The following is a 144179-nucleotide window of genomic DNA, read 5'->3' on the forward strand; positions in this document are numbered from 1 at the left end:
ACATATCATTAGGGTGGACCTGTGGAAAACATAAGGTATTTTTTAAGCCTCTAACTGAATAGGAAACTGTTGAAGGCCGAAAGAGTGAGGGTCGTGATTAACTCAGCATACCACTGGAGGCTATATGAGTAAACAGCAAACTGTTCTCATGAAAGCAGGTTGTTAGCAAACTGACAAACTGTGGCTGCCAGCCAGAAGGAATCCTGAGGGCAGTCACGACCCAGGCACTAGTGTTTCTTCTGATTAGGCACATCTGAAGCCTGTTAGCCATAATATGAACCTGTGATCAATCAAGCAGCTGACCAGTTGTTAGCTACTCCTGCCTGCTTTTTCTACCCAATAAATACAAAGGGCTGTGGAAGCTCAGTGTGGTGGCTGCCTTTGCTCACTAGAAGCAGTGAGCTCTCTTCTTCTTCCCCTGGCCCCTTCCTTTAAAACAGTTTCTTTTGTCTTTAAGTTTTCATTTCTATGTTCGGTTTGCCCCTTCCTTCAGTCTTGTAATGACAGTCTCAAGTAGTAACAGTAGTAACTGTTGTAATGATGGTTTCAAGTAGTAACAATAATAACTGTCACAGTGACAGTCTCAAGTAGTAACTGTGGCAGTCTGCCACAGGAAACACTTTCTGAATCTGAAGTTCTACCAGGTGAACTTTATTAGGCTTGATTTTAGGAATTTTTATAATTACTCTAGAGTAGACTATAAGAAACTGTTCTTACTCCTAATGCATAATCTTTTTATTGTTTTAGCTGAATACCTGGGATATCAACTCTCCTCTATTGCTGGGCCAGAATTCCAGTATCTTTCAGCATTGCTCAAACCCTAGTGTTTCTCTTCTGTTCTCAACTCTGTAATAATTGAGTCCCTACAAGAATATGTGCAGCTCAGCATGCAGTGAAGGCCTCAAAAACAAATTCTTCATAATTCTACTCTTCTTGACTCCCTTTGTCTGGTGACTTGAATATCTTATATATCTTATATTCTGGCTGCTTCAGAAGCCACAAGCTCTATTCTGTTTTCTCAGCTCAGAGGGATCACAGCACTTTTCTTGTGTTCAAGCTCTCTGAAACAAACTGGAACATAGTCCAAAAGTGCAGAAGTGTGGAGGCTGTATAGCCCATCTTGAGAGGGGATTGCAGGGTTCCCTTTTTTCAGGGATTGCAATCTCAAGTTGCCTATGATTCTATGCCTGAAACTAGTTGTCTTACGTATTTTGTTCAGATTTTATTTTATTTTATTTGGTGAAAGCACTAGCCCCACACCAGTGATCCTACAATCTCTGACAGATGAAGCTTCCACTAAACATTTTAATTTCCCAAAAAAATAATTTTTCATTGTATAATACTAAATATGAATGGAATGGTCTAATAAACATCATGTAATACTTGATTTATGTATGTATTTATAAAATAAGCATAACATTTTAATAGTTGATTAAACATCCGCTTTTAAAAATAAAATAATTTAGTTCAGTTTAAATTAGAATATTTTATAAGGTAGTTACTTGTACTAATGTCATTTAGATAAAATATTAAAGTTACTACTCAGAATTATTATTGAAATTATAGCAGTAATAATCAAATAATATCTTCTACAAATAGTGACGTAATTAAAAATCATTTTGTTGTGTATGGTTTATAGAGACACATACATATACTAATTCTCAGCTATATATGTAATTTCCAGTATTATACTCAAAACACTAGATTTTAAAAATGTTTTTAGCTTGCTCATTATCTACTATAGTAAAGTGTTAATTCTTTGTTATTTTTTCCAAAGGGAACAATTTAACTTAAGTATGTGATGTAATAACATAAAGGAGATATCAAAAAGCCATCATAAAATCAATTTACAATAACTGTTACATTATTTTAATATCATATCCTTCTAAACTTCAACAGTTAATTATTTAAATAACCACTAAAGTATTTTCTTAATTACATAAAAAGTTGAACAGTTGGTATTACCCTTATTTGTCAAATTAAAAATACAGTAAGTAGAATATAACATTTAGAAAGTTCTGTCACATAATTTATAGACATGTTCTCAATTTAATATTAATTTTTCTAACAAATATTTAGTAAACACTCCCTGTGCATTTAGACATGAGTAACTTGGGATAGAGTAGTCAGCAATATGGGCATTATCTCCTTCATGAGAACTGATGGCTTAGCAAGATAATCACTTCCCTTGAATTATTAAAATGAGTCAGACAGGCATTGTTTGAATATATACACACCTACATGTGCACACATAAATACATACATACATATGCATGTATATTTTCATCTAATTCTCATGCTAACTCTATAAATTCCTTGTTATCACCATTTTATTGATCATGTTATAGAGGCATATTTTACCAGTGTGTCATATTACAACACTGTTTATTCTTGTTGTTTTTGGTGGTGGTGGTGGTGCTTGTTTTTGGTCACAAATTCTTGGCTTTCATAAATCACCATAGAACACTCCTTACTATGAAATTCTTTGGCATGAAAGGCATGCACTGTCAAGATGGTATAAGGGAAACTACAGAGAACAAGGAAATTGCATTGGATTTAATCGACCTGACCCTATAATACTGCCTGTCTTTATAACATATCTTATCTTTCCATTTTTAATAGCCAGTTACTTTTTTGATAGTTACTACATTTTCTCTGCATTTAATATTAAGCTATCAGTGAAAACTTTAGCTAAAAGTGAATCTGTATCATTTTCTTTTTCTTCACTCTATATCTACATTAAGCAAAAAATGAACTCAGGTAAAGGTAGGTATAGTCATGTTCTCAGTCCTCTGTCTTCCTCCCTCCCCATCTGCAGTCTCAGGCATCTTCTTTCTATAACTGTCATCCATGCTTCTGCCAGCCACCTGGCATCTGGTGTGATCTGTGTTTGTGTAGATAACGTCAGTATAATTCGGTCCAAGGTCTTTCAGACAACAGCTCTTAACTAGCTCAATCTCTTTGACCTGTGTTCTAGCAGAATAAAGGCCATGCCCCCTTGAAGCTTCCAATGAGAAATAGTTATCTATTAGTTGGTGAATCACTTTCAACCACCTTACTTCCATCTGTGGAAAGCCTATGGTTTTCAGTTGCTTATTTGTTAACTTGATGTTTGACAGGAAAGCAAAGTAGAATGATAGGAATTGCAGATATTTTCCTGCTTATGTGCATATCACTCTCTCACACACACAGACGTAAGCCTGGGTGCATGTGTATCTACTCCCCAGTGCCTGTAGTGAATCCACGTTTGTTGAAGCCAACAATTATCCATGCAGCTCTCCTACCATGTGCTCCCAGTCACCAGCTGTCTCACTTTCTAGCACGCTCAGGCTTTTGCTCTTCCCTGAAGCAGTTCACATGGGCACTATGATCCTCTCAGCTTAGTCTCTGATTCTAATCCCTATCCTATGGTCTTGGAGCTTTTTGCTTCTTCAGCTATTTCCAGTTTGAAATTCATATTTATTACTGGCTCCTCCTTCCAGAAGTGTTGGCTGTAAGGAAAAGGATTAAAATGAGTCACAAACTATTTTCATTTATTCTACTAAACCTTTTCCTAATAGCCAAGGCACACTGATATTATACAAGCACAGTGATACCCACAAGTGGAAGTCTTTTGAATTTTTATATTAATCGACACTATATGAATGAGATTAACTTGTTCATACCTAAGCTTAGATACAGCATATTACTTAGGAGAGCAAGATTCAGGATTCATTCTGATTTGGATCAAGTAATTTTCATTTATTCCATAGGTAGTATCGCTCCTAGCCTCATCACTCTAAGATAAGATACTTCTTTCTCATAATGTCTCTATTCACTGACTCAGTAATAATTCTTTTGGTAATATGCTCCTTTTTTTAATAACTTCTGGGTTTGCCTGCCTCACATTACAAGAATGGCTTGTCATCCAATATACTTTTTTAATATTCTTAGTACACATAATAATAACATGACACCTAAAAATAATTAAGAGAAGCTGGCACTTAAATTGTGATTACATTTTATTTCAAAGGCCATCCTACATTCTATTTAAGACAGAAAGAAAAGCATATATATTTAACACCTTAAATTTAGAGTTTATAAAGTAGTGCTAAAAATGCAAAAAAAAAAAAAAAAAACACCCACAAATTTCCCATTGTGTGAAGAAACAATCAAAATGCTGTGTGTCATCCCCTGATGGTGATCTTGCCTTCGTCTCAGTGGGTAACTAAATAATGCTTTAATAACAGTTAACTTACAAAGTGGTTGCAGTGGATATGCTTGGAGGACTCCTTTTACTTCTTACTGCTCTCTATTGACCTAATAATTAGTTTTTAACAAGAAAAGGTCAGCTTCTCCTTCCATTTCTGTCTAAGGTTCTACTCATTGATTCATAGTTTTCCTTTTCTTTTAACCTTATATATGTTTCTTGCCCACATCACCCCCAGTGAAAAGAGCCCAAGCCAATGATGTCTACTTGCAGGTTCATTTGGGTTAAAAGAGAGTCTGGGTAAGAACAGGCACAGTTTAATCTATTTATCATAAAAGCTAGAAAATTCAAATGGCATGTCTTGCTGAGGGCAGGTCAGTCATAGCTGTAAAGTAAAAACGATAGCACACTTAAACTTGTAAATAAAGACTCTCCTATGGATTTCTAGACATCTTGATTCACTTGTTTCAACTCTAAAATATATTTTTTCTTTTCACAATATCTTCAGGTCTAGATTTTTATTGCAGCAGTTTTCTAATAAATCCATCCCACAAACAACAATAACAACAACAAATCTCTCAAGATTCAGCCAAGTTTCTTCAGGGCTCTGCCACTTGGAACATAATTCTGTTGAAATGTAACCACTGCTTGCTATCCTAATGTCCACAGGAACAAGACCTTACTCTCAGAGAAACGGTAAATATAGTCCCTTGTTCATAATACCCACTTCAAACCAAGAACCAGAAGGTCAACCCATTACAGTAAGTTTGTTTTAATGTGTTCAGTCCTGGGAGCTGAGCCACTTTTCTTCCCAAGTCCACAGTCCAGAGTTTCAGAGAACAAGGGGAAAACCAAAAAGCTCCTGTCACCTTTTGCAATGAATATCTTTCCCTAGTTCAATAATAAATCTATTGTAGAATGAGAAGTGAGAAAATGAGAACCTAAGGAAGAAAATAGATCCAGTTACTCAAGTCATTTGGAAGGTAATATTATGTTGGTCATATGTCCATGATGAAGATGAAGATAGGAAATTACATCTGGTTACTTCAAAAAAAAAGGGATATTTTAATGAGAAACAAAACTCTTTACTCAGGGAGTGGCCTATGGGTGCATGTAGTAGCCTCCCTTTACTGCCGTTTACTCAGAAGAAACAAAGAAGTAGCTGCTTACATCTGACAGCTACATCACATGTGGAAATCCAGACTTCCAGATAAAGTGACAGACAAAAATGCAATGATAATAATGCTATAAGACATCATGGAAATTGATTAATAAAGAGGAACATGTAAAGAAGTAGGGGGTAAGATTCAATAACAAACAATTATGAAGCAAAATAACAATCAGAAAAGACTCTTCTTTAAGAACATGGTAATAATAATACTGGGATACAAAACAGCAGTTTGAAAGGTAGACTGGAGGTACATACATCCTTTAATGGTTCCAGAGGACAGAAACAAATTCTTTTAAGGCTCCCTGAAGGTGAGAAGGAGAGACAAATATAATAAGCCCTTGAAACGAAATTTGCAAATAATATAGATTACTAGAGTCTTAAAGTGAGCAACGTTAATTTAGACCCTGTGACTTAGGCAAGTTATTTTTTAAAATATAGTTCCCTCATTTTCCTTATGTATGAAAGATGATAATAATTACATTGATCCAATATTTTTTAAGTGTTAACTGAATTAATCCTTGTAAGTATGTAGAAAATAATAGCCAGTGTTGACTACTGGAGCTTTATCTACTATTATATATGTCTATGAGTTGCTAAGTTGCAGAAAATTTAATGTAATACTAGTTCATAATGTGTTGTTGTTAAACTATGCTTTAATAGTATTCTGAGTTTTTTGTAACTTAGAATGAATATTGATGCAAATTTCTGAAATTGAAAGTCTAAAATATTGATAGATTTCTGGACACTGATAAAACTATGAACTTCATTATACTAGACAGACTTTTTTTCAGGAATTTATAATAATCCACTTTAATAAAATAACACTTTTATGGAATGGAATACTAGAATGGTCTACTCGAACTGATAGTGATTTTTTTTATCTAATCGGGTGTCCACAAGAAGCCAAATTTTAACCAGAAGTACGGTGACCCTAGAACTGGAACAAGGTGGGCAATTGTCTGATTCTAATGTATGAAGGTAGTCCAGAATTCTCTTAATGTTCTCCTTAACCTGACTAACCTTTAGATAGGCTTTTTCCTGATTATAGTCTGATGGAGCTCAGAAAATGATACTAAAAAAATATGCTACCTTGGAATACTGAGTATTTTAAGCTGCAGGAAATTGGGAAAACCACAGAAGCAGGAAGATCACTCTTTGACTTCCTCTGGCCTTTCTCTCCTGAAGCAGGTTGTAAAATAATTATCTGACCTACCTTCCCTGAAAGTAGGTCATAGGATGCTCAGTAGAGTGATCCTTCTCTATACTGGAGGCCTAGAAGAACCTGAACAAGCAGGTGTTGCTAAATTCCCCCCAGTTTCTTACTGTTAGATGATGCCCTTTTACTCCAAGTATATTTCTGCCCTGAATATCTATAAAAATACACAATTTCTCTGGGTTTTTAAGTCTTCATTTCTGAAGGCTGCCATGTCACATAAATTTTATATTAAATAAATTTAAATACATTTATATGTTTTTCTCTTGTTAATCTGTGTTAATTTTATATTTTATAATCAGGAAAGGAGAAAAAGAGACTTTATTTCACGTGAAGTGCTACAGCCTGTAAGGTGGCCATCTCACAGGCTGAGAAGCAGGCTTCCAGCCAGGACCAGAGACAGGTACTTGGAAGGAGGAGAGGTTGGGGCAAGAGTTTTATTCTGAACACACATATTCAGTGGTTACAAAAGGAGCTATGATTATTAATGAAAATGGTCCTGACACATGGGTATTGAACAAACATGCATGTAACATATGACCTATGTTTATTTTGGGATGGAGACAACATTTAAGTGTATTAGTTTTTGGTGTTATACACCAATTGGTATTTTCAGGACACAAATTCATGCAAGCGCACTATCTCTGTAAACCAGCCAGAATCAGTCCATAGTCTCCAGTCTTCTTACCAAAAGAAAGCTATTGAAATCCATCTCTTGACAATCAAAGCTGTAGTTACATGCAGTTGTGGAACAGGAACTAGGGGTCAGTTAGTAACCGGTGCAGCTACACATTGTTTTAATATTGCTTATATTGAGGCCAATCCTTGCTTAGCTGCTAGAGAAAAAGAAAAATCTTACGGCTGTTAGAGAATCATTTATCTTTAAGTGTAGGGATGCATGACTTAGCCCTGGCCAGGCATCGCCTTAGGTCCTACTTATAATTTGGTATCTTATTGCCACAAAAAGTCTTTTCTGTCAGTCTTAGGATCTCTATTTTAACATTAACACTGGTCAGTTGTGTTGTTTGTAAACCACAAAAAGGAGGGGATATAACAAGGTGTGTCTGACCTCCTATCCCATCATGACCAGGAACTCAGCTTTAAGGTTTTTCTGGGGTCCCCTGGCCCACAAGGGGATCCATTCAGTTGGTGAGGGTGGTAGAATTTTATTTTTAGCTTATATCTGTCTTTTATTTTAGAGTTTGCATTTATTCCTTTGAGATTCAGACCTTCTATCGTTCATAAATGTCTCTCTCAGGGACCTGAGAGTCATTGCTTTGAAATATAACCATCAGAAAGATAAAGTCCCCAGTCTCAGTCATCCATTCTCTGTGGAAGAAAAGGAGCTTAACTTTTATAATGGCTAATTAGCAAACACAGGTAGTCTAACACATCGACCAATCTCCCCACTAATGTCTTCAAGGAATTTTCCGCTAGCTCACCACGGCACTTAAAAACTCTCCCACCTTTTGTTTCAGTAGACCTGAGTTCAATTTTTCTTTGCTATTACACTAGTCTTGGTCCCTGTTGCAATAGTCTTCAATAGTCTGCTTTTTTCTGTTTAACCCATACAGTGCAATTTTTCTTTTATGGGGCTGAAAGCGTGATCTCTGCAACTTCATGTGCTGAGGCCCCCGATTTTCTTGGTTATGTTATTCAATACGGCCAACCTCTGATTCTTTTTATTTTTTATATTTTCTCCTCTACCTCAGTGCTTCTCAACTCTGGTTTGAAGCATCTGAGGGTGTTTAAGATACCACAGTCTGATTTAATTCATCTAAAGTAGGGTGGGGAATTGGTACTGTTTTAAATTGTCCCAGATTGCAGTAATTGACAATATTGAGAAGTACTTTTCCAGAGGATAAAACTTTTCTTTTCATGCAATGCTTCTACACACATGTAAAGTAAAATTGATCAGATACTCATCTATCAAATTAAAATTGCCTGCCATTCCTGACATTCCTGGCCCTTATCTACATTGTCGATTCAGGGCTTACTGAACTCTTCAATCACATATTTATTGACATCCTCTATTCGTTTCTATTATAGAAAACAGAGACCATACTTTATAGCCATGTATTACTAGTTTAGTGCTCAAAGACAACATTAAATTCTGAATGGGGGAAAGGAGAGGACCCAATTTATCTCCCTTTTTCATTTGGCTAATTTCACTGAGTTTATCCAATCTCATCTGAAGTGTGATATTCTCCAGAACTACTTCCTTTACCCTCATGCAAGTGTGTTGCATAGATGGCAGCACTGTCATCACATGAGAGCTTGATAGACATGCAGAAGACACACCCACCATGTACTAAATCAGAATGAGCATTTCACAAAATACCCAGGTGATTTCTATGCGTATCAACCTTTGGGGTATATGGATTAACTATTAATATAGTAATAGTTTTTGACCACTCATGTGCATGTCCACAGCAAGCTGGATTTCTTGCATTAATTTTTGTATTACTAGTGTCTAGTACAACCCTGGTATTTAGTAGGTATCTAATATATACATTGAAGACATTACTGTTTATTTATTCATAGTCTTCTTTATTATTCTTCTTAAATTCTCTTTCTTTTTTTTGACAGAGTCTCACTCTGTCGGAGGCTGGAGTGTAGTGGCACCATGTCAGCTCACTGCAACCTCTGTCTCCTGGGTTCAAGCAATTCTCCTGCCTCAGCCTTCCGAGTGGCTGGGATTACAGGCGCCCACCACCACCCTTGGCTAGTTTTTATATTTTTAGTAGAGATGGGGTTTCACCATGTTGGCCAGGCTGGTCTCAAACTCCTGACCTCAGGTGATCCACCCTCCTTGGCCTCCCAAAGTGCTGGAATTACAGGCATAAGTCACCGTGCCCGGCCAATTCTCTTTCTTTTCCAATTCCATATTTAGAATCATTTAAATAATATTCTATGTTATTATATTAGTTGATGTTAATGACAGAATGTTTATGAAATAGAGAAATAAAAAATAAAGGTTTACTATCATCCTGAAACAACTTGGCATTTCTAAAACCACTACTCCATTTATTTTATATGTATGTGTATAGTTGGGATCATGATGCAAATATAATTTTGAGTACTAGTTTTTCATTCAACGTTATACAAGCAACTTTTCCTTGCCACTACTTACTTTTCAAAGCCATTTTTTAATGTCTACTTACTAATTTTAATGGGCATTTTAGGTCATTTACATTAGGTCTCAGCCCATCTCTCTAGCTTTAGCTCCAGACATGGGTCAAATATATATTCACCATCTGCTCTAACCAAACTAGACTTATTGCTGTCTTTACTTTTCTTACAGTTTCATTTTTTTCTGAAGAAATTCCTTTCCCTGAATGCATTTCCTACATAACTCAGCAGATTAAAATTCTACCATAGTATATGATTTTTCAAATGCAAACTTCACTGTAAAACTTGTTCATGTACATCTCAAAAGATGTCTCTCCATTCTCCAAACTCCTATCACTTGCTGTTTTTATTTTCTATTACTCTTATGGTGTTTACCACACATACCATAATATTGTGTTCTAGTTATATCTACCAGTCTATCCACACAGAAATTCAAGAGCCATGCCCTAATATTTAATTATATTATGATACAATTATATTATATATACCATTATTGTAGTATGATGCAATTATATTATAAATATTATTGTATTTATATGTGTAATATTTATAGGACTTGCTCATAGAAGATAGTAAGAACAATTGTTGAATTATCTTCAATACAGAATCTTTTATTACTTTCCAAGACCTCTTGCCATATCTTCCGTGCAGTTGCTTACCTCAATAACCTTGAATTCCTCATTGATTCATCTCTTACCTTCATGCACAAGATACTGACCATCAGCAAGTAGTGTTTTAGAGCATTTTCACTACCTCCATCCTGACACTCTAGTCCAAGGCAACTTTGGATTTACGCATTGACTCCCAGTTTCCACTCTTGTCCTGACAATATTTCCTTCATATGAGTCACCTTTTAAAAGACTAATCAGTGCTGTAACGCTCCTGCTTAGAACTCACCAAAGGCCTCTTATCAGAGTCAAAATAACAGTCTATTTTCTAAACATAACTTACTGAGCCCTGTCTGATTTGGGCACAGTGTGTACTTTCTGAAACATTCCTAAACTTATCCTAAACTTATTCTACAATAGCCATACTCAAACAGGAACTCCACCCTCATTTTTAGTCTTTGAATTTGCTTTCTTTTGTGTGGAATACTCTTCTTTTAGATATTTACATGGTTCCCACTATCACATCTTCTGGATACCTGATCAGCTGGTGCTTTTGACACTTCCGTGTCCTCAACATTTCCTCTAACATTTCTCCTCTCTCATTATCCCTTTTAAGTGTTTTGATAACACTTATAATAATTTGAAATTGCATGACATGTATTTGTTTATTGTCTGTCTTCTTCACTAGAATGTAAGCACCTTGAGGCTAGGGGCCTGTTGTCTCTTATTCACTACCTGGAACAGTTTTCGGCACATAGTCTATCAATAAATATGGAATAAATGGAAGAGTAATATGACAATTGTTACATGTTTTTATCCTATGTTAATCTATTTTTTCTGATACCCAGAACTATAATTGGAAATGGTGAGGATAAGCAAGTGTAAACCCTCTATATCTGAGGTTTCTACATCTTCAGATTGAAACAAATATGGATTTTTAAAAAGCTAAAAATAAAATAAAAGTAACATATCAATAAAAGTGCACTATAGCATCTATTTACAAATTACTTATATTGTATTGCATACTGTAATCTAGAGATAATTTAGAATATATGGGAGGAGGTGCATATGTTATATCCAAATACTACACTGTTTTCTATAAGAAACTTGAATATCCGTGGATGTTGGTATTGGCAGGAAGAGTCTTGAAACCAATTGACACTGGATACCAAGGGACAATTATGTATAAAAAATTGTGGTAAATTCTTATTCTCCTTTTAGTTTGACTGTATAAGCACAAAGCCACAATGACAATAAGAACCAGGGAGTAACCAAGGATTAAATTTGCATATAACATCCAAGAATCCTAAGGACTAGGAAAATAATTTCTCTTTTTCCTTCCCTCCCCACTTTCCCCCAACTGTTTCCATTATCTCTTGACTAGGAACATGAGCTTTTTATTAGGGCAAATTATAAGGTAGAGGTACTATTATAGAGACTCATCATAGCAAGTCCAAGCTTTTGTGTTTTAAGGGAAGAACATCTGAGGACAGAGCACCTAGGAGTAAAGATAAATGTTGAAGATTTGCAGGCCTGGCAGAATCTTCTACATATATTTCTATGACTCATTATTTTCATAAAATATTTTATTTTATCATGTTCAGAATACAAAAACTTTAGTGTTCAAAAACTTCCAAACTGCTGCTTATGAAGAAACCATATTTCCCCATCAAATGATATTTGAAGTTTAAAAACATAAGGTTAAAATGCTATCTGTGAGTTCTAATGGCATGCCAGAGCATCAGTTATTTATCCTTAATGATATTCCTGGAAGGACTAAAATGGCTAATACCATTTTGTATCAGAAATTCTAAATAAGAAAAAATACAGAATAGTGAGATGTATAGAGTAGTAAAATACATTGAAATGAATTACTGCACACACATATATGCATAATATAAACTTACTATGGTCTTGTATACTTATTTTTAGCATTACTAAATCACAGACCAAAAATAATAAATAAATAAATAAATAAATCTTTAATTACAAGAATATGTGCATGATATCTAATTCCACTTTATGTAAGGACCATTAGAATATTAAAAGGTCATCCTTGAATGTATTTTCATCATACTAATCATAAAAACTGTAAGAGTATCATATTGTAGGTAACAAATGAGTTCATCCGTAAGGCTAAATGCTGGTGAGTTGTGACTTTTTGACTGAAATATAAAGGTCGTGTCTATGAGCTGAAACTCCAGTCATCCACAGTTTGTGTCATATTAAGATTGAATAGTAGAGGAGTAACAGAATGCTAACTTGCATGCTCAATCACTGATTGCACAGGTAATGATAGCCCATCACATGTACATAGTGAATTAAAGAATCTTCAGCACTAAATTACAAACAATTTAAAAATACATTGGAAGTAATAGTGTCCTTGCTATGTCAATACATACCAAATTGGAACTTGCTATAGTTTGAATGTATCCCCCAGGAGTTCATGTGTTGGCAACTTAATGCCTCTCCTATCCTAAATGAGGGTCTGCTTTCATAAATGAATTAATATTGCTATCACAGGAGTATATTCATTATTGCAGGAGTGACTTTGTTATAAAAGTGAGCTTTCTCTGGATCTCTTACTCTTATCCCCTTACCTTGTGATGCTCTTCACCATGTTGTGATGCACTAAGAAGGTCCTCTCCAGATGCCACTGTCATGCTTTTGAAATCCCCACCTCTAGAACCATGAACTAAATAAACTTTTCTTTATAAATTACCCAGCCTCTGATATTCTGTTAAAGCAACAGAAAATGAACTGATAGTTCCCAATTTTCTGAATTTTGGGGATTCAGAATTTTCTGAATCTCTTCCTGCTCCTGCTATGAGATTCTAAGATTTCAAAAACCAGGTTAAAAATGACAAATGTTCTAAGCTTGGGAGGAAATAAATAAAGCATAAGACTAAAACGGGGCTGGGCACAGTGGCTCAAGCCTGTAATCCCAGCACTTTGGGAGGCCAAGGCAGGAGGATTGCTTGAGGTCAGGAGTTTGAGACCAACTTGGTCAACATAGCAAGACCCTAACCCTAGGAAAGAAACTAAAAACAACCAACCAAGTATGGTGGCACATACCTATAGTCCTAGTTACTTGGGAGGCTGAGGCAGGAGGACTGCTTGAGCCTAGGAGTTTGATGCTGCAGTGAGCAATAATCACACCACTGTGCTCCAGCCTGGGTAAGAGAGGGAGTCCCTGTAAAAATAAATACATAAATACATAAATAAATATTAAAAGGGACTAGAAAATCTAATATCCTCATACATTAAAGTATAAAAATAAATATTATAATTTCAGGATGTAATTCACATGACCCCATTCTAAAGGTTGTGAGAAATAAATTTTTTGGCACAATATCTATGTTTAGAACTTTACATCTTACAATAAACATGAATATGGAAAAGACATAAAGTTACAGAATAAAAATGTTAAATAATTACATAAATAAATAGACACATGATACCTTAAAGTCAGAAGAAAAGAAAATTAAGGAACAGTAGAAAATTAGTAAAATTCATCATTATTTTTGAATTGAAGGATAATTATTCAATTAGCAATTAGACTTGTTTTATCTGAATAACCCAAAAATAATGGATGGTGAATTTAAAAACTCATACCCTTGAGGAAAAAAAAGTGCATACTTTATTTTATGTTAAAAGTTGCATAAATGTGTGTAGACTTTTGACAATATAACTGACCAAGTTAATGCCTTGAGAATCTAACCACTGAATGATAGAAATACAAAAGTTCTTACAAATCATAACTTTAATTCTATAATTATTCTGTATTCATTTCAGGTACTTTAACACACACCATTTACAAAAATATTACTTAAAATAACTTCTCATGAAAATGTGTTTCCTGATCTCATCATTGAGGCCTTCAACGTGGCACTATTCACAATAGCAAAGACTTGGAACCAATCCAAATGCCCAACAATGATAGACTGGATTAAGAAAATGTGGCACATATACACCATGGAATACTATGCAGCCATAAAAAATGATGAGTTCATGTCCTTTGTAGGGACATGGATGAAGCTGGAAACCATCATTCTCAGCAAACTATTGCAAGGACAAAAAACCAAACACCCACCGCATGTTCTCACTCATAGGTGGGAATTGAACAATGAAAACACATGGACACAGGAAAGGGAACATCACACACTGGGGACTGTTGTGGGGTGGAGGGAGGGGGGATAGTATTAGGAGATATACCTAATGCTAAATGACGAGTTAATGGGTGCAGCACACCAACATGGCACATGTATACATATGTAACAAACCTGCACGTTGTGCGCATGTGCCCTAAAACTTAAAGTATAATAATAATAATAATAAAAAGAGGGAGACTTTTGAGATATTTGAATCTTACCTGGTTGGGAGACATAGTTTCTTAGATTAAAAAAAAAGACACTTAGTATTTTTATATACTTCTGTTAGTTAGCAAAGCATATTTTCTCTCATCAATTGGATCAGTATCCATTATTTATTAGTAATTGTGAGTTCTGGTGCCTTTTCAGGGGAATTATATATGGTTGTTGGACATGGAAAGAAACACAGAATATCATAAAATATTTCTATTATAGAAGTCTGTTATTCTTTCTGGATGTGAGTGAAATACTCAATACTGAATTTTATTTGGTCAGAATGACTATGTGCATCAAATCTAGGCTTAAAGATTCTCAACACTATCAAAACTTTTAAATGTAAACAGTGCATTCAATCTAAGAGGATGTGTCTCCCACAAGGCAAGATTTAGTTGTCTATGTGCATATGTGCTGGGGTTAGGCAGCAGAAGATACAGAAAGCTCTAAGATTAACTTTTTACATTTCCTTCGTTATTTTCAATGCTTTTTCTGAATTTCTACTTGACTTCATTAAAAATGAGTGATACTTCAGGTTATTGACATTTACCGAAATTAACTTTAAAATCTCTTTTATATCTTATATTTTTGTTGCTACAGAAAATATATTCAAATTATTCAATGACCTTTACTGAAAAGGAATATATTTTTGTACATGGTCATTTACTAAAGAGTTTTCCTTAGGTTTTATCAACCAACAATGCTAGCCCTTTGAATCGTGGAGGTCTTCTTTTTCTTTTCACCCATAACACACTGGCAGTGTCTATCACCTCTGGCAGGCAGCTTACGAAGTCAGAAGTATTTCCAGTCTACTCCTGGCCTCCAACTGCTATTTCTCTTCCGTTTCCATGGTAATGGAAATCAGATATATAAAATAATAATACAAAAGAAATGCTTTTACTTGAGAATTTACCAAGCTTTTGTCAAGCTTTTGATTTTCTTTATTAAAATACAATGTTTATTTTCAAGTTAAGTGATCAAATATTTAGTAGTTGTTTCTTGAAACTTTATTTTTATTCCAGAATCCAAGTATTTAGGAGGGAATATAAGTCCTTTGAAAGGAAAAAAAAAAAGTGACTTTGACATAACTCAGCCTATAATCTGTGTTTGCCTTATGATACCCAAGACAGCCAAATAGTGTCCTACTGGCTCCCAGTGAGGCTCTAGCCCCAGAAAGAAGACATCATTTGCCTTGTTTGGGGTTGGTTTGGGGTTGGTAGGGGATGGAGTATTGTTTCTGGAACTGGCGGAGCTGCTGAATAAAATGAAAGAAAGAATCCAATTTCAATTCAAAATGTGTCCAGAGTACAAAGTGATGCTTGAAACATCACAGTGACAATTTTGGAAGCAGATGAATTATGCCAGCTTGGTTCTGTAGAGCTGCTCATGTTATCCCTTCTCAGTAGTTAGAGCCTGTTGTCATGGGCTGCTATTCTTTTATCACACCTAAGCTCCCAAAGATGGATATCAGCTTTAATGTATGCTATCTCTTTTTTTTTAACTATCACTTCTAAGAATTAATTACTTCATTTTGTTTCCTTCATGCTATGTTACATCAAACATCTTCCATTCTTCTAGAATAATTCATGACTTTGCTACTTTGGGCAAGTAGACAGAGATGTTTTAAAACCAATTCTGTATTCTGTGAATAGTATCATTGCCTCACTAAAATCTGTGATGATGGTCACAAACTGATATGGAGCCACAGCTCAAAAATAAGACGCTGGTTACAGTTATCTTCTTGTTTTTTTCTCTTTCAGTGGAAAAAAATCTACTTTTTACATTTTTATAGAATAAACAGAGCTATAACGTGGTTTTTTGTCCATTTGCATAGTTTATTTGAAATGCTACATACACAGATATATGTTTTATTGACTTCGTATTTATTACAACCCTCTAAACCTCACACATAACGCATCCCACGGAGACATGTCTTTGAAACAGGAATACATTATGTAACAGGTCTACACTCCTCTCTGGCTCCCATGATCAGAGCAACATTAAAGTAACTTAGGCATTTTTCATTACATTTTATTTAAGTTCAATTCATATCTATTGAGGTATTTTTTCCCGTTTTCTGATATTTTCTGGCACTTAGAGATCCCATGACTGCAGAAAAGAATACACAAGTGAAAGCAGAATGGTGAAGAGCATGAGATGTGAACTTCTTGAACTCAAGTTCTAACACCCTCACTTCTTTGCTGTGAAAAATTGGTGAGGTTGTTAATAAATCTCACTAGCGGCTGGGCGGGGTGGCTCACGCCTGTAATCCCAGCACTTTGGGAGGCTGAGGCGGGCGGATCACGAGGTCTAGAGATGGAGACCATCCTGGCTAACATGGTGAAACCCCGTCTCTACTAAAAATACAAAAAATTAGCCAGGCGTGGTGGTGGGCGCCTGTAGTCCCAGCTACTCGGGAGGCTGAGGCAGGAGAATGGCATGAACACGGGAGGCAGAGCTTGCAGTGAGCTGACATCATGCCAGGGCACTCCAGCCTGGGCGACAGAGCAAGACTCCGTCTCAAATAAATAAATAAATAAATAATCTCACTAGCCTTTAGTTTTCCAATCTATCAAATGGGAACAATAGTTATAAATAGTTAAATAATGTGATTGATGTGAAGGTTAAATATATCTGGTGCACAATAAACATGGAAACATGTTTTAAAATTATATAAATTAAAAAGGTAACAAAAATGAAAGAAAGTAGAATAACCATTTAAGTACTGTCCAATTGCAATTATTTTTTACAGTAAAAAAGGGTGCTGAAATAAGAAAAATATTTAATATTTGAAATATGTACTTGATAAATTGTTATACTGTTTTGATTGATAAATGTTCTATTATTTTGATGAGTGTATAAAATAGTTCAACTCAAAAATTACTTTGAAAATCATAAAAATTAAAAGTATAATTATATATAGTAAAATTAATTTTAAAATTTGCATTGATTTTAAAATAACATAAATACAATAATGATGTTTGGCACATAATCATACATTTAATCAGATCAGCGTCATTGTTTCTGTCCATACCAAGGTATCTTGCAGTCCACCGCTCAGGCTTGAGCACCAACTAATACAATGAGTAGCATTGGACAGCAGCACAACCCCAAACCACAAGGAATTAGCTGTCTCTGATAACTTTAGTCCTAGTGTGCTTGATCATATCGCCATATTCCCTGCATGATATTCTTAAAATTTTTTGAAGGGAAAATGTTAGTTATACTGTTAGAAAGGGTTGAGAGAGATATTATATCTCTAATTATCTTTCAAATTTAACCACGTGTGTCTCCTACTGCTAGCTGAGTTTATGTGGAACTTCAATGTACGATTGACCCTTGAACAATGTGGGGATTAGGGGTTCTGACAACCTGCTCAGTCAAAAATTTGTATACAACCTTTGAGTATCCAAAAGCTTAAGCTGACTGAGTAGCCTATAGCTTACTGTAGACCAGAAACCTTACCAATGACATAGCCAGTCAATTAACATACATTTTTAAGCTTTATGTGTTATATGTTGTATTCTTAAAATAAACTTAGCTAGATAAAAGAAGATGTTACTAAGAAAATCATAAGGAAGAATAATATATTTACTATGTATTAAGTGGAAATGGATCATCATAGAGGCCTTTGTCTTCACATTGAATAACAGCCTGAGAAAAGAAAGATGAGGAGGATGATGGTGGACAAAAAACTAAACACCACATGTTCTCACTCATAGGTGGGAATTGAACTATGAGAACACATGGACACAGGAAGGGGAACATCACACACCAGGACCTGTTGTGGGGTGGGGGGAGGAGGGAGGGACAGCATTAGAAGATATACCTAATATAAATGACGAGTTAATGGGTGCAGCACACCAACATGGCACATGTATACATATATAACAAAGCTGCACGTTGTGCACATGTACCCTAAAACTTAAAGTATAAAAAAAAAAAAAAGATGAGGAGGGATTGTTCTTGCTGTCTCAAGGATAGCAGAGGGTGAAGAGGTAGAGGAGGTGGAAGGGTAGGCTGGAGAGGAAGGCACATTTGCTGTAACCTTACAAAAATATATCGTTATTTCTGCCTTTTTGCTTTTTTTGTTGCTCTAAAAATATTTCTATATAGTACCTATCCTTCTTCCACTATTTGCTTTAGTTTTATTGCCCAATCACAGAAGGATCCATTTTGTAGAAGAAGTAAAAAAAAAAAAGCAATCTTGAGTAATCTGAATCTTTCTGCCAGATTGTCTAATGTCATTTCTTTTCTGTTTCTGGCACTGCTGCTTCCACATCTTCTGCCTCATCATCTGGCACTGGTTTGGAAGCACTCATCTCTACCATGATGTGGTCTGTTAATTCCTCTGCTGTGCTGTCTATTTGCTCTTGAATTTCTCCAAAATCTGTATCTTGACACTTCATCTCCCACATTTTTTTTTGCCATATCCACAATCTTTTTCATGATCTCCTTGATTGGCTCTGTCATAAATCCTTTGAAATTATGTGTAACATCTGGACAGAGTTTTCTCCAACAGAAATTGTTGTTTGTAGCTTGATGACTTTAATGGCTTTTTCTATAAAAATGATGGGATTTTCAATAATTTAGTCTTTCCAGACTTTCATGATGTTCTATGAGGGTGCGCTTCCATAGCATTGGCAATCTTTTTCATAGAGTACCTTTTAATGAAACTTATAGATCCTTATGACCCCTGATCTAGAGGTTGAGTTAGAGATGTTGCGTTTCAGTACAAGACAACTACCCCTTTCGCGTTGAATTCACTGAGCTCTGGGTGGCCAAGGACATTGTCCCATATAAAAAGAACTTTAAAAGACAATGCCTTCCCAACATGGTTCTTCCTGACTTCAGGGACAAAGCATCAATGGAACCATTCTAGAAAAAGGATTCTTGTTGTACATGCCTTTCTGTTGTATAACCAAAAGACTGGCAGCTGGTGTTTATTCTTTCCCTTCAAGGCTCAGAGTTTAGCAGATTTATAGATAAGGGCAGTCCTAATAATAAACCCAATTGTATCTGTGCAGAACAGAAAAGATGGCCTCTCCCTTAATTTCTGGTGTTTGCTTATCTGTCTTACTCATAAATGTCCTTTGTGACATTGTTTTCCAGAATCAGGCACTTTCATCTGCATTAAAAATCTGTTCAGGCAGATAGTCTTTCACCTCAATGATTTTTTTAATGGCATCTGGGAACCTTCCCCTTTGTATACAGAAACTGTTATCTTGACATTTTTAAAGTCAAACTTCTTTCTAAAATTATCAAACTATCCTTTGCTGGAATTAATTTCTTCAACTTTAGATCTTTCACCTTACTTTTGTTTTAAGTTCTCATATAATGAATTTGTTTTTTCCAAAATCATATTAGTGCCTATAGGTATGTCTTTCTTATAGCAATCTATACCCGCATAAGCTGCATTTTAACATGAGATTAAAAGATATCCCAAAAACAGTGCAATGTCATGCCTGCTGGCATAGCTGCAGTGACGACTTGATGAGTTTCCTTTTTTTTGGTTTTTGGGTTTTTTTTGTTTTTGTTTTTAACAATGGTTCTTATGTTGGATTCATTTATCTTGAAATGGTAGGCAACCACAGCTAGAGACTTCAATCTAAGGTGCATGTCAAGCAATTCAACTTTTTCTTGTAATGTGATGACTTTTCTCAGCTTGGGAGCACTCCCAGCGTCACCAGTGCCATTTTGTTTGGGTTGCATGGTATTATTAAATGCTTAAGATGTTACACTAAATATCATAAAAAATAAGCAAGAGCGCAAGATACTTTTTACTGTGATATGCAATTTACTAGAGAGATGAACTGCTCATGAAGAAATGATTAGCGTCAGACTTGCAATATTTGTGCTTACCGCAATAGTAACAGGAGGTGACTACAAAATTATTACATTAGCATAGTGTGTATTACAGTTAATTTTATGCAGTTTTGATTTAACATTGCATCTTTAGGTTTTTTACTTTTCTCTTGACTGTGAATAATATCAGATATTACCTGTAACTGTGCACATAAGTTTTTATAAATTTTAACTTTATAATACATTTTTGTATATTTTATGCAGCAAATGATAAAAATAGACTAGTATCTGCATATATTTTATGCATTCATGGCATCCTAACTTTTTCTTTTATACATATATATTTCTAGCCTACCCAGTTTGTCTGTAAAGTTTTTTCAAATAGTAACAAACCATCAAAGAAGGTCCATAAAATTGGACCTGCACAATTCAAGCACGTTGTTCAAGTGTCAACTGTAAGTGCTTTTATGCAACTTTTAGCTTTTATGCTTTGTTAAGAAATTAACAATTTTGGCAAATGCTAAACCAGTCAAGACACTGGGACAACAATTTTGCTAGCTCTGTTCCAGGAAATTTCTGTTATCACCTAGGAATATGACACTGAAAAACTGTTAGCGTCATTGTTTTGACTTTTTAAATTTAAGTTACTGCAGAATCAACAATGTCATAATATTACCTAGTTTTAAAAGTCCCTGACAATCAACTTGTTTCTGTGTTGGGATGACAATATACAATCCATTGTATATTTTTCCCTAACTACTCACATGATTACATACACTTTCTACATGAAAACAAATGTAAGAACAAATATAGAATTAAAATATAACATTATTTTTCATCATGAAGAACATTATAATAAACTGGCCTTTATCTAACAGGTGGTAATTAGATGTTAAATACAATAATTAACCTAATCCAGGATGAACCTAGGAGCATTTAGACATTACCTTGCTGTCAAGAGTTAGTATCAATGTTTCTGAAGAAGAGTAAATTCTCTCTGTTGTTATTACTCTCTCTTTATTTGAATTTCAGTTTTGAGTTAGTTTTATGAATATTTCCTTTTTCTATCCCTTTGCCTTAAAACTATCCATAATTTTTGTATTAATTAGGTAAATGGTAGGCAAATTGGCCTTTTGAATAATTCATTATAAAGACTATAGGTAGACAACATAAAATAAAATTGGTAACATTTACTATTGAATAATATTAATGATAAAAATAAAATCTCAATGCCAGGTTTAGTGAACTAAAACTGGGCTTGGAAAAATGGGAGTCTGTAGACAAAAATACGGAAAAGCAACTCATACCCATACTGTTATACTCACTGGGCCAATAATCAGTATAATTTAATGCATAACAAAGGCTGATTAATAATTTAAAGTTCATCTGAAAATAAGTGAAAAAATAATTTACTCTGATTCAAAAAAACTTAGAAAATTAAAAAGGAAATTTAAAAATTCCAAAATTATTTATCTTTATTTTATTAATTCAGTAATTAAATTGGCTTTAGGGTTGTCCAGCCAATTATTTCTGAAAACAAGTACATCATTATTTGTATAATTCTAATTAATTGCTTGTAATAAAAATTTATTGATGTCAAAATAGCAGGATAAATGTGGTCAAATTGAAATTGCCTCTATAGTTTTAGAAGATCATGTCTTTAGAGAATCATCTAGGAAAGACCTTCTCAAATATACTGTTTTTCCAAGAGAATAAAACCATTTTTACAAATGCTTTAGTTACTAACTTACCAACATTAAACCCCAGGATAGAAGATGCAAGAAAGCAGGACTCCGGAAGCAATGGAACGAGCCCAGGGATATAATTGAATATAGAGATTCCTGGGGCCTTGTTTTGAAAAGACTTGAAATATACATAGGAAGAAAGGCACAAAAATAAATGTTCATTTGTCTCTGCATAAAAAACCCAAACAACAACAACAACAACAAATTTTAAAAGTTTTTATTTTTATTTGAAAGAGCTCAAGTACAAAACATTATAAATATGTATGTATTTGTGTGTATACATGTGTGTACATATATATATGATTATATACACATTATGAAGCAGAAAAGTAATATTGCAAACAGTAATGTCTACCCCACAATGTAAGATATTGAGTATGATCTTCAAATCCTGTACTCTCCTCAGTGACTACACGGACCTTTCTTACAACTCCATTCTCAGTCTTTGGTTAAATGTGTTTCTCATCATCATCTTATCATGTCTGGTATGTATTAGCATATAATTTAGGTCTATCTGCTTTTTTAAGATTGTAAAAGTACAATAATGATTTCTTTATTCTCCTTTCACTTGATTTTTAATCTAAACATTGTCTTCTGAGATTTGTTCGTGTTTATTGGAGTACTTTATTTTCACTCTTGCATACTTTAATTTTCTATAAGAATCTGCCAATTTTTTATACATTCTATTGAGAATGGGTTATTTGTGTGGTTTCTATTTTTTCCCTATTATAGATAGTACTTCCATGTACAGTCTTGGATAAATCTCCAGAAGCAAGTATGCAAAAGTATCTCTAGGCTATAAACTAAGTAATGGATTATTGAGTTCACGGTATGAACATTTTTCATTCTAATCTATAATGCCAATCCTTTGTCAAAGTAATATTCAACTGTTTGTGAATATTTGGCTGCTTCATATCTCGTTGATGACTGATATTATTAGACTTCTTTAATCTTGCCAGTCTGGGAAGATGAAAAATAAGTCATTGTGGTTTTAATGTGTAGTTCCATGATTACGAATGAGTTCAAATACATATTTATACTTATTGGACACTCCTGTTTTCATTCAATTGCTTGTTTTGTTCGTATTCCTTTATAGGAGACCTTTATAAATTCTAGATATTAATCCATTGTCAACAATATTGTAAAGGTGACTATCTTTTGCAAAGTGTGTTCCAAGTGAAAATTTTCCTTCTAATACCCACAAGAATTACTCATGAATAGTAGTTATGTTCTTATGTTCAATGTAATAAAATGTATTCTTATTTTAAAAATAGATTTTCTATTTTATATATCTTACTTAAATACCTTTTCTACCATGAGGTCAAAAAAATTATTTACAGTATTTTCTTCTAACATTCCATAAGTTTCCTTTTATATTGAATTTTTTATCTTTATGAAATAGATAGTACCCTATGGTATAGGATAGAAATAGGCAGATATATGACAGATAGATACACACACACACACACACACACACACACACACACACACACACACATATATATATACATATATCCTCATGGAAAAAATATTGCTCATTGATTTCTCTTTTATCTAAAATGATGGTTCTGTCATGTATCTATCAGGGTACCTATATTTTTACGCATAAATAATAGAACCTAAATAAAGCACTGGAAAGGTTATTTTTATTTTTATTTATATTTTTCAAGGTTCTTTCAAAGAAATACTACTAAAATAAATCTATTGAAATATACAGACCCTTTGTTTTCATTTAATGTGTGATCTAAACATTTTCTCACGTTTTTACTCAATCTTCCTTCCTTCCTTTCCTTCCTTCTTTCTTTCTTTCTTTCTTTCTTTCTTTCTTTTCTTTCTTTCTTTCTCTCTCTCTCTCCCCCTCCCTCCCTCGCTCCCTCCCTCCCTCTCTCTCTCTCTCTCTCTCTCTTTCTCTCTTTCTCTTTCTCTCTTTCTCTTCTCTCTTTCTCTCTTTCTCTCTTTCTCTCTTTCTCTCTTTCTCTCTTTCTCTCTTTCTTTCTTTCTTTCTTCCCTAACAGAGTCTCACTCTGTCATCCAGGCTGGAGTGCAGCAATGCGATCTTGGCTCACTGCAACTTCAGCCTCCCAAATTCAAGAGATTCTCCTGCCCCAGCCTCCTGAGTATCTGGGATTATAGGCACACTCCACCACGCCCAGCTAATTTTCACCACTCCCAGCTAATTTTTGTATTTTAGTAGAGACAAGATTTCACCATATTAGCCAGGCTGGACTCAAACTCCTGACCTCAAGTGATCCACCTGCCTCAGCCTCCCAAAGTGCTGGGATTACAGGCGTGAGACACCATGCCCAGCCCAATCTTAGCAAATATTATTTTTATGAAGCCCAAGAGTCTTACTTTCATATCACTGTGTTATGATCTGAACATGTGTGTCTCTTCCCAATTTGTGTTGAAGCCTTTATCCCCAGTGTGGCAGTATTAAGAGATGAAGCTTCAAAGGACGTAATTAAGGTTAAGTGAGGTAATTAGGATGGTGCTCTGAACAGATAGGATTAGTGTCTTTATAAGAAAAGGAGGAGACAATCTCTCTCAACATCATATGAGGACAGAGCAAGAAGGCAGCCATCTGCAAGCCAGGAAGAGAGCCCTCCAAGGAATCAAATTGGCCAGCACCTTGATCTTGGACTTCCCAGATCCTAGAACTATGAGAAGTAAATTTCTGTTACTTAAGTCACACAGTAAGTAATATTTTGTTATGGAAACCCATGCAGAAGAATACATACAGTTTTAGCATTATTTTAGATGTTTTTAAGCACTTTAATGTAATAGATACCGCTACATAGACTGCACCAGAGTAGAGATGTATTTCAGATCTTTGAATTACTTTTTATAATAAATCCCCAGGAAAAAGTTTAGTAAATCAAGGGGATAAGCATCTTTACAGTTTTCAGGAAAAAAAATGTTTTGCCATATTGTTTTCCCAAATAATTATATCATTATACATATGTTAGCAATACTGGAGCATATCAATTGCACAAATAGAATTCAGAGGCTTTGTTATAGCTCTATTTTAATATTAAAATGAGACTGGTATGGTGGTACCTCATGAATACTTTGATTTTCAATTTAGTACCATATTCCTTATGTTCAGTTGTTCTTTAATTACATAGACTCTAATTTTGTGACTCTTAGCCAAAGAAAATTATATTTGACTCAAATAATTAATTCTGTGTATGTCCATTTGATCAGTCATAAGAATATGTCTGCAATTTACTTGTCAACAAAGTATATACCCTTATATATACAAAAACAAATTCAAGGAAATAAGTTTACCCAATCCTACCTAATGGCAGAAAAACATAAGAAGACAAAGGCTATATTTTAAAGCACGTATACATGTAAAAAAGTAATTGTACTTACATACACTATAGATATGTATCTATGTATGCATGTGTCATATACACACATATTCACACATACAAATAAACCATTAATAACTAAAATCTATAGAAATTGATGGCTTCAGTGCACTATTTTAGAAGAGAATCTTGAACCTTACATACAAACATAAAACACCTTACATACAAACATACAATATTTGAAACTAATAGCCAATTGATTACTTCAATAGACGTTTGGCCTCTTTTTGGTACTTAAGAGACATTTTCTGAAATATAGCTTTTAAGCTTTCAATTTGTAGGTTTCTGAATTAGGACACATGAATCACAAAGAGCCAAATTACTGCAAAGCAGTGGCATTTACATTTATTTCCACTCACCTTATTTCTCCTGGGAGCAAAATAAGCTGCTGCTATTTGCTCAGAATTGGTGGCCATGATCAGAATGACTGTCAGAGAGCCCCTGTCTCTCTCACTAATTTCAAGCTCTATTGAACAGTGCTGCTCTGACAGAACCAGTGTGCAACATTTATTAGCATCCCTGGCACAACTTGGGGAAAATCTTAAACAAACTTGTGGATGTTGCTAATCATAGGGAAAATACTAGCAATTTTTCCTTTCTTTCTTTCTTTTTTTTAATTTTTGCCTGTTTGGGGTTTGTTTAATAAACATCACCATGGTAGAGTGTATTGCTATAAATAATATCAACAACCAACAGGTATTATAAAACAAAATACAGATGGAATATTATTCCATAAATAGAAGAAATAAGCTAACAGAAATCATGCACCACTAAACTTGCCTAAGAGACAAGAAATGTTCTTTCCCAAGCTATTTTCACAATCTTCCCTTTGAGATATCTTTCATGTACTCATTTATTCCAATACAGAAAAAAAGTCTAAATGCAATATTGCCACTTCCTCACCTGGAATTCCCTCTTTAGTTTTGTGTAATCATCTGGTCTATAAATCTCTACCTGTACTAATGTGGTTTTTATGAGTTTACCAATGACTTCCTAGGTACTATATTCAAATGACATTTCTGTCCATTTTGCCTTTAACTTTTTCCCTAATGTGTATTTTTTTTACTATGCTATTCCTGAAATATATGTATACTTTGCCTAATGTCACTTTTTGTGTGGCTTTTCCTTCTCAGATTCTATGAGTTTCTCTTCAGTCCACTGGGTAAATTAAAAAATTCATAGGTTTCTTTCTTGTAGCTCTTTTTCTTCTTGGACTTTATATTATCCTCCTAGTAATCTCACCTCTCCTTATGGGTTTAACTACCACCTGGATTAACTCACATGTGTTTATTTGTCCTGTATTGCCCATTTGACAGCATAAGCTATAGTTTTACTTGCTGTTTAACCTCTCCACCTATACACTAACAGATATCTCAAACTCAATATGTTTTGGAAATCTGTTTGACATATATACAAAACCTGAACAAAGGCATACTCTCTGACTCAGAATTCCATAACCCTGTCCAGCCTCCATGGAAATGTATGCAAATGGACACCAAAAGCCATATATGAGACTGTTCATAGTATCATTATTAATAATTACTCCTAACTGATAAATCCCAGACAACAATAGAATAAATACATAAATTGAGGTTAATTAATAAAATGGAATACTGCACAACATTTCAAACCATTGCTCAGCATAACAATATCAATTAATCTTGCAAACCAAATTCTGAGTGAAATGAAGCTAGAATAAAAATGTGCATGCTATATTATTTTATTTACAGAAAGTTCAAAAATAGAAAAAACTAATCTTTTATATTAGTGGACAGGACTTTTTTTATCTTTGAGGAAAAATGTGGGTGGTTGGGAGAATAACCAGTTTTTGTTTTTATTGGATGGCTAGCAATGTTCACCGTTCTTTGTCTTGATGTGGGTCCTGGTTCCGTGCACACCCATGTGGTGAAAACTGATCAAGCTATACAATTATGAATTCTGCACTCCTTTATCAGTTATAGTTCATGAAATTATTTACTAACACCACTTTGCAAATGATAATAAATTACCTCTTGATGCTAGCACATGAATAATTTTGGAAGTATATTTTATCATGACAATATCCTGCATAGAATCCTTCCATTTTTCCATTGACCGTAGGTTGAAACACAAATTTCTGAGTATAGAATAAAAGATCTTTCATAATCTAGTTTCTGCCTAGATCTAGCCTCATCTTTTCCTCTATTTTGTCACATGAAATCATTTTTATAATATTATTTCTTTACTATTAATTTTCCTTTATTGTTTTAAATTCCTTGTTAATTTTTATGTTTAAATACTCAAATTTAATTCTATGTAGCCTATCTTGATTTTATGAGGCAGTGAAGAATTTTCTCCTATATAATCTTACATCATTCTTTGTGCACCTTTCTTGTAGCATCCATTCCAGTCTTTTTTATATAGAAGTAATAGGGAATTAGATAGCAGTCAGACAATGGAGGGCAAAATTTTGATATATTTAAAAATATACCTCAAAAAATCGGAAACAATATTTTCAAGATTTTACTGACTACATTATTTATTACCTATTTCAAAATTGGGAAAAAATAATGCAAGCTCTCAAGACATTGGTGTAAATATTGATTCAAGGTTTTCTGATACTGTGAATCATTCACCTGCAATTTAAAGTTTTTATCTACAGCCTGAAGTATAAATTGAGTAGTACAAACAAAACAAAAGGTGCAATAAAATGCACCCAAGTAACTATCCAGAAGCACATTGAATATGGTAATAAGCATATATTCTGAAGTATAATTATATATATATATGTATACATCATGTGTATCTAAAAATATAAACATAGTCTCATAAAATTATCCAATTATATTTTTCCACTACAATTAATCTCTAGGTTTACTTCTGTGTAGATTATAAACACTTTATTAAACACAGTGCAAAGCAAAGGAGAAGTTTTTCAATTTTTCTCATGGAATTAAAGAAAAATGTTCACATATAATTATTATTTATATTATTCTCTTTGTTTTAGCAATCAATTCTGTGACTTTAGAGTACCTTAAACAGGCACATTAATTTATTTTTGCAAAATGTATTCAAGTGTTTCAATTTGTCTTATAGGTAGATTCAATCCTTGTTCTGCCACTTTCTCACATGTGTCATTGAGGAAAACATATGTAATCTATAAAATTGAAATCACAATGTCTATCTCAGAACTGCTCTGAGATTTAGAGATAAATATTTAAAATATGTAATACTATGCAAACTGGAAAATCTATAAATGCTATCTATTATGATTTCTAGTAAAATGAATGAAGTTGACTAGATTGAGTTATAAAATTTAATGAAGCTGCTAAATTTGGAATTCAACTATAACAATTATTTAGCTACTAATAATTAGCATTTGTATAGTAGACTCTAATCCTCTTTATTGACACACTAACTTCTATTTTTTCTCACTGATATTTCTCACTGATACTTTCTCACTGTTACTGAATTTCTTGCTTGCAGTTTTATATGTTCCAAGAACTTGCCTCAAAATATAGGTTACTGTTGTATAATAAAAGAAATTGGCTGGCCTTTTCCCCCATGCCTGATTGGGACCCTTGAAACCCTTGGAATTTCCTGAGTGATAGGAATGTCTGTTATTCATGGTGGTCCTCTGGTAGCACACATAAGCTTACGCTAATGAGATGACTTATGATTGACTCCTAGATAGTTTATAATAATGAGATGACTCAGGTTGGAGATTAGTTCCAATCATGTGATTAAAGGGTTGGGGCTTTGAGCCATGCAATATCAGCAGGTCCTCTTGGGAAGGGAGGGAGCTGGAGAGTGAGTTGAACCACACAGCCAAGGATTCAGTAACTCATGCCTTCATAACAAAATCCCAATAAAAGATCTACGAACTGAAGGTTCAGTGACCTTCCTGGTTGGTGATCCACATGGATGTGGGGGTGACAGGTCCAGAGGATGATGGAGCTTCTAGTACCCTCCCAGGTCTTTCCCTATGAATCTCTTATTTTGCTCACCCTGATTTGCATGTTTTATAATAAAACTGTTAACACTACTAGCACTTTCCTGAATTCCTGAATTTCCTGGGTCCTTCTAGTGAATTATTGAATTCCTGAGGGGTTAGCAGGAACTCTCAAATTTCAGACTGTTTTGTCAGAGCATAGGTGCTTGTGGCTAGTGTCTGAAGTAAGGGTAGTTCTGTGGGAAACTGTCCTTATCTGTGAAATTTCACCTAGCTCCAGATACTTAGAGTCAGAATTGCATTTCAGTGGCAAACCAAAATGCTTTTGGATTGGGGAAGGTTACATAAATAAAATACATTTTTAATATGATAAATATAGTAATACACACTTGGTCTATAGGGAGGCATCTGTCACTGACTCCAGCTTATACCTTTGTGCAGAATTGTACACTCAGCATTGCCAACAGTTGTAATTTTTAAGGAAAAGGACAAACCCTTATTTTTATATGAAATCTCATGGTTTTTAAAATTTTGTCTGATAACGTCTGGCCCTCGACAACTTGACACATTTCACTTAAAATATATTCTGGGAACTTCAGTTTGGGGCCCAACATAAAAATACCTTCAAGGTCATCATACCTGTCATTACAAGAAAAAGCTGAGAAAATTAAAAAGGCAACTATTTTTTCTGGACATATCCGAAGTCTCAGGGAAAACAGAGACATGGTAATACAGAGTCATAATAAGGATCTGCCTTGCCTTACTGGAATAGAGCCATAAACTGGTAGGAACACTTAAATGATAATTTTGATGAATTACTGGAGACTGAATATAGATTAGCATAAGAGTAAGAACGTCCTGAAGGGGCTGCTGCCTTTGGGCTCAGCACACTTTTATGTGGTTTCTTTTCCAGGAAGCCCACCAGGTTCTCATAATGAAGTTCTAACTCTAACAGGTAAAGAGGAAAAATAAACATGTAGGTGACAAGACAAAACATTAAAATATGTGTGGGTAAAATAGAACTACAGGGAAATTGAAAAATCCACTAATAGAGTTGGAGAGTAAAACATCACTTTTTAAGTAATTGATTGGCTGAGAAGGAAGAAATCAGAAAAAGATATAATTGACATGATAAATATATTCTTATCATTTAATTACTTGTACATGTATTTCCACTGTAATTTATCTATAGCTTTATGAATTTAATAAATGTTTAAGTGGTTAGAGTATAAAAGTCTAACTGATAAGAATATAAGATATGCTAAGCAAGCAAAAGATATAAAACCTTTTTTATCCTTGTTTAGTTTATCAAAACAAAGGTTTTTAAAGTTGATTAAAGGTCTGCAAAAAGCTGTCTAAATGATAGTGTTATGATGTTTCAAAAATATAACAAAATGTGCTTTTGATAGACAAGAAGTAATAAGTGCTAAATATTCTGTGACATTTATATTTCATAAGTATAAACCTAATGCTATTAAAACACATTCATCATTTAGTTTGTACAAGAAAAAATGTTATTCTAAGTTTAAAATGCTATAATAATTAGCCCTTTTAACTTAATCAAACAACTGGTTTTTTAAACAATTTTTTGGAGATTCTTAGTGTAACTATTGTTCTTCTGTATTGCTCAGGATGATAATAGTAACTGCATTATTTGATGACCTCTGTGGTTTAACACAATAGAAATTTACTTGTCATTTCTGTCATATTCCAAGGCAGTCAGCTAGAAATCTGAGGAGGCCTTCCTCTAAAGATGTTTATACGCTATCTACCTAGTAGGTTTGCTGCTAAATGAATGAATTGGGAGTAAGAGGGAATGAAAGATCCTTCAAGATTGCAAGTAAACCCCATTTGTGCTCATATTCCTTTGGTCAGAACTCAAATACAGAACGCGGCCCCTCCTAGGTGATCAGAACTGTTAGATACATGGATTTACTCCTGGCATATAAATACATCAGGAAATTATTCTCAAAAGTCACAGAGTGATATCTTTAAAGGGACACTGCTTTAGTTATGAGTTGAACCAGAATTTGTGGTTTCTGTTAGTTCAAAATTGTTAAAAATTCTAATCACTTGCCAATAATCTAAGGTTAGATTGAAAGACAGAATATGTAATTTGAAGAAACTGTAATTTCATCTTGCAATTAATTAGTAGTAAGTACTGAATATTCTAAATTACACTTAAATCATTATTTCGCCTAAATAATAGACAAAATACCAAACATAAATGTTGGTATATAATTTTTGTAATACATTGGATAAGATTTATAAGCTTCCTACAAGATGCAACAGACTAGAATGAAAGGCAGGAATACTCGTATGGATGTTCCTCCTTAAATTATGTGTAAACCATAAGAACTAACTACTTTCAAACTAGGAAATGTTTATAAATATTATTATTCATTTTTTTCCTTTGTCTGAAATTTTTGTCTTTTTTTTTGAGACGGAATATCACTCTTGTTGCCCAAACGGCACAATCATGGCTCAAGAAATTTTTGTCTTTAATTTTATTTTTCCTATTTTTATATTCAGTATTAGTTTGCAAGTTTTTTAAAAAAATACTCTTTGACTCAAAAAACATCTGTGAGGTGATTGATATGTACTGAGCTTACATTCAAAGTTTAGGATTATGCTGTTTTAATAATTTTTAGGAAATTTTTGTATGTCTCTAGCTTATATAATAATGTTATTCTTAAAAACCAAAATCTGTTTACACAATATATACTAGTATCTAATTTACATATTAGATTACATTCTATTTTTTTCTTTAAAATTATGATGGTAGTAGGATAAGATACAAATGTATATCACCACTTACTACAATATTCCCAGGATATTTACAGGTGATTCATGAAATTACACTTAGATATTGAAATAAAATACTATTTTTAAAAAGTGATGTTTTAACATAATTGGTTTTAAATTTGTATGAAGTGATAGTCTTTTGGCCGTGTTAAGAGGTTGGTAAACTTCTTTAAAACAGCCAATCTTAAATGAGCCTTCCAGTATAACAATATGTGATTTTATTCATTGTATCCCCACTATGTGAGCACTGCAGCATGACAATAGATAATACTAAGGGGTCAGAATTAGCTTTCTTCGCAATAATTTGTGTGACTTACCAAGCATCTTTTTCAACTTACTAACAATGACATTTAATATAATTTGGAGTATTTGATTATCACATTTACTTTTAGTAAATAAATACTAACAGTTTTAATGTTGAATATACAATTTTTATACAAATATTTGTTAATGGCATTAACGTCTGAACTTATTTCAGTTCATATTATAGAACTAATACAAAAGAAAGGTTAAAAATGGAAATAAAAAAGAAGTTTTATAGAGATTGAGATGCCCTTCAATTTGTTAAAGAGTTCATTTTTCCTTTAGTTAAAAAAGAAGCATTTGAATCAAATACATAAATATTAAAAAGGCAATTATGGTTTGTTTCCGGGACAACAGAAATGAAGTACATGATACAATAATGGAAATAATTTACAGCTCAGTGGGACGACCATAGAGACAATAATCTAATGGAAAACTCACATTTGTTTAAAAAGAAAATAAGATCTCTTATCTAAGCCCATCTTTAATTTCAACTTTAGTGTACCAGGTGATAGTACAGAATCCCACATTTCAAATCTTTCAAAGACATTTTTAGTAGTTCATGGAAGGTTAGGAAGCAACATCACTACTTTAATGCAAATAGGTTCTTCTGAATAGGCTAGCAATTCAATTATATTTAGGAAGAAAATACTTTTGCTTCCCTAGAAACCCTATGATGTTCTGTAACAAATAATAAGCCCATGCAAAATTCTATATGCCATAGGTAGGTCTGACTCAACTTTTAAAACTCCACAGGTATAGTTACAAGTGTCTCATATGAACATACAAATATAATGACCTTCTCAATTAGAGCCCCAGAAGTTAGAAAATACTTTCAGTTTATGTAAAAGAGTACATTTAAAATTAGCTTAGTCCATGATTTTTCTTTCTTTTTTTTAAATTTTCATTTTAAGTTCAGGGGTATATGTACAGGTTTGTTACACAAGTAAACTTGTGTCATGGGGGTTTGTTGTACAGATTATTTCATCACCCAGGTATTAAGCCTAGTACCCATTAGTTATTTTTCCGTATCCTCTCCCTCCTTCCAACCTCCAGCCTCCTAAATAACCTGTCATTTTTACAACGATATCTGATAAATATTTTGAATATGAATCCAGCCTCCTGGGAAATATGATTCATTTGTAATTCAAGACCAGATAAGTATAACATAAAGCTAGCATCAAGAACAGAATTGCAAAAACATGACTGTAAATAATAATAGCTCTATCATAATATATGCTTATTAGTTTAGTCAATAATGCATATGTAAATTGGTCTCTGGTATTTTTAATAAATTTTGACCACAATTATATGACATAGATGAGCATCCTCACATATCTTAAGTAGCCACAGTAACATGAAGAGAAATCATGCATTTTACCTTGGATAATTTATCTAAATCTAAAAATGTGTGGAGGAATTATGAAGGAGACCAGTTGGCATTCTTGTATTCATGAAACAATTTATTGCCTTTTGATTGGAGACTAATGGCTGCCCAACTTTTAAGGCATTAATAACTCATAAAGTAGGAAGCTAGCCAGAGGACAGATACAGTTGAGGTTCACAATTATGGATAAGGATTAGGGTTGGCTCTAAGGAAAATTTTTATTTTAGTAATGATGCATGTCAGATTTTCTTTTGGCTTATTCCTTGGTACCTATAGAGAAAAAAGTAAGTGAAATGAAAAAGCTCTATCACTACATGTAGTTTAAGAAGATTTTTAAAAATGCAATTATATTTTGTGGCCTAGTAATGAATTACAATATAATTCTTCAGGGTGGAGTTGGGTATGGGAAGAATATGTTCTACTACTTCAGCTCAATATCTATTTACATAATAACACCTTTCATAATATTAGAAATGTGAGAAAGTCATCTAGATGACCAGATTGCTTGAGAGTCTGTCAATCAACCTCAGCAATGACAGGAGATATTAAGGTTGTGCTGTCAGTTCACCTAGAAATGGCAGATAAGACATGGCTCTGATGGAAGAAAATGTAAATTTTGACCATTGGAAAGGCCCTGTGAAACTCTGCTGACCTACCTGAGCCACAGTGGAAGAACTCAAAGGGCATGGGTCCCAGAGACTCTGAAAATGGGATCTGTTGTTATTAAAACTTAACACTGTGTTTAGCCTAGTGTGACTAGGAGTAAGCATAATGCAAGATAACTTAGACACTTCTAAGGATACTTTCTTGAATATTCTGGAATTTTGTAAATTTGGGGTAAGTAAATTAGTCTAAATAACTACCACCAATATATAAGTGCAAAACTTAGGAATAATTACTAATTTTATTAAGGAACTTCAATGTATGTTATCATATTTGACCCACATAACTATCTGTGTAAAATAGGCATTATTATCTCAGTTTCTCATGTGAAACTTAAAGCTGTTAGGTAGTCTGTCCTTGCAGGAATAGTGTATATCCACCAGACAAATACATGACTGTCTGATGCTGAAGTCTTTGTTCTATTACACCATGCGGCCATAGAGAAAACTGGAAGAAATTGCCATCATTGCTTGCAAAAATCAATATTTACCATTCCACATGAATGCATAGGTAGGACATAAATGAAAAGGCTATTTTTGCTTGAGAAATAATTGTATTTCTTTCTTTTTATGTTTTCTCATCAGAAACTTGAAATGTGAGAACAGCTAATACAATCCTGGTTGACCTCAAGATCCTTTAGGATTATTTTGTGATTTGACTTTCATGAACAAAGAACCAGTGAAAAAATACAAAACAAACCAACGAACATGTAATGGTGCTGACAAGTATCCTGCCTGGCTCGCTACCCTTAGGAGACTGTCATCCTGTTTCATTGTCAGTTTATAAACATCATTGCTAAATGGAAAGCAGAGATAATTCATTCAGTTCACTTAGGAAAACCTTGAACTTCAGGTCACCTAAACTAAATCTGTTTAAATCTCAGAAGTAATGAGAGAGCAAACATAAAATTATAGAAAATTCTAATGCTATTTTCATCCCAGGGAGTTCAGAATTACATTATGCAGGGAATATAATTAACTCCACTGAATTCTACCCTAAGTAGCATGTTAGAAGTGTAGGATTTGTCATTAGCATAAATGGAACAAAAACACAGGCCTGAAGTAAAATATCTGCAACATTGCCATCAACAGCCAATGGGAATGAAAGAATCTTGCAAAGGAATGACAGGTCAAAGGAAGTGATGAAAGCTATAATTAAAACCATAAACTGTAAGTAAAAGAGCATGTAAACTACAGAGCCATTTAGTCTATGGGTGAATGAATCCAGAATAATTATATTAAGCTAAATGAAGAGTTACTGCTTTCTTGCAAGGCTCACGCTAGAACAGAAAACAAAGCTTCCCGAGAGGAGTCAGAAAATCTTCATTCTCTGTTGGGTCTGTTCTGAATCACTGCTTGATTTCTAGTAAGAACTTAAACTTCCTAAATGTCTCTTTCCCATGACTGTATTCTGAGACCAATCATATTTCCTTTACAGGTAGGTTTAGAAGACAAGTTAAAAAAATAGTTAAAAGATGTTTGGGAGAAAGATAATAAAATATAACTATGTTTCTATTGAAGTCTCCAGGCATGATAAAAACCAGTCTAAAATAGAAAAAATTCAGGTTTATGTTTTGTTCTTACTATTGATTTGATGCCTACATTTAATCACATAATCTCGTAGAATTTCAGTTTCCTTATATGTAAGTTCAAATAAAGACAAAGTTGTGGTCGGGTGAAGCTCAGATGACAAAACGTATTTAAATGCAATATGGAAAATGTAAAAATCTAGAAATAATACCGATAATTTTTAAAACTTACTGCCAATGGTATACAATAGAAGAGTAATGACAAGCCTATGAAAGCAAGATGTATATGGAAACTTTTATATCCAAATTTGTCAGTAAACCAAGCAATGTCTGCAATGGTCAGTAGCTCAGTATCTCTCCGTTTATTAAAATATTTTTAAACATAGATTTACATTTTATTTTAGTTGGCTTTTATAGTTTAATAAGAGTGCCAATTTCATATAGTGAGAATCACATTTTAAAAGGTGTAAATCCCGATTCTTTACAAGGATATTGCTACTGTTTATTTTGAAAAGATGAAAGGGGAGCATTAAGGTAAGAGCTGCAGACTCTCAAAGGAGAGGCAAAGCACAAAAGTTTCTTTGCATAATAATGAAATGAATTGTTTTGGAATTTCCTCCTCAAAACTTCAAGCCTAGATATCATACTTTACAAGGTAATTAATTTACTTCATAATTTATTTTTAAATTCTTCCTAATCATTTTCAAGATATATGATGCTTTGTCAGTGTCCTAAGAGCCCCTGATGTTGCCTGCAGATGTGTTCTGTTCGGCCTACGCAGTGAATCTTTTCATAGAGCTAAATTTTCAATTCCCATCAACACCTATGGGATTAGAATTGAACCTATCCATATTTAACTTACTTGTCTGGCTCCTGAAGAGTTTTTAGTTTGCACCTCTGTATACAGCATAGAACCTTAAAACAAATATAGTTGACCCTTGAACAACGTGGGGGTTGAGGGTGCTAACTCCACGCAGTGAAACATCCACATATACATTTGACTTTCCCAAAACTTAACTACTAATAGCCTACTGTTGAAAGGAAGATTTAGTGATAAACAGCTCATTAGCACACATATTTTGTATTCTTACAACAAAGTAAACTAAAGAAAAGAAAATGTTATTAAGACAATCATAAGGAAAATAATATATATTTACTATTCATTAAGTGGAAGTGGATCATCATAAATGTCTTTATCTTCATCATCTTCACATCAAGTAGGCTGAGGAGGAGGAGGAAGAGGATGGGTTAGTCTTGCTATCTCAGAGGTGACCTAGGCAGAAGAAAATGTGTGTATGAGTGGAACATGCAGTTCAAGCCTGTGTTGTTCAAGGGTCAACTGTAATATGAAATTATTATTTACTGAAAGGAACTCCAGTTATAATGTTCATTAAATCCACATAATATATTTTGAACAGATATTTTTCTAATTTTTATGGTCTTGAATGTGTTCCAACTTATTTTTTATTCTTCAGTTTAATACTTATAATTTATATAGACTGAATGAAAATAATTTATTTTCCTTCTTGAATCACCAGAAGTTGTTATTCTAGGGAGTATAAATTTGAGCATAAGCTGAACCCTTTCTATCTCATTCACCTCTAAAGCAGCCTCCCAATCCCTCGAATCCCTTATGCTAGGCTAATTTTAAAGCACCTCTATATCAGGGTACTGCTTTTAAATTATTTTTGTGTTTTTAAATAGCCATGATTCAAATCTATTTTCAGTGACTTTGAATTCACAGATTTCAAGTCCATTGTTGCAGTACTATTTTACTGCAAAAGTGTTCTCTGCAAGGCATTGATAGATTAGTAAGTAATGGGAATATATTTCTGAACACATGGACACTGGGAGGGGAACAACATACACTGGGACCTGTTGGGACATGGGGGGCAAAATATGGGAGAGCATTAAGACAAATACCTAATGCATGTGGGCTTAAAATCTTAATGACAGGTTGATAGGTGCTGCAAACTACCATGGCACATGTATACCTACGTAACAAACCTGCACATTCTACTCATGTATCCCAGAACTCAAGGCAAAATTTAAAAAAAAAATTAAAAGTAATGATTAAGCTGCTGAGTTGTTTTGCTTCCCGGAATACCACACCTTTCCTTTCTATCCTCAGTCCTTACACCAATTCACACATTTAGGCTAATTGGTGGTCTGTGCTTTTTCTGGTTTTGGTTTACTTAAATCTTGGTCTTTAGAGAGGTCGGTTGGCATAGACAAAGTATTTCATAAGTCCTTGAGAGAACTAGACTGTACCTTTCTGTAATCTAGGGAGAAACAGAAAGGAAAATAAGAGGGAAAAAAGGAGCACATAAATGTTCGCAGGTCCAGTGTCCTGCTTTACTGACAAAGAACTCAAGATGGAGAATGAGAATGAAAGATTTCCATGCTCCATAGTAATGTAAAAATATCTAAATTCCACATACTTCCATGTGGTAACCATAACACAGAACTCCACTATAAGTGAAGGAGCATGAGGACAGGAAAAAGAAACATCTCAGTAGCAATCTATATGGACTGAAGGCCCAGCAGATGCAATGGGGAACATCTCCTCAAGTGTCAGGTGCAAAAGGATAACTAGTCCCTCCTACAAAGCCTTGGCACTCTGTAAGTCCCTTCATCTCCAATACTTGGCCCAACACTAGGAAAAGGGGGGTTGTCTTGGCTGAGAAGGAGTTTCCACCAAGTGGTTAATAGGGGGAGAAATTGAAAATAATTTCATTATAGAAAATGATATGTATCGTGCATATCTGTGTTCTTGCAGAGGTTCATATCTAGCATATAATTAATTAAAAATCAAAATAAAATGTCAAAAGTGTTTTCTTATTACCTGTGATTCATTAGAATCTAGACATTAAAACTTTGTAAAGACCTCAGGTATACATGATAGGATGAAGCCATTTCTTCTGCTTTTAAGTTACATCTGCATCACTGACTTCCAATGCAATGTTGTAGCAAATTCACATACTAAAATAATCTAACATTAAACAGGAATATAATAATTTTTACAATACTCTTCATATGTTGGCAGTATGTGCATGAGGCAAGTAGTAGACTATATATACATCAGTTCAGTTAAAGAATTTAGTATGTTCCAAGACATGTAGATATTAAATGTAAAGTACAGTATTATTAGGTTTAAACATTTAACCAAGCACTAAAACTACCTCAGTGAGTTTCAGTCCAACACTTCATTCCAACTTCAGAAGAGTGCAACTCTCACTGTCATCATACACATGGAGCTATAACATTTGGGTCCACTTATTCTTTGCAAATGAGGTGCCTCACTTCTTGACTTCCAAAACTTTTAAGCAATCTATTTCTTATAACATGAATCAAAGGTTTATTGGATGTCTTCTGAACCATCTGGGTGAGTTAAGGGTAAAGGAATCTAAAATGCATGTATTCATTTCATTTAAAATACACATGGGCTTATAAACCAATTGAAAATTACTTGGCGTGAAAGTAGAGGAACTTGGCAGAAAATGTTTTCTTGAACCCAACATTTTGACAAAGTCCAAATGCAATAAATAATTGCCCAGATTTTTAGCCATGAATTGGCACAATAGTCAAATAAGAATTAAAGAAAATATATCGAAATGAATTTGAAACAGTTAGATATGCTTTCTTAAATGAAATGTAGCTTATAGAAAGGCTTATGTATCTTTTACTACAATAATGGATCTTAACTTTCAGGGCTTTGTTTTCTAGCATCTGATTACAACTAGATGTCTTTTATATGCCTCTAGGAATCAGGTGGGATTTTTTTGTTTGTTTGTTTTGTTTTTTGTTTTTTCTATTGCCGGTTTATAAGAGTGCTGTAGAAACTGATAGTGTCAGGTGCTCTTACAATGAGACTATGGCATGTATGCACACATAGGCACATTCCTGCACGCACACATAAAGAAAAAACTCCCTGCACGCACACATAAAGAAAAAACTCCCTACTCCACAAAGTAAAAGTAAAAACTGCTCTTTGTATTTGTTCCTTTGAAGATTATGCTACACACCCACCCACCCACACACACATACACACAGACACACACACACACAGAGCTTCTAATCTACTAACAGGAACAGCTAACAATATTTTTTGTAAATTTTTGCTTCCAACAAGGGTTGCTATATAAAATGCAAGATGCACATTTAATTTGGATTTCAGAAAAGCACCAAATAATATGTTTTGGTGTAAGTATGTCACATGTAATATTTGGGACAAGCCTACATGCAAAAAATTAACTATTTATCTGAAATTCAAATTAAACTAAATGTCTTGTTTCTTGTATTTTTTCTTAATCTGAAAACCCTACTTCCAACGTCTGTTAATGAATGCATTTAGAAGAGGAAGTATTTCAATGAATAAGTAGTTCTCAAGATCCTATCATGTAGTTTCTAAGAACAAAGAGATCTCTTTAGGTACTTACATTCCACTCAGGATATAAGACTAACATGTGAAGAATGCAATATAGTTTAATTGTTAAACTGTGTTTACTATCTATAAATGATCTGTTTATAGATTAAAAAATAATAAGACCTATTGAAATTAAAGAACTTTTCATGATTGATATGCACTTTGAAGAAAATGAAGACATTTTCCATGAAGAAGAGGTATGAAGGAGTATTCCAGGGCAGAGAAATAAGATTGAAAACTTAGAGGAGAGAATCAGCACAATATATTAATGACACATTGGGCAGGTATTCAGACGATGGGAAAAATATTATTCAAAGATGCTTAAAACTAAAATGTGAGAACAAAATATATGCATATATAACATCAACAGTTCCTTTCAATCATTAGCTAAAGATGTTACTGTACTTAAAAAATGGAGTCACAGACCTCAAAAGCCTTGCAGTCTTTGAGTCTTAGCAATTCTTATCCAGAACTGAATTTTGATATAAGCAAGAACATGGACCATACCTATTTTATATATTCCCAGTATTTAGCACAATGTTTAAACATAGTGCTCAATAAATGCTTGCAAAAAAATTTCTCATTGTAACGAAGAGAAAAAAGGAAGGAAGGGAGGGAGGGAGGGAGGGAGGGAGGGAAGGATTCCTCAAAGTTGGTAGATATTTTAGGAGTAATAAAAGTAAATTATTTTAATTGTTAAATTTATTTATATTTCTAAAGAATAAAATACAGAAGTAGAATTTCAGATGCCAATGTCACATGAAGAAGGATTCTACTGCCCTTTTTCATCCATTTATTTTGAAGAATATTACTTTAAATTGAAATAATACTGCATTTAAAACATATCCACCAAGGTTCCAGAAGGTGATTCTACAAAAATTATTCTTCAGGAATAACTCTTCCACTCAAAACAAGAATTAAAATATAAATAAACATATTTAAGGAGTTCTTATTATGAGACATTTAAGGCTATAATATTTAGGTATTTAAAAAATTAGGATTATTGGATAAATGATTTTGTGCAATAGCCATTGAAGATTCTTGAAGTGGAGATGGCTCTGTTTGCTTTCTAACAGAGAACTTGTTGTCGTGTGTTGATGTCAGCATCAAGTCTAAAGGTTATTGCTGTAGCTGACAAGAAACAAAATCTCACTGTCAATCAGTGAATTTTTCCATTAGAATGAAGGATATTTGAATATTTGCCATGCTTTGCAGATTTTTAATCTTCAAATCATTAGTTTTACCATATACATATGTGTTTTAAAATTAATACTGCTTTTCTTCCTTGTCCTCTGATTTCTACCAGGTTATTAGTCCTCCATTCAGGACTGGTACTAGTTGGATAAAGACAGGAGATATGCCAACATATCCTGTGGTTTACCATCTGGATTTTTACTAAACATAAAAGTAGACTTTTAAGAAATGAGATTGAAAGACTATAGTGCTTGGCAGGATTGAAAGGACACTGGTCATGTGGTACGTTTAGGCTTTGTGTCCCCATCCAAAGCTCATCTACAGTTGTAATCCTCATAATCCCCACAATCCCCATGTGTCAGGGAGAGACCAGGTGAAGGTAATTGAATCATGGGTGTAGTTTCCTCCATGCTGTTCTTGTGATAGTGAATGAGTTCTCATGAGATCTGGTGGTTTTATAAGAGGCTCTTCCTCCTTTGCTTAGCTCTTCTTCCTGCCGCCTTGTGAAGAAGGTGCCTTGCTTCCCCTTCACCTTCCACCATGATTGTAAGTTTCCTGAGGCCTCCCCAGCCATGCTGAACTGTGAGTCAATTAAACCTCATTTTTTTATAAAGTACTCAGTCTTGGGAAGTCATTTATGGCAGTATGAAAACAGACTAATACAACATGGTTTCCAAACACAGAGGCTGACTGCTTTTGTCTTACATTAAAAACTTAATAAAAGACCCTTCATAGCCTTGTCCATCAGGTAGGACTAAGAATAGCATGTGCCATGATATCAAGGTCAAAAATTCTGTGAACAAAAAGTCCTCAGACTCCTCTATTACCCAGGGCAATGCCTAACAGTCTTGGTGGCACAATGGTGGCACACTTCTGGCACACACCTCTGGTGGCACAGTGTTAAACTGATGTTGTACAAACATGTGTCTTGCACAGACCCCTTTTCATTTTGGGGTAATGATTTTATCATATTTATAAAGAATCACATATGTTTATTTTTTTGAAGTCAAACAATTTTTTTGAAGTCAAACAATACAAAAATGTATAAAGCATAAAGTTTATAAATGTATAAATGTATAAAGAATAAAGTTTATAAAACCCTTTGGCATTTCATCACCAAGAAAAAATACTTGACAGAGCATTATTCCAGTTTCTTTCTGTGCATGCATACTAACAAATTAAATGAGTTACATATTAATAAAATATTTTATTAAAAAGTATATCATATTCATGCATTTTATTTAAAAGTATTAAATGTAGTATTTCTTGATTTTTTAGGATAAAAAGGAAATAAATTGAAATTTAAGTGCCAGATAAATTATTCCTTCTTTAAATAAAACAAAATGATCGTAATACCTAAAATATTTATTTAAAGTTAAGAGTAAAAGATTGAGATAGACCATAAAGAACTGAAACCATTATTTTTTCTCCAAATTTCAATTTTATATTAGCAAAATGACTACCTACTATAAAGGATGAGGAAACCAGAATTCTCATGTTTTTACCCTTTCTTTCTTTCTTTCTGCAAATTCCTGCTTTAAAATGATTGTATTTTCATTTTTGAATTATCAAAGTTCATGACACTTTTACTATTTTCTGTAGACACAAGTTTCTCAGTTGGTTTAAGCTCAGTTTTATATCTGCGTGAGAAATTAAATACTTACTCTTAGTTCATTTTTCCATTTCTATACTTTATTCCTGATTTGCAACTTTTGATTCACCTTCTAGTTAGCTGAGTTAGAACAGTAAGCAGTTTTTCAGGAGTAACTTAAGGGTATTATTTTTCCCTGTATTTTTGTATCTCACAGTAATTGCCTACTGCCTTCATAAATATAAAGTACCTATGAAATTGAATTATGAATTGGCTATATTTTTGGATATTTTCTCCTTAGAATTTTAAGGAGATCACTCCATTTTCTTCGATATTTAACCTAGCTGTGGAAAGTCTGAAGCAAACCGGATTTTCCATCTTACATTCTCTTTTGCATTTGCCTGTGTGCATGAAAATTTATTCAGGTGTCATTGAAATGTAATACTAAACTAGAATATGTCTCAGTATGTTCCACTTTGTATCAATTTTTCATAAAACATGGTGTGATCTTTTACATCTTTAAAATCAGTTATTCATTTCACAGCACTATTTTCCCTAATGTATCTGTGAATGTATTTTTCTGTTCCATTTGTTGAATATTTGACAGCAGAAATTACTTACATTTGTGATTTTTTTAACTTTTATATCTTCCCAACTGCTTTAATATCTTTGTCTTTTTTCTTTTGCATTAAAAATAATATCATTCCTTTCTTCTGTGGCAGTTATTTGAGATTTATCTTTACTTTTCCAATCCTGTCTTTTCCCAGTTCCTTTATTTGTTCAGTTAATGATGTCTGTTTTTTCCTAAATTTGTTTTTAAAGCTCAGAAATACCATTTTCTATTTTCTTAATGTATCTTTGAATTATTATTCTATTGAAGTAAGTTCTGGTTAAATTCCTCGAAGGTAGGAGGTATTCAAAAAAATATTCTTTTTCAAAAAATTAACAATTTGATACTTTGTCTTTTTCCAGTTATATTTTCTTTCTTCTCTTTTTTGATAATATTGTTTTATAGCTGTCAGGCAATTATGCCCACAACTAGAGCTGTAAACAATTAATGTTAGAGAACTTGAAATATTTACTGCCTAGTTTGATTTTATGTGTTTTTTTAACTGTCTGTAAAAAGATTTCACCGCATTAGTAAGGAAGTGTATCCTACCCAAGAGGGTATGCTCAAGTTCCATATCGCTACTAATTTTACCGTGAATGTATTGGAAATGCAAAGCCCTGGTTATCTAATCTCTACCGACATCTTTAGATCTCATCGCATTTTACAAAGTCTTCTCTCTCCTCTCTCTCTTTCTATCTCTCCCTTCCCACCCTCCTCAGTGTCTCTGTCTCTTTCTATTTCTATTTCTCTATCTCTGTCACTCTCAATCCTCTTTCTGCTACCTATCTGCATAAATTTCTTTTCCTGTAACTCCAGACAACTAATAATTATTCAGATTCCTGTCTACTATTTTTATTATTTTGTTTTTGGATGAAAAGCTTAGACACTCCATCAAGAGCTTGCAGATACAAACTTTTCGTTGGATTTCATGTTACAGATTTCATGGCATGAATTTGAAACTCTTTTTTTGTTGCTTTTTTGCTGATGAATTGTTGTTTGTATCTTATTTTATTTTGTATTTGTGTGTGTGTCTATTTCTTTAGATATTATCTTTGTGACTTCTGTAATCCAATTTTACTCTGCCATCTTTTGACAAATTATTTTCATCACAATATTCCCAAACAGTATAAAATTCTTATGTTAATAATTTTGAAGTCTTAAAAATCTATTAACTTTAAAAATGTATAAAATTATCGAAATTAAAATTTAGAATAACAATTTAATACTATGAATGGTGTTTTACTCAGAAATTATATTACTACTCCAAACGTGAATATTATGTTTACTGGTTCATTACAGGTTCTTTGACTTTGGAAAGTTGATACACTATAGGACCAGGAGATGGCTCAATTGTCCTACTCTTCTTTTCTATTTGAACTATGGCCTTTCTTTGATGTCAGTATGCATCATGTGCACTCCACCTTGTTTTTTTCATTATTTAACAATTTTGATCTCTCAGCAACTGTGTATACTGATCTCACTTAGCAGTACTTAATTGTAATGTACCCCAGAATATGTTTCAGATATATTCTTAAGGTAATTATTTTTAAATTTCATTGAAATAGAAAACACAACACTTTTACACTTCTTACAGAGAATATGGGTGCCAGTAATTTTTTAAGTGTTTTTACCTCTAGAGCCATGTAAGTGAAGGTACCAAGACAAATTGATTAATACTTAATCTAAATCGAGAAACACAGAGCAGTGCTCCACTGACTTCATAGCTTCCATTTGTAAGTACGTACTGTTTACAAGTCAAGTGCTTGTGAAAAAAAAAAGGAAAAGAAAATTAGCTATAAATCAAAAAGTCAGCCCCACATAGGAGTTTATGACTTTCATATCCTGAAGCATATTCTAAGATATTTCAATGTACAGCTTGTATACTTTCTTTTTAAATTCCTGGATCCTTTAAATTTGTTATCTTGGTGTTTTCATTTTCAGACCTGTATAATCAGCAACATCTTTGCTCTGTAAGGGGAAAGTAAAATCCCATTGCACCAGTGTCATTTTTGATGTAGATCTTTAGGAAAAAAATAGCAAGTATCAAGGATTAAATTATGCTGTTGTCAAGCCTCTAATTTTTCTATGAATGACTTATAAAGTAAGCAAAGGGTGAGGGGAAAGTACCATATGCTCTTTTTCCAAAGGAGTGTTTCTTTCTTAACAACAGATCAGAAGTCACCTTTAAATGCTGACTATGTAGAAACCTCCAGCTGCTTATTCTGCACAGGCAATTTTTGCTTTCTTTTTGCTGAGCTTCCAAAAGGAGAATATCTAAAAATAATTATTTCTGCCAGTTGAGTAATTAATGACGGCCTTACCAAATGACAATTTTATTGAATGACATTAGGAAAGATGAATTAGTTTTTTTATTAAATGGTATTTCAATGTTTCAAGGACTCCATGAATACCCCAAGAAGAGTGTTCCTGTTAAATTAGGGAAAACAGTGTTTTGGTTTTCATAACTACAATAACTATTTGGTACATGTGAGTATTTTTCTAGCAAAATCAAAAAGTTAAGATATATTACTTTGCTTTGCTATTATTTCATGACTAAAATTATTACAGAATGAAAATTAATGGATATTTATTTGTATTGGCATGTCAGTTATTTTCAAACATTTTATGAATTATAACTTTTCTAGAGATCTTTGTCCTTATTCTTTTCACCACTTCCCTCATGTCTATCAGACTTGAAACAACAACAAAGAATGTAAGCTTTATATTTGTCAGCACATTGACTGACCTGGTTTAGTGCCACTACCACTCTTCTCACTCTTCCTCATTCACTACCAAAGGCATGTAAAAAGGAATTAACGCTGAAATCAATAAATGTCCTTATAGGGTGTTAAGAAATAGTAGTTAAGTAGATCTATAACATTAGTAAACTGTAGCTATTTTAACTAAACATGTACCAAGTTCCAGAAATGAGCTCTTCCCTTTTATCTATCTGGTCTGATGTCACCAACTCTAGGAACTTGCTCCCTAGTTCTCCTGAGCCAGTAATGCCTTAGTGCTGTAGTGCTGTGGGGCTCAGTCTTTGGTCCTTAATTTGCTCTTGTAGTCATCTCAGTGATTCCCATGTCTTTAGAATACCATCAATATGCTGACAACCCCAAAATGTATGACTACAGCCCAAAGCTCTGGACTTATATACACCACAGGCATCTTAAGATCTCTTCTTGGATGTGTAATAGACTTTTAAAAACTTAAAATATCTAAAAATGAACTGATTTCCCCTGAAAAATCTGTACCACTTGTTGGTTTTCAATCTCAGTTAATGGCAAATAACAATAATAATAATTATTATTTAAACTCTCTTTATCTTTTTTATTAGTTACTTTCTGTCACACTACACATCTATGCTGTGAGAAAATCATGTCAACACTACCTTCAAAATATATACACAATCAAGTCATTTTTCACCACATATCCTGGTGCCACCCCAATTGGACCACCATCATACTTCATCTGGATGACTGTACTTATTTCATGTTTGACTTATTTCTTTCAACTCATGCCTTCTCTGCCATAATCTATACTCTATGCAGCAGCCAGAATGACCCATTTGAAATGGATCCTAGATATCATCACTCCTTTATTTAATACACTTAATGGCTCAAAATCCTACACAGAGTGAGTCATTAAAGTCCAATTTAATTGACCCTTTTCTGTGACTATTTGCACATATCTCGCATATCACTGCATATCACTCACACTAACTTCTTGCTTTTTCTTAAACCATAAAAGTATCTTCCTATCTTACTTTGTTCATTTTATTGGGAACACTTATTTCCCAAATGTCCTCCAGTCTATCTCCTTCCCTCATGTCTTTTAAGTCCTTCATTATCATCTTTTCCATAAGGCCTACCTTGACCACCCAATGGAATACCACATTCTCTTCCTCTTCCCAACCACAGCACCATTCTTTACTCTGCTTGACCTTTTTTTTTTAATTCACCTTCTAACACATAACACATTTCCTCTGCTTATTATATTTGGTATTTATTTTCTACATATCCTGCTAGAACATAAGCTCCCTCAGGGGATTGAAGTGTGTTTGTTTTGGTTGCTGGGCAATAATTGTTATTTTTCAACCCTTGACATATTCTCTAGATTGGGTATTCTGACCAGCTACAGTTCCTCCTGTCAAGTGAAAGTGAGTTTGCCGCTAGAGCAGATTCAAATGACTCAATTGATAGGACTGGTAATCACCTGAGAGACCTTGCTAGACTGAACTTTCTCACACTCACATCTCAATTTCCATTCTGAAACTTAATACATCTCTGTATCATAAAGAATAGTGGAGAAGTTTGCATATCTAATATTATTAATTATATCATTACATTTATTAATATTAGAACATCATTTTGGGAATAGTACTAATATATACTTTCAACATTCAGTTATATTTTATGTTAATTTCTCATTTAGAATTTTATAATGATATTCATGTACATGACCCGTATTAAAAAGTAGTCTATTTTAACTTTAAACTCTGCATTTTTATTACCATGAGCATGTTAACTTCTTTGAAGAAATGTTTAAAAGATTATGATTGACTCAGGTTGTTTATACAAAGAGACATTTAATGAAATGAGTAGCAGCTGAAAAACATACCTTATTTAAGACTACACTAACAATATACTTAAAACAAAATTTTTTTCTTGAAAACTTGTGATGTCAAAGAACATTTATAATGTACAATGCTACTTGGCAGGTAGAATTTCTAAGAAAATTCAAAAAATGCACTAATTTTAGGTTTTGAATACTAAAATGTATACTCACTGTTTACTAAGAAGTAGCCCTAATCTTACAGAAAATGAATGGCTATGGAACTGTATCATTAAACTATAAGAAGTAAACGGCAAGTTGTGTTTTCAATAAATCTGTAGCCCATCTGCAAGGTCTTTGAGAATATGAGAATCAATGTTACAGAACAGATTTCAGCTTCTTTCCAACTGACACAGCCATTGAATATTAGTCACAAGCATAACAAATCTCATCAGTAATGGTAGTTCACATTAGTCTGGCACAAAGGAAAAACAGGTTGCACTTTTATGAACATTTTCTTTTTCTAGCTATAATCCCACCCCTTCAACTTCCCCCAAACTCAGGACCTCCATAGCTACATAATGGTTGAAAACCAAGACTGTGGAATTTTGAGGAGAAAAACCATTAACAGTGGGCTGTTGAGAGCGATGTTATATCCTTTATCTACTTTGATTACAAATGGCCCAATGAGATAAAAATAGGTATAAGTCCCATCGTACACAGGAAGAAATATATTTGGAAAGAGTAGATGGCCAAATGTTGCTGAGGGAGTAATAAGTGGAGCCACCATAAAGAACTAATTTCCAGTTCATTTGACTTCCAGCCCAAGGCTCTCTACTCTGCCACAACATGAGAAAGTTGGATTAAATGATTTCTCAAGTATCCCTAGGCAAAAAACAAAACATGATTTATCTCATTCTAGTCATGGAGATGCGAAGGAGGTCATGATTTGGATGCATGGATAAATGATAGATGGCAAAGAACAGGAAATTTACATGTTCATATGATCCAAATTGTGTAGCTCCTACTCAAGGAGAGTTGTTTGGGGCTCCATATCTATCACACCTGTCAGGCAATTATCACTCCTTTGCATCTACTGACAAACAAATAGATAAAATGCTTTTAATATTTATATTTCTTTGTACTGGAAATACATTATTTAAATGATAAGGACATTCTAAGGAAGGATAAAAAATTACATTCAACAATTTCCAAATGAAAAGTCATTTGTTTATAGTAGGCTATTCAGTCAGAGTTAGACTACATTTTATGCTTTTTCTTTTATGACACTGACTTTTTTTTCTCCAAATAGGCTGGCTGTCATGTAAATGTGCATCATTGTTTAAAAGAAGAATAAGCAAAAAACCTCCAAAGTCAGGGTGAATCCATTGTCTCTGCTTCCAAAACAACACTAGTATTCTCCCAGTGATGCATGTGTAGAAACAACAAACAGAAACCTTTAAAGATCATACTTTAAAGATCATATGGTTGAACTCACCATATTATAGATAAATGAAAAGACACAGGAAGGGGAATATCACGCTATGGGGACTGTTGTGGGGTGGGGGGAGGGGGGAGGGATAGCATTGGGAGATATACCTAATGCTAGATGACGAGTTAGTGGGTGCAGCGCACCAGCATGGCACATGTATACATATGTAACTAACCTGCACAATGTGCACATGTACCCTAAAACTTAAAGTATAAAAGGCATATCTTTGGTGAATGAGGTTAACTATCCATCCCAACTGTGGTATCTAGGTTTTCTGACTCCCAGTTGATTTTTTTCTCTAGATTACCATTATGATTGCTTTTCTTAACATGTGGAAGGAAATAGTTAGTGTTCATAGTAATTCATTTGCCAAGTAATTATAATACTGTACTCCTTTATGAGAAGGCTTATCAACAACACTGGTAATATTAAACCCCCATTGGACTAATTAGGAAATCTTTACAGCTTAGTCAATTGACTCACAGCTAAGGGGATACAAAAAAAGAAGAAAACAACCAAACACCATTAATTTTTCTTTTTCCTTCTCTGGGACCTGCTGTCTTTATTGAAAATATTTAACATTCATTAAAAAGCAAAATAAAACAAATTAAAATAAAAATCTTCCATGGCAGTAAGTTAAATAAGCATGTACTTTCTTCGAACCCAAGCATAATATTTTTTTCATTGTATCAGAGCCCTAAGTACATGCCAAATGCATTAGAGTAGCACTAGACTATTTCCTGGCTATTAGCCAAATGCTGTGCAACTTAATACACACACAGCCTGCTGTATATTTCAAAGGTTCTGATCAAATTAGTTTGAAGTTTTAGTTAGATTAGAAATGTTCATATCTTTCTATCAATACTAGATAGTTAATCTTTCTATTTCATGTTTTAAATTCTCTGATTTTTAGTAAGCTTACCAATTAAGATAAAGTTAACCACTGTATTTCCAGGTGAATGTGACAATCCTTTAATGAAGTGAAATGCAACAAAATTTCTTTGGTGAAAGGATCTGGTAATCATACTTATGATAAAATGGATAGAAAGATATGTCTGTATCTATATCTGTATCTATCAATGAATAGAAAAACACAGTTGTATGTGCTCCATAGCCTGGTTCAGGAAATGCTTATTTACAAAGGCATTGGTAATTAAAACTATGATTTTTAGGAAACTTCCTGACAAGAGTAAAATTAAACAAAAGTTAATTATTTTGATTATGTGTCTATATTCCTCACCAGCCAACTTGCCAAACCTATGAATTTCTAAGGAATTACACTAGGCAAATTTCACTTTTATTTTCCTCATTTTCTGTGATCATTGCTAAAGGGAGGGCTAAGGAGAAACAAAAGTCTTGGAGTCACTAAAAGGCTTAGAAATTTTATTACACAGACAATTGAGAAATATTGCTTTATTTCCAAAGAATTTTTAACCACTTCTCAGTCAGATTGAACATTTTAGCTTTACACTTCACAGTTTCTTTAGTATTATGATGAGTTGTAATGCTAGTGTACTTGGGTCTGCTTCCTTAACATAATTTAAACTACATGAGGTCAATGTGCATATGTTATATTTTGTGTATACCCCAAAATATAGTACAACTTTTGATACATTTTTTGGTGTGCAAAGTAATATGTGCATTGAATGTAATGTCTTTTACATGAAACTACAGTACTCTTTCTAAATAGCAAATTCAAACAGACTAGTTTTTCTTTCTTCCAGTGCTGCAAAGGATCTAGTAGTAAATAAAAATACTAAAAAGCAAAGTGTTGACTGTTGTTCTGAACCTTTGAAATAAACAGGGTTTTTTCTTGCCTTTGGGAGTTTTCATTTCATTACCAACAGCAACTGCCATTTCACATGTACTTTAAATATACAGTGTCTTTCCTCAGTATAATGGACTAAGCTAATAAGACTGGACAAATCCAACTCCTACCACTCATAATACCAAATATAAATATCAGATAAAAAAATAAGTAGTTAGCCAAAGTTGAGAGAAATAAACTCACACACAAAAAAACCAGAAACTACCGAGTAACGAAACAGAATATTCAGCTGAGAGCTGATGCCATGATGCCATCCATCAGGAACCATAGGGTAAGGGTGTCAAATGCAGATGTAGAGGTTGGGGCCAAGTCTTTAATGTATATGGGAAGAAAAAGCCAGAGTCTTGGGCCAAACGGGGTCCAGCATACCATAATAGGGCTTCTGTACAAAACACAGCTCCTTAAAAGAGTGCCCAATAAATACAAATCATATTAGAAAATCTCCAACTTTTAGCCCAGGGAAGCCTTCAGGAGGGCTGTTGTCTCCTCAAAGACAATACTTGCAGGGGAGGACAGGAAAGAGGATTAAAAATTACAGAACTGTAGCATGAATTGAAGTCCCATCCAAATTCACACTTTTCACAAGAGGTAGGAACCTAACCAAAAACTGTAATTATGATTAATTTAGTTAATATTAAATGTAATAATTAGTATTAATAGTATTAAAAAGATGTGGCCAGGCGTGGTGGCTCACACCTGTAATCCCAGCACTTTGGGAGGCTGAGGTGGGTGGATCACGAGGTCAAGAGCTCGGGACCATCCTGGCTAACACGGTGAAACCCCGTCTCTACTAAAAATACAAAAATTAGCTGGGTGTGGTGGCGGGTGCCTGTAGTCCCAGCTACTAGGGAGGCTGAGTCAGGACAATGGTGTGAACCCAGGAGGCGGAGCTTGCAGTGAGCCGAGATCGCGCCAATGCACTCCAGCCTGGGCAACAGAGCGAGACTCCGTCTCAAAAAAAAAGAAAAAAAAAAAAAAGAGCTCGAGGTCATCCCGGCCAACATGGTGAAACCCCGTATCTACTAAAAATACAAAAATTAGCTGGACGTGGTGGTGCGCACCTGTAGTCCCAGCTACTCGGGAGGCTGAGGCAGGAGAATTGCTTGAACCCGGGGACTAGAGGTTGCAGTAACCCAAGATTGCACCACTGCACCCCAGCCTAGTGACAGAGTGAAACTCCATCTCAAGGGGAAAAAAAAAGAGATATAACTAAAATCTCATTATAAACAAACAAAGACCCAAGGAATCTTTCTCTCTCCCACAAACAGATGCACATAAAACCCAGCTGGAAAAAAGCTGCAATAAAACATTATATGTCATTGATGAAACATAACTTGATTATTCAATTTATTATTTCATCTTTGGAATGTTCACTACTTATGCTGCTTCTCTAAATCAAAAGACCTCAAAAATTTGCTTTAATGGCATACAGATTTGAATATTCTACTTTGATGAATAGAGTTAAAAAACAAAATTTACAAACTATAACTGCTTAACCATAACTGCTGAATTTTGCTTTAAAATAACAACTAACGGTATCATTGATTTAATTAACTGTGTCTCACCTCTTTCCCAAACAGATATGGAGTAAACATAAAGATCTCAAGGAGATCATTTTTATATCTTACCAAATGCTTTAAAGGATTTAAAAGGATAATTTCAATTGGTCCATAACTATATTTAAAACACTGTACTTTTTAACCAAATAAAACATAACTTGAAATTGGTCTCCTCTATTGAAATAATAGCATTAAGAATATATGTATTTATTTAGCAGTGCTACCTTCATTCCATGTATTTTTGGAATCCTTTCAGAAATGTATCACATATATTTCTGTAAGCTTTACTTTTCTCTATTATTTTCTAAATAATAATCTACTATTTTCTAAATAATAATAGAATAATCTATTATTTTCTAAATAATAATAGAATAATCTATTATTTTCTAAATAATAGTAGAATAATCTATTATTTTCTAAATAATAGTAGAATAATCTATTATTTTCTAAATAATAGTAGAATAATCTATTATTTTCTAAATAATAACAGAATAATTATTTTCTAAATAATAATAGAATAATCTATTATTTTCTAAATAGTAATAGAATAATCTATTATTTTCTAAATAGTAATAGAATAATCTATTATTTTCTAAATAATAATAGAATAATCTATTATTTAGTGATGAGTAAAAGGACAAAGATTCCCTGTTCAATGCCTTTCCATTTTTCTCAGTTGCGAATTTTTGTTGTTGCTTTTGTCATTTGTTTTCCCGCCATATCTACTTAGCCATTGATTGTACGTATTTTAGAGTTGATTATTTTAATTAAAGCTGCATGGCTCTGCATTTCAGAAAGATAAAGTATTTGCTAGGATTTAAATTAGGGATCTGCAAATCCATCATAAATCTGACTCAGTTTCATTTGTATGTTTCCAGCCCGCTCAAGGGCAGTATGTGAAGTAAGTCGATATCATGCGTGTAATTGACTGATTGCTATTAATTTGAAATATGTGAATTTGAGGGCTGCCTTTATATAAATTCATTAATGTGCCATCCTTCACTGGCAATGATCAAGCTGCTGGCACATCACTAATAGGATATTTGCTTTGCGTTGTTTTTAGTGGTCATGATGAATTTGGGTTGATCCATTCCACATACAGCTGTCTATTTTTTTTTTTTGTGACTAATGGGCCATATCTGGTGTGGCAGGCTTATAGATATTATCCTCATTCTTAATGGAAGATGAAAAAATGGCAACAAAATATATAATGTTGGCTTCATTTACTAGAGCCAAACAAGCATGAATATATTATAAAACTACTCTCTAGTCAAAAAGCTAGAAATTATCAGGATAACTTTTTCACCTAAACAAACATTAAATTCATATAAACTATAATGGATTTTTATGTATACCATTAGTATTGCACAAAGTAACATGTAATTAACGATTTCAAATGAAAATTTCAATAAAAAAGGGATGATTTAGAACAAATATCAGTTTGGCAAAATGTAATGTTATTTGTACTAGTTACGAAGCTATTGTCTTCTCAGCTTCAACCTCCCTGCCTGTTACCCTTCTACACTCTTCTTTGTAAGCTGAGTCTTAAATTGTCTTTTATCTGTAGAGACATATGAAGAAGAAAGTATGGTTGAAAAGAAAAGAGACTTTCTTTTGTCCTTTCGGTTGTTGTTCTTCCTAGTAAAGAAAATCCCTTCAGCCCTGCAGTTGTTTATCTCAGTCCCCTGCATCACTGGGTACTTCTAGAACCAGCTTCAGTTAATTCTTTCACAGTCACCAGTATGAGCCAGATGGAATCTGTTTACCAGAGTATTAGACATCATTCCATGAGGACCTCCTCCAAGATTCTAAATCTTCATTATTTCTCCAATTGGATGGGTAGTGTCTCTTTCCCTGAGTTATTACTATTTTATTATGTCATTTTTTTTCCATTTTAATCTTTCAAACATCTGTTTAACCAGTTTCCTAGGATGTCAAATTATCTTCATTGAAATAGATAATAAATTTATATTTCCTGATGATTTTGATAGACTACCATAAGCGAGAGTTAACTTTTCTAGAGATTAGATAATTTTAATTGAAATATTGAGTAAAATTTTTAATCCATAATCTACTTTTGAAATATTAATCAACTTAGTTAATTATGCTGCCTGTTTAAACCCATTCCATTCTTCTTTGTTACTGACAAAAAAAAACAAACTTGAGAGATACTTTAAATGTGAGAGCATAAGTGACTATGGTGGTCACCTGGTTTTGGTTTGAACTGTTTTATTTTGGATCTGATCTGTGACCTTTGGAGAACTTATTGCCCTCTCTCTTCCTTTGCCCAAACACACACATACCATATGTGCCGTGTGGTTCCAGTTTGCCAATCACAGAACCATATGTCCCCTAATTTCCAAAGTTGACTGGTCAGATTTCCTTTCCCAAGAATGTTAATCATGAATGCACACCCCAAAGATGAAGGCTAACTTGGGTTGAAACATTCAATAGCAATTTCTAAGAGAGATGATGCCTGCCTTTCTACTCTTAATATCCATGGTTAGTGTCCACAGGGCTAATTCTTTAGCTATTCCTTCTCTCCTGAAGCTACCAAATATTCTTTGTTTATTTGGTTAAGTAAATACTGGTAGATTGCTTTATACATACAGTAGTTCTGCTTATATATTGCTTTTTAGGTGGCTGCTTTATACATACAGTATTGCTTTATACATACAGATTGCTTTATACATACAGTAGTTCTGCTTATATATTGCTTTTTAGATGGCTGCTTTCCCATTTCTCAGCTATGCTCTTTAATTAACTATGAAAAAGATGTCATTTTCTCCATTTTTTTAAACATGGGATGAAAGAATCATGTCTGCTTCATAGTTTCATCCATTGACATAATATATTTATAAAATATAGTTTTAATATAAACTTTGGGAACATACTTGGTATACACAGTCTACAATTAATTAAGGATAGTGTTTGATATGGTTTGGCTGTGTCCCACCCAAATCTCATCTTGAATTGTACATAATTCGCACATGTCATGGGAGGCACCCAGTGGCAGGTAATTGAATCATGGGGTGGGTCTTTCCCATGTTGTTCTCATGATAGTGAATAAGTCTCACAGGATCTGATAATTGTACAAAGGGGGGTTTCCCTACACAAGCTCTCTTGCCTGCCACCGTGTAAGATGTGACTTTGCTCCTCATTTGTCTTCAGCCATGATGTGAGGCCTACTGAGCTATGTGGAACTGTGAGACAATTAATTGAAATCTCTTTCCTTTATAAACTTTGCATTAGTCAGGGTTCCTTAGAGGGACAGGACTAATAAAATAGATGTATATATGACGGGGAGTTTATTAGGATAATTAACTCACGCGATCACAAGGTGAAGTCCCCAATAGACTGTCTGCAAACTGAGGAGCCAGGAAGCCAGTCTGAGTCCCAAAACCTCAAAAGTAGGGAAACAATAGTGCAGCCTTCAGTCGACGGCCAATGGAATGCTGTTTCCCATGCCCCAGTTTATGGCTAGATGGGTCAGATAGCACCCAGTTTATGACAGGTAGCTCAGGTCCCATGGTGACTTGATGACCCATAGTCAAACTTTCAGTTTCCACCAAAGCCCAGTAACATGACAGGAGCTGTTTCTCGAAAGGAGAGTAGTTATCTGCAGAAGGTGGGAGGGCCTTGTTCCAAAATTCTACAGGCCTTCTGTGTGACTCACTTGTGGGGGCCTGCCAAAGGCTCCAAACAGCATCCCTATCTGTGACTGACACCTCAAGCACCATTGGATCTACTGGGTTGTATGGCCTAAGTGGCAGAGCAGCTTTCACATCAGCCTGGAGCTGGCTCTGAGCCTTCTCCTTTTGTGGACCCCACTCAAATTTGCAGCCATTTGGGTCACTTGATAAATGGGCTGGAGTAACATACCCAAATGAGAAATGTGTTGCCTCCCAAACCCAAATAGGCTCACCAGGCCTTGTGTCTCTTTCTCGGTTGTAGGAGCGGCCAAATGCAGCAACTTATCCTTTACCTTAGAAGTAATATCTCAACAGGCCCCACACCACTGGACCCCTAGGAATTTTACTGAGGTAGAAGTTTCCCGAAGTTTAGTTGGATTTATTTCCCATCCTCTGGCACACAAGTGTCTCACCAATAAGTCCAGTGTGTTTCTACTTCTCGCTCACTGGAGCCAATCAGCATAATGTCATCAACGTAATCCACCAGTATGATATCTTGTGGAAGGGATATGTGGGGTGCGAGCCCCAACACAGAGTCCCCACTGGGGCACTGCCTAGTAGAGCTGTGAGATGAGGGCCACTGTCCTTTAGGCCCCAGAATGGTAGATCCTCCAACAGCTTGCACCATGCCCCTGGAAAAACTGAGGACATTCAATGCCAGCCCGTGAAACCAGCCAGCAGGGGCTGTATCCTTCAAAGCCACGGTGGAGGACTGCCCAAGACTGTGGGAGCCTGCCTCTTGCAACAGCATGACCTGGATGTGAGACAGAGAGTCATATGAGATCATTTTGGAGGTTTAAGATTTAACTGCCCCACTGGATTTCAGACTTGCATGAGGTCTGTAGCTTCTTCGTTTTGCCCAATTTCTCCCGTTTGGAATGGGTGTATTTACTCAATGCCTGTACCCCCATTGTATCTAGGAAGTAACTAACTTGCTTTTGATTTTATAGGCTCATAGGTGGAAGGGACTTGCCTTGTCTCAGATGAGACTTTGGACTGTGGGCTCTTGAGTTAATGCTAAAATGAGTTAAGAATCTGGGGGACTGTTGAGAAGGCATGTTTGGCTTTGAAATGAGAGGACGTGATATTTGGGAGGGACCAGAGTTGGAATGATATGATTTGGCTCTGTCCTCACCCAAATCTCATCTTGAATTGTAGCTCCCATAATTCCCATGTGTCATGAGAGAGACCTGGTAGGAGGTAATTGAACCATGGGGGTGGGTCTTTTCCATGCTGTTCTCATGGTAGTGAATAAGTCTCAAGAGATCTGATGGTTTTATAAAGGAAAATTCCCCTACACAAGCTCTCTTGCCTGCTGCCATGTAAGACGTGACTTTGCTTCACATTTGCCTTCAGCCGTGATTGTGAAGCCTCCCCAACCATGTGGAACTGTGAGTCAATTAAACCTCTTTCCTTTATAAATCACCCAGTCTCAGGTATATCTTTATTAGCAGCATGAGAACAGATTAATACCATTTTGATTATATTTGGGAAGACGGCTTAGATAATATTTTTGAAGTTTAATTAATAATAGCAAAAGTCATTATATGAAATTAAAATTTAAATTGTGACCTGTTTCTCTTTTTTATTTGGACACACAGAGTTTACTGGTGCCTCATTAATTTCATTTATTTGTTTACACATGGTTTTAACAAATATTTATTAAATGTGTCCTATATGCTACACACTGTGGTAAACAGAAGAGATGAAGAGTTAAGGAAAAGTCTGTCTTCAGAGAGCTTCCATTATAGTGGGAGAAATGGGCAACTAGAGAAGTGCTGTGAAGCATGACAAAATCTATTGTAATGATAGGCACAGGATACTATGGTGACAGAGGTAAATGGCATGTGGTCAGATTAGAAAGTAGGAAAAGTTTATAATAAGATATAAGAGAATAAGGAAAAAGGAGAAAAGAAAGTTAAGACACTAAAAAAGAAATAAAATACTTAAAATTTTGCTTGTTTAGAACCAAGGATTCCTTTGGTGAATATAGGAGAACAGGTAATAGGCAGGATCCCACTTATCCTTGTGTGCCAAGCTAAACTCTATTTCTTTCTTGATATCCTATTGAAGAATAACACAATGATCAAGTTATAATTACATTAATTAAACCTACTTTTAAACATACTTTTTTCTCATTATAGAGCTATGTATATGACTTATAATAATTCTTCATTTTCTTTCAAAAACATTTAATTATGAACAATTAACAGTAATTTACATATTATAAATATAGTACTAAATAATTTTTGCCCTCGTATTTCACTACAGCTGTAACTTTTTAACACAAATATGTTTGGTAAACAATAGTTATTCCAGATGTGTGGAAATCAGCTGATAACTATTGTAGTGTCCGCATTACCAAAAATATGTAATTAAAAATTAATATAATTAATTTATATTTCAAATATTATAAGATATGTTGAATAGTCACAACTCAATTATGTACAATATTGGGTATTAATTTCATTTGCTTTTATTTTTAATGCCTGCTATCAACATTGTTTATTGAATCTCAAAAGCACTGAGCAGTGATGAAACAATCTTACCCATAATAACATGCCAATTGAAGCCAAATATCATTCAAATATTTCTAGATTAAAACTCAGTCTTAAAGGCCGAAGTTTTCACTGCCTGTTCTTGTCAGTTCCGATTTGTTGCCATGGAGATCACTGCCTTTCTTTTGTTGTGGGGTATGTCTCTGGGTGTATGTCTATCTCTTTTGTATAACTCCTTTGCCAGATATTGGATTCACCCAATATTAGTTTTAGCATTTCAGAGGGAAGTGTTCTTCTTTGTTTTTATCCAAAGGAGCAAGTTTCCTTTTTTTTCAAACTGCTGTAGAAATGCTTTACCTGGTCTCTTATTGGCCTAAATAATTCCAAGCATATCAAAATGTTAACCAATCAGTGATAAAGACAATGGAACTACTACCATGATTGATTTAGTATACTTATCTAAGGTTGAATCATTAGTGGTATCAATCACAATATTACCATACACAAATACAGGCATACCTTGGAGATATTGAATGTTCAGTTTCAGACCACCACAATCAAGGGGATTGTATTAGTCCATTCTCAAGCTGCTATGAATTAATACCCAAGACTTGGTAATTTATAAAGAAAAGAGGTTTAATTGACTCACAGTCCACATGCCTGGGGAAGCCTCAGGAAACTTACAATCATGGCAGAAGGCCCCTCTTCACAGGGCAGCAAGAGAGAGATTGAGTGTTGAGTGAAGGGGGAAGCTCCGTATAAAATCATAAGATCTCCTGAGAACTCACTCACTATCAGGAGAACAGCATGAGGAAAACAACCCCCATGATTCAATTGTCTCCACCTGGTTCCACCCTTGCCATGTGGGGATTATTGCAATTCAAGGTGAGATTTAGGTGGGGACACAGAGCCCAGCCCTATCAGGAATATTGTAATAAAGCCAGTCACACACATGTTTGTTTGTGGTTTTTTTTTTCTTTTGGTTTCTGAGTGCATATAAATGTTATGTTTACCCTATACTGAGAGTTTATTAAGTGTGAAATAGCATTATGTCCAAAAAAAAGGGAGCATAACTTAATTAAAAATACCTTATTGTTAAAAAATGCTAATAATCATTTGAGCTTTCAGAGAGTCATAATCTTTTCTGATGGAGGTTTTTGTCTCGATGATGATGACTGCTGGTCAGAATGGTGGTTGCTAAAAGTAGGGTGGCTGTGGCAAGGTCTAAAATAAAAGAACAGTAAGGTTTGCTATACCTATTGATTGTTCCTTTTGCAAAGATTTCTCTATAGCATTAGGTGCTGTTGGATAGCATGTTAGCCATAGTAGAACTTTTCTCAGAATTGCAGTAAATTCTGTAAAACCCTGCCACTGCTTTATCAACTAAGTTTATGTAATGTTCTAAATCCTTCATCGTCATTTCAAAAGTGTTCACGATAGCTTCATAGGAGTAGATTTCATTTGAAGAAACCACTTTCTCTTCTAACCATGAAAGCAACTCCTCATTGATTAAAGTATTTTCTGAGATTGCCACAATTCAATCACATATGCAGGATCCACTTCCAATCCTAGTTATCTTGCTATTTCCACTGCATCTCCAGTCACATCCACCACTGAAATCTTGAAACCCTCAAAGTCATTCATCAGGATTGGAATTAATTTCTTCCAAACTCCTGTTAATGTTAATATTTTGATATTTTCTGAAGAATCATGAGTATTCTTAATGGCATCTAGAATGGTGAGTCATTTCCAAAGGTTTCCAATTTACTTAAATCTATCAGAGGAATAAGTATCTATGGAAGCTATAGCCTTATGAAATGTATCTCTTAAATAAAAAAAAAACTTGAACGTCAAAATTGCTTTTTGATTCACAGACTACAGAATGGATATTGTGTTAGCAAACACCAAAGCAACATTAATCTCCTCGTACATCTACATCAGAGTTCTTGAATGACAAAATGTATTGTCAATGATTAGCAACATTGTGAAAGAAATGTATATTTTCTGGGAAGTAAGTCTCAATTGTGGGCTTAAAACACAGTAAACTATACTGTAAATGGATGTGTTGCTGTCCAGGCTTTGACGCTCCATTAATATAGCACAAGAAGAGTAGATTTAGCATAATTTTTAAGGGCCCTAGGATTTTCAGAATAGTAAAAGAGTATTGGGTTCAATTTAAAGTCATCAGCTGTATTAGCCCCAACAAGAGTTAGCCTGTCTTTTGAAGCTTTGCAGTCAGACATTGACTTCTCTCTAGGCTTGAAAGTCCTAGATGGCATCTCCTTCCAATGGAAGACTGTCTTGTGCACATTACAAATCTGTTGTTAGCACAGCCACGTATGTCAATTTTCTTAGCTAGGTCTTCATGGTAACCAGCTGAAGTTTCTACAACAGACTTACTGCTTCACCTTGCACTTTTATGTTATGGACAGAGCTTCTTTCCTTCAACCTCATGAACAGATCTCTGCAATAACAGCTTCAAACTTTCCTTCAGTAGCTTATTCACCTCTCGTAGCCTTCGTAGAACTAAAGAGAGTTAGGGCCTTCCTCTGGATTAGGTTTTGGCTTGTGGAAATATTTGATTTTCTATCCAGACCACTAAAACATTCTCTGTATCAGCAATAAAACTGTTGCACTTTCTTATTATTCTCATGTTCACTGGAGTAGCACTTTTAATTTCCTTCAAGGACTCTTTCATTGCATCTATAACTTGGCTAACTGTTTGTCACAAGAAAATGAGCTTTAGGCCTATCTAGATTTTCAACATACCTTTCTCACTAAGCTTAATCATTTCTAACTTTTGATTTAAATTGAGAAATATGCAACTCTGCCTTTTACTTGAACACAAAAAGGCCATTGGAACTTTATTAATTGGCCCAATTTAAATATAGTTGTGTCTCACGGAATAAGGAGGCTTAGAGAAGACAGGGAGGGAGAGGGTTAGGGAGGATAAGGGGAGGAGGGAGATAGAAAGAGAGAATAGAGAGAATGGTACAGGGAGTGGCCAGTAGGTGGAGCAGTGAGAACACATAGAATGTTTATCAATTAAGTTCACCATCTTATATTGGCCCAGTTCATGGCGCTATAAAATAATTAGAATAGTAACACCAGATATCATTGTTCACAGATAACCATCACAAATATAACTATAATGAAAAAGTTTTTACTATTTTGAGAATTCTTATAATGTGACACAGGGACAGGAAGTGAGCACATGCTGGTGGAAAATAGCACTGATAGACTTGCTCCATGGGGGTTGCCACAAACCTTCAATTTATGAAAAATGAAATATCTGTGAAGCACAATAAAGCAAAGACTAATGAAATGAGGTATTCCTGTAACATTGTATTTAAATGAAACTCATGTATTCAGAATTAGAGTAATCATAATTCTTGGTTTATTGCACATTTTCATCATTAGTCTCTGAATTGACTAGTTATAATGTACATATGGATAGATAGATACATCAGAGGGAGAAAGAGAGAGAGACTATTTTGTCTGAAAACACAATGTATAAATGCTCTATAAATTTATTCAACTGAAAAGTTTTGGGCTCCATCTTTGAGATCTAAGACAAGATGCTTATATACTAAAAATAGAAGCTAACCAAAGTGTTCTTGAGAAAACAGAGTGAAGTATTTCACTGTAAAACATAAACCATCGTTTCACTATCCAGTTTAAATCATGGCTCATTATTTGTGGTATTTTTCTTTCACTATTCCAAGACATATATAGCAAAAACTTGATTTCCTTTTGCTGTGCTAGCTTTTAGAGCACATTGACAGAAATGGTGAAAAAATGTAATCAATGCTTTGGGACACATGTGAAAATCCAATGCCCATCTCAGTTCTTGGCTAAAATAGTTCTGCCAAGTCTATTTTCTATTGTTGTGTGCTATTTCTCTCTACATTTATCTTTTGCACTTGTCTTACACCCTTCCTGTCTCTCTCCTCCTTCAATCCTCAGCAACTCTCTAAATACTCAAAGCACCATTTATACAGAGTACTCGACTCACAGTGAAACGTGAAAGTGCCCTATTCTTGCATCATTTCTATACTTCATTCCTGTCAGCCTTGCAGAGGGCTGGGCATGTGTGTGAGTGTGTATGTGTGTGTGTTGGTTGCAGAGAGGGCTACATTTCAAATATTGATTAAAGCACAGTTGAAAGGGCACCTTCAAACACATAGATGTGATTGACTAAAATAATTCAAACTTGCAGAAATCTATTTGTTAATATGCCTAAAATATCTTCATTCTTTTATCAACTGTATTAATATTTTAGGAACACCTGTCACAGCCAAGAAATGTCCTAAAGGTGATAGTGCAGCTCTGGATACAAGTGACAAGGTCCATGCCTTCAGCATGGGTATTATGTGGAGGGTGGAAAAAGAAAAAGAACAACAAACGTCTAATAGCCTGGGTGTATATGAGGGATATATAGCAAAATAAAATAAAATAAAGTGGCTGTATTCCCACACTCTGGGAGCCCGAGATGGGAGGATCACCTGAGGTCAGGAGTTCAAGACCAGCCTGGCCAACATGGCGAAAGCCCATCTCTACTAAGAATGCAAAAATTAGCCGGGCGTGGTGTCTCATGCCTGTAATCCCAGCTGCTTGGGTGGCTGAGGGAGGAGAATCGCTTGAACCTGGGAGGTGGAGGCTGCATTGAGCCAAGATCACCCCACTGCACTGCAGCCTGGGTGACACAGCAAGACTCCGTCTCAATAAATAAATAAATAAATAAGATAAAAAGAAAGGGAGTGTTAGGATAGAGGGTGTCATATTAAAAATGGTGATCATGGATCACCACCGTGTTGTCTCAGGTAAGTAAGAGAAATCATAAAAGCAGAGACTTGAAAGAAGGGAGGGAATAGGCCATGTTGCTATCTGGTGGACTGGGAGACAAACAATCCAGATAGAGGGAAGAGTGCTTGGAAAGTGCCTAGGGAAGGAGCATGCTAGGCACGTTAGCAGTAAATCAAGGAGGCCAATGAACATGGCACTGAGTAGGCTGAAAGAGAGAAAGAGCAGAGACAGAATGCCTCATATCATGTAGAACTTTATAAGACATGGCAAGGATTTTGGCTTTCATTCCCTCAGATGAATAGAAATAAGTATATTTTGAATAGGGATATATGACATAACTCGGATTTTAACATGCTTTTGCTTATAAAATCAAATGGCCTTTTTTTTTCCTTTTTTGGACATTTTAAGTTTTAAATACTTATTACATTGTCAGTTGGAGGCATCATTTATTTGGACCCATCACTTCAGATTTGAGGAGAGAGGCCAGAATTGGAGCTTCTCAGTTGGGTGTTTCGTGTATAAATTCTTTTTAAACTCATAAAAGAGAACGAAATTACCTAGGGTGTTAATATAGATAGATCCTGAAAACAGTTCATGCTTTTTGAGCCAGAAATTTTACTTCTAATGAGTTATCCTAAGGTTATAATCATACATGCAAAAAATGACTTCTGTGTAAAGGTATTACCATGCTATCTTTATTTTACTATATTCAAAGCCTCTTTTCCAAATGTTACTTAATCACATATATGTGTATGTATGTGTACTTGTATGTAATTAAGTACTAAAATATATTCTATTTTGTATTACTGTATGTGTGTGTGTATATACAGAGTGTATACACAGAGAGAGAGAAATGTATTAGAATTGCAAGACTATTCTTACATTTCTAAGGAAAAATTGGCAAAGTAATGCACAGAATCATTGGCTTTTAAAATCATATATTTAAAATAGCTTGTTTCATTTTTAGGTTGGATAATTGCATACTGCTCTCAATTTGAAATTAATATTTAGGACATTAATCTTAAATACATGCTTAAAGTTGTTCCCAGAAAAACTTTAGCTACTAGTGTCATACATATATATGCATATATATATACACATATATACACACATATATATGTATATACGTATACACACATATACACACACATATATGTATATACATATACATGTATATACACACATATATGTATATACATATACATGTATATACACACGTATATGTATATACATATACATGTATATACACACACGTATATGTATATACATATACATGTATATACACACACGTATATGTATATACATATACATGTATATACACACATACACACATATATATGTATATACATGTATATACGCACATACACACATATATGTATATACATGTATATACGCACACACACATATATGTATATACATGTATATACGCACATACACACATATATGTATATACGTGTGTATACGCACATACACACGTATATGTATACACACACATATATGTATATACATATATACACATATATGTATATACACACATATATGTATATACACATATACACACATATATGTATATACACACATATATATGTATATACACATATATGTATATACACACATATATATGTATATACACATATATGTATATACACACATATATGTATATACACATATATGTATATATACACACATATTTATATACATATGGTTTTTGCTGAAACATTAATATGTGACTCTATGGAAGACCTCAGATATTTCCATGGTATAAACACTGAATTTTAGACAATGGTAAGTTATTTTGAAATGTTTTGATGTCTATTTGGCAATCATCAGGGAAGAGTAGGGTCTTATGAGAAGTCTATTGATAAAGTGTAATCTGAATCTAAATGCAAAATACATGATTTATCTGATCTGTTCCTTGTGAAACGTAAAGAAATGTAGGCATAAGTATCATCATAGAGGGGAACAGTCAGCTTGGAAAATAGTACTGGATATTTGGTAACAATGTTATACATACTAATCTATGTTTGATTTTCTCTATTCCTAGTTCATGGGCTATATTATGATCTCAGATATAAGTTAAACATATTTTTTTCTATAATGAAACTAAGAGAAATAGTGACTTGGGGTGATTTCTACAAACAAATTATCTACCATACATGTAACCTTAATCCGCCAATAATTTATAGCTTGTGTAAGCAAGCATATTTTTGCAATACTGTGCTTCTCTTTGAAAGCTCAGGGTGCTTCTGCCTCCTAAGTGTAATTTAATTTATCTTATGAAGTGTATAATAAATTATTTTTATTGATACATTATTGAGGCCCACACGGCTTAAATGACCATTTTATTATACAGGCTTATACATTTTATTTTACCTTTTCTTTTCCTCTTACATAAAATTGGAAGTAATGAAGACATCAATTTTTATCTTTAATATAATCTATTAACACTACAGAATCTAGAGTATTAGTGGCTCAAGATCAGGAGCTATTTGGAGACTTAAATTCCATATTTTATGGCTTAGCAAAGTGAGACATTTAAAAAGTTTACAGTTCATTTCTCATTATCTAAAAATAAATGTGGGGGAAAAATCTTACTCTACCCATGTACGAATGCTTTCTATAATCTGACAGTTTGGAAAAACTGCTTTATAAAATGAGTTTTTACAATATGCTACTTTCTTTGATAACTTTATGTCATTTTCCAAATGTGTTTAGACTTGCACTCATATTCTAAAGAAACTGTCACACTAAGATATCCCTTATATAAATCTAAATAACAAAAAAGATTCATATGGGCAATTTTATAAAACTTTCTTGTTAAACTTGCAGTATTTCTTCACATAATTTCTCAAATCATCTCAGAACTATTGTCGATTAAGTTATTCTGCAATTAAAAAGAAAATATTTTTGAAGTATTTATACTAATGAAACAATTGATAATCTATAATAATTATCTACATAGTGGAGATCTGCAAGCATGCTTAATCCTTCACTCCACAGTGAATCTTTAAAAAAAAAAAACGAAATTCTTCTGCCAATAGTCAGAAAGAAGTTACAAAATTGACTAATTTAATTTGTAACTACTTGTCATTTGAAGTGCTAAGATGTATCAATGTGTTCTAAAGACCAACAGATTAAAATAACTGGAGTAGCAAAATTCCAGATTACATCAACTTCTGCCTTTGTAACAATCAGGCAGTAAGGGCAGAAAAAAAAAGAGCAAGGTAAATGGACAACAGAATGAATCATTTTCACAGACCTTTGTCTCCTCCAACTCAATTCCCTTAATACTCGCATTTGAACTTAAAATTAGCAAGTAGAGTATAGAAGAAACTCCCCAGAGAAACGTTGGTATAAAAACATCAAATTGTATACTTTAATTACACTATAATTTTTCTTTGAGGGGGATTACTGTCATCTTTGCCAAAGATAAAAGCACGTTTATGCCAAAGTTAACATGACAATCCTGAAATTTGAACTTATCTATTTAGCAGAAAGCTTGCAGGAAGTGATAGACTCAAACATCTTGCTGCTTAACGTTGATATGTCTATAATATTTGGGCAAAATTCTCATTATTTCTTTTATGAATTTGAAAAAGCACTTATTTATTTTTATGTTTTGGAAGTTGAAATGTGTTCCTGAAAGTGAGAAATCCCTTTTACTTCACCATATGTCATCTTGTCTTTTTGACACTCTAAGCCTGGAAATATCTCAAGTGTGCAGACTTCTGATTTCCAAATTATCTGCTGCCAAGAAGGGAAGTGGATATCTGAAACTCAGCCACAGACCTTGGCAAATTTCAAATTCAGAATAAAACTTTCACTTTAAAATTGTGTTCAAAAGTTGAACGGGATTTTTTTATGTCTAATTTGTGTTCTATTCCTATTACCGAATAGTTGGGGGAAATTATTGTAGCCTAGTTTAAAAGGCTTTTTTTTTTTTTTATCACTAGAGATAAGTTTTGAAGGATTACGATGGGAATTAAAGTTTCTATTCTTTTGCATTTAAATTTAACAATGTAAAGAGTGACAAATTCCTACCAGCAGCAATATTGCTGAAGTAAGCATATCTTTTGGGACTTTTCAACAGTGGATGCTACTAGATTTTTGGAGGTATCTGAACATATGTCTATTCCACAAATTTTGGCTTGTCTAGCAGTATGAATAAATTTTCTGTGATACAGTATGGTGCACCTCTAAACTGAAAAGGAAATGGTGATTTTGCCATGTCGCTTTTTACATTTTTGTTGTTACTGAAAACGTGCTCTAACTAGAACCCAAAGAAATTGTTATTTCAAATATTCCTCCATTAATAAGAATAATTTTTGATCAATTTTCAATAATTTTTTACCAAAGATTCAGGGAGTTTGTATTTGAATGGAAGCAATAAGATATATTCCAGATTTTAAAAAATCAGGTTTAGATAGTTTCATTCATTCAGGAGATCATTTAAGTATCATTTATTACTTATTTCTAACTTTAAAAAGCAGGTTTAGATAGTTTCATTCAGGAGACAATTTCAGTATCATTTATTATTATTTATTTTTAATGTTTGTGAGTACCCAGTAGGTATATATATTTATGGGCTACATGAGATATTTTGATACGGGCATACAATGTGTAATAATCACTATTATGTAATTTTAACTTAAAGTTAAAACAACAAAAATGAACCTTCCAGTTCTAGAAATGACAGGTGATACTAAGTGAAATTCCTCTTGCTACAAAAACATAAAACATATCAAATTTGCTAGGAAAAAATCTTCATGTTAAAAAAACACTGACAATTAAGTAATAGCTGCTTGGGGTTTTAAAGGATGCTTGTCTCAGCAATTGGGAGATTGACTAGATGTAATTCCTACAGAGAGACAAGGGGTAAAACTCTTGGACAAAGTGATGTGGGAGCTGGAGTTGAGATCTTATACATAAAGCTACACTCTGAAACGATTATAATCTCACTAGAAAAGTGGACAAAGCAAAGTTTGTCTTAAACACCAAGCAATAAGTATTCATGTATGTTTCTGCCTAATCATCGGGAGGCAAATGGAGGGAAAAGGAGAAATTTCCTTGAGAATTAACTTTATTTCACAAAAATGAGAGTCTATAATTTATAATACCTAAATTTAGGAAAATGTCTTAAGAAAATAATTACCAAAATAAAATAAAATAAAACCTTAGGACCAGGAATATCATTGGAACTTTTGGCAAAAACAAACTTGCAACCATTCTGGGAGCATATTCAAACAAAATATTATGGGTGAAATTTACTTAATTATATTAACAATAATAAATGTAATAAATGCAAATGGAAAAATACTTGCAAATAAAAGACAATATTTGCAGATAGTTAGGGAAGCTAAATCAACAAGCACCCTAAGTCATAAAGAAGGTCCAGGTACAGTTAAGTAATAATAGTACATAAATGTATACAGAGAAAGAGCTGATGTATCTATTAAAAATCATACAAAATAAATTGCAAGAATGTATTATTACGAATAAAAATGGTTTCTATATAATAGAAAAATAATAAATCAAATAATTTACATATTCAGGATGCTTATATACCAAAGAGCATACTCTCAGTATATAAAAATAAAATTTAGTCCTAATCTAAAAACTATCAAGTTGTGCTTTTTAAAGATAAAATACTCAATAAAGATCAAGAGAAATTAAAAAAAATAAGTTAAAAAATAAGAAAGTTTGTACTACCAGATACCAAAGCATACTAAAATTCTATAATAATTAAAACAATTCTGTACTTACCCACAGTCAGAAAGGAACAAAATAAGATCAAGAAACATGTAGTATATACAAGCATCTAATTCATTCTTAGCAATGGCACTTCTAATCAGTGAGGAAAAAGCAAAAGCAAGCCAAAGAGTGGCACTGAGGTAATTTGGAAACAGATTGTTAAAACTGATCCCTTAATTACACCATTTATTCAAAATAGCCTGAATATATTTTTTATGTATCTAAATGGAAGATAATCTGAATAACTACTGAAAAAAGTTAGGATTCCTTTACCATTATCTGAAAAGGGGAAGGTTTTCTTAGCATAGAAAAAAATCTCAAAACCATAAATGTTTACAATTAAAATAGAAAACTGTTAATGACACCAAAAATAATATTAAGGTAATTGAGAGAAAGAGTGAAACAGAAACACTATATAATACAAATTTAATCACTAAAATGTATAAAGTGTTCCTAAAATCCAGCTAAAGGGAAACAATGAATAAAATGATATCTCCTTGTTATATTCACTTATTAATAAATATATAATCATAAGACAATATATAATGATATAAATGAATATAATTACAAGGAGATATCATTTTATTCCAAGATGTTGACAAACAATTTGGAATATGTTTTGTTTTCTTATAAGTAGGTTATGGAGAAAGAGACACTTTCAAATGGTCTCCATGTAAGTGTAATTTGGAGTAACATTTTGGAGGATAATTTCACGATAATTATCAAAATTAAATTACTCACCTAAGCTGACCCACCCACATATCGAGCTAAAAACTGGACACAGAAGGAGCATCATAAGTAATGTGGAAATGATGTAAATATCCATCATATTACTTGTCAATGCCCTCAAAATTTTACATATGCAAAAGTTATTTTTTTAGAGAAGCACATGTGTCTTATTTAAGAATTTTTATTTGTATGTGATAAAAATTAATTTCGGCTAGTTTAGCCAAGTAAAAGGGAATATTTCTGAGAAAAGAGGCCAGGAATCCATTGGCAGAAATGTAACCTAGGCACTTGAGGTACTTAAACAAAAACCTGAAAGATTAAAGCACAAAGTTACCATTTTATTTATATTCTCCTGATTTTCTGTGCTTGCAGAACTGGAAAACAGCTTTCTCTGTTTCTTAGTCTACATGAAAGAATAAAGCTTCCTATAGCTTCTGAATTCACTTATTATGTTTAACACCTACATAGACTAAAGTGCTATCCCAATTATAAATTTACAGAAGACAAAATTAGATTGCCCCAGTTTAAGCCAGCCATCCACTTAAAATACAAGACACTCAGTGCATTTAAGTTTCACCCCTGTAAATGGAAGGAGTCATTCCAAGGAAGAAGGAATCATTATGATTTTGGCATCAACCTCAATAAATAAATGTTTAAAAGAGTGCATGTGTGTATGTGTATGTGTATGTGTGTGTGTTTAAAACTGGAAAGATTTTTTATTCCTGATATATTCTGTTTCCTTTGTAAAGTAAGCATCTAATTCATCCAAAGCAAGCCAGTGCTTATGTTAAAGTAGGAGGCTCAAGGAGAAAATGAAAATATTGAAGTAGCCTTTGAATAATTGGAAAAAAGATTTATTAGGTAAATGGTTTGTTCAGTGGCACTTATACTCCAATTGCAGGAGGTTGAAGTCATTCATTCATTTATCTCTAAGTAACTGGAATGCCATATTTTACTATTTTCAATAGAAAGCCTACTGTAGAATTAATGAATGTCTGTGAAAATATTATAGTTGATCTAATGTTGAAGTTTGGTTAAAGATTTGGCAAAGGCAATTGAGTGTGGAGAAAAGGGAGTCTATGAAATGCATATTAAAAACTAGGTTTAGCGGGAAAACATAAAATAAGGCTCAGATTATTTAATAATTAAAGAAGGACAAGTCAAGGGACTGGGAAGTTTTAATGAGGTCAAAGTGCGCGTGTTAAAAGTGTCAGGGATGAGAACCCTGGAAGAAAGAGGTGATGGACAAAGAGTTGGCAGTTGAATTTAAGATTTCAAAGTGGAACACTTCCCACTGATGTCAAGATTCTTAGTGGCTTTGGCAGGCATTGCTAAAATGCAGTAATTATAAAGTTCATAACAATCAAGAAAGTCAATGAAGTTTGATGCCAGCCCATTATATTTTTTGTAAATTTGAACATTAAACTTACTAAACATAGGACTTGCGTGTATGTATTTTAAATGCCAAAGGTAACACTGATAGTAAAACATCTGATTCTACAATCCTATTCTTTATACCTAAACTCTCTGTAATCTTTCACTTACATCCTTTGATCAGACTAATCAAGCTTAACCGGACAGCTAAATTAATAATTATTTTGATAATTAAAGAGTCTGAAAACTTTTTTAATATATTAAGCTTCAGATATTAATGAATCCTAGGTGAGAAGGAAAATATTTAGAATAGAATAAATCATTATTCAAGAATATCTATAATAAGTCTTATCAATTATTTAAAATATCTTAAAACCACTTAGACTCCATTTTTACCTATAAATTCTGGAATATTTAACACATATACCAATTTATATATATATAAATATATATATCATTTACTTTTACTGTCGTCAAATCAAAACATTAGTTTTAACTCATATATAATCGTATTTTACACAAGTTAAAAATAGCCATAAGTTAAAAACAGAAAAACATTTAGTTTCATAAAGTAAGCTCAGTTCTGTGCCTCTCTATTAGTGAAAAGATAATACACAGAGGAAGCTTTACCATAAGAGGTCCTTTGGGCTCCATTCTGAGATATTCTGTTGAACTGGAAAAAAGAAACTGGTTTTTCTGTGTTTCTAGTTATAACCTCACTTAGGTAGCCTCAAGAGATTTACCAAACTCTCTGGCAGCCAGTGTTTTGGTGGTTCTGGTGTATTTGGATATTTTTGGTAATATTAAACAGCATTTGGATAGCCTTTAAATACTTTTGAAATAATATTATGCTCCATAGCAGTGCATTTCTTCTTTTTCAGTATTTGTAAACTGTAGCTTGTGCTAATGTATTATTATTATCATTATTATTATTGAGACAGAATTTTGCTCTTGTTGCCCAGGCTGGAGTGCAATGGTGCCACCTCGGCTCACTAAAACCTCCGCCTCCTGGGTTCATGCCATCCTCCTGCCTCAGCCTCCCTTGTAGCTGGGATTACAGGTGCCTGCCGCCATGACCAGCTAATTTTTTTGTATTTTCAGTAGAGATGGCATTTCACTATGTTGGCCAGGCAGGTCTTGAACTCCTGACCTCAGGCAATCCACCCTCCCCAGCCTCCCAAAGTACTGAGATTACAGGCGTAAGCCACTGTGCCTGGCTCATACTAACATATTTTTACATAACTTTTATTTCACAAGACAATCAAACCAGCCTTTCTTATTGTGCCTTTTCCCCTTCATTTAATATATACCATGTTTCTGCTGGTCATCTTGATGTAACATTCATTCTGATTTTTTCCTCACTCAATCATGTTACTATTTGCACGTTAAACTTATATGAGCATCCTAGTTATTCATATGTATTCATTCTCACTTTCTTACTCTTTCACAGACTGTCTTTCCCTTATGCCTTTTACCACAGGTACCTAAACTTTTCATGATTTTGCCCGTATTTTGGTTACTCCTACCACATCTCAAAGCACCCAAAACAACATCAACAATTGACTTAAATATTAATTTCTTATTATTTTTTAAATAACTAACTGGGTTGACTCAATTTTTTGCTTCACATGGTTTTGGCTAGGGGCACTAGGAACGCTGGAGAGTCCAAAATGGTCTTACTCACTTGGATGGAGTTTGGTGTTGACTGTGGGATAGAAGCTCAGCTAGGGCTACTGTCTATGTCCTCATTTATACTCAGATTAAATAGAAGGAAAAATATGCCTGACTTATGTAAAGGGAAACATCATGTTGAGAAACAGCATATGGAATGGGAGATTGTTGCAGTCACCTCTGGGAACACAGTTTACCAGGATCTACTTAATCAGTGTGGCTAGCAGAATTCTAAGATCATTCTCAAAATTCTGTCCCCTAGGCATACAAACCCTGAACAATCTCCTCTCCTTGTGTGTGGCTGGGAACTGTGTAGAAGATGGGGTAGTAACTCCCCTGATTAGGTCACATCGTAAGGCACAGTTAATATGATAGTCATTTTTGTGATTATGTTGTGTTTGTGATTCCATCAAAGTTGAATAGAGGGAGATTCTCTTGCTGACATTAAAGAAGTAATCTATGATGTTGTGAGAGGCCACATGGCTACGACCAAAGGGCAGGCTCTAGAAGCTGAAAGTAGCCCCAGTTTGAGACACAGCAAGGAAATGGGAACCTCAGTCCTACAACTGCAAGAAACTGAACTCTAATAACAAAATGGATGACCTTGGAAAATGATCCCTAGCCTCAGATGAGATTGTAGTCCTGACCAAAACCTTAATTTTAGCCAGGCGAGAACCTGAGCAGACAGCCCAATTACCCACACATAACCTGATCCATAAAAATGGTGAAATTTAAAAATTCATGTTTTTATGTTGTTAAGTTTGTAATAAATTGTTACATAGCCATAGAAAGCTAATACAATAATGGAAGAGAAATGATTAATTTCTTTAATTTTCAGATTCAAGTACACATCTTCAAATAACAAACTTTAGTATTTCATAAATTCTCATCCTGAACTTGAGGGTTCTCTTTTTCTAAGTCTTCACCATTTGCTTTCATCTCACCAGAATATAACTCCATAAATGCTAAGCACATTCTACTCCTCACTCATGTTATTTCTCTCCTTTTCGTATTTTGCTATTACATTAAATAATATCCTCAAAAATATTGTATTGGCTTGGTTTTGTTGCAGCTTGACCTCTTTTCTCATCAAGAGGGATAGATATTTTCTACCACATATGTTTATGAATATTGTGAAATCGAATGGTTATACTTTTTTCTTCATTGCCACTTGCAAACTGTTATACATCCAGGCTTTAGTAAAAGTACTATCTCTTAAGAGATTCTTACATTCTCAGCCAAGTAACTTTCTGCCCCTCTGCATTGCCAGCATCAATTATTTTGTGTCACTGCTCTTAACATTTTAAAATTTGGTTCACACTTCATTCTAACCCTACCAAAATTCCGTGTGATGTGTCTATCCAACACATTTGCTTCATAATTTCTTCATGTACTCAGCTCCAGATACCTTCACCTCTGCAAATGTTCATTTCCATGACCACCCCCTGGATTTGCATACTTCTCAATTCATTCAAAATTTCAAATATATTTACTTTTTACTTCAACCCCACTCTGTTTTCCACTAAACGAGATATAATCTTGTTGCACTGACATTGCTAAGGGATTGCCTAGGTCTAGGTCCAAGAGGGCTCACCATGTTTGCATTCCAGCCAGGGAGAAAAGTGAAATGGAAGTGAGGCCAGTCCCTTTCTTGAAAGAAATTCTATTTTTCTTTACCATTTTAGTTGTGCTCTTGAAAGAACACAGCACAGTCAGTGCAATTGTATTACCACATTGCATTAATTGACTATGGCCCCAGCAGCTCTAAAGGAGTAAATTTTGAGTGGCTATGTATCCAGCTAAAATGTTGGGATTGCCTTACCAAGGGAAGGAAGATGTTAGGTAACATTTTTAGTGTGCTCCAGATGGTAATCAAAGGAGTGTTCCTACGGTTTCAGGGACTCTAGGGGCATTATTATCTGTTTTCATGCAATACAATTCAGCAGGTAATAAAGAAACTGAATTGGTAGCATTTGATTTACATTACATTTTATATTTAAAATTGAGACTCATGATTTAACAAATATGTATAGAGCTAATGGAAGGAATGTTATAAGTTCATACTGCTTCAGTAATCCCAGGAGGTAAAGTCATGACAGTGAGTGAATAGAGGCTTAAACTGCTGCTGTTTTCAGCCTTGGCAGGTGTCTATAATTCTCCAGCTTGCCATAACCAGAGGAACAAGTAATTTAGAGTCAGATAAATCTAAATGCTAATGATCATCACAGCTCTACTACATATTTAGTTATTTAGCCTCTTTGAATTTATTTTCCTCATCTGTAAAATAGAGATAATTGTCATTTCAAAGTTGTTAAGAAGATTAGAGATAAACATGTAAAAAGCCCATTGGTGTCTGGCACAGAGAAGAAACTATAAATGATTAACATTATCATTAGTATTTTATGTGCTGCCCCTGTCTTTGCACATAAATTGTTATCATCTCTTTCACTGCTTTATATCTGCCAACCTACTCTTTGCCAGGACCTTCAAAAGTTCAGTCAATCTTAATTTTAATAACCCAAAACCATTTAGAAATACACTAGACTTTCTGCCTATATTGTGGTAAGGCAAAACATCAAATTCACTTAACTAGCACAAATTGGTGTCTAATATGTTTTTTTCCTGATACCCTGATACTTTATTCACCCGATCCACTACTAAACATCCCTCTCAAAAAAACTCTTGACTTTCTCCTGTCCATTTCCCATTCACAACCCTATAAATCTCAGTAGATGACCTTACCTCCTACATTAGAAAGGACAACACCCAAATTAAATATGAATTTTCACACATATTCTTGTCCACTCCTCAAAATCCGTTTCCTAACATTCTTTCTAGGATCAATAAAAAAAAACAATTACCACCACCACCACCACTAAAATAAAAAATTTCCTACCCTGAAGGCCAATCCCTGCACACACACTCTTAATCCTATTTTTCTTCACCATTTTTTAAGTTATGAATTTATTTTTAAGTGCCTACAGTAAACAAAGTGAAGATAAATTTTGAAAAGAACCTAGTCTCTGCCCTTGAAGATCTTCCAAAAATCAGAAAGGAAGGGGAAGGGTAAAATGATGGGATGAACACAAACACTAACTCATAAGTGCAAATAATAACAACAAATAATTACATACAACCCTCCCTCCTTACCAAGAGGTGGGTGACTTATCTATTCTGAGAAACATGAAGTATTCTGAGAAAGTTATAACTTGTTTAGAGGCATATCCTACAGAGAGAAATAAATAGCAGAACCCAATGCTTAAATGTGTTTTTTCTCTTACTAACGGAGGCTACTTTTAAGAAATATCAGCCTTTACATTTTAGTGAAAACGTATTCTGGCGTTAAGAATTCCAAGCCTCTCAAATGTATGAAGGTTACATTCAACAGAATTATTAACAACAATAAGAGTTTTAAATATATGACAGAACAAAAAGAAATGAAGTACTGTAATTTTATAAAATTACAAAACAACAACAGAGTTAAACTCAGAAAATAACAGACAAGCCAGATTTTCTTCAATAATAAATCTTCTATGATGTAACTGCATAAGTAAAGTATACCCCCAAACAAAGAGGCAAATTGATTTTAAAGGTCATAATGATGCTTTGCATTTTTATCTTATACTAGAAAAAATGTAAGATTGATGATGTGTCCTGATATTCTATTAATCATAGACAAATAAAAAATACACATTGCTATTTATCAAGTAACAAGACATTAACCTGAGCAAGTTTATGGTTGTTTTATTTGAGAGGGCATTTAAGATTTACAAAATCTGAAACATACCTTTAATGATTATTTTTTACTATGAGAAAGAGTAGTGAAAATGGAAAACTTTGGCAAGATTTCACCAAGGTTTAGTACATTAAAATATTAGCAAATTGAGTAACTTCAGCAAATTAAAATCATCTGTGTCTGTACATTTATTTCTCTAACAAGTTTTTCAGCATGTAATTTCTTTGTGTGTATTGAAAAAATAGTTGGATCTCATTCACCTGATATGGAAACTGAAAATCCATGAATATTGTTTTACCCATTATTTTCCCCCATTATATTAATTCTACTAATGAGGTCAGAGTTGACATTTTAAATTAAATGAGGCTATTAGTGACAGTAGTATTTTGGTATATATTCACTTTGTGTATGTTTGTGGAGTAAATCTTTTAAAAAATACGCACTCATTTTACATCAAGCTTCAAACCAATTCACAATTCTGTGACTCTGCAATGCACTGGAAGCCTTCTTTTGTCACCCAGAGGCTTTTTTAAATTTGTGTGTGTGTGTGTGTGTGTGTGTGTGTGTGGTGTGTGTGTATCTGTGTATGTAAAGCCTTAAGAAAAACACCACAAATGCAAATGCAATAATTAATATCCTTTTGCGTGAATGGTGACTAATATGTTTCCAGAATGATGGATAGATGAAAGAGCAAAGAGAACATAGATACTTGGATAATTAGCCAATTTGTCCAAACTAGTTTTTCCTACTCATAATCTCCAAATTTTTTGTTTTCTTCCATACATCAGTTACTGATGAGTAGCAATTACAAAATAAATTGTACCTAGACATTTGCCAGGTTTATGATTTTCCACTAAATATACACATATATACACAATACACATACACACATATATACATATATACCAACAAAAATATATATATACATTATATATATACATATTTGTATGTATACACATACATATTTACTTTTTTCAAGAAAAGCAAAACTTTGATTAACCAAGCCAAGCACTTTCCATATCTTGCAAGATGCATCTTCACGTCAGATGCCATTCTGAACCTTTGGCAGCTCTGTGCTCCCTCAGAGCAATGGACACTATTATTATAACACCATGTGCCAACTGTAACACAATCTAAATATAACCACTTGTGGCATTGTTCATCCCTCATCATGAGTTGCTTTTTGTTGTTGTTTTGTTTTTGTTTTTGTTTTGTTTTGTTTTTGAGACAGAGTCTTGCACTGTTACCTAGGCTGGAGTGCAGTGGTATGATCATAGCTTACTACAGCCTCAATCTTCCAGGCTCAATTGATCCTCCCACCTCAGCCTCCCAAAATGCTGCAATTAAAGGCATGAGCCACCACATCTGTCCTGACTATGGGTTCTGTGTTATCCCAAGATCTCTGAGCCTAGATCAGTGCCTAGCATAAGGTAATTTCTTAATATATTTGAATGAATAACCAAGCTATGCTCCAAATCTGAGGTGTACCAGGGAGGAGATTGAATTAAAAATAAGTACAAAGAAAACTGTCAGAATTCAAGGAATATAGAGAAGCCAGACATTAACACAAATTATTTTTTTCAAACTGGGGAAAGTTTTACAAGTAAGCACACATATAGAAGATAGAGGTCAAGAAAGTCAATGTGCCAAAATTATGGCAGAAATAGAAATTATAAACAAAAAACAAGCATTATAACAAACATTTTCATACTCTTCCTGCTGAAAAAGTATCCATAGACCAAATTTTAAGAGGATAGAGAGCATAGTTTACTTCTATGCAATAACTCTTCGACTTTGAAAATTATTATTTCAGCAAGTTTATACCCAAGTAAGAAAAATAAAATGGTCCAATATGTGTTAGTCAGTATACACATATCATCACAATGGGAAAAACTCAAAACACAATAGCTACAGCATGACTTATATGTGACTTCAAAATGTACAAGCAACTCAATATTTGCCTAGGTGTTCAATCAGGAAGGCACGGTCTGCCTTGTACAGGGAAGATGTCAGAATACGTTACAAGCGTACCATAGTGTATTCGCTGCAGAACACATGGCTAAATATGTCTCCATCCTTATCTTCAAGGCCTAACCTTTGATGACACAGAAATTCTGGGAAGAAAGGACAGCAAACTTTCTCCAGTGTTTGGATTGAATCTCTTTGGGTTAAACTATTATTCAAAGAAGCAAAAATATAGTCCATTCTCTGAAAAGGCACACCAATTTGTAACTGATCTGGAAGATTTCCACTGATAAAATATATGCTTCGGTTATATATTTTAGGCACAACCAGAGAATTTTAGGGATAATCCTGATATCTTTACACAGTTCTCTACCTTCATACCATATCTGATATCTGGAATAATGAAGGGAGAACCAAGGACAACCACTCAGAGTAGGGGGTCTCTGAGTTTAGGCAAGAAGGAACTCTTTCACCAAAATACTCATCATGCAGTGATGTCTGTATTAGTCGGGATAGGCTAGGTTATGCTGAGATAATGGATAACTCTGAAGCCAATATGGCATAAAATAATTAATGTTTATGTGTACATATGTACATCACGGCTTGCCTAGGGATTTTTCTCAATGACCTAAGCTTGATGATGTATCCAACATCTAAAGCATTGCTTGATGCTATGGTAGATAAACGTATATGGTGAATTGCACATGGGCTTTCAAAGGCTTTTGTCTACAAGTGAGACATAGCACTTTCATTAACATTTATTAACTGAAGTCAGTTACATGACCATACCTAACTTCAGGAGGGGCCAGGAGGTGCATTCTTACCAGCTGCTTAGATAAAGAATGGGAACACCGGTAAATATTCCAAAAGTTATCACAGTTTATAATTGTAAATAACATCTTTTCAATTCTCTTTTATATTTTAGGGAACTGAAAAGCAACCTAAATATTACTTAAAGGTTAAGAGAAGCAATGATTTTACATGCTGCACTTTAATAAGCAAAGATCATAAGACCTCACCTGAAGCTGAGAGCATAAATTTTCCCACTATTGATGATACATTTTTGAAGTGTTGATGTTATTTATTCATTCCAGAAATATAATTTGAAATCTCTTAGATAGTAGTTTTGAAAACCACTATTACAGATGAAATGGTTAACTAAATATTGATAAACTATTTTTAAAACAATAAAACATTATTTAATTTAAATATCACTTCTTTATCTTAAGACTCTTTTCATTCATGTAAAAAAGTATTTAAAAGCAAAACCAACATAGAAAATTTGTTTTCAAATATTGTTCTTGGTTCCTAACAAATTATCAGTAATCTTCTTGCCAAATCCATTTGTCTGTTTTCAGTTTTTATGCTATTATCTGTAATAGACCTTCTTCGCCATTATTCTTTCTGTAACTCTCCACCCTTGGCTTTCATTGGCATGGTTACTTGTGTTTTTCCTTGTGCCTCTGGGTTGGTTCTTCTAAGACTCCTGTTCAGGTGCCTCCTTTTTGTCCCTGTTTCTCAACATTGGCATCAACCTAGCACCATCCACTGTCCTCTTTCTTTTAACTGTCTTACTGTTGATGGCACGATGGAATGATGGACGGATGGCAACGTCCATCCTTCTAGTTTCATGTATGTAACCAACATCTGATGATGGGCCCCAAATCTAGTTTTTCAATTCTGAGACATCTCTTTACATTCAGATTCATATTATCAGTTGATTGCTGGATAGCATTTTATAAACAAACCTCAAGAATGTAACATTAAATCATTCAAAAGCTGAACTAATTTTCTCCCTCTATACCACAGACCTACTTCTAATTATTTTATATAGACATATTAATAGATATCCGCATCACATATCTAGAAACTTTCAAATTATTGTTAGCTCTTTCTTTACCCTCTTCCCTTAAATACACACCCATTTGTTTACCAGGCTCTCTAATGCTTAAATTTAAAATGCTCATTGATTCTCATGAATTTCCTCAGCAGTCTTCCTCATCAATCTTTTGGTATCTGATGTAGATTAAGATTTTGCCACTTGGAAATGCTTTTAGCATCTTACAAAGACCGCCATATCTTTATACACTGTTTTGCCTAGTGTATTTTTCGCACTGCCACATGTATTTTCATTTCCTTTCTTTCTTTTCCTTCCTTTCTCTCTCTTTCTTTCTTTCTCTTTTTCTTTCTCTCTTTTTCTTTTTCTTTCTTTCTTTTTCTTTTTCTTTCTTTCTCTTTCTCTCTCTTTCTTTCTTTCTTTTCTTTCTTTCTTTCTTTCTTTCTTTCTTTCTTTCTTTCTTTCTTTCTTTCTTTTCTTTCTTTCTTTTTTGACTGTGTCTGGCTCTGTCACCTAGGCTGGAGTGCAGTGGTGCAATTTTGGCTCACTGCAACCTCTGACTCCTGAGCTCAAGTGATCCTCCCATATCAGCCTCCTAAGTAGCTTGGACCACCATGCCTGACTAATTTTTGTATTTTTTGTAGAGACAAGGTTTCACCATATTTCCCATGCTGGTCTCCATCTCCTGAGCTCGAGCAACCTGCCCGCTTTGGCCTTTCAAATTGCTGGGGTTACAGGAGCAAGCCATTGAACCCAGACTGTATTTTCCTGAAGACGAAAGTGACCATGTCACCATCCTGCAGAACATTTTCAGTAGTTTCCCTTCTCAAAGTCCAAACTCTTGAGAATGGCATGAGATCCTCCACAGTCAGAGCATGAGCTTATTTACCAGCTGCATCTCTTTTCAACAGCATATACTCCAAGATACTGAACAATTTCTTCTGCCATAAAACAGTGGTCTTCAAATATTTACATGAATAACAATCACCAAGGTAGTTTGACAGAAGTGTAGTTTCTTTGGCCTCATCCAGAGATACTGTTGTAGATGTAGTTTTCACTAGGTATCTGTAGTTTCCATACATCACTAAGGTGATATAGTGCAGGTGGTCTATGGATGGTAATTTGAAAGTTTTGCTTAATATATTTTGCCATGAAATTTTTGTCCTAATTCTCTGCCTGGAAATTATTTACTTTCCTTTTTGTCCCAGATGAATGCCTACTCATTCTTCCAGAACCATCTGTGTGATACCCACTTCTAAGTTATTTCACCTTAATTACTTGTCCCCTTTTTCTTTTATATAATTTGGTTATATTTTTATTTTAATAATTTCATTATTTTCACCATTATTTTGCATATATGACTCACCAACTGTATTGATAATCCTTGATGGCATCTTCTTTTCAGTTATATTCAAACATAAGTGTTTAATATCTATCTGTTGTATTTAACTGAATATATTCTATTTTTCTGTGGATTTTATTTCTAAAGGAAAGCACTATGCACCAAAGAAAATAAAATGCAAAAACACCAACTGAATGTTCTTTGTTATGTTTAAATAAGACACTTTATCAGATTTGCAGATGATGCTTAATGTATTCAACAGATGACAGAGCAAGATTCAAATATATCTCAGCTGGCTGAAGTACTGAAATAAAATTTGTATGGATAAACACATAGTACCATATTTATGTTTTAAAATATAAGTTGCACAAAATCTAGATGTGGGAGACATATTGAGTAACAGTTCATGTGAAAAATAACTGGAGGTTTTATCTGATGACTAAATATGACCCAAAGTACTATTTGACTAGTAATGAAGCTAAAGCAATTTTAATTTGCACTCATAAAAGTTTGGTGTCCCTATCACAGGACATAATGGTCCCTCTGTGAGCTACGATGATGAGTTCAAATAGTAGATGTTATGCTGAGTCTGTGCCACCATACAGGGATATTTACAAACTAAAACTGTGTCTAGAGCATTAGTAGAAGAATATGAAAATAGGTTGGGAATGGTTACTTGAAAAATTGTTGAAGGGACTGCTTAGAAAGAAGATAAAATGAAGAATGGCATCTGTCCTCAAATGTGTAAAATAGATTCATGGAGAAGACAGATGCACACTGGAGTTGCCTCAGGAATAAGCGCTGGAATTATCCTAGGGAGGAAAAATTTAGCTCAGGATTAATAATTTTTGGTTGAATTTGTTCATTGGAATAAAGTATCTCCTAGAGTAATACATTTCCCATCCTTGTAGATTTTTAAAATTTTATTTATTTATTTATTTATTTAATTTTTAGATGGAGTCTGGAGTCTCACTCTGTCACCCAGGCTGGAGAGCAGTGGCGCAATCTCAGCTCACTGCAACCTCTGCCTCCCAGGTTCAGGGAATTGTCATGCCTCAGCTTTCTGACACACTGCACCTGGCTAATATTTGTATTTTTAGTAGAGACAGAATTTCACCATTTTGACCAGGCTGGTCCTGAACTCGAGACCTCAAGTGATCCGCCCACCTCAGCCTCTCAAAGTGCTGAGATTACTGCCGTGAGCCACCATGCCTGGCCCCATCCTTGTAGATTTTATGCACACCTGTCACCAAAGGTAATGTGTCTGCACCACAGAGAATCTAGTATCAAATGATCTTTAAAGTGCCTTTTACTCTAAGTTTATTCCTTGTTTGTTCGTTTAAGGTCAGGTTTATTGAGGTATGACTTACATACAATAAAACTCACCTTTTTTTACGTGGACAGTTTTAAGAGGTTTGATAAGTGTATATTTACATGTATATATTATGTTACCCCATTACAGTGAAGATATAGAATATTTCTATTCCCTCCAAATTTTCTTATGCCCCCGTTTAGTAAATTGCTTACACCTCTTCTACCAGCTGACAACTCATTTGATTTTCATGCCTACAACTTTGCCTTTTCCATAATGTAACATAAAGAGAATCATATATAGTGTTGCTTTCTTTAAAAAAATCAGTGGATGAATGAACAAAGAAAATTTAGCATATAGGTATGCAACTGAGTACTATTCAGTTATAAAAAAGAATGCAACCCAGCTCTTTGTAGTACCATGAATGGACACTGAGGGTCAATGCGTTATGTGAAATAAGCTCTTTCTTTGAGATAAAGACAAATATCACATGTTCTCACTTATATATGGAAACTAAAAACTTGATCTCATGGACATAGTAGAGTCCTGCCAAGCTTTTTTTTTTTTTTTTTTTGCGTATTTTTCAAAAATTTTTAAAGTTCTTACTAAAATTTAATCATTAATTTTAAATAAGTCATCCCATAATAAACTGTCTGTAAAAATGCTCTCCAGCTAAATGAACTCATACAGACAGTGTTAATCATATTCTGGTCTAATGCAAATTCACAAACACACAGACACACACACACACACCCCATTTCATACTCTCTTACAGGGAGAAGTACCACTGCTGTTGTCATCTTCATATGTGGGATTCTTTCTCACAGTTATTTCTTAGATTTCCTCTCTCCTGGTCTGACACCCAGTGATAAGAGGAGAGTACACAGTAGTGCCAGAGGAGGAGACTTCTTCTCTCCCATGGATCTCATGATGCTAGTGAGCTTAGTCCTTGCATAAAATGGGTCTATTTTCTTTGTAGCCATCATCCTTTCATCTTCTTGAAACATTTTTTTTTGTTTTATTTTCCACCCTTAACTGAAACTTTCCCTAATAAAAAATATTTGAGCAAAACTCTGAAGTTTCTTGGATCATTAATTACATTCATTATATTAGGCGACTGAGAATTGCTATAACAGGTTGGAAGACACATAATTTGGGAAACAGGGTTTTTGTGGGAGATCTGCTGTGGGATGTGTGGCACTTTAGAACAGCAGGAAGGTACACAGGATGGCATGGGGATAAGGTCAAAGAACAAAGAACAAGAATCATTAAAGATCTTTCTATTTTATGGAGTACTTTGCAAATATTGCATCATTGAATCCTTATAATGATGCATAAAATTGAGCATGATTAAGCCTTTTCTGCAGATGAAGAAAGAGCACTGAAGTAACATGGTTAAAGAGACATTGCTGCCAATCCAGGACATAGTAGATGTGAAATCAGAACTTTCCATTCTAAATCATTCATTCAGTTCATTCATTCCCCAGATATATGCTTATGTCATTTCCATAATCATTTTATAAGCTTTGCTTGAAGGAAAAGGAAACAAGGGCTCTGAGACATAAATGAAATTTCTTAGGAAAAAATAATAAAGACATTTTAGTGGTGGAATTTTAGTTCATGTTTAGTCATTACTGTTTCTGCTCTATCTTCACAATTCAGTAAGTAGGGAGTGGTACTCTATATTTTGTCTGTTATATTTACCTTTTTACCATTTTCCAAATTCGAAGATAATTCCTAGAATAAGAGGGTCATGTAGTACTATTTTGAAAAATTAGAGTCATTCCCTTCCACTTTTTTCTTCTGCCATTCTATATTGTCTGCTTAGCCATGCTTTGCTCCTTCCTTTGCTACTCTTGGGTTACTCTTTATTTCCCAGCAGTTTTCTCATTGTGATATAAAAAGCTTGCTAATATATGAACATATCATGTATCAAGACTAGTGGAAGTGTAATCTAGTTGTTAAAGATTTGGTGTCAGCCAGTGTGCAGTTTGATTCCAGTTCTGATCTCTCTGCTCTTAGTAAGTCATGAAAGCCTAAGTCTCCAAATTCTACGTATTCTAATTTGGAAACTAAATATATTAATAACTCCTTTATAGCATATAGTATCATTATCAGGAGTGCAAGAAATTATGCCTGTAAAAGTATTTAGTACAGTACCAACCAGTGGCGATGCTCAATAAATATTAAATGCAGTAAAATGTCCTAGGTGATTCTGTTAATTTGCTGTGTTGGTCAGGTCAAATTATGCCTATCTGGAAAAAAAAAGACATCAAATAAGTATTTTGAAAGTATTTTCTATTTGTTTTAGAAAAATAAGTTCAAGAAATTGTGGTGACAAAAGTCTCACAATGACATAAAGTCAAATCTGGGGATTAAATTCAGAACCCTAAGCCTTTGTTTTGCTTCTAAAATGCAGACATCCAAGAGAAACAGGAGAGACAGCAATGCAGCCCAGTAACCTAATAATGCACTACTGAACCCTTCTAGCGCTGCTAATACATTTTCAGTTTCAGATGGCTTTAAAGTAAATTTCTCAAATGCACTTCAGTCTGGTTAGACACACAGCATGACAATTGCTATGTAGAAAAATCAGAGTTTATGGTTCATCAGATCTCTATTTTAGCTATGTGCAGAATGGCTGCTGTACTCACTCATGGCTCCGTTTAAAGACTTGGCTGTTAGACGTTTATACATCCGTTAATTAGCAGCTAGGCATGATTTAAAAGATAATGTTCCTGGCGTTCAGCATATATGAAGCAGTAAACAGCTTTTGTGGAAGATTAAATGCTTTAGCAAATCAGAGACATTTGGTGACCCCCAGAAGCCATTTGTTGCCAGAAAACTGCAATGCTACAATTATTGTGCCAGGGAGAAAACATACTCAACCAATAGCACAACAAATAGAAGAATGCATTTGAATTTGCCTCTTGTATGCTTGGAAATATGACTCCTTTCTTGTTTATTTTTTATTTTATTGATTGAATTTCATTTGAAGAGAAGTTTATAGCCAAATACAATGTACTTTAACATACCTTAGATTAAAAGGATTTAACAGTTCTAGGGATCAAGGTAGGTTTACAATTAAGAAGTTAAAAATATGTGGCTAATATGAAAAATTATAAATTTTTTAAAATTTCTCTTATAAAATTAAATATAAATCTGTATGATACTTACCTATTGCTATCAATGGACTGTTAAAAAAATTTTGGATTTTGTACAATGCCAACCATATATTCATAAATACAGTATGTTTAAAAAATCAAAACATATTTGGCTTGTTATATGGAAAATAATAAGAGAAATTAATCCAAATTATTGCTTGGAAAAATCTGACTACTAACAAACATATTTTTATGTTAACACATATAAAATTTGAAAATTTTAGATTTATATAAAACTTCATATTTATATATCAAATTTACAAATCAATATCTTCCTAATAAAAATTGTATACATATTTATAATTTTATGTATACATATAATTTCTAAATTAATTTCTTAATTTATACTATATATAATATGTATTCCAATATAAAGACCCAGAAGTGTAAACATATTTAAATAAAAACAATATTTTCAAATGCATTTTTCCCTAGATCATTTGATTCTGAAGTTCTTCTATTATTCATTTTCAATTTATTTATCCATGTAAATATATTCTGAATGAAAAATAATTAAAACAATAAAACAACAAGGAGAAATAAATATTTGGCAGGAATAAAAAGATATTTGATAATGTGTAATAGTCAATGCATGGAGAAAAGTTCTTTTAATACATATACATGTCTATGTTCTAGGCTTACTGGAAAAAAATTACATGGTCTAGTAAGCTGGTTTAGCTCTCAATAAGAAAAGAATTTCCACTGTTCTTTTTCCATAATTGGATTTGGTATGCATTGTAAAAGAAACAGCGCCTTTCACTGAGCAGTGTTAGTAACCCATTTTTTAATAATACAAAAGGCTTCTCACACCACGTGTTGATCACCATAAATGCTTGTCTAACCCACTTCTCTCTCCTTTCTCCCAGAGACAGTTTTCTGCAGGCCAGTGTGGTTGTAGATGGGGTAGTTAGCGGTAGTAAAACCCTTTAACAGGAATCTGAGATCCTCATTTTCAGTGTTTCTTTTTGATTTTTCTAAGGCACTACTTTTAAATTACCATCAGAAGTTTGAAGTTTCGAAATTCCTTTAATGATAAAGGTACATTTTGTTTGGGGAAGTGGAATTCTGCATTCCGTGAAATCTATATCTTTTTTGAATGGCTGTTGGGGAAGAGACATTGCAGTAGTTTGAAGCACTGCTTTAATACCTACAGAAAGGCTGCGGATGCACAGAGGCATCTGCCTTCACTGTGACTAAAATGTTTACTTTAGCAAACACTGCTCTATTAAATTTCAAAGTGGTGCTCTTTGAATTTTAAATTGTAAAGGAAACCTGGCCTCCATTCTTGAAAGCTTTGGTTTAAACATAAAAAGGAGAAACTAGCTTTGAAGTTTGAATGAGATGCATGAACTCTCCTTTTTTCACTCAGTTTGAAGAACTTACAGTGCGGGCATGTGTGCTATTTATTATTCTAACCTATGACTTGAGTGATATTCTTATTTCTTTCACCCATGACCATTTCTACTCTAAAAGAAATAGGATTTGGGGGTTAATGTAAGGTTCATTTATTATTCTCCAATCGGGAAATATATCTAACAAAATAATTTTAAACATTTTTCTAAACAAACTACTTTACTGCTCTTTAATGGGCATCTAATTTTTCAAATTATACCTAAACTCCAAGATTTTTATTAGTGCTTTTTGTACATTTCTCCAGAGTTTACTATGTAAATAAAAGTGAAAATACAGAAAATTTGTATTTTTGGCATAGATGCTCACCTTAATGAGTATTTATTTGGGCAGATGAGTGTTTGCATAGTAGAACAATCCATGGACCAGAGATAATTGAGCATTACAATAAGTTATGTCACCTATTTGCAAATGGGAGCTATTAACTCTCCACTTTACTTACTTCAATGAACTTTTTAAACCAAATAATTACAGATGCACATTCAGAAAATAAGCCTTTTCAGGGTCAGTTCATTTTATTTGCTACAATGAATAATAATCTTGATAGTATTGTTTCTATTTTAAAATGAAACAAACTTTTTATCATAAAATTTGTCAAGGCATTACTCTTAGCAAGTAAATACTTTAAATAAAATAATTAAAGAGTCATAGTATATGGAGTAAAACTTATTAAATTAACTTTAAATTTTCTTCCTGGAAATTCCACATAACATTTAAAGAAAAAAAGGGAGAAAATTTATAGCATCATTCTCATATATTACAACATGTTTGTCTTGATTTAACGACTGTTCCCACCAATAAAACCTTTTCTAAACAGAATACGTTCTTTCCTTATTAAAATAAACAGAGATGACTAATTTGTCTCTGAATATGGTAAGAAAAAAAGAGAGCCATTAGCAGTCTCTTCTCTTTTCCCAATACCTGTCTTATATTCCTTCCTTAATTCTCTCTTGCATATTTAAGTTAAGAAATGAAAGATATTTACAGAAACATTCAATATACTTATGAATCAATGAAGCATGGAAAATTCCTTATTAATACAGTCAACTAGCATGGACATGTGCCAATGGGAACTGAGTCTATCTGATAAACTACACAGCCATCCACCCTAGCTAATACATCTCCAATCTCAGGGGAACAAGTGAGCCATAACAAGAAGCTCCAGAGACTGAGCAGCTCTCTTACTCAGCAATTCACAAACTGCTGTTTTGGAGAAGAAGATCTACTAGGAGTGACTTCAGTTATATAAAGTCTAATAAATGCTGCATATCATTTTCTTCTTTTAGAAATTTCATATGCACAATATAGTGTTAGGTCCTGCAGTAAAGAAATCACAGAACTGTCAAAAACCCATACCCTTTGCCGTATGTTTTGTGATTCTTTGACCTGGTGCCTGGCACTAAGAGTAATAATATCAAGAAGTAACACAATTATAACTTTTATATCCTAATAGCCTCGGCATAAGAATATCTTTGCAATTTCATTTTAACATAAATAATATCTTTCTGAGATTAGAGCTATGCAATAATGGGGTAGAATGTCTTATGTGGTAATAAGCTCTCTGTCGTTTGGTGCATTTGGTGACACTCAAGCAAAGACTGGTATTGGTGTAGCAGTCTGTGTGTTAAAAAAATCTCTGCACTGTATTTTGGATACTATTAAACGTCTAAAGCAGTTCAAAATTCTAAAGTATATGATTTTTTCAATGACTTGTGTAAAGTTTGCTTTTCATGCTCATCACTTTGCCTATTAATAAATAATCTAAAAAGGGAGCCATATGAAACATTTTAAATCATAATTATATATGAACCAAGTCACTATGTATTATTAATATATATTTAAGTACACATATATGATTTTTGTCCAATGCTAGTGATTGGAAACTAATTCAAATCATTTAACTTAAATTATGCATATATAAACAACAGATTAAACATCTTTTGAAATGACAGACATGCATCTGTATCAAGACATTAAGAAAAAGATCCTGAGTTAATGCTGATTAGTTACAAAACACAAACAAATTTTTAAATGCTTTTGTTCTCCCATGCTTTGTTAATAGCATGTCAACTGTAATGTTTAAAATAGTAAACACTTGTTTAATATAATTGGTAATCTTTATGTCCATCTCTGTGAGATATTTAGGAGAGGCTTCAGATATGAATCACATGTGGGCCTTCTCTAAGGATTCTCAACACATGAATCAAGTTAGCTAAAATGCATCTGCTTATGACTAAATCCCTCTTAATGTTATAAATACTCTTTTTCTGAATATTTAGGAATTATTATAATAATGTTATATGAATAATGAGGTGAATTAAAAACCTCTGAACTTCAGAGAGAGAGAGAGAGAGAGACATACACATCAAAAAAATGAGCCTAGAGGATTCCAATCCCTCTGGTTTAAATAAATACATGAATACTATTGAATGTGTAGATCTTTGTGACATCAAATGAATAGTAAAGAATAACGTCCTTGATCTATGAAATATCATAAAGTTTCTATAAAAAGAAAAGATGTTTTCTAACCACACCACAGTATTTTTAAATCTCCAGATTTCATTGAAAATATCCTAAACAAATGTAGTAACCACTCAGAGCCATGAGAATAAAGGAATCTATTTGAAAGAATAGAAAACCTTCTGAATTAGCAATGTGGAATATCTATGGTGCTTAACTGTAAATTATTTTACAATTTTTGGAATATGTTTGACTTTGCTTAAAACTTGGATGATTTTTCTGATTTACTTGATTTAAATGAGACAAGATTACTACGTAATGTTGTAACTCAATCATCATGCAGTCATCTAGGGGGAAAGTGAACCATTCAGAAACATTTTCACATATATAATTTGTATAAACCATAAGGTTACAATTAAGAAATCTTAGGAATATATATGACTGTGACAACAGCAGTGGTATCAGCCCCTTTTTCTTCTTGCTATAGACAGCAATATCCTCAAGGATAGAAGATTGCCTGCTTTTATTTTATGAGTCAAGAAATTTAGTATTTCTACTCTCAAGGTACTACATTTTTAAAAATGACTCACAATGCATAAGTGTAACAACATGTTACTTTACTCCAAACTTTCATCATCAAAAGTACCTAAATTCGGAGGATTCTACACTAGTTCTTTCACGCAACTCTGCCCTAAGAGCTCTCAGCACCTTATGTAGTCATTTTCTACTCATTTCAAATTTTTTATAAAATGAACACATCACAGGAATATTTCTATTCTCAGTAGTTTACAGGATCCAAATAAAGTTGCTCAACTTCCGCATGACTCCCCACCTCACATCATCCACCACGCAAGTTAAATGTAAATTTTCCATCTGGCCTTTTAAATAAGGACTCTTTCATTGGTTCTTATTATAACTATTTTACTTATAGTCCCACAAACTTTCTTCAGTTTAGATACTTGATTTATTTGCCTACCTTGTTAGAGAAATTATGTAAGCATTGATTATTAAACTTCTGAGAGTTCCGTAATGATTTGCTATGTTTGTTTTATCCATAGTTTCACATTAATTTCCTTACTTACAGATCATCAAAATGATAATGATATACTTTATTAAATAAACAAATACATATAAAGCACTACCGCGTGAAAAATACTTTCTTATGGAAAACAAAAAGATAAATAAATCCTGGTTCCTGACTTTGCAGTCTGGAGGAAACAGGAACGTGAATAATGAAGACATTCATTATGGAAAGAAGACAAAAATCTCCATGATGAAAGAGTCCAAGGGGAAAAGGAGAGATTATTTCCAACTGCGGAATTCTAGAGGAAAGTTAATGTTTCCAAAGGTGACAAAAATATTCTAAGGAGAGGGAATCTCCATTATTGGCATGGAGAATCAGTTTCACTGGGATTTCTGGCATAGTAAAGTATCTGCTGCAGTGTCTTCAATCCAAAATCAAAACAACACAGATTTCAAAGAGCACTGCACTTCATTTATTTTGGAAAACCATTTTTCTCTGAGTTTTCAATTTCTTTCTCTGTAAAGGACATCTTTTCTAATCTATATTCATGAGAACTTCTATAAGTTTGAGTAACAAATGGAATAATGTACAAAAAAAACCTTGAAAATTACCATTCAAAATAGCAGGCTTTTTTGTCAAACTCTTCATGTATATTTAAGATAGTGATATGGATTTTTGAGTGAAAGTTCTTGAGAAATATAAAATATGAATGTATTACTGATGCATAACTACTTTTTGTATAAAAAGCACCCCAATTCTAGGAAGGGGTTAGAAAATGGACAGACTGTGAAAGTCAGAGAGGTGTTTATTCTCATTTTTTTGTGACCTAACTAGTTACAAAGAGACAAGGGAAGCCCTCTAGATGATCTTTTTTATTCAGAAAACATCAAGTACAGGAGGTCCTCAAGTACTGTTTCATTACACGCCGTTTCTTTATAACATTGATGAGAAGGAAAATTGATTCCCGGTCCAGGCCACTGTCTGTGTAGAGTTCACACATTCTTCCCATGTCTGCGTGGGTTTTCTGCAGGTTCTCTGGTTTCCTCCCACATCCCAAAGCTGTGCATGCTAGCTGGCGTTTCTGAGTGGTCCCAGTCTCAGTGAGGGTGGGGGTATGTGAGCCAGTGCTGAGATGGGATGGCGTCCCGTCCACTGCTGGCTCCCGCTTTGGCCACTGGATGGGCTCCGGCCACCCACAGCCTTGAAGTGGAATACGCGGGTAAATAATCATCTTACTTATTTTATTAATCTTTCTTAAATGTATGTATAGTTCACTTTAATTTCAATGTTTATTAGTAGAAATGTTTTCATCTTTATTTGGAAATTGGTGATGTATTTGTGATGAGAAATATGCCATGGGAACTTAATTCTTGTTACATTAATTCACCTATGGTAAAATTGGTTTTGTTATACGTTGTTTCACTTAAGGTCACAGTTTCCAAGAAGCTCTCGGCCATGTTAAGTGAGGACATACTACACTTCAAAAAAAATAGAAGAGAAAAGAAAAAAAAGTCATCCGCCATCCTCTATTTCCTCCCCAGCCTTGTTCTGGGTAAGGGATGAATCTAGGAAGTTTTGCCATTTGACACACACAAAAAGTCAACTTTTTAAAATTTTATTTTTTTTAAATTTTTATGGGTACATAGTAGTTGTATATATTTATGGGGTACATGAGCTATTTTGATACAGGCATGTAATGCATAACAATCATATCAGTGTAAATGGGTATTCATTATCTGAAGCCTTTATCCTTTGTGTCACAAACAATCCAATTATATTCTTTCAGTTTTTTAAAACTGTGCAACAAATTATTCTTGACTGTAGTCATCCTATTGTGCTATCAAATACTAGATCTTACTTGTTCCGTCAATCTGTATTTTTGTAGCCATTAACTATCCCCACTCTCCTCCAACTCACCCTACCATCACTCAACTCTCTATCTCTATGGGTTTGTTTTAATTTTTAGCTCCCGCAAATAAGTGAGAACATGAAAAGTTTGTCTTTCCAAGTCTGGCTTGTGTTTAATAACAAATTATGAAGCATGCTTTGAAAGAATATCAGTGTAAACAAGCCAGAGTCCAACCACATTCATTTTTTATGATGGTAAGGTCATTTCCTTGAACCATGTAACTACACTTCCAGCACTGTAGTTGACATTCTCTCTGTTAGGACTCCTTAAATGCTCTGAATCACACTGTTCTACATTTTCAACACAAAACAATTTAAATTTCTCTTGTATTTTACTGTTAAAATAATAATTACCCCCTAAAAATAATGAACTATTCAAATGAGTCAATAATAAAGTTACCAATTTAATTAAATAAATGGATTCTAGATAAATCAAAATATAAATTATATTAATCTTTTGTATTTTATTGGTAAGATTATAAGTTTTCTACCATTAAAAATGCAGGCTATAATAAATGTCAAAATCTCTAGAAACTAACTGAAATACAACAAAAATAACATTCAAAATGAACACTTGAAGATTATAGACTCATTCCAATTCATATCAATCATATTTGTAAACTTCTGAAAAATCTAAAGTCCTCAAAATAGTTAAGTGTAATTGACCAACAGAAAGATCATTTGGGGTTTTCCTTTTATTCAATTCAAGATGATCACATGATACATTCCAATTTTCAGTAGAAACTATTGCATTAGGCAAACTATTTAAATATTAACAAGTTTTCATCAAATATTAACTTTAAACACATTAGAGATCATTTCTAAAAGATACAATAATTTAAAATAATACAGTTATGGTGGAATATAATTAGTGGCACTTAGTGATAAGTGATTTTACTCCACATTACATATTCTAGAGGGAACAGAAAGGAATATTTTTGTGTGTGATAAAATTTACCTAAAGTCTGATCAGCGTTTCAGAATTTTCCTCAGCCTTCACAGAATATGCTCTCATTCAGGCACTATTAAGTGTACTGAGAAATTCAAATGTAATTTTTACAATTCTCCAGAAACAAAAATAAGGGATAGTTCACTAATAATAGTGGCTTACAGCTTAAAATAGTTGTATGTTTGTCAATATTTCTATGTAATTCTGAAAGAGACTAATGTTGGCATTTCACTGAAAATATGTGAGCAAAGATATTTATTTCCATTTATTATTGCTTTCTACTTCCAAAATTGCTAAGTTCATTTGCAAGCTGTTTGACAAAAACATGGGACTTTCAAATCAAATATTGTAGGAGGAAACACAACCATATTATCATTACTACTTTATAATACAAACATAGTACAAAAGACACTTATTGAAAGCTCAAAGAAATTTAACCTCAAGTCAGCAAAATAAAATTTGACCAGGATCTTACAGTTTGTAAAGTCTTATTTCTAAAAAGCTTCATCTTGAATAATAAAGTCCCACATCTTACCACCAGAGATTTGATTTGGCATTAACTGAACACATATTTTTCTTCTTTGTTCTTAAACTAATTTCTAACCTAGAGCATTAGCTTCATGTTTTTCCTTCTGTAAACTTTATAACTGATGCTGCTAATTACAATAACAGGGCATATCTGTGGAGTTAACCAAAGCAATCTAAAATATTTGTGATTTACCTGATCTTGCTTAATCACAGTTTGAAAAAATTGGTCATGGCAAAATTTTTTTGCAGATATATATTTAGTTCTTAATTTACTGAAACTGAGTTTCTATGCGATAGCAATTTTTTTTTTCTTCAGAATTATCTAGTGTTACTTGGTTGACTCTTGAGCTTCATGTTAACATGGTAAGAAAAAACTGCTTTGCTAATCTCTTTGACCTGGAGTAACTGCAAAGCTAAGTCCTTATAATATTACAAGGCTGAGCTTATGTCCAAACTAGAAATTTCAGGTGTTTCAAATGCAGTACTTGAATTTTCAGCTTCTTTAATGGAAATGCAACATTACCACGATGCAAGAAGACATTAACAACAATATATTTCCAAGACATGCTTTTACATTCTAAGGTTATTATCATAAACATTTAAAAATATACATCATTCAACACAATAGATAATGAATTTAAGTTCCTAAGAGACTTGTTTTCCCATTGATTATGAATGAAACCCATTATAATTGATGGTGACTGTGTATCCACCTCAATGAGCAGCTTTGCTCTTTTTCATGTATGCATCTGGACTTAGGTTATTTAAAAGTTATTTTTTCACATTTAGATAACTCAGATGTCTCAATGACTGCTTCACATTTGTAAATCAATAAACAACCTCAAATACTACTGTTTTTTTTTTTTCAAAATTTAATTACTAGTATACTCTCTTGGTTGACAGTTGCATGTAATCTTTATTCTCATCAAGAAGGTTTATTAGACATGTGAAGTGTACAAGTAATAAAAAGCATAAAACAATATCAGTATTCTGCTAGAATTATTTACCTTGGCAATTCAATGTTAATTTTGACATCTATCAACCCCATCCCATAACGACAACTTTCCTTTCCTTTACCCTTCAGATAAGTTTATCTATGCCATGGGAATATTAAATTGCTTCTTTGCAAGAACACTTAATCATCCTCTGTACTACACAGCCAATTTTAAGATCTTTGGTGATAGATTGTCCTAGTCTTGGACTTGATTGTTCTTAATCTGTTCTCTATTCCCCTGCTCCACTCTGTATAAGAGGAGCTCACCTCTTCGGATTGCATTTTTCATGATCCACAGCCACCTGGCTCTGGCTACCTTCAACAATGGAGACTCTGGTGAGGGTGCCTTTTGGAAGGCAGTGAGAAGAGAGAAGCCAAGGCATTCTCACCTTCATCTTTGCTGAGCAGTTTTCAAATGTGGCTTCTCTGTGGTTCCAGTTTGCATCTGACAGGCCTATGGTGGCTCAAGTACTGACAGGATGATCTCTGGTATCTAATATTATCACTCTTTATCCCTCCAATCTAAAAGTAGTAATAGCTTTCTACTATTGATAATCTCTGGATTACCCCCATCACTCCTTACTTGGTTCCCCAAATCCACATTACCTCTGCAACCAATTTCCAGGATGAAATGCCCTGCTATAAACATTTTAAGTGCTTTCTGATTGCAATTTGATATATCAGTCTTACACATTATCACAGAGATATGTAATGGTATGTTGTCATTTTGATCACATGTTATATATCAGAAAATTGAGATTTAGAGATATTAACCTGATTTTTTAATTTATGTCAACTGACAGTGGAAATTGAATATGAATTTAGATTAGTCTGTCTCTTCATCCAGTGCCTTTCAACACAGAGCATGTGTCTTGTATGATAATCTGTATATTGATAAGTATCTAAATTTTTCCTTACCTGAGCTAAGCCTGAAAGGATCATAATATATAGCTAGAAATATCTCATACTCCTTTACTTTGTAAGAAGGCTTTCTAGTGACACGGTGTGATTTATGCTTTGGAAAACAGAGTGCTGGTCTGCAGATAGCTTCTCAGGGAATGGGTGGAATCTGGGAGACCTGACAGGAGATTATGTTATAATCCGGGCAGAAGGTCATGGTGGCCTGGCCAGAGTAGTGTTGTTGGAAGGATGATAATGTTCAGATTATAGGATATATTTTGAAAGTAGAGACAATAGGAGGTTGGTACAAATTAAATGCAAGATTGGAGAGAATGAACTACTGCCATCAGCTGAGATGAAGAAGGCTGTGAGAAGCATACCTGCAGAGATTCAGGTGAATCATAAACAGAGTTTTACACATATTAAGTTATATTGTTACGATTAAATTGTGTCATCATGAAAACCAGCTTTCTGGTTAAGAAATGTAGCTATCATGCAAGCATCCATATGTATTATTGTAATCTAAGGAATTCAGAGAAAATTTAAACCAGTTTAACAAACCATTGGGACCAAAATCATGTCATTTGAAAAAGTCAAATTTAAAAAAAGGGACAAAATAATCAAGGATGCCTTAAAAGTCTTAGGTAATGTCACTGTGAAGGTTTCTAAATGATGAAACAGTCCTAGGGTGACAACTTTCCCCAGCATTGAATACACAGAGAACCCACCTTGCCTCAAAGACATGAAAGCCCAACAAAACCTATGGTTTAATGCAAATTAAAGATGTACATAGTTTATAATTAAGCATAGCTTATTTTAGAAACTCAGACTAACTTGTGTGTAAATGTCTATTTTCTGCTCATTGGCTGTTAATTTAAAAGCAGATTTTTGCCATCTTTCTACCATTTGCCCCTTTGTTGTTTTAAGCCAAGTTCTCAAATAGACAGGCAATTCCTTAAATACTGAGGTGAGTTTGCCAAAGAGTTTAGTGCAAAAATGAGTTCATATATAGTATATGACAGTCTATAAAAATGAAACCAGAGTAAAAAGAAAAAAAAACTGTACATGGAGTGCATTGCACATGGCAGTCATAATTCCAACTCAGGACTTGTATTCCCAACACACAGAATTGCCTCTCCATGCATAATTGAGGCTGTAGTTTCATTATAGGTCCTTTTACAGAGACTTTGCTTTCTAAACCACATAAAAATTAATGTTTGCTGTCAGTCTAATTAAACTATTATTAAACGTTTCCTCCTTTTATTTTGATGCTTATGGATGTTAGTAGTAGTAATATTTTGAAAATTGTATTAGCATTTTGGCATTTGAAGGCAATCTCATACCTAAAAGCATATAGCATCAAAATTTTAAAGCAAACTAAGTAAGTTGTCTTTGTTTCATAAACCCTTGTATTTAGAATTAGGAATGATTCATTCATTTACTAAAATAATTAAGGACTTCCACAAAGGATAGAAATTACTTGCAGCTGTTTTTCCCATATAGGAAATGAAGATTACCTAGAGGGTGTTGGTTTTTCATTGAAAGTGCAGATGATGGGTGGAAAATTTGCCTCTATTGTCTCTTGGAAGTGGAATCTCAGGTATGCCTCACTTAAGGCATACATATTTAATCTTCTTAAAGAAAATACCTAATTAGGACTTGCATCTTCCAGTTTGTGACCGTTTGTATATTACTGTTTGATTGAGACATGAAGCTATGTTTTCACCATTTACTATTCAGACAATATTCTAAGTATTATTTATACTGCAATGTGAAACAAGTTGCCCCTATCTACTCTCATAAACTACACAAAAACACACACACACTCACACAAACAAAGCACATTACAACTTAATTATGCTAAAACTTGGTAAAGATAATGGTTTCTTATTAAAGCCTAATAAGTACTATCCTTCCTTAACACTCCGTGAAATATAAATGTAGCTTAAAAATAAGAATATATTTGTAATTGCTCAAAAAGAAAAGAGAATTATATGATGCCATAAACCTCAAAAAGTGATGACAAAGGGCAAAAAGAGCAGAATTTAGAGGTTCATGTCATTACTTCTAACTTTACTCCCATGTTCCCCTGCTTAAAGATGTGATGGCTTAAAAATGTGGTTACAATATAAAATATTTGGTCTGTAAAAGTTAGTTCAGAGAGGCAATTAAACAGTTCTCAGAAGAAAGTTAAGGAGATGCTTAACAAATTACATTAGTACACTGAGAAACGCTGGGCAAAATTCTCTAAATATCACAAAAAACAAACAAAATGACATAGGAAATATGTAACTATACTGTGAAATTAACAAATTTTTAAAAATTATTACTCAGTCTAGGAAAAAAATGTAAACCAAAGAATAGAAGGTGTGATTGAAACTACTATTGTACAACAGGGTCCAGTTTCCTTCCATACATGAAACTCCAGCTAAGGACCACATTGCCCTTGCAATCAATTGTGGGCATCTGTTTATAATTAAGCCATTGCTAATGGAATGAACAGATATAACATATGGAATGTATGCCTCTCTTGCTAAAGGGAAAATCTCTCTCCCTGGGGACATGTATTTTTTTTTTTAACTTCTGCCTTAGAGGACTGTCAAAGACTAAAACAAACCTGAAAGCTATGTGTGGAAGATCCAGAGCCATATTTATTTCAAGTCCCTGAATGTTAATGTGGAGAGCCACCTGTCAAGCTGGGACATCCACCCCGAGTCATTAAATAAAAGGAAAATAAACTTATGTCTTGTTTAAACAATTATATTTTGAGATTTTCTTTATTATTGGATCTAATAAGCCCCTAATTAGCTCAAATGGGTTATTTCCCAGAGAGCTTGGTGTAGTCGAACAGGTAAATAAGAACATGAAATTAGTAAAAGAAACATAAAAACACGTACATTAAAAAAGATAATAACTTTTTTTAAAGTACTACAGAGTTAAGCGAATAAATTGCCAAAATAAAAGGAGAACTAGTAGATTTAGAAACAAAGGAACAGGATAGAAAAAAATGACATGGAAATTCTGATATTGAAGTAAGCCCTGAAATAACCATAATGAATGCAGATAAATTAAAGCAGTTAGAGAGAAGATAATAGTTGGGCAATTCAGATAACACATCAGGAAAATTTATGAAGCAGATAACATAGAATGAGAAATTATTCAATTATGCAGGGTATAAAAAAGATGCCTGAAATGAAGGAAGAAGGCATCAGTAGACTTGTGTGGCACATTATTTTCTAGGAAAAGTTTGATATGGTAGAGTTAACAGTGGGTCATCTTCAAACTGTATTATTAAACCCTGAGAATAAAGAGAGGGTTTTTAGTCATCCTGGCAGATTAATAAAAATACTTAAAGGAAGAAAGAAAAATAAGGCTTATATGGGACTTCATAACATTCGATACCAGAAAATAATAAATCTATGTACACAAAGTTCTGAAAGAAATCAACAGGCACCAAAGACTCCTTGGACACTGGCCAAAATATAACTCAATTACAAAACAAGAGAGATATTTTCTCAAATATTAACTTATTAAGAAAATACAGCTCTTGGCCAGGTGTGGTGGCTCACACCTGTAATTCCAGCACTTTTGGAGGCTGAGGCAGGTGGATCTCCTGAGGTCAGGAGTTAGAGGCCAGTTTGGCCAACATGGCGAAACCCTGTCTCTACTAATAAAACCCGAAAAAAAATCTTAGCAAGGTGTCCTGGTGCACTCCTGTTATCCCAACTACTCGGGAGGCTGAGGCAGGAGAATTGCTTGAACCAAGGAAGTGGAAGTTGCAGTGAGCTGGGATCACCCCAGTGCACTCCAGCCTGGGTGCAACAGAGTGAGATTCAGTCAAAGGAAAGGAAGAGAAGGGAAGGGAGGGCAGGGGAGGGGAGGGGAGAGGAAGGGAGGGGAAGGGAGGGGGAGGGAGGGGGAGGGAGAGGGAGGGAGGGGAAGGGAAGGGGAAGGGAAGGGAAGGAGGGAGGGAGGGAGGAAGGAAGGAAGGAAGGAAGGAAGGAAGGAAATACAACCCCTATGATCGCTTTGTGAAAAAAACTCCCAAATGTTATACAAAGTCAATCAACACATGAACAAAATATAAAAACTGCAGTGAAAATATTGGCATAAGGAGAATCAAAATTAAGCATCATATATACATACATACATATGTATCTGTGTGTTTGTATACACATACCTGTGTGTATATATGTATACATTATAATACAAAACAACTATAGGAATAATGCTTACAAAACAACTTTAGGAATAAAGCTGACCTTTACTCCTAAAGGTGAGTAAAGGTGAGTGAAGATCACCTTCACCAAAGTGAGTAGGCATACATATATATACACATATATCACAAAACAACTATAGCAGTGATGCTTACAGAAGAGAAATAAATGCCCTGAACTGGAATAATAAAATATAATAACATAATTTATAAAATTCTTATGAGAAAGAAAGAAGTGTTAAATTATAATGTATTTCCACTTTATTATCAATGTTAACAGTAGGAGCAAACTAATAGAAAGACCAAGTACACAGATCATGTAGATCCATGACACAGAGTTTACTTATCTGAAGAATGCAGAAGAAAGTCAGTAATATCAGAGTACATAAACGAGAAATCAACATGTTTTAGAGCCAGTAGAAAGATAAAAATCTAGACCCCAAAATCTTCAAAAGGAGTTGTCAGTGATAATTTCTGATTGCATGTGTGCTACTTTCCATATTTTCTACCCTCCTCCCAGCCTTTCCTTGTAAACATAAGCTTCTATACTTAAACATGGACCAGTGTTAATTCAAATGAGTTTAATATGTGCCCAGGACCATCTCTTCTGAGCCAAGTGCTCCCCATCAATCTTAGAATTTACATAATATAAAATATACTAACAAGGTGAGGTCTCATACACCCAGGATTAGCACAGATATCATTTATCACCCTCTCTAGGCTTACACAGCCTGATGTAAGTATGTTCCTTAACCCAGGTCTGGAACAACAACATGGATCATTTACCTAGATGTCAGAGGCAGTCATGTTAATAGGCCTATTAATAAGCCCTATCCTGCAGCTAATTACCTCATCATTTACAGCAAGAGTAAATTGATACTGTAAAAACTGAAACTAGATGAAAAAAAATACACATAATGACTCAACCTCATAATGTGCTCATAAACCCCTATCCTTATCAAATAACATATCCTGTGATGAAGAAACATTTATCTGAAGTTCATCAGATCCTTCAGTTTTTCTTGTTTATTTTTCTCCTGTTTAGTCAAATAAATTAAATCTAACATTCATTGAGTTTATATATTATCATCTCATTTTAATAAAATAATGTGTCATATATTCAATCTATCCATTATTTAATTCATGTTTCTGCTTAGGGTGGGAAAGTATTTAATGTATGGGATGGCATCACCTAATGTTAATGATAGCTATTTCAGGACGATTGTGGTAATGATGGCCAAGTTCTATCTTTCAAGTTAGAGAATTGATTAGAATGTGACTCAGATTCTAATGCTTTTAATTCTGTGTAATGACAAGGAATACTCATATGCACACATTTCATGGTTACTTATTTTTGAAGCTTCCCTCCATCTCTGCAGTGAGCAGGCTCAAGGAAGTAGGAATGATGCCCATAGCCAGAAGACATGTTCCATAGTCTCACACGGGCATTGGAATTGGCCAGTGCTACTGAATGCCACATATAATGGTTAATCTTGACCACATATAATGGTTAATAAACTAGACTGGGCTAAAGGATGCCGGATAACTGGTAAAACATTATTTTTGGATGTGCCTGTGATTAAAGAGATTAGCATGTAAATCAGCAGTCTGAGGAAAGATCACCTTCACCAAAGTGGGTGGGCATCATTCAATCCTTTGAGGGCCTGAATAAAACAAAAAGGCAGAGAAAGGACAAATCTGCTCTTTCTGTTTGAGCTGAGACATCCATCTTCTGCTTTTGGAAATCAGTGCTCTTGGTTCTCCGGCCTTCATGTCTGGAATGGAACTATACCACCGGATGTTTTGGATTGCCAGATTGCAGACAGTAGATTGGTGAACTGCCTAGCCTGCATATTTATGTGAACCAATCACTAATAATAAACTTATTTCTGTACATCTCTATATGTCCTATTAATTCTGTTTCTCTGGGGAACCCTGGATAATACAGGACAGAAGTAGGATCTCATATTGGTTACCTAAAGATACCACAGTGCTATTCAACATATGAGAGTTCATTACACGTGTAAATTTCCCCCCACCCCTCCCCAGGGCTCAGGTTATTTACTTTCTACATCATTCCACTTTATTATAACCAACTAAATACTTGTGCTCAAAGTTCAAAGCAACACCTACATAATTTTAAATAAATTGTTTATAACTTTAGTTCTAGAGAATCGAGACTATTGGAAGAAAGTCTGAGAAAAGAACTGGCCTGGAAATATTAAACCAGCATATCCTTTGGCACCATCCTTCAACTATATGGTGAATTTTCTTTGATGGTTTCTGCATTTGTTGCAATGAGTACATATGAATTTTGAATAAAAAGGAATTTCTTTAAAAATAAACACCCAAATAAATATACAATTAGGACTTCTGGCAAAACCTAAAAAGCAAAGCAGCAAAATTCTTTGAGAAAATATAAAAATATAAACACACACGTATAACCTTACCTTAGCAAGATCTGTCTGTCATCTAACCCTGGTGACTAATCTCAACATCACTAATAGTGGGAAAATGTGACATTATGTACTTCTTGGTGTGATGCAACAAGAAACACGAAACACCACCCAGTAAATACTATTCCTCAACATATTTACTCTGACTCTGATTCATCTTCATATCTAATATAGTTTACAGTAATAAAAGTGATGAAGGAACAAGTTAAATGATATCTTGAGGACACAGACACATCTAGAAGGTGAGATGCTTATAGATCTATCTAGTCTCTTCAAAATTTTATAAGAAAACAAAAATAATAAGACTGTACTATGTTGAAAGAGACATATGAGACACACCAACAAAAATACCCATAGTTCTTAATTAGATCCTATTTTTAGCAAATTTAACTGTAAGATATATTTTGGGAACAATTTAAGAAATTAGGAGAAGGACTAGGAGTAATAAATGATATTAGGGAATTTTTATTTTATTGTATTGCTTGTAATTTATATCTATTTATTTATCAGAGACAGGGTCTCACTCTGTCACCCAGGCTGGAGTACAGTGCCACAAGTTCAGTTCACTGCAGCCTCAACCACCCAGACTCAGGCAATCCCTCCTCAGCCTCCCAAGTAGCTGGGAGTATAGGAACACCCTATCACAGCCAACTAATTTTTATATGTTTTGTAAAGATGTGTTTCACCATGGCCAAAGCTGGTCTCAAACACCTGGCCTCAAGTGATCCACCCACGTCGGTCTCCAAACCTGCTGGAAACACAGGTCTGAGCCACCAAGCCCAGCCAAGAAGTTTTTAAATAATTTGTAGAAAACAGGATTGTGGTTATATAGGTAAATAACTGCGTGTTTGAAGATGAATATTGAAAAACTTAGAGGTAAAATTTATGTCTGTGTTAATATAAATTAATTCAGCAAAAAAGTGAGCAAATATGGAAAATAGTAACATTTGAGGATTTTTTTTTTTTTTTTTTTTTTTTTTTTAAGACAGAGTCTCATTCTGTGGCCCAGCCTGGAGTGTAGTGGCACGATCTCGGCTCACTGCAACCTCCGCCTCCCGGGTTCAAGCGGTTCTTCTACCTCAGCCTCCCGAGTAGCTGGGATTACAGGCGCCCGCCACCCCACCGGGCTAATTTTTGTGTTTTTAATAGAGATGGCATTTCACCATATTAGCCAGGCTGGTCTCAAACTCCTGACCTTGTGATCTGCCCGCCTCCTCCTCCCAAAGTGCTGGGATTACAGGTGTGAGCCACTGTGCCCGGCCTACATTTGAGGATTCTTTATGTTGTTCTTGATATTTCTGTTTATTTTTTAAAATATGAATACAACCAGGTAAAACAATATAGATATGGGACAAGATATTTATGGCACATACTGCAAGAGTATCCCCTCAAGTCTATGGTAGACATTATTGCCCAATTATGTCAGTCTTTCCCAGTGACTCAAGACATGGCTCCTGGTTGCTTCTCAACCAAGCACTTCTAATAGATTAAAGTCAGCATTAGGATTAAAACTAAACTATTTTCTATTCTTGTGATAAAGGAAAGTTTAGTATCATGGGTAGACATTGATCCATTGTTTGTTAGGTGAAAAGTGTACACAAAATGAAACAGCAGGTATATGGTAAAATTTTTGTTTAAAAATGTGTTTATATAAATATAAGAAACAAAAGGGTATCTGACACAATGCTAATAATGGTTATTATCTGGAAGTAGAATTTTAGGATAGTTATGATAGTTACCATACTATCATAACTGTGAGCAGGGGTGCAGCTTGGAACTTCAGCTCTTAAATTTTCTTCAATTTGTTACTGCTTTCTGAAGTTGATAAAACAAATTTATATTACTTTTATAAGCAAAAATATTGTTATGTTTAAATCATTTTGTAAGTATTACTCCAATGGGAAAAATGTTTATTTTGACAGATGAATTGATAAATGGTGTCAATTAGGTTTTTTCTAATTTTATGTAAGAAATATTTATTTTAGAATTGTTTTAAATTTATAAAAAAATTTGCAAGATAGTACAAAATGTCCATAATATGCCAAACCCAGTTTATTCTATTTTAACATATTATGTAATACAATTCAGTATGCACTAAATATAAATCATCTCATATAATCATTTGTCAAACTGAAATGAAAGTAGATATTATCCCAATTTTATTTGTATCATATATATACATACGTATATATGGAACTGAGTCATATAGAGGTATATTTTCTCAAGACCACATAACAAGCTGCATACCTATTCAAATCCAGGGTTCTATGTGATTAAAATATATAATTTGTATCCCAACACAATAATGCCTCTTAAGATATTAGATGCTCTTCTAAAAAGAGAAATCTCTAATATTTGTGTTATGGTGTCTAGACATTAATTCTTATGGAAAAAGTAAAAAAAAAAATTAGAAAATCAGAGGTTATGTGATCTTTCAGCAGGCTCAGCCTAGTTACTGTATATTAAACATTTCTATTATTTGTTTTTTTTGCTAAGTGAACTACCTTGCCTTATTTATCTTCATTCACTTAAATCTTTCTGGCATAAACCTATTTTCAAGATTATATTAGTGATGTTTTTTATTCTGTAGAATAAATAACAGCATATATATAATATCATCAATAAAGGAGTCTACTGTTTATGTTGTCAGTAAAGCCAAGTATAAAGTATTATTTAAATGTCTATTTTATACTCAAATAAGTAAATAGTACAATTCCTTTCTCCCTATTATTGAAAAATACAAGTCAGCTTTTAGTAAAGAAAATATGAAAGTATAAAAAAGAAAAGCAAATTAGCATTAATGCCATTTTTGAAGTGGCATTTAAATAACTGATGTGTCAGGGTAAAAGTCTGAGTTAAAAATATTAGTAGAGCATATAATATTTCACAAATCCTCAGCAGAGCTTCAGAGTTTTCTTTTTGGTAGTCAACACATATAAGATAAATAGGTTGAGGCATAAAGAAACACCAGATAAAATTGTTAAAGATGTCAATCATTTTTGCAAAACATTTACTGGGGATATCAACATACACAAAACATCCAAATTTCTCTAAATCGCCAATTTTCAGTAGACAAATACATCTGTGATTAAAAAAAAAAAAACTTCTCAATTTGTTTTACAAACCTGAAAATCACCTCAACAAACTACAGTGAAAATGTTAGCATTGAGCATCTCTTTAAAATGTAATAAAAATTAGGCTCAGAAAGGTTATTTAACTTGATTGATGCCACACAGGAGCTTGAGTTCTTATTTATATTCTCTGTGCCAAGTAATAATAAATATAAAGAAAAGTTAATATGGAAAAAAAGCTTCACTTCTCCTAGCACTTCAATTCACACAGTCAGTTGACAATGGTGATTAGCATTTGAATAGATAGAAGGTAATAGAATTTTTGGTCTTCATTAATATCACAGGTCAGTAGATTTAGAAATAAAAGATGAGCTTGGATTTTCCTTTACAAAACCAGTAAAATGAAAGTCAAAAAAAAAACTAGTAATAATTTTTAACTTTCACTTATTTTTCACAAGGCATGTATTTTATTCCCTTAAGGCCAAGGCCTTTGCCAGCTTCTTCCTGATACTGCAGGCCACAGAATTCGGTAAACTACTAAAAAAATGAACATTTCATCCTTGGTTGAATATTGTTATTGCTCTGTAGTTACATTGTGCACTGTATATAGATATAATTTATCTATTTTTCCATTAAACAAAATCATAACTGGCAAGTAGAGCTATGGAATTGTCTTCTGTAGTGTTGCTCTCTTTATAAGATGTGATGTCCTCATTCTAGCTGTGCTAGCTTTTTGCAGCAGCAGTTTTTGTTTGTAAAATGAAACAGCACCACCTTGTATCCTGAAGTAAAGCTACAGCTTCTTTAAAATATCTAACATTCAGATGTTTACATATTTCAAATATATGTAGTAAGCGTCGTATTATGAAGTAGATAAAATTTAATTACAGGCCTGCTCTGTGCTAGATTCAGCTGTGTAATTACTAAACCGCTAAACCGATACCACTGTATTTATGCCCCCAAAATACATACTTTTAGCTATAAATTTACCCCGATACAACCAAATGCAGAAAAATATGTTAAATTGTGTAATAGCTATCAAATGGCAAATTGTCTGTCATAGCTCACAAAAATAATTCAATTAAATGTTGAGATCTCCCTTAACCTTGTTATTTTATGACTCCATCAGTCCATATGTACATACAAAATGAAACATATGTCCTAATCTATAAGGTAGGTAGATGTTTTAGATAGTTATTAAGTTCATGGAAGTACATAAACAAATGCTTTGCTATCATATAAATATACACATATAAACTAATTCACCTAATTAAAATTATTAGAGATTTCCCAGTAGAAATCTGTGGCATTTTTTAGTATCTTTTAAATAAATTTAACCACAAAAATAATACTTAACAAATATATGCATAGATGTTGAAACTCTTAACCAGGATTGTGAAATGGTGTTCACTGATTTCCTTATACTGCTGAAATCCAAGTTAATACTTATGTTTATGACTCAGCAAAATTGTGAAGTACAGCATAGCACTATATTAATATATTCAAATGTTTCTTTAAAAGTGCATGTGTATTATATATCACAGTTTTGAAAGATTTTCTTATGTCTAAATTATGGCATATTTCAAACAAATATAATTCACAATTCATCAGAACTGCAAAGAAGATAAAATGTATTTGCACAAAATCTAAACTTTCTAAAAGCTATTATGTGAGTTTTTGATTGCCAGAGTAATGCTTGTATTATGATTTCTAGATCTTTTGTTTCATGATATATTTGAATTCTTGGCCAGAAATACAACATTTAAGGTGAAATAATATACTTATTTTTCTCCTTGCCAACACAGTATTATTCTCACAGATACACAATTGCCAAGTAGGGGTTACAGACCTTATATTTTGCATTTTAAGATTTGATTTTATGCCATAAAATCAAAGTATATTATAGGAATACTTAAGCACAGCCAGGTGTCTGGAGTTTCACTTCCCATATCTTTGATTGCTTTATAATCTAATCTTCTATAAGAAAAGTTCACTTATCACGTTCTTCTTTGCATTACAAGTGTCTGTTTGCAAGTCTCTTCTGGAAGGTATCAGAAGGCTTGCATCGTATCTGGCTTATTGTTTTAATACAAGTGCCTATAGTAGTGACTGATACATAAGAGGTGCTCAATAAATATGTTTCTGTAAATACATTTTCTCCTATAACTGACAGAATGAGGAGTATGTGGTGTAAGAAAGTTCACAAAGCTGAAGTTCCAAGCTGCACTCCTACTCATAGTTATGAAAGTATGATATACTTAGTGAAAAGGGAAAAAAGGAATGTATCTGTCCTTATAGTTCCAAGTAGCAGGCAGGTAACCCACTTGCATTTTGATCCTTCCATTATTTATTTTATCAATCTTAAGGATGGTATGCATGCTGCTTATTTTTATCAGAATTTTAAAAATGGGGCTTGGGTTGTGGAAACTTCTACTTTCTGTAGCCTGTGGAGTAACTGTAATCTACTAAGGGGTACAAATATTTTGTCAAATCCAAGCATAATTTTAATTACTATTGCTCTTGTCTTAATCTTCTGAGTTAGTTTAACTTAACACCTACTTTACCAAAAAGGGGCTCAATAAATATTTTTAAATTAATAAATCAATCTTATTTGATGCAAAATATATATTAAAATAAAACATATCTATATGTAGGCATTTAAACAAAGGTTGGAAATAAGAAACTTATGTAATTAAAATATTCTCCATACAAGAAAATTTTGCAAGGTTTTTCTGTCATTTGCAAGTACAAAATTATTAACAATAACAAGTAGAGAATCCATCTAGGTTTTTATTTTATCTATAGAGGAATTTTTAAAAATATGTCTGGGAACTGGGAAAATTATTTTAGGGTAGTAAGTGACTATTGATTCTATCAAACCTTCAAATATCCATAATATTCATTCTCTTATAAAGCCCGACAATTGTTCATTTCCTATCTGCTGTGATTCTTATATCGACTTGATTTTGAGCTCTACTGCCTTGATGCATTGGTAGAAAAAGTCAACCCCTATATTCCGTAACTATTTCAAAGTCTTCCAGAAGTTGAAATATGAGATGGGGTAAAATATTAATTTATAACAAATTCATTTAATCACTTCATTAAAGTATGAAACTAAAATTAGATAATATATTCAATAAACATGATTCAAAGTTGAACATATGGTATATTCAGGAAATAATATTTTAAAATATTCCAAACTTATGATTTCTAGGAAATGAAGAAAGAAAAATTGGAGAATATTTAAGGAATGGGTTTGATTCAGAATTAAAGCTATATTAATGTGAACATTATTAGACTTTAAATAGAGAACAGAATATGCTTGCTGATGACCTTATATTTATTAATTGTGAATTAAACTGAATTGCTTCAGATCAGATGCTGGGGAAGAGAGGATGCGGAAGAATTTAGTAGCTAATTTCATTATTACTTACAATAGGGAACCAATAGACCATCATCAAAAAAGGAGGATTAAGGGTGCTAAGGAAAGGTACTTAGTATGAAGGTAACCACAAGAACAAAAATTAATGAGCCTACCTAGATACCAAAAAAGTTAAAAAGAGCCGGGTGCAGTGGCTCATGCCTGTAATCCCATCACTTTCAGAGGCTGAGGTGGGTGGATCACTTGAGGTCAGGAGTTCGAGACCAGCTTGGCCAACATGGTGAAACCCCATCTCTACTAAAAATACAAAAAGTATCTGGGCTTGGTGGCAGGCACCTGTAATCCCAGCAACTCGGGAGGCTGAGGCAGCAGAGGTTGCAGTGAGCCAAGATCACGCCACTGCACTCCAGCCTGGGCGACAGAGTGAGATTCCATCTCAAAAAAATAAATAAATAAAATAAAAGAAAGATCTATCTATATTAAGAACAGAAAGATTAATACACAATTGAAGAACAATGTAAACATTAAAGGGGATGTGGAACTATTGCCCCTAAGAGGAGGGAGGAAATAGGGTAGAGGAACTAGCTCAGAAACGGGACTTCTTTGCCTATGCCTTGTTTTGGAGATGTGCCTCTGGAAACGGATCAACATTTTTCCATGTACCTTTGCAACGCAACTACATTCCTTAAAATAAATTTACAAAAATAAGCAATAAACAAATGAACCTAACTGTGTTTTCAGTTGGTGGTATAAAGAGGTGAAATATTAAAAGTGACTTTAAGGCATAGTAATCCCCCAGAGGGATATGTGTTAAGGACAAAACTATTACCTTGATTGTGGTAATGGTTATCGTGAAGGTTTGCTTATGATTGTGCACATCAAATATGTGCAGTTCTTTGTATGTTAATTATACCTCAATAAGGCTGTTTTAAAATCTACAAAAGAAAATTCAAACATTTAAGCACTCATATTTTTGTTTTAGTGTTTTGTTTTAGTCTCACTCTGTTGCCCAGGCTGGCATGCAGTGGCACGATCATGGATCATGGCTCATTGCAGCCTCTACCTCCCAGGTTTAAGTGATCCTCCTACCTCAGCCCCCCAAATAGCTGGGAATGCAAGCATGCAGCACCATGTCAGCTATTTTTTTTTTGGTAGAGATGGGGTCTCACTATGTTGCCCAGGCTAGTCTCAAACTCCTAGTCTCAAGTGATCCTCCCACCTCAGCCTCCCAAAGCGCTGGGATTACAGGCATGGGCCACTGTGCCAGGCCTAGTGTTGGTATTTTAATACTGACATACTTACATGTGTAATGTGGGATAAAAGCAAATGAGTAATTATTTTTTATTTGAATTCCTACAATCTCAGTGTTATTGAGAACTGGAATTCTTAGCATAGACATAACAGAAAAATAATTAGTAGGAAGGAGTTTAAAATAAAAACCCTGGAGGTCTTGAATTTGAATTCAATGTAGTGGTGTAAATTAATGAGATATTTTAATAAAAATATATTTAAGAAAATATCTTCCTCAAAATAAGCATGTTTCTTATCTATTTCAATTAAAAAACAGCAACAATGACCAACCATTTACAATGAATCTAGATTTGATCATAAAACATGTGTATCTTTCTATAGATATTCTCTCCATTTCTCTCTCTCTCTCTCACACACACACACACACACACAAACACACACACACATTCTTACTGGAAGGAACCAGGGCTTCTTGGAGAAAAGACTGTGGCAGGAGAACTTCAAGATGAAATGGACAATATTTTCATATCAGAGAGCAAGGAATCTTTCAAAGATATTTTGAATGCTGTATTGAAACTACTCAGAAATAATCCTGAAAAAGATTTCACTTGGATTTAGAAAGTTTGAGAATTAACTGCAATAGGTTGAAACATACCAAACATCTAACATGAGTTTGTAATGAGACTAAAAAACAAAACAAAATAAAACAAAAAAGGAACTCCATCCACCGATTGTTTACCATTGAAATTTTTCATTATTTATTTTGAAATTATTAAAATAAAAAAAGAAAGAATCAATCATTTATCCCATCTTACACTAATCACTCCACTGGGTAACCAAATACTATCTGACTAGATGAAGAAATTATCTCTTAATAGAAATATTTCATCTAATATATGAAGAAACAATGATTGAATGAAAATACCCCTTTTGGGTATGAAGTAGTAAAATAAACCTTATGAATTCTGAAAGGAAAAGATCAAGGTCAGTTTCCTCCATGAAGGTTAAACTTCTGTGTGCATCTAACTCTACCACTCATTTTTAATGTAATTGCTAAATTCTAAAAATCCATATTTTATCATTTAGAAATATATTGTTCGAAATTACAACACTCATTTTTTCTCATTGTTTCATAAATTATTTGAAGAAGAGACTTGGGATGGTTATGCAGATATTGAGTTTCTTATTTGAGAATACACAGATGTGTGAAAGACAATCTAGAGTATCATCGAATTCACCAAGTACTGACTATTGCTATTCAATCTAAAATTTTTACAAAATTTGAAGTTCTAAGAACTAAACACTTAGGTTTTTGAGTGTAATCTCTCTCTGTTTCCCTATTTGAATTTCTTGTTATTTCACAAGATGAAATGGAAAGTCAATGTTTGACTCCCTAGATTATTTAAATTTTTGAAAACTGAAAAAAATATATTCTGAGTATAATTACAAATGAATTTTAAGTAGACATTATCTCTAGAAAAAAGGTTCATGCAGGCAGTGTGGTACCTACCTACAGTTCCAGCTACTTGGGAGGCTGAGGCAGGAGGATGGGGAGAGTCCCTTCAGCCTAGGAGCTAGAGGCCAGCCTGAGCAACATAGCAACAGCAGTCTATAAAAACAAATCACAACAAAAAGATACAAAATAAGAGTGAACGGCAAGAGAGGCATCACATTAGCGGAGGTTAAATGCAATTCTAATTTCCACAGAGCTGAAAATGCATTTCAAAATAAACCTTCCTCATTATGACTAAGTGTGCTAATAAAGCATAGAAAACAGTGAATACCATTATAGGAATAAACACACCAAGAAAATATTTTTCCAAAAATATTTATTTGTAGATAGAAAATACCTCCTTTATGAATATTTTAATAAATTTCCTGATTTCTAAAATATTCCCTACATCTAAACTTTATTTTCTTGATGGTGTTTATTATATACTATAAATAATTATTTATTGCTCATATTTTTCTCCTTGACTAGAATAAAATGTTACTGAATATAATAAAATCTTAGTATCTTGTACAATGTTTATATCTTGCACAAGACAAATCTATAGAGAATAAAGAAATATTGAATAAATAAATTATGAATAAATAAATTGCTTATGTCCTGTTATGTTGAGAAAATCATGTAGATATAGAAACCCTAGATTTTACTAAAGATTTTGACTCTATTATTCATAATATTCTCTGAAAAAGATAGAATATTTCCACTCAAACTTTACAATTCATCCAAGGGTTTTGTTAAAATGCAGATTTTGCATCAGAAGGCTTGGATGGGGCATCAGATTCCACCTTTCTAACTGATCCTTACAAGCAAGATTTAAGGAAAGCATTTTCATGTTTATTTTTTCTACTATCAGGATCTTCCCACGCCGTTTTATAACTCTGGCCTCTTGGAACTTGGGACGTCATACAATTCAATGATTAAAACAGCCTTAAATGTCAGGCAGACTTAGGTTAACCTTGAAACTCTAAATTTGGTGGACAAGTTACTTAACTTCTCTAAGTTACTATGTCTGAGAAATGCAAACAATGAAATTTCCAGCTACACAATATGTGTGAGGCATAAATGAGCAAAATATACTGTATGTAAAATAATTAGGGTGTTGGTAGTCATAGTAGTACTATTATTATTAAATGATTAATAATAGTAGCAGGAGTCACGATGCTGGTAGAGATGCGGGAGATGGTCGTGATATTGATTACTGTGATGTAAAGAACATAAAACAAGCTTATTTTGCCAAATCTTGGGACGCTTTATTGACTTCATGATACTTGCCAGTATCTGTGAACATTCTACTCAATGTCTCAGTCCAGGTCAGATAAAATTATTTTATAACATTTGATATATAGGTTGACAGCTGTCCCATATTCACCAATACGTTTCAAAATTCTCTCTCCTTTTTCTCTCCTGCAGTCACAGAAACAATCATGACTACTTAATAAAATGTTAATGGGGTATTTGGACTTTTATTGAATTTTCCCTTAAGAAAAGCTAAACAGACCAACTCTGAAGATGTATAAAATGTAAAAAATGTGATGGAAGTAGTTTTCTTCAGAATTCTTTAGTTAAATTTGAAGCAAAAGGGAAAAATCATAACAATTAGAAAATTCCCCAGTGTCAGGTAAAATATGTTATTACATTTTACTGCCAAATATCAAGTATACAGAGTGTGTATAAAATAGAAAATACCAGGCATTTGCCTTGGATAGATGTGACTCAAAGATCACCCTGTGATAACAAAGACTTTTTTTTGAACGTTCAAACAGGAAGGGCTGTTGAGATAACCTAAATATCTGGGAATTTATATTTTTATGTCAACAACTCTATCAAAAGCCTGGCTGTGACAATGGCGGGGGGGAAATACTTCATTATTAGCGGGCAGGACATTTGATTGTGAATAAATCTCAAAACACAAGATAAAGGACTCTTAGTAGACCAGGTAACTTTTCTAATTTTTGCTAAAAATAGTGACACCATGTTGCCAATGCATAACCCAATCTGCAATGATAGAGAAAATATATATTTTTTTGCCTAAGGATTAAAATCAATAAAATTACAGTGAAATTTGAAAAAGGCATATCATGGAGCTCTCCAACCACTCCTGTAACTAATGGACATAGCTCTTTAGTAGGTAACATTTTTCTCTCTTAGCCCCATTTCTGACTATCAGAGGATAAACTGCAGAAACCCAAAAAGGAAAGAACAGGAAAGATCATGAAACATACTACACTTTTTCTTTACTTTTTTTTTTTTTTTTTTTTTTTTGAGACGAAGTCTCACTCTGTCACCCAGGCTGGAGTTCAGTGGCATAATCTCAGCTCACTGCAACCTCCACCCCCGGGGTTCAAGTGACTCTCCTGCTTCAGCCTCCCCAGTAAGTGGGATTACAGGCACCTGCCACCGTGCCAGGCTAATTTTTGTATTTTTAGTAGACATGGGGTTTCACCACCTTGGCCAGGCTGGTCTCGAACTCCTGAACTCGTGATCTACCCACCTCATCCTCCCAAAGTGGTGGAATTACAGGTGCCCGCCACCATGCCCGGTTGATACTACACTTTTAAATTACACAGAATGTGCCCGATGTTCTTCTGAAACATGAAGATAAATGTATGTCATTAATAGGCTCATATAAATGGTTAATGCCTTTAATGTGTCTTCCTAATTTCACATTTTCAAGATAGCTAGGCTTCCAATTTTTGCAAAACATCTGAACTTTCTTAGTGAGGGGCTTGTTTTAATAAGAGAAAGCTAACAAAAATTCTTCAAATAGCTGCCTCCCACCAGACCTCTTGTTACCTACAAAAAATGTAAAACCTTACAGGTACCCACTTGGCCTTTTCTGACACAAAATCAAGTTTAGTAATTTCAGCTTGAAAACATAGAAAGGTTAAAATATAAAGCCCAGAAAATTCCTTGGGACATTTAACTTCAGTTTAGGACTTAAATATATGGCTTCAGGGATCCTTGTAAGAAAAGGCAGAATGGCTTAGTGGACCAAAGTATGTGAATTGGAATCAGATTCCCGTGAAAGCCAACCTTGAACCTGCCACCTTGCAAAATCCTTTTAATAATTCTGTCCTTAGAATCTTCAGTTACTAAGTAGGGTGCACTACCTTACACAGGAGCCAGGATGAAAATTTATAACTTATAAAACTGAAGTCACAGTGTCATTAAGCAGATCCTGACTCTATTACAACATATTCTGGGCTTAGATTGAGAAATGAGAGGAATTGGATTCAACATTTTTTAGTATATGATGTACTCATTCCAGCGCATAAATTGAATCTACCAACTACACCTTCATACACAAAGCAAAACCGCATATTGCCAGTTAGTCATCTTGATAAAAATTGAAAATAAATGTCCTTGCAAATTTTAATATTCTCATTCAAAATGTTCTCCTCTAAAATTAGAATCAGTTCCCATTGCTTTCATTTTCACATTTATAGCTTATTTTGTAAATGGATAACTCTGAGCAATTTATAATAAGGTTACATTAATTTACTACAATAAATTTAGAATTCTTAAATTTTACGTATTATTGGCTTTATATGATGTAACACATGGCATAGATGCATTATCATATGCTGTTTTGTGATATTTAAACAAAGAAGCAAAGTTTATTTCAGTTGTTCATCCATTCAATCTATTTATTTGTTCAACAAATAATAATTAAATGCAATAGTCCCACTTTAGCCATGGTTTCAGTTATTCAGAGTCAACTGTGCTCTGAAAGTAGGTGAACACAGTACAATAAGATATTTTGAGAGAGAGAGAGAGAGAGGAAGCAAGCACATTCATATAACTTTTATTACAATATATTGTTATAATTATAGTTTTAAGTTTTTGTTGTTTATTTTTTGCTGAACCTAATTTATAAATTAAACTTTATTGTATTTATGTATATATAAGATAAATCATAGTATATATATGGTATGGTACTATCCATAGTTTCAAGCATCTACTGGGGTCTTGAATATATGACATGCAGAAAAGGAGGGCCGCTGTACCTAATATTTACTAGGCTCTATGACAAATGCTAGGTATACAATGCTAAAAAAAAAATACACTCAAGCTGTGTTCTTGTGAAACTTACACTTTAGTGGGAAAGACAAAACTAAAATAAATAAATGAATAAATATATAAATGCACAAATAAGAGCACAAATAAAAATAACTTGAAAAATCACCTATAGGAATTAAGCAACGTTTTGTAAGTTTAAACTAGAGAATTGGATCATGCGTCTTAGGCGCAAAATTTAAGCTGAGATCTGGCCTTTAATTAGAAGTCAGGCAGGTAAAGAACATTCCAGAGAGCTCCTAGCATGTGTGAATGCCTGGAATAGGCAGTCCATTTGTAAGTTCAAGGAACTGCAAGAGGGACAATGTTACTGTAGAAGTGAGTTAGGGAGAGAAGGTTTGGAAATAAAGTTAGGGTGGTATTCAAATCTGTATGCTACAAAAACCCAATTGAACAGTATGGAAGTTGGTTATTAATAAAGTGATAATATGACTAAATGTACAATTGGAAAGTACCATTTTGAAATTTGTGAATAATAGCTTATTTGAAGACAAGAATAAAACAAGGAAACCAAAGAGAAGTCTAGAAAAAAAAATATAGCGTCTTGAGTTAGAGTGATGCCAGTAGAAATGCAAACAACCGTACCTAGTCAAGAAATGTTGGGTGCATAAAATTGTCAAAAATATGTAATACATTAGATATTTTAAAATGAGATCAGGAAGTAAGAAGAATAATTCAAAAATATCTATTTTGAGTATCTGTATTATGAAGGTGACATTTACCTTCTGACATTCACTTTAATATTGAAACGGAAGACTTCCCTTGACCCCTTTGCAAGACTTGCAACAGGGGTAGCTCCTTTATTCAACCCCTTATGAGAAGGAGCACACAAGTGGACAGGAGCAGGGACCAGAGTGAACGAAAGCTGGAACCACCGGCCTCTTCTCTCCGGCAAAAGCAGGCATTTTGTGGGCCCCACAGTAGCATCCCAGCATATTACAATGCTCTTTTAGCTCTGCCATGCAGGAGGGTGTATCTGTGACCCCTGGAGCCCCAGAGAGTGTGTTACAAGCTCAGTGGGCCTTTTGTCTCGTCATGTGGGGTGGCTGCCCTTTGCCAACGAGGGCAAATGGACAATGTGATAGCCTTTTTGGGTTGCTGCATATTGCATGTCTCAAATTTTGTCCAATGCCCAAGACGAATGAGGTTACACAGACTTGGGACATGGTGAATGCAGAGATTTTATTGAGTGAAGGAAGTGGTTCATAGTGGGATGGGGAGCTGGAAAGGGGGCTGAGACAGAAGGTGGTCTTCCCCTGGAGTTTGGCTGTCCCAGGCCAAACTGCTCCCTAACCATACTTAGCAAAACTCCTCTCCAACCATAGTTTCTAATATCCAGCTGCTTCTTCTCCTCTAGATGTTGAGACACTTCTCTCTTCTGTGTGTGTATGTCGCCTGAGTCTGTGGTCTGGGGTTCTTATGGGCACAGGATACAGGGCATGGCAGGCTAAAAGGTGATATTCAGGTGGGAAAACAGGGATGTGAAGTTCTCATTTAGGGTCGAAGCTTGAAGGTGGAACCCTCACCAGTGAACCCTCCCTTTTCTACCTGGTATTTCCCTGCCTCCTGTTCGTATCATTTCCCCCCTCTGAGGGGGAAATAAATTAGAATATGGACGATGACCAATCTTAGCAATTTCTTGCTGACAGGGGCATTGTTTTGGGGAAACAGAAGTCAGATTCCTCCCAGAGGTCTACCCAAGGGTCTCTGGCAAAAGGGAGCCATCATCCAAGGCTCTGGTTGCCTGACCATTTGGAGTTTGATGGCCTCTAGGCAAGAGAGAGGAAAAAAATATATATATGTTTTGTTTTGTTTTGAGATGCAGTCTCACACTGTCCCCCAGGCTGGAGTGCAGTGGCACAATCTCGGCTCATTGCAACCTCGCCTTCCCAGGTTCAAGCAATTCTCCTACCTAAGCCTCCCGAGTAGCTAGGATTTCAGGCACCCACCACCACACCCAGCTAATTTTTGTATTTTTAGTAGAGACGCGGTTTTGTCATGTTGGCCAGGGTGGTCTCAAACTCCTGACCTCAGGTAATCTGCCCTTCTCAGTCTCCCAAAGTGCTGGGATTACAGGCATGAACCACCATGCTCGGCCAAAAACAAACAAGTTTTATAAGGTTAAGTATAGATGGGTTAAACATGTGTATTATACAGAGAAAGAATCTAGTGCCAATGATTGCAGAAATAAGAAGTAAAATATACTAACAACATTGTACCCTGAGTAGAAGAGAGATAACTGTTCTTTCCACATCTGTAGCAGTTAACAGGGTACCTTGGGAATTCTGGGGTTTGTGGGTTTGCATAGAGGCTATTAAAGCTTCTGCCTCTTTCTTGTATCTCTTTATTTCTATTGTAAAACACTGAGGTGTCCACTTTCAGGAAGTCCTCTAAAGTACTACCTGGTCCCAGGGTCCATTTCTACAACTTCCTCCTTATATCAGAGGCTCCCTGAGTAATAAATTTATCCTGTAGGATTAGTTGTCCCTCAAAGGAATCAGGAGATAGAGTGGTGTGCTTTACCAAGGCCTCTCTTAGCCTCTCCTAGAAGGCAGTGATATTTTCCTTAAATCTCTGGTCTATCATGGATAGCTTGGTATAGTTGAGAGGCTTAGTTTTAATCCTATGCACACCTGAAAATGTCTCCTCTTCCATTCTCCCATCTCATCATCGGGATCCCATTTAGGGTCATCCACTGGTACTGCTTTTCTTCCAGTTGGATAAAGTTCAGTCTTTTTCCTGACACCATATTTGATACAAAGCTCGTCCCCAAATCTCTCTGCCACTTGTAGAGAAGACTGCTTTTCAGTGTTCATCAGGGTCTGATTAAAAAGTAACATGTCTTTCCAAGAGATTTCAGATACTTGGGCTTAACTCTGGAAAGCCTCTATATATCTGTCAGTGTCATCTGAAAACTTCCCAAGATCCCCCTTAATTTGCTTTCAGTCCTGTAGAGAGAAGGAGACCTGGACGTTACTGGGGCCAAATTTACCAGGCATTTGTTGGAGGGGTAAGACTGAGACTGGGGCTTGTCCAGGGTGATGATTTCTAGGAGGTGCCAATCGAGAGAGAGAATCTGGATAGGGAGGATGAGCTTCTGCATCTGTACTCACCCTTAGGAGCAGGTAGAGAGGCAGCTGGCTCCCCTGCTGGGGGTGCCTCTGGGATTCAATTCTTTAGTCCCCCTGGGACTGCCCCTTGCAGCCTCTCCTGAGATGGCAAACAGGAGACCTGGATCAATTCTACACTGTCAGTGAAGGTCTGGATTGCCCTGCAAGGTAAAGAAAGCCTGCAAATATGGGGCCTCAGACCATTTGTCCTCATGTTTACAGAAAAGGTCCAACTGCCAGATAGTATCAAAATGAATTGTTCCTTCCTGAAGCCAAGCCAATCTTTTATAATTTGGCCAAACCTTTGTGCAGAGGGCTACAAAGCTTTGTTCCTTTAGAGTCTGAGGATCAAAGCAGTCCCAGTGACTTCAGGCTGCACTCCAGAGGAGTATAAACTGATGATGGTGGAGATCGCTGGTTGCTCATTCTGAAAGATGGGGAATAGGCGTCCCTCATTCTCTTCCTTCTTTCAGTGATAACCTGGGGTATGAGGGAGAGAGAAAGTGGGTGTCCCCTTTCTCTTCTGTCTTTTATCCCTGAGTCCCAGCCACCCCGGCAGGTGCCACCCATGGGTGTCAATGTGGATTGCACCCATGAATCAGGGAGGGCCTAGAGAATAGGAATTATCCACACTCACCTATGCTTCCATCCCCCATACTACTGACAACATTTGAGTTCCCCTGGCCTCATCTATGCCGTGGAGAATGGCCCCTGCCAGGAAGTGGGGGCTTAATTGGCAGGAATCAGTCTTGCCCATTTACACCGTGCCTGTTGCCGGGCTTTGGGTCCCTCAGATCTGGTTTTCCTTTCTAGGGCTGCAATGTGAAGTTTAGAATTGAGTTTGGGACAAAAAATTGTCTCGGGGGTTCATGAATTCATTTAGATTAAGTTCCAGATGCGCCCTGCCAAATTTGCAGTTATCAGCCAGAAGGGGGGCTCCTCCATTATTTTCCTTATTATAAGCAGAACGCTGAGGAAAAGAATTATCTCCCTTAGGGAAAAAAAAAAAAAAAACTTAAAGTACGAAAGGATGGGAGATGGGGGAGAGTCTCTTGCTCTGTGCAATTGGGTTTCTTCAATTACTGTATTCCTTCCCTGGTTTAGACAAGTAAGGATCCTTCAACCATGGGAAAAAAGGCTCTGTGGTCACAGGTTCATGGCAGGAGGGGACGGCAAGCAGAAGATGCCAGACATCTTGCTGTGCAGGGCCTTGGCAGCAGCTGTGGTTCTCTCCCACCCCTCGTGGCCACTGGGTGTGGCTCATGCACGCTGTGGACATGCCCAAGTACCCAAGCCAGGAGGGGAGTGGGAAATGGGGAGAGCTGTAGTGCATCACGTGCCTACAGCTGTTGGGGTGGGGGTGGGAATGGCTCCTCTAAGAACAAAGGGAAACCACATTGTTCTGAACTGCACCTCTGATGGGTGGGCCAAACGTAGATTCTGCCTAGTATCATTGCCACAGTCTGTAGCAAAACCCTTAACATTATAAAGGAAGAGATAGGAGCCATTTCTAACTGTGAAACAAGGAAGGAAAGATACCACAGGAAAATCTGGGCATCTTGGCTGATGCCTTCAGTGGCCCAGGACCTTGTCCTCACCTCACACAACAGCTAAACCTCTGTGAAGGGAAACAGAGCCAACATTTCTTTCACCCAAAAGAAAGAGAGAGGTGGCAGGGTCTTGGAAAAGAGACAGTTCTGCATCTGAACTCACCCTTGTGACAGATCTGGGCAAGTCCCCAGATGAAACAAGAGAATTCCTTGACCCCTTCGCAGGACTTGCAACAGAGGTGGCTCATTTACTCGGCTACCACTCTTTACCCTTTATGGGACAGAGCACATGAGCAGACAGGAGTGGGAACTGGAGTGAATAAACACTGGAACTGCTGGCCACTTCTTTCTGGTGAGAGCAGGCCTTGTACAGGCCATGTGGCAGCATCCAAGTGTGTTACAATGCTCTTTTAGATCTGCCATCCAGGAGGGGGTGCCTGTGATCCCCAAAGCTCCAGAGGGCATGTTACCAGCTCAGTGAGCCTTTTGCCTCATCACATGGGGTGGCTGCCTTCCACCAGCAATGGCAAAAGGCCAGTGTGACAGCCTTTTTGGGTTCCTGCACCCAGTGCATCCTGAATTCTTGTCCAGTGCCCAAGAGGAATGAGGTCACACAGACTTGAAAGATGTTGAATGGGGAGATTTTATTGAGTGGTGGAACTGGCTCCTAGTGGGATGGGGAGGTGGAAAGGGGATAGAGTGGGAAGGTGGTCTTCCTCTAGAGTTCAGCTGTCCCAGACCAAACTCCTCCCCAACCATCCCTGGCCAAACTCCTCCCTGACTGTAGTCTTCAATGTCCAGCTCCTTCTACTCCTTGCAACATTCAGACAGTTCTCTCTTCTGTGTGTATGTGTCCCCTGAATCTGGGGCCTGAGGTTCCTATGGGCACAGGGTAGGGGGTGTGGTGGGCCAAAAGGCAACATTAGAGTTGGAAAGTAGACATGTAAAGTTTTCATTTCATGCAGCAGGTCAAGGCTTGAGGGTGCAACCCTCGCCAGGGACCTCACCGTTTTTTACCTAGTATTTCCCTGCCTCCTGACCATAAAACAAAGCAAAAAGTAACAAGCAAAATCTGTCAAAAAAAGAAAAAGCAATAATTTAGTTAAACTTTTGAGGTAGAAATCACTGAGAAGCATTTAGTGAATATGTCAAATGTTTTCGTGAATACATAAATTTGCAATTCATTAGCAGGTTTATGGCTGAAGAGTAAATGCAGGGTCATTTAAATCCCTTAGTCATGAAGGACTGATGAGGGAGCAGGTTTCCTGTAACAATGTGAGTATAAACCAGACTGAAGTAAATTTTAGAGTGAAAGGGAACAGAATAAGTGAAAATTATAATTCTAAATGGCTTTTTAGAGAAACTTACATGAATAAAAACAGAAAGGGTTTTTATATTTTAGATGTGATCTTTGTCAAAGAGGTTTTTTATTTGATTTATTTTATTTTTTAATAAGGGGGAATCCTAGGGCATATCTGAATGCTGTAATCATTCAGTTGGAAGAGAAAAATCTAAAGCACAGAGGAGGAAAGTAAGTATCAAATGAAACAAGTTAAGAAAAAAGGGAACAAGATTTTGAACAGTGAGGAAGAACTAGCTCCAGGGGCAAACAGAGCATCATATGGGAAAAGTCTTCTCAGATGCTAGATTATCTCTTTCTTTGTAATTAGGCATTTTAATTATTATTTTTAGAAGAGAGAGGGAGTGGTAATCTTTAATAAATAACCAAATCCAATTGTAAAATAATCTTTCCTTTAATTACTCTATTTCTGAAGAGCTATACAGAATAGCCATGGTAAACATTCCTGCTGCAGTTTTACAACAGTTTGTGATGGCCTGTCATTTAAACTTTGGGAAAAACAGATCAGTATTGACAGTATTGAGCTTCTATTTGAGTATGTATTTGCACAGATACACACAAGGCCCTATGTATGGAGTCACCCCAAAAGCCACAGAATTGCAATCATCCTATTTCCCTTATTATATGTCTGTTAGTAACAATTTTTTGCATAAAAACTGCTGAAGGTGATAGAAGAAAATTTAAATGTATGAAAGGAAAAGAGAGGAACACACAGCTTCTAACCAATGTGCATAGATAGTCTGTGCCTTTTTCGTAGAGGAGGGCTTCAGGCAAAACCATTTCAGTTCACTGTTTTCTCCTGAGCCTTATGTTTCTCATCTTTTGGTATTTTTGGAAAGTAGATTGGTCTAGGTAGATGTTAACACAAATGAATTATCAAGGTAAAGTGAATGGACATTTGTATGGTAGATCACGTCTATCATCTCATGGTAATATAATTTTTGTTTAAGTAAATGTACACAGGGGCTACAAATGAACCACTCTTTCAACAACAACCACTAAAATAACAATGGTAACTGACAAACTGGTTTCAGAGTGAATAATTTCACCAGTGTGTTTTATAGAGTATAGAGAGAAAAAGCATAAAAATTCAAACTTCTAACAGTTAAGCAAAGTGGAATAAACACACGATGAAGAGGTGATCATAGTTGGTTGAATTCAGATTATTTTGACCTAACAAAAGTTATATTATCTCTCTAGTGTGGGGCAAAATTATCTTTGGGATCTTGTCAACCTAGGATTTTATTAATTAGCATAGGTATTTGCAGACTTTACAAAGAGAATAATTTATAAAATCGAATTTTTAGCTTTATATAATGAAAATTTTCACATTTGCTATTATAACCTCAAATTAAATATGACCAAATGAATTTGGTTTTAAAATTGAATTTGATGCAATTCTATTTCTATAATATGTTACAATTATACATATATCAGCAGAAGGAAATAGTCCTAATGATGCTTACAAATAAGTATAAAAGTATTGTGATATTGAAATAATCACTTGAATATTTTAGGTGCTGAAAGAAAAGTTTACTGAATAACATAATTGATCTTAATGGCTAAATATTTTAATATCTCCAACACTGCAAGATCATGCTGGTCACAAATGCCAAACCAAAGTGATTCAAAGAAACAACATGATATCCTTTCTTTGATCACAGATAGAAAAATTAAATCACAAAATTTGTTTGTGTTCTTCCCTCTAAGAATACCACAGAGTTTTAATTAGGCTTACTATTTTGTAAGTCTTAAAGTCAAGTAAACTGATTCCTCCCACTTTATTTTTCTTTTTCATAATTCTTCAGCTATTCTAGGTCCTGTGCCCTTCTATGTAAATGTCACAACAAGCTTGTCTATTAAAATTTAAATCAAAAATTTTTATTTAAGTCTACTAAAATCCATGGTACAATCTTGATAGAAACTGCATGAAACCAGTTTCAATATCAGTTTTGGAAGAATGGACATTTTTACATTGTTGAATCTTCCAGTTCATGAACATGGCATGTCTCTCCACTTATTTAGAGAGCAAAGCTTAGTATACTTACAGTAAAGTTAAAAATGAGCAAAATTTTGCTTATTATCAACTGAGTAAAATTGTGCAGGGTTTATTTCACCAAATTGAAATTTTTGTGACATTAGATAGACTTGCATTCATTTATTTTGACTTTTCCAAATTATTTTATCTTCTATTGCTCAAACCAGATGGAATAATAGACAAATAAGCTGATCACAATGTCCGTGTGTAAAATCTTTTTGGGAGTATTAAGCATTTTAAATAGTATGGAGTTTATCCTGAAAAGAGAAAAATAGTTGCTTATTGTCATATTCAGGTTAGGACAAACTAGAGAAGTTGCCCCATGGTGACCAGGCGTTTGGAGTGGAAGAGAAAGGAAGTAGGTGAAGAAAGGAGAGATAGATAGTACACAATCACCTCAATAGGCAGACTACTTACTTCACAAAACTCCAGGGCTTGTGATTTGTCTTCAGCATTATTGGTCTCCTTTTTACCCCAGCTATTTCACTAAGTTATGTGGAGTTAACCACAAAATGTGTGTCCTGAGGGTGTGGTAGGGCAGAGTGAGAATAGATAAGTGACTCAAAGCAATTCCTATGGGGCTGCGAGCCTCTTTAAATATGGTCTGGTCACAAGTTCACCAAAATGGGCCAGGGTTCTGAAACCATGTGTTCCAATCTTGTTCCTCAATGTACCTTCTGATTATGGAGAAAGATAATTCTCAATTAAGCTATGCATTAGATTCATCCCTGATATGATATACAGATTTGCCAGCATTCATCCTCACCTCTCTAGGAAATGGAATGAAAAGCTCTTGACTATATATGCCACTTTAAACTCCACTGGTGATTCTGAGTCAGAGCCAGGGTGCAGAGCACTAATGTGAGGACTGAGGTAGGAAATGCCAGTTATTAAAGCCTGCTGATGCAGACGGTTTATGGAAAAGCCACTGTAACTACCTACTAATCTCCACCTTTTCTATTAGCTTAAGTTATATTTTCAAGGGTATTTGTGTTTGGGACTGAACGGTTTTTCTGGCCACAGGCAGAAACCAGTGGTCTCGTGGCCTTGTGATTTAGAAAGCAGTAGGAGAAGTAAACATTGTTAAGAGACGACAAAGGGGAATTTTGTTTTCGCAGAAAACTGCAAACCTTTCTGTAGAGTTAAGCTGTATACTACATATAAGCAATTAGTGAAAACAACATTGATATGACAACCTTGCAGAAATGATCATGAGCCTCCCATGCTAAACAATGCTACAATATTCTGAAAATTTATAGGCAAATTATGTAGAGTTAAGGTGCACAATCAAATACAGTCAATTAATGTTATCACTGTAAATCAAGATTACAGTTTTCCATGCAAATAACAGTTAATAATAAGCATAAATAACAGCACAAGTGACTCAATTTAGCAAATCACACAGGCTGCTGTGCATGGTCAGTGTACTGAACTGTTGAAGGAAAAATGAGCCAATTTAGTACTGGCAGAAAGATTGCTCAAATGCTAATTCAATATTAAACAGACATCAAAATAGCTGATAGAACCGAAAGCAAACCACAGGCAAGGAAATTACAGACAAGCAGCAAACAAACACAAAAGTACTGGAAAGACAAGTTTTAGAAATTTGAAATTAATAGCCAAAGAAACCTCAAAATCCCCTAAAAAATGTAGCCTGTTCAATAGTGGTTGTGAGACAGAATGCAACACAGAAAGTAGAGGTTACATGCTACAGTGATAAGTCACATTGACTATGTTTGCGCACTGCCACCAAAACTTACCAGATATCACTTAGCCTTTTATCTGTAAAAATTGAAAAATATATTAATTTTACCCCATAAAGTTGTCATGACAGCAATTCAAGTTTGTGCACTTAGCATGGAACACCGTATATCATAAACACTAAATAGATTTTAGATATTTTTAAAATATATAAAAATTAAACTCTCATGACTTGGCTGCGACAGTTAAGTTGATAGCTCATCATGTTACCCAAGACATGTTTTGTTGTTCACATTTTTGCTTAAGGGAATAATTCCACTTTCAGTTGTAGAAAAGTCACTCTTATAACAAAACGTAGTGGAATTTACCTTTTGTATTACCCCAGGAAGGCTAGAACTAAAGCACACAGCACACAGACCAGGAAGCCCGCTTCTCAAACATACAGACTGACAGCCAGTGTCCTAACAGTGGCCTATAACATTTTTCGTGATAGGGACCTGCTCACTATAATCTAACCTAAGCTCTTCCTTCCTCACACTTAACCCACATCTCCAGTCACATTGGCTTCATGGGAGCTCCACAAATATGCCAAGTAAGCTCCACCCTCAGGGATTTGAATACTCTGCCCCCTTTGCCTAGAACATCTTTCCCCATTATCACTGCTCTTTCTCCTCACTTCCTTCCGGTTTCTCCACAAATATCACTTTATCAGAAAAGGCTCCTTCTTAACAGCCCTACACATTTCTATATGATATAAATTTCAACATCCTTTCATCTATCCTACTTGATTGCTCTCCATGTCACTAATACATTAAAATTCAACTATTTGTTAATGTTCCATTTAGTCCAGTAGAATATAAATAACCCTGTAAGCTTGGTTGTCTGTTTTTATCACTACTTTATGTAGCAGCAAGAACAGAGCCTGCACAAATTAGGCACTCAATAAATATCTCTTGAGTTTATAAAAATATGAAATATGATCTATCCTTGCAAGGTTTTTAGAAAAGTATCTGGCATATCATCAGCACTCAATATGTGTAAATTATTGCTTTACTATTATTATTAATAAATACTGCTCCTTGAAAAAATTTATGACAATCATGATTATTGCACTTATTGAGGACATACTATGTTTTAGAAAATGTACTCAATTTGTTATAGATATTACCTCATTTAATTCATTAAATAATTATAGGAGGCAGGCATAATTAATGTCATGATTATTCAAGTGAGAAAACAGAGACATTCGGAGCTAAAATTAGTTCAAACACAAATATTTTATAAAGTATAGAATCTGAATTCTAACCCAGGATATTTGACTTCAGATTCCATCTTTAACATGCAACATTATTTTCTTCACATTTTTTACCTAGGCAAATTACAATAAGTACTTTGAAAAACAATATTAAAAGCTCAAGAAAACCAAGTGTAACTAACAAAAACTCAATATAGAGTGGTAAAAAAAAATGTATAAGCTAAATTGCTGTTACTGAGGACCCCCATAATACAATGATGTAAATAAGATAGATATTTATTTCTTTCTCCTCTGACACTTTGGCTGGGTGAATTTCAGCAGGCTCTTCTTTTTCCTATGCTCATTCAGAACACAGGTTTGTCCCACTTTGTTCCTCTGCCCTTTCCTAGAATGTGTTCTTCATCTGCATAGTCTAAGTTGTATCACAGCTATGAGCCTATACAGAGAAAGCACATTCAGAGCACTCCCCTCTACAAGCCCATCTGGATTATTCTCACTATGCATAAAGGAGAGATTGTGTCTTGATGAACAACTAAGCATATTGCAAAAGGACCAAAAAATACCAGAAGAAATAGAGTTTGACTAATTATTTTGCAGATATGCCTTTTGAGAAAAAGTGTTAAACAAGTTCATTTAAACCAATGGGTTCTTCAGCAATGTGGGAAATTTTTCTACCAACACTGTTGAAAACTGGAAGGAAAGGTTTATTTAAAAACAACCATGCATCACAAAGATCCTCAGGCCATGACTATTGAGCAAGCAGTGCTTAGGGTTTTGTTTTGTTTTTTACTTTTATTTTAAGTTCAGGGGTACATGTGCGGGTTTGTTACATAGGTAAACTTGTGTCATGGGGGTTTGTTGTACAGATTATTTCATCATCTAGGTATTAAGCCTAGTACTCATTAGTTATTTTTCCTTATACTCTCCCTCCTCCAATCCTTCACCCTCGGATAGGCCGAAGTGTGTGTTGTTCTCCCTTACGTCTCTGTGTGTTCTCATCATTTAGCTCCTGCTTATAAGTGAGAACATGTGGTATTTGGTTTTCTGTTCTGATGGAGCTGGAGCCCATTACTCTTAGTGCTTAGGGTTTTAAAGGTGCAGAAAGAAATGCAGAATTTTACCAGGTACCATGCCATGCAACAGTACTTTTAAGTTGTATAGGAATAAGAAACTTGCAGTTGGTAAATCTGAATTGTTCTTTTCAGTTTAATTTGTGCTCAGACATGGTGACAGATGGTCTTATTTTTGTTCACTCCATGGTGGTTAGAGTGACTCCTTGTCTAATGTTGGTATTCTGTGAAATTGTTTATTTTTTATAGGAGAACACCACAATCTAAGTGTTAAAGTAAGGCCAATTCCCTGTGAAGTAGTCAGAAGGGTTTCTAATCCTCAGGGTTGCCAAATAAAATACAAGATGAAATATAGAAATACAAGATGAATTTCAGATAAACAGTGAGTAACTTTTATAGTATATGGTTGTCCCATGCTAAATTTGGGACATACTTTACTTATACTTAAAAAAAATCCATTATCTATCTGAAATTCAATTAACTGAGTGTCTTATATATATTTGCTAAACCTAATAACTGTTTCTCCCAATCCCCTTTTCAGATTAAGTTTAGAATTAAGGGGACTAAATTTAGCCCTGCACCATCTTACCCTACCCTCAACCCTGAGAGTGTTATTGGAGTTTATAGCAGATCTGGAACTTACTTGTTAATTGGTCCCTTTAGCCCAGTCCTTTACAGATCCTCTAACTATAATTGAACAGTTATTCCAATGGAGACACTTTGTTAGTTGGCTATGAATAACTTTCTTATATTTGGAAATAAGTTCATTTCAGACCTATCTCTGAGGATGATTTAGCATCATCACCTGCCTCCATTGCCCCCATGCCACCCTCCCCACCAACGCAACCACACACAGCTAGAGAAATGAATGTGATGACAAGACTGAAGTATGGTGGCATGGAAAACTATCATACGTATATCATGGTTTATGTTCATTCATAAGAAGTTGGGTACATCTGTTTTTAAAAAGTTGAATAAAATTTAAAATACACAAGGGTTTAGATTTCATTTTTAAATAGAAACAGTATTAAAAGTTTTAAAAATTTACTATTTTATGGTAATAAATATCACTCAACCATTAATTGGACTTTTGTATAATAAATTTGATGAAAAAAACCCATTTTAAGAGAAAAATGAAATATATAAACCTGAAGTCTTCATAGTATTTCAATGCTTTTAAAAAGCATAATGGTTCTGAATGTTCCAGCTCAGGCTCTCATGCTAGGGTCCATATGCCCCTAACACTGAAACAGCAGTGTTCTGGCACATGCTTTATAATTTCCACCAACCATTGAGGACAGTCCAAAGAGTAAATTGGATGAATGATTAATGCTGATGCTAATCTGAACATAGCAATGCAATGGTTGTATTCTCAAAGCTGTTTCACTCTTGACGCCTTATGTGGCTGGCACAGAGGAGCTGTATCACTCATGAGGAGTCTGTTGCCTTGCATGAGACAGAGGTGAGGAAGCCTCTGCTAGGGTTGGAAGACTCTATGTTCTGAAATTCATTAACTGCCCCAAAAGCCCAATTATTAAGGACATTCTGCAGGACTCTTCCTGCATGAAATTAGAAGGAAAGCAGCCTACCTACTTAGTGATCTTTGGAATGGGAATGAACTGATATACTACTTAGAGTTCTGCCAAAAAGCATGGAACCCTTTGTAGGTCAGACTACTTGCTCTGACTCATACCTTACAAGTTACAGCAGAATAAAAGCTTCTCAAAAACACTTGAAATCTGGGAATATATTTTTTCCTAAATAATATTTCCCTTAAAAGTTCTCAAGAGTTAAATCTCCAAGCGGGGAGAAATCTGTACAAATCATATATACATTGGATATTCTATATATGTGTTATATTAAATAAAAACGTTGATTCTTTTTTATATACCCTCAATTTTAACTGAAGGAATTGATTTTTAAAAGTTTTATTAATAATAACAATTGATTTCACATCTACAACTACCATTTAAAAGTTATGCAAATTTTTGTCTTTGAAAATGAACAATAGCAATAATATATAGTGCTTATAAATATTATATATAATACAACAATGTAATATATTATATTAATACACTATATAGCTTATTGTGTAGCTGTATTATTCTAAGCTCTTTGGGTGCTATAAGTAAATACTGTACTGCTGTAGGATATTGATGTAATTTATTATATAAATTAGAATAACTACAATTACAAATGTGCAAAAAATTGCACTTAAAAGGATGTGTTATTAAATCATCTGTCTCAGAGATTTATGTATTTTGTGTTACCATAATAAAATCACTTAGTGTGAAGTTAATTTTCTAATATTACCATCCTTTATATATATCCGGTTCTAAACTAAATAGCATTTCTATTATTTAGTATTTCTTATACCTATCTCTTGCTATCCTTTTACGAACTTTTCTGGTGAAGCTTTGGTCAGTCCAAAAATAATAACTCAGTTTTTTTCTTGGTTATTCCTTAAACCAACCTCTATGTTTTCCTTTATAGTCTCATTTTCAATTAATTCTACAAAATAAAATGATCCTTCTTACTCATTATCATGACTGTTGATCATTTTTGGTATCATCTGTTTTAAATGTTTTAGAGCAAGTATAGTCTAGTTTATTTTCTATGCTGCCAAGCACAATATATTATCCTTATATTATTATTTGATAACTTTAAAAAATGCTTAATTTCCACATGTGCTGTATTTTTATATGAATCATTCATCTGTGAGTTTGAAATAAAACAATTTCACTATTTCTTTTGGCCAAGGACATACCTTTGGTTTCCCGTCTATTAATCTTCTATTTAAACACTAACTAGCTGTATTTCTTCTGTGCTTTCAGTTCATATATCCTAGAGATCAAATTTCAGTTTTATATCTGTTAAAAGAATGTTTATGAAAAGTGAGAGCCCTAAAGGGGATAACTTTAGATAACTTTCCCACTGTTCAGTAGATTATGCATATTTAAAATATGATATGATTTTTAAAGCTGCCAAATAATTTAGTTATATAAGAATCTAATGACCATTTGGGAGATATGAAGATATTTCTAGAAATTAACTTAAGGAGAAGATTAACATACATAATTCTTAGACCAAAGCAGGTTCCTTAAGTATGCTGTAGCAAATAGGATTTCACTCTACAATAGTGAAACATTTAAACTATGTGTACCAATTAATAAAAATTATTGGAAAATGTATTGAAAATATCAATAGCCTAAAGTGCAAACAGGATATAACAAGTGGTGGGCAACATTTTTATTTCCTTTGGAAATTTAAAATATCCTTATATATTAATAAAAGTTTATATCACAATTTGCAATTTGGGAGTTATGGACAAAACAGTGCTTCAACTCATTCTAGTAATTATCTTAGAGCTATAATTATGGATTCATTATCAATCTACTCTCTACTGGAATGCTGAGATTTCAGTCCTGATTGGTATTCTAGGTATGATTTCTGGATACTAAAAGACTAGGAAAAACAGACAACATGAGTTGAGCTTCCTTTAAGATTCATGAAATCCTAGAATAACTTTTCAATTAGTTAGCTAAAAGCAGCAAGATCTTTTGGAAAGTGGTTATTGTAAAGAATCATTACTGAATATAACACCAGCTATAATAGGCAGAAAAATGATAGTATACATTCATGAGATAATAAATAAAACAGTTTTTCATCAAAGGCAGGAAAATTTATGACCTTACTACAATTTGTATCCTCAACTCCTATTATTTTTACCAGACACAAAATTGGCTCCAGAAACGTAGCTAATTCTCTCTCTCACCTTAAGATCATCAACAGTAACTTCAGAGTGGAATTAACTATGCTGAATTATAGATTGACAACAGATTTAATAGTGTTTAATTTTACCATAGGCCAGAAAACATCATCTATGCAGACATGGAATTTTCAATATAAAGAAATGTCATCATCATGAATAATTGAAAAGGGATTTACTATGTGATTCATTGATACCAAGAATAAAATCTTTCAAATCTGTTGCTGTTCAAAGTGGTAATATTGCAATTCTATAGGCATTCTCTAAAAACATCCTTAAATACCATGTCAGCAGAGAGATGCAGAAAGCTATAATTTGCAAGTGGTAAAATTGAAACAAAGATATTATAAATTAGTTCTTCTACTTACATGATTAAAAACATTTTTATTTCTTTATTTTCAAGGTAACAGCTAGCACATCTTTCTTTTAGTAGTTTATATTTGTATTTTACATTAAAATGTAAATGCTTAGGATATGGACAAAAGGAAAAATATAAAATTTACTAGTGGAAAATATACATTTAGCTTATTTCTTCTTCTTGAATAATAACTCAATTTTCTGGAAATTTAGTTGGCCATGGTCCAAGAAAATGATTTCACTGCAGAGATATTAGTTGCCAGTATAATCAAGAATATGTCCAAATGTGTCTCTAAAATCAATGAGGTGTCCTGCCAAGTACTGCTGACCATAAAACTTAAAATTATATTGATCTCTTCTCAAATAGAGAGGGTTAATAATGTATTTTTAATAGAAAACAAATGGGTGTGATGAGATCATAAAATTCTGTGCAAACAATAATTTAAGTCCTATTAATCTCTACACTATCATGGCTAAGAACAGTTTTCAAACATCACATAATGAAATGATTACACTAAGGCAAATTTCTGAGTAAAAGAGATGATTAAAACACTGAGAATTTACCAGAACTGCAAGAAGAGACGTGTTGAGTGGGTCAGTAGACATATTTACTGTTATAAAAATCTACATAAATGAGCCTAGACAGAGAAAGCATCTGTGAATTTGTTAAATTTGAAAACTCTGAGGAGAATAATAAATATAGAGCAGGCAGTATGAAAAAAAAGTCAGTGAAGTTGGCACTCTGCTGTGCTAAAAGTAGTCGAATGTACAAAAATGGAACCTTATACAGCTGGCTTAAGTATAAAGAACCAAAATACAGAGCCAAAAAATCTAGTGCATTAAGAGCCCTTATAGAATATTCAATACAAAAATTTAAGTTTCTATTAATATTATGAAATGTATTTGGGGCACATATAGTTAAGAGAAAGAAAAAGGATTTCAGAAAAACACTTTAGAATAGACAAAATGATTTATGTGGAACTAATATCGGTCTGACACTAACCATATATACTATCATTGAACCATGTCTACTGTCTATCCATCTAGTTATCTCTTAAATAGTGTATTAGAGTCAGTTAAAAAGTAGTTGTTACAGGTAACAGAAATAATAATTTTCCTGTTCATTATAGAAAATATACCTCATGACCAATATTAGGGCAATTACGTTTATAATGTCTCCTTAAACCTATAATATATGTGTATTAACGTGTTTAATTATTTAAAAATCATTTATTATTAATTAATATTGAAAAACATTACAAACAATATTTTATTCTGTCTGATAGACAGGTTTGTGTTGAATTAAACATTTTCAAAACTTACGTCCAAACTATTACCATGTTAAATCACTGTCCTAATTTTCTGGTTATCAGCAAACAACTCAAAAGGGATCTACACTCCCTGGATCTATAACTGTCAGAGACTGGCTTCCTGCTATATTGATAGAAGTCCAGGTAGACATGATCAGAGAGTTTTATCTCCTACTTTGACACTATCATAGTGACAAGATGTTCCTCAGAGTACACTTGGACTCAGTAAGTTCTATTACATGATTTCTGTTTCATGGCAAATTTGGGACTAAAATTCATTCACCTAGTCATTCTCTAATTCAAAACTATTTGTCATCTATTATCCAAGGTTGCGTTAGGCACTAGGAGTGCATTGGTTACTAGACAACTCAGGGCCCTGAGCTCATTATCTGGGAATAACTGAAAAATAAATTCTTATTAACTTTTAAATGATGAAATTTAATAAAGCAGTAAATTACAGACACACAGTGAATTTCAGATGCCTCCAAGAAAACAATACATCATATATTGGAGTTTTACAATTATTCCTCTTCTCTTGAGGGTTGATAATACTTTCCAAGCCTAATTTGTATTCTATTTTTAGAATACAACCCTGCTTTATTCTATTTATTTGGTCTTCTTGTTCTTGTCCATCTTCTGAAGTTGGTTAATCACCATTGATACCACAACCTGAGTTAATCATTGTCTCAGAAGACCTCCATCTTCATTCCAATGTGCACTGCACTGCCTGGGGCTTGCCTACTCCCTCAATAAGTGTCCTAGCATGATATTTCCATAATTTTGAGGGCTTGCTACCCACTAATAAAGCCTCATAATTGTGTTTCTGTGCTTTCTGAAGTTCAACTTTGTCTTGTATATGTTCTATGTACCTCATGCACTGTGAAGTATGCCCAGGGAGGCTTCCATTACTATCTTTCTTCTGCACCAAGATGTCGGGCTTTCTCCCCCGTGTCCTCTATTTGCCTCCACTACTTATAGTCTACCATACTTTGCTGTCTGTTCAGGTTCTTTCTTTCTCTATTAATCAATTTTGTCTTTCTGACTTTTTTCATGGAAAGAGAAATTATTTATTTACCTGTTAGTAAGCCCTGCCATTTTTAGATGAAAATCCTTGCTGTCTATCTCCTGCTGAAAGAAAGAAATTGCTCCAAAAAAACTTGAACATCTTTTTTTGGGAAGTACTGTTCATTTCATTTTAAAAGTCCATAACTGAACAATTGTATTGTAAATCTCACCACAAACTATAAATATAGTAACCCACTTAATACAATGACTGGGCCCTGACATAATAGCCTACCTTTCTGTGTGTGCTCCAGTTATTGATGGCCACACAAGTCTCTCTCATTTAGACCTAGTTAGAAAATGTGATTATCATTTCTTTAGAATTAACATTCCTAAAAACAATGTTATCTACATATTGCCCAGACCACCTCATGGCTTCCTTTTCCTCATGACTTTCCTATTTCTAGCATCATCTATTTATATAAGCTAAAGACTTTGAGTCTCTTCTCTTCATCAGTGCTTTTCTATCCGCCAAATCCCAAATTCACTTGGGTTTTTGGCTGTACCTACTCAGGCATTTCTTCTTTATTCTAAATGTAACTGTCCTGGTAGAATCCCTTACAAACTTTAACTGAGAATACTCTCTAAACTGATCTTTCCATTTCCACTCACTTTTATTCTTCCAGTCAAATTATCATACTTTTTTGCTTCATGGCAACTGATTTTAAAAATACCTGCAATATCTCCTGAGTGACTAGAGAATTAATCCAATATTTCAACCTACTCTTATCTTTATTTTTTATATATCTACCGTTCATGAGATAGCCTTTTCTTTTAATATTATTTATGCTTTTCTACCTCTATCACTTCTAATAAAAGGTTGCTTCTGCCTATCGAATGTTTTCACATTCTATCTCAGAGCCATGCCTCTCCCCTAATATTTATGTTCAAATTATACTCATTGTTGAAATCTCAATCAAAATATTACTCCTGTCTATGGTCCTCCTATAAGTCAGAGCCAATCTCTTCTTCTATACTTTGTATCATTGATTCCCGTTACTTGTCTTTCACCTTCATTTTCTTTGCTTTGTCATACCCTTACCTTATAGTTAGTATTATTTCTTTTCCAAATGTATTGTAAAAAATTACTTATTTTTTCTCCTAGAATTTAATTGCATCTTGAGAAAATAAACTGTGTTACCAATTTAATGAAAATAAAATGAGTTGTGGAATCAGACAGCCCTAGTCTGCCTGTGACCTGAGAAATTCTGAGGAATTTGGACAAGGTGTGGACTAGAGCCTTGCAAGTATAAGCAGTCCCAGTGTTAAGATGAGGAATGTAGCTTTATTATCAGAAATAGAATAATCACATGTAACCTGTGTCAATTGAGCAGATAACCTTACAATATCTAAGTGTCTTCCATGAATATAAGCCCAGAAACTGAAGAGGTAGCATGTCATCATCCTGAGGACGCTAAAGCCTCTGCATTGTTTTTGTTTTATGCCTCATCCCGCTCTATTTCTGTGAAGACATCACCTCATCTTGTTAATAACTGGACTATTTGAAGACTTTTTTCAGGCCATAGTCTTTCACCAGCCATTTTCACCTAGAGATCTCTGATTTGGCTGGGAAAAGAGTGTCTATCCAACCAGCCAACCATGGCATCTCTTACTTAGGCATTTCCATAAAGCTCCCTAAATTTGATTAATTATTCCTCCAGAAGATAAGATTAGAAAAAAATATTGAAAGTTGTACATTTGCCTAAGACAACTTTTGTCTTATTTCCTGCAATAGTCTCAGGGGATGCAAATGGGATTACAGGCTGAGGAATGATCATTGTGTATGGCCTCACTTCTCCAGCAGTTACCATATAGAGGATGCACTCAGGTTATGACAACAGCTACTAGCCAATTAACAGTGAGATTCTGCCATGTAGGAGAGAGACAACAGAGAGGATTTTCTAAACTCTTAAGCCCTTTGCTGCACCACACAAAACTCAAGCATATGTAATTTATGGAGTGAGAAGTAAAAGTTATAAGCTTTTGAGCAGAAGCCATGGCACCTAGAAATGATATCTGACTTCCTGGAATAGTTCCTTAATTTAAAATTATGCATAGTTTTTATTGTCATGGCTATGTATCACAAAGTCATATCCACACTCTGGATGACAAGATTACACAATAGGGTGGATACTAGGAGGCAAACTCGTTGGGAGCACCTTTGCACTGTCCACCACAATGTTTGACTTTCAAAACGTAATTCACCTAAAAATATGTAATTGGTTAGAGTTGAAGTTAAGTGTAGAAGCTAGAGCAATAGTATCACTTGTGCAAGTTAACCATATAAGAATAATAAAAGCAATACCAATGGTTCAGTTCAACAAGAAGTATCAGAAAAAGACAGAAGAAAAGATCTCAAGAGATGTTTACAACTAAGGAGGAGAAAGTGGAATTAGTAACAACGACATGGGGAAGAGTGTCCAGAGGGTTTACAAGGAATCTTGGCAGAAGGCAAAGAAGCTTGGATGTAGATAGGCATAAATCCAGAACTCCTCTCTTTTCACCAAGTAAGTAGCTATGTGATTTTGAGCAAGTTATTTATCAGTTCTGAGCCATAATTCTTTTACAAAAATGGTTTAGCTCTATTTGGCTGGCACAAACCTGAGGAAGATTAAATGCCATAAGACATAAAAAATACCTAGCACAGTTAATATGCAAAAACTTCTTGCTATTAGGAAATGAACCAAGATATAGTATTATGAAGGCTATAACCCTTAAATATAAAGTAAGCTTCAAATGTGGTACTAGATTAAGGAGGTATATTTTTCATAACTCTATATCGAGCATCTCCTCATATCTTAAATTGAAAGGCTTAAAACAGAATCAGGTAACTTTAGGCTACCCAAATTCCTAGGCCCACAACATTCTTGCACTAAAAATAAATAAATAAAAAGCAGGTCATAAACAGTTCCTGTGTTTTGAGCTAAATTTATAGCTGAACTAAGTATGTAGCAGATGCTCAGAGCATTCTTGTTTTACTATCACAAATGGCAAGGAAAAAATCCTGCTAGGATAAATTCAAGTACAGCAGTCCAGTTGGTGGATATTTCAAGTCAAGGCCCGCTTGCAGAAGCACAGCTGCACAGCTGCACAGCTGTCTTCCTGACATCATTCCAGAATCTCAAAGTAGCCAAAGAGTAGTCATACCTGCAGTTAAAATCAACTAGGTTGAGTGTGCAAACTCCTGAGGGAGGCTTCAATTACATTAATAGAGCTGAGCTTCAGTATTATTTGTGACCAAATTTTTAAACTAAATTATAAGAGTACTGTAATTTATAATTTATACACAATATAGTTTATTTTTAACCATGCTTTATTAGAGAATCTTTATGACACAAAATTAGAAAAACAACTAAAACTAAAAACTTGTCCATAACCCAGAAATCTGAAGACAATCTATTTAAATAATCTGGTTTATAGCCTTCAAATCACATTGATGTATACATATATATATAATGTTTGTACGTATGTATAAACACATATGCATGTTTAAAATATAAATTTTAAATATGGATCATACTTTATATACTGCTTAATAAACTACTTTTTCTGTATTTAATATCTCTTAGAAATAGCATAAGCCATTAAATATTCTTGAAAATGTAACTTAAATTACTATATAATAATTTGTTTAATTCAACCAATTTTTTATCATTGGCCATTTAGGTATCATGTTTTTAAATTACATTAAAGTAGCACTGCACAGAACATATGTATGTTCATTTATACACACACAGAGTTGTGGTCACCATCGATAGTTTAATTTACGATAAATTCCTAGATAAAAATTTTCACATCAAAATGTGTATGTGTGTATATACATACACATACAATATACACAGTTTTCCTTTATAAATATAGTTTTATGATAATTAGTTCAAGTACAAATATATTTCTACTCACATTCTAGTGCTTAATTCTTAATTTGTTTCAGGAGATGTGTTTTAGTGGTTGTTTGTGGAAATTTGTATTGTTTAGAATCTTATTTTTATTATTTTTTATTTATTGTAGTTATTGGACCTTATTTTCATAAACCCTTGTGCAAATCTTTCCTGTGTTTTATCTCTCATCCTTTTTACTGAAAGACCTGGGATGCCATTCTATGCTACTTAATGGAGAGCTCCATCCGGTGGTCACTTGTTAAGCAACTCAATGCTTCACAACCAGACCCAGGGCAGCTCTCACATCAAATTAGTTTTGAAAGCCTATGGATTATTCCCTGCAAAGCTCGCTGGCCACATCTGCTACCTCATATCAAGACCCAGTAGCTCCACACTAATTCCCGTCCTTGTCATACCTCCTCTAAACCATGGTAATAATTTCCTAACTCTAACTCTTCAACACAGCCTCATACAAAAAATTGCAAAGGTGAACACCTCAGTATCTCTCAATGCACGGCCCTCCATGATCCTTCCTCTCTGATACACCTGAGATCTGATTTCTGATCTCCAAAAGTTCTCCTGAGAAACTCCTTCAGCCCAGAATGTACTCCTTCTCTTCTCTCCTTTCCCTTCCCCAATTCCCCCTTTCAGAAATCCACCTGTACTTAAAGCCCCAGATCAAAGCTTCTTTCACTTCTCCTCATGCTAAAAGGGCCCTCTCCTCTCTCAATTCCTATTGCGTTTCTTTTTGTCAGTTCTGCAGTTTTCTTGGTTTTTCTGTCTCCCCGTTTCATCATTTACAAAATGGGTATAATGCCTTCTACGTACCTCATAGAATTATCGTGAAGATTAGATTACATGGTCTGTGTTTAGAAGCACTGAGAAGCATTTCTGAACATTGTAAGTGCTCAATACATTTATTTTTGATATTATGAAGTGGGTGATAAGTATAATGATATTGAATCAACTCAGTGTTAATTACATTTTCTGCTAGCCTATATTATTTATCCCCGAATAGAGGATAATTTTCTGCAGAGCGGGGATTTGTCAATCTATTATGCATAGACTAGATGCCTGATTACTACTTATTGATTGATGCATTTCTTTCAGCAAAAGTGGACTGAGTATTGGTACTGGTGCCATGACTCCCTTTGTAAAACCTTCAGCATTTCAGTAATGTTATACAACTTAGAAGAAAAATATTAACAATCTGTCTTAATGAATCTGGATAATTTTTATTGAAAGAACATTTGTTAGTTTCACCATAAAATAATTTTGATTAACGCGAGTAAAACAGAAAAATGCCTTTTCTCCACAGCAACTCTTCTCAGCTACTCTCCAGGTTCAAGTTCTCCCAATTACTTCTCCCAACAACTTGCCTTGACAAGAGGTTGGGGGAAGGTCATCCAAGGAGTCAGGAAGAATATGTGTAGCATCGTGTCCTTGGCTGTAATCTCTCATATATCTACTCTATGAAGTCCTCTCACATCTTTCAGAGAGCTGGTAACATCTCCTAACTCTGTGCCTTTGAGGCTGAAATACCCTCTATGCTCAAAGATAGAAGATCTAGTACCCACAGCCCCACTGGCATCCCTTGAACGGTCCTCAACAGCATTATTACTGTTACATAGTGAGGAGTAATAAGTCAACCAGACTGAACTTAGCTTCCAACATTCCTTGTCTCTGCATCCTGGCTCAACCACACTGACCTTCGTTCTGTTCCTCCAACATTCCGAGTCCTTTCCTCCTAAGGTTTTTCGCATTAGCTCATCTACTGGGTACATGCATCTCACATGTATTCATGTGATGGTTACTCATCATCCTAGTTTTCTTAGTTTAAATGGACTTAGCAGGGAGTTTTTTGACACCCATTTTAAAATAGCCTTACATTCCTTCTATTATATATTTTAGCTTATACATATTATTTTCTAGTTTCCTTATTTTATTTTCATCCCAAACAAGAAGGGTCTTTGCTTCCTTTATGTACTAATACCAAGATAAAGTGCCTAACCTATAGTAGGCACTCAATACCTTTCTCTTTAATAAAAAGCTTAGCAAAGATGTGATACAATTCTTTTGAGTACATGCATGATTGAAATAAAAGATTAAAAAAGAGAATATAAAAAGCATTTTCTACTCTTAAATAATTAAAACATTGGCCAGATTACACAATTTCCCAAAAAGTGTCTCTTAAATTTTTATCTACATTGTTTCCAATAAAAGAGTGGGACTATTGAAATAATGTTAAAATAGGCTCTGTTTTAAAATAGCTAAAAATTGACTGTGATAAATTCTTATTAAAGAGACACCCTACAATACTCAAAAACTGTTTCTTAAATTTTTACTGATATTCTCTCCAGTTCTTTCCAAGTGTTACATAGAAATTCATGCCAAAGTTTGTAAAAAGTATTTTACATTTCCAATGATCTTTTTTTTTGTTTTATATATGCACCTGTTTTCAACTTCTACATATGTAATTTTTTTCCAAAAAAAAAAACCTCTAGATGAAGAATTGGCATGTACAAAAATCAGATTTTTTCAGAATTTCAATGTATTCAAATGCAATGGTTCTAAACTGTTCCAAAGAATAGATTTTAAAAAATGATAAAAAGCGAAAAGAGGAAAAGAAAAGTGTTATAAAAGTGTTTAATACTGGATCATTATTTTTTCCTAATACAAAAAAGGACAAGCTTTTAATTTCATTTTTATTTTGCTGTTGGCCTCTGTAAATATCTTTGCATCATTTTATTAAAATTTGATCAATAGTTATTTACTAGCTATTATTAGTAATAATTAGTTCCAGATGACATCTAATGGTACATATAGCATCTAAATATACATCTTCACAAATAGCCAAATATCACTGAAACAAAAATATCATCAAAAATACAAGATATTATTTAATTTTGTGTGTTCACATATATGTAGAATTTTAAAATCACACATTCTCACTATTGAAGTAATTAACTATACACATTTTACCCTGAGTAGTCTAATTAACTTTAAGAAAATATCATTTCTAGACATCTAAAGTCATAGTGCAACACATTACTCACATGTTTGTAATGATGCTGGTGTAAACAAACTTACTGCCCTGTCAGTCATATAAAAGTATAACACATATAATGTGTACAGTACATAACACTTGATACTGATAATAAACAACTATGTTACTGGTTTGTGTATACTATACTTTTTATTATTACTTTAGAGTGTATTCCTTTGATTTATCTATAATTTTAAAAGTTGACTATGAAACAGCATCAGGCAGTTTTTTTAGGAGATATGCCAGGAGAAGGCATCATATCACAGATGACAGCTCCATGCATGTTACTGCCCCTGAAGACCTTTCAGTGGGACAAGATGTGGAGATGGATGACAATGATATTGATGATCCTGACCTTGGGAGACCTAGGCTAATGTGTGAGCTCGTGTCTTAGTTTTTTTAAAAAATAGTTTAAAAAGTAAACATTAAAGTTTTAGAAGCAATTAAAAAGCTAATAGAATAAGGATATAAAGAAAGAGAGTATTTTTATACAGCTGTACAATGTGTGTTTTAAGCCATGTTAAAAGAGTCAAGAAGTTAAATAATTACTCATAAAGTTAAAAGTTACAGTAAGCTAACATTAATTTATTATTGTAGAAAAATAGATTTTTAAACACATTTAGAGCAGCCTAAATGTACAGCCTTTTTAAAGTAGTGTACAGTAATGTCCTGTGCCTCCACATTCACTCACTACTCACTCACTGACACCCAGAACAACTTCCAGTTCTGCAAGCTCCATTCATGGTAAGTGCCCTATACAGGTGTACCTTTTTTTTTTAATCTCTTATACTGTATTTTTGCTGTCCCTTTTCCATGTTTAGATACACAAATATTATAATTGCTTACAGTATTCAGTACAGTAACATGCTGTGCAGGTTTGTAGCCTAGAAGCAATAGGCTCTGCCATGTAGCCTAGATGTGTAGTAGGCTATACCACCTAGGTTTGTGTAAGTATACCCTATCATGTCTGCAAAACAATTAAATAGCCTACGGAAACATTTCTCCAAACATACTTCCATTGTTAAGTGATGCATGACTGTATTTTTCTAGGAAAAGTAGACTCACCAATGTGTATGGAAAGATGGATGTGTGACAGTACACTTTGCCCCAGTATGAAGATCACCAAGAAAGGGAAAAGAGTTAGTGGTTACATTATTTCCAAAGTACCTACTTTTTTTTTCATTT

The sequence above is a fragment of the Homo sapiens genome, chromosome 6 (assembly GCF_000001405.40).
Source record: "Homo sapiens chromosome 6, GRCh38.p14 Primary Assembly".
NCBI classification, from domain to species: domain Eukaryota; kingdom Metazoa; phylum Chordata; class Mammalia; order Primates; family Hominidae; genus Homo; species Homo sapiens.